The sequence below is a fragment of the Trichogramma pretiosum genome, unplaced genomic scaffold (assembly GCF_000599845.2).
Source record: "Trichogramma pretiosum strain Unisexual culture from Peru unplaced genomic scaffold, Tpre_2.0 scaffold6, whole genome shotgun sequence".
Taxonomy (NCBI): domain Eukaryota; kingdom Metazoa; phylum Arthropoda; class Insecta; order Hymenoptera; family Trichogrammatidae; genus Trichogramma; species Trichogramma pretiosum.
In genome coordinates, this window is record NW_019641678.1 from 595,730 (window position 1) to 717,496 (window position 121,767).

A 121,767-nucleotide genomic window follows, 5' to 3' on the forward strand; every position below is an offset into this window, starting at 1 on the left:
TCTCTCGAGCTCGTAACTAGTCTCTCTCTTTCCCTCGTATCCACTTCGGCCGCTCGATTTTACCTCGGTGCCATTTCTTAACTTTGCTTTACGATCTTTGACTTGGTTCGCAACTTGTACTCCGCATAAATATCAACACATATAGCCGATATAGGCTTGAGTAAGCAACTTGATTAAATTGAGATTTTCATTGTATTTATTTCTAATTAATGTAATTTAAATTTTTGAAAAATAAAAATTCAAAATAATCAATATCACGATAAGAACCTCATAAATAGTTGAAATTTCTATTTTTCAGGACCTTTTTAGATGAATGCAAGTAAGGGTACTCAATGGTTTCAAGCCTCGTAAGAGTTGAAACAACCCCTATTCATGAAATAGGGAACTTCGACCACTAAAAAATAAAATTTATAAAATTTAGTCATATTTATAATCCTTGTCTATGTTTATAACATTTATTGATGATCATAATTTTAACTTAACTTTTTTTATCATTCAATTTGCTTTTTTAAAGAACAAGTTTTTGTTGCAATCATAAAAACAATAAATTTTACAAATTGATGGGTAGTATGTTCATTCAGTAGTCAAGAATTTAAATCAAATCCGGTGGCTAACTATTAATAACAGAAGATTCGTGACTTTTTCCATGCATATTGTTCAAGCTGTGCAAATTTCGATTTTGATTGCATATCATTGCAACTGTTATCGTGAAAAATCGTTATTATTCATATTTAAATGGTGTTATAAGAGTATTTTCTAAAAAAATAAATAGCGTGGATTCGCTAAGCAAGTACCCGCGGACGGTGGCTACTACTTACATTACGGACGCTTGGTTGACGTAGACCTAGATTTCTGTATATATCACATCTGCCCTTGTTGATGAGGCCATACTCATTTTGCACCTAGCTACTATACTAGTGGCAACTCGAGTTTCAGAGTGCTGATCAATTCCAATAAACTGAACATTAGCGATGATACTAAATCATTCAATTTTTACAATAACTATACAAAAACCCTAATCTAATCATTTTCCGTCGGTTAAACGAAATTTTATATTTCTATTAATGCGATAATAAACAAAGGTGTAATAATAGTTGAACGCCCAAGGTTCAAGTAAGACACAATTATTTCAGCTTAATTTTTATTGAAAGTTCAAAAAAAACTTATGTTAAGTACCAATATAAATATATTTACTATTGTCAATCATCATTTCTCAAAATTGTGGCATGTATAGTCATTGCGACCGTCGTTTATTATTTTTTCGTAACTGAAAAAATCCGATTTTTTTCAAATTTCTTGTCGGAACTAACGCATTGGTAATCTTTGTGACCTTCCTGTACTATTTTAGGCGTCAAATCAATTTCCATTTTATTCCAAATTTCTGCTCATACTTGTCGTATTTATTATTTTTATGACCTTAGTATATCGTCTTTTCGTGCAAAAATATACTCGGTTTGTGTACAAATTTTTTAATCGCACTTTTGTCATGTACGTAATCTTTGCGACCTTTGTGTAGCATCTTTTAGTGTAAAAGTAAACTCGATATTTGTGCAAACTTTTTATCGCACTTGTCACATGCGAAATCTTCACGACCTTCGTGGACTGTATTTTGGTGTATGAGCAAATGCTGTTTATATCCAAATTTCTTCTCTCACTTCGCGCATGCAAAATCTTTACGACTTTTATGGCCTGTCCTTTGGTGTCTGAACAGATTGAATTTTAGTCCAAATTTCTTCTTGCACTTGTCGCATGGATAATCTTTGCGACCTTCGTGAACTGTTTTTTGGTGTAAAAGCCAATGAGATTTTTGTGAAAATTTTTTCTCACAACTGTCGCACACATAATCTTTTTGACCTTCGTGTATTGTCTTTTGATGCAAAAGTAAATTCGATTTACGTGCAAATTTTTGCTCGCAATTGTCACATGTGTAATCTCTGCATTTTTCATGGACTGTCCTTTGGTGGAAAAGCATATTCTGTTTTTGTCCGAATTGCTTCTCGCACTTGTCACATGGGTAATCTTTGCGTTTTTCATGGGCTGTTTTTCGGTGTCTTATTCAATTGCTTTGAGCCCCAAATTTCTTTTCGCATTTTTCACATGCATAATCTTTTCGTTTTTGGTGGACTGTTTTTTGATGCAAAAATAAATTCGATTTGAGTCCAAATTTTTTCTCGCAAGTATCACAGACGTAATTTTTTTGACCTTCGTGGACATTTTTTTGGTGTTTTATCAAATTGCTTTGAAACCCAAATTGCTTCTCACATTTGTCGCATGTGTAATCTTGTAAACCGTCGTGAACAGTCTTTTGATGGTCGAGGAAATTCTGTCTATGTCCAAATTTCTTCTCGCACCTATCGCATGTGTAATTTTTGCGACCTTCATGGACTGCTGTTTGGTGTCTGATTAATTTAGATTTTTGTCCAAATTTTTTTTCGCACCTGTCGCATGCGTAATTTTTGCGACCTTCATGGACTGCTGTTTGGTGTCTGATCAATAACGATTTTACTCCAAATTTCTTTTCGCACTTGTTGCATGAATAATCTTTCCGAACTTCGTGGACTATCTTTCCGTGTCTGATCAAATGTGATTTGAATCCAAACGTTGGCTCACACTTGTTGCTTACGTAATCTTCGTGATCCTTGTGGACTGTTGTTATGTGCAGGAGCAAACTCCGTTTATTTCCAAATCTCTTGGCGCACTTTTCACACAAGTAATCTTTGAAAACTTCGTGGAATATTTTTTTGTGCTTCAGTAAGGTTGATTTATTTTCAAATTTTCTCTCACACTTTTTGCACGTTGAATCTTCTTGAACTTTGTGTACTAATTTTCGGTGCGTAAACAAACTCGATTTTTTCACAAATTTTTTCTTGCACTGGTCGCATGCAAAATCTGTGTAGCCTTTGTGTACTGATATTTGGTGTCTACTTAAATGACTACGGAACTCAAATGTTTCTTCGCACTTGTTGCATGAGTAATCTTTTTGTTTATTGTGAATAGCGTCTCGATGAGTTGTCATGCTTGATTCCAATGTAAATCCCTCCTTGCGAACATCACAAACATATTTTTTGTCTTCTAAAGCGGCAATGTCGAGTTCATTTAAATTGTCTTTTGAGTCAACTTCCTCGGATTTCTTCTCATTTTTATCCATTTTGATGCCTAAATTAAATGACGGATCAATCTATTTAGCGCCACGGAAATCGAATGAGTAAAATTTATCTCTAGGTATGATGGCCTGTTTCATCGGAGAAGATAATATTCAAACTAATTTATTATTGCTATAACTATGATCAGTGAGTCGAGAGACTATGTCAAATTGTTTATGATTATATTGTTTACCATAGAAGTTACCAATCTATCTGTTTATACTTAAAATATTTGAAACAATTTAAAATTCTAACTTAGCAATGATTCCTTCTAATAATTTTTCGTGACATTTAAAAAGAAGTAATTCTAAAACAATTTCTGATAAACATCGAGTTTACATAAATCTTAAAGAAACGGTTTTTGAGATATTTGACTTTAAAGGTTTTCCGGTGATTTTCCCGAGGAAAATGGAAAATTTTGAAAAATCTGACCACACCATCGAAAAGCTGAGGTAATTTCCAATCGAAACGATAGGTTACTTTTTTCTTCTAGCTGCATTTCGATACTTTTTACGTGCGTTTAAAGCTGAATGATTTCACTTAATTGCGCCATGCGACGACGCGCTAGGACACTTGATATGAAATGCTGCAGATACTTGGGGTTTGCCGCCAGACCTGGCAATCCACGGGGTCCAAGTAAGCCAGTTGCTGGAGGAGAGAGACAAGATGGTAAAACAAAGGCCGAGACTTGGTCCACAAAGTTGTGTTTATTGGGGTTTCGCGAGTCACCTGGTAAGTGACTGTGCGTGGTGTCTTCTTGGTTTGATTCTTGTTATCCCCACTAACGCCGAGACCCCTGCGTGCGTCCCCACTCAAACGACGTGCACTGCTGCACTCGTCCCCACCTCGCGGCATCAGCCAATCAGCGCGTGGTATGCTGTGTATATAAGCGAGCCACTTTGGCCGACTGAGGGAGTCGTCTCTCGGCAGCCAGCCAGAACACATCGACTCTCGTCTTCGCGTTCGCGTCGACGAGCACTCGAGAGTTTTGACCTAGGACCACTTCTCAATAGTGAACTTGGTTAAATTACAAAATACTCGCCTCATTATTTCAGCACCTTTCCCCACCTTTTGACTTTTCAACTTCCGACTCGGCCGCCAGGTGGCGCGTCGCCATTGAAAAGTCGTGCCTGCAAGAGAAAGGGTCGAGTTTAGAGTACTAGTATAAGTGCCTCTCGACCGAAGCAGGTGGTGGGGCGAGGTACTCACGGCTCGAGCAATGTGCAAAATAAAGCATTATAAGCCGCGGTACGTACGTGGATGCGTGACCGCCAGGGAACCCATTCCGTCAAGCGCATAACGCCCTCACGCATCGCTCAGCTGTGTTTGCCAGCGTCATCACGTGCTAGCGGGAGGTGCCATAAAGGCACCGACCAACTCCGGTATGGGTTTTTCTCACTGAGTTGTTCCCCATATCACGGGCATAATCCCGGGCAAATGCGGAGATGGATGAAGGGAAGGAAAAAGGATAGGAAAAAGGTTAGGAAAAAAGGACAGGTGAAAATGATTAAATAAAGGTATAAGCCTCCAATCGGAGGGCACTTTCTAGGCCAAATAGGCTGAAAGTGTATAAACCCCCCCCCCCAATATATATAAGTGCCTCTCGACTCCATTCAATCAGCTTTTGACTGTTCGACTTGTTACAAGAGAGAATAGAAAAGCGATTGGACTTTGTCTATTGACTTTTGAATGTTCAACTTTATAAGTTGGACAAAAAAGTGATCGACATTTGTGTCACTCCACTCTCAGGAGTCATGTGACAGCCAAGCAGCCCGAACCGACAACGACTTCATCGTCCATCCGATCATCACCTCCATGACGGTCAACATCGGTCATAGCTGGTCACCGCTGGTCACAGCCAGTCCTTCTGCATCAAAACTAGTCCTTCTCAGGACTAAACGTAGAGTTTGCAAAACTTGTAAACTAAGAGGCAACAAATAACACCAACCCTCCTCAGGGTCACTTGTCATTTTAACAGTAACATTGTACAAAAATATGACTGCACTCTTATGTTTGTCAATAATTTGTAAATTATTAACCAAGCTACCAGTAGCATCAATTGACACAGCAAGATTGAGTTCCTTAGCTTCTTTGGCCACTTGGATTTGGTTATCAGTGCAGAACCAAACCTCAAGAGGTTCAGTAGAAAATTTCCTTATACAATGAAAAGTGTTCATTATATATAGGGTAGATTGAATTTCACCACCAGAAAATTTCTGAAGATTAATATCCTCAATCCTCATCTCTGGCTTCTTGACGTGCTTTTTCATATACTAAAGAAGTTGAAAGGAAGGGGGTTTCACTCCCACTATCATTCAACAATTCAGCTGCTTTTTTATGTTTAGATGCTATAGGCTTCTCGTGAAGCAATACTTTCTTAGCTTCTTTTTTTCTGTCACCAGCTAGCCTTCTATGATTGTTATGGGGGTTTCCAACAGTGTTTCCAGTTTTTATGGCAATTTTAATATCCTGCAAACAGTAGTAAAACATTTCGATCCTGTTTTCCGGAAAAACTACTTGATGAAATTGGCTGAAATTTGTCGTAGTTGTTCACAGCAACAATACAGAGAGCTTCACAGAGCCGTTTTTCAAAAATCGGTCTAGTGAAAAAGTCATTTAAATTTACACTTTTAATGCTCGGTCGGTCAAAATCAGGGCATCGGCATCACCTTAAGACCAGGTACAATAATACTTTCCAAAAGCTGCTCTTCAGTGAAGACTTCCTTTACGTGTTTTCCTGAAACCAGGAATGTAGGCTTCCATACCGTGCTGTCCAAGTGTTTCGTCTAAGCTGTTGGCCCATGCTCTAGACATCAGTACCACTTCAACCTTAGATCTACTTCTTTTGCATATGTCGGTTATGTTGGGGTACTTTTTGAAAATGAGACTGCCAACTTTAAATTGGCTTATTTCTCTGTTTGCTGTCTCACTTCTGATCCATACACTGTACGGTCCTGGAATACCAGGTCGGTATTGGGCTGTTTGGGATAACGGCATTACTTTGTTTTCATTAGAATTTCACTTCAGATTCACTGCTCATTTTTTGAGATTGTGCAATGTTCTTATAATTTTCATTTGTGTGGTTGGAATCATTTTTAGCAGCTTTCACTATAATCTTTTTATCTTTTGAGTCATCTTCACTTTTTCTTTTTATACGTTTATTTTTATTTTTATTATTGTTTTGAATTTTCACTTTTTCAGGCTCACTTTGCGTTTCTATTTTAATATCAGATATTCCGACATCATCACCACTCATTTGGTCACCGCCATTTTGTGTACAGAGTGCCTCAATGAGGCGGATTTTTACGTTTGAAGGTTAGAAAATTCCATCACTTTGTCTCGCTTTATCAATTAGTCGCTTTTATTTTTTCGTGAGATTCATGATCTCACTCACAATGAATGTATCAAGCTTAAACTTAGTCTTGCGGTGGAAATTACTCCACTCACTTTTATTTTATAGTTATTTAAAATATTTTAGACCGTTACTCCCGAGCCGCAGCCGCTCTCACGCCTCGAAGCCACGCGCCCCCTTGAATAATACATCTTAGTGGCGACTTCACGCGGACGTGTTGATGCAACAATAGTAAAATGAACCCGCAAAAATAAGCGCTTCGAATAATGATTGCGTATCGCGATGTATCGCGCCCACGGGTGCGATGTGTCGCGTTAGATATGTTACTAGCCGGCACATGTTATTGACTTATCCTTGACTTTCAGTACACACCATATAGCTGCATATTTTTTGATGTCTTAGAATTATTTTTACTCGAGTTTGTTAATTATTTTTGATTTATTTCGTATATTTTCATAACTATGCTGAAATGTAAACACAAGCAGAATAGTGGAGATTGAAATTAATCCGCCAACGCCAGCTCGCAGTATATGTCACGCTGCGCGATCGATAAAGAAGTGTATGTACGATCTGACGGTCCTCTATTCCATGTTTTATTATACACTGAAAAAACGACCAGTGTTCTGAGTACTGAAGCCGACTCAGTAAACAAGCCAACGCAGCGACTTGGTAGCCACTACCAAATCTTTTGGCGTACTTTTGCTCGATGGACCGGCCTCCGGTGATGTTGTGACAGATGTTGGTGGTATGAAAGATGGTTCGCAATCCATTATATCATCATCTGTAAAAGATAAATTTATCAATGGCTATTTTTGTTGGAGGCCATCGTTTGCTTCACACGATTGGGCGACGACGGTGAATGATCTATATTATTACCACGATTGCGCTGTACGTCATGGCCATCGTCGTCGTCTCCTAAGCGCACTGCTGGAGGCGATGGCATTGCCAACGCTGTTGAAGACTCTTCTGGCATGACGTTTGCTGAGTTCATCGAGGTAGTATCGTGTGATGCTGCGACTGCTTCTGGTGTCGATTCTTGTTTTCCATTATCGCCTATAAAAGATAAATGTATCAATGGCTATTTTTGTTGGAGGCAATCGTTTGCGATTTAATGAAAGAAAAACAGACACGTTGAAAAAGGACAAATTGTCCACGTATGAGAGGAAACGTGGGATAAAGAGAGACCGAACGAGGTACGGATATGCACGAGAGATAAATGACGTTACGTTGAACGTTTTATAGATGCGTTAATTGCCTCGATTATGCGACGAACGATCAATATTATTACCTTGATTGCGCTGTACGTCGTAGTCATCGTCGTCCTCTCCTAAGCGCACTGCTGGAGGCGATGACATTGCCAACGCTGTCGAAGACGACGCTTCTGGCTTGACGACGTTGGGTGCGTTCATCGTTGGCGTTCTGGATGGATCAGGCTGCGATGAAGCAGCTGCAACTGCATCTGTTCTGGATGCTTCTTTTTTATTATCGCCTGTGAAAGATAAATTCGCGCTGTGAACTGAAGCGCACTGAACAAGGTTTCAGTAAGCGTCTGCTAGTCAAAGATTCGGTAGACATTACTGAGCCGGACCAGTAAGCGCTACTGCATAGTCGAGTACTGATCTGCTTTGGTAGCCACTACTGAGCAGTTCAGTGCTCAGTACAGTGGTTGTTTTTTCAGTGTAGAGATACTTTTGAGATCTCTGATTGACTCATAAGCACAATTATAAGTAATCCTGTATTGACCTCTCTTTCTGCTCCATGAACTTGGTGATGGCCACTAATTGGAAAATCATTCACGACCCTTAGAGCTAGTGACCGGCCCGCACATTTACTCCTCCCATCTCCCTTGTTACGCTAGAATCAACGTTGGAGGTTGTTGCAGAATCAAACGACGTACCTAATGACTTCCTGGAGCTGACGTTGGAGCTTCACTCTTGCCTCCTCAAACCGAGGGCAATGAAAGAAAACGTGCTCCGCGTTTTCTATCATGTGAGGACAGGCTAAGCAAATTCGCCCTAGCTTTATGGTTGTAGCGTTGGCTGTGGTGTTTGAAAAATCCGTTCTCTGACAGGAGCTGTGTTAGGTGGTAATCCACCTTTCCGTGTTTCCTCTCTATCCACGACCAATGGTAAGGCCAGCGGTGGTATGTTGGCGAGGACGGATGTAGCCTCGTAGGAAAGGTGCCGGCGGCCGCTGATGACGCGCAGGCAGGCTCGCCAATGGATTGCTTCCTCCTGTTGCATGCTGGGTTCACAGCTACAGATGGGGGCGCCATAGAGGAGAATCGAGTTGATGACATTGTCGCCTCCGGCTGCTCCTGGGACCACCGATGGTCGGCATGATCTGCGACAGGACTCCCGCCTTCTCGCTGGCCACTGAGAGGTGCTCGTTTAATGTTGTAGGCTCACGTAGCGGATGCAAGGAGAGAAGGCGATGAAGCAGTGGCCTACTTCGATGATGATGGTCTCCAACTTCCTCTTTCTTGATATTAGAAGGGTCTCAGTCTTGCGATATCGACGTAACTTATCCTCGAAACCGTGTAATGTACCTACTACGCTACTACTACAGGAATTTAGAAATATTTATATCCAACTTCTTGTCAATTTCAATTTATTTATAAATATTTAGAAGTTCTCAATTTTTGCTAAACTATTTCAAAAGTAAATGACAATATAAGTTTTTTAAGTGGAATCGTTGCAGCAATGATGAGATGCAAAAGAATATGAGTATCGAGACACACACACTTGATCATACAATTCCCATGTGAGCTAAAACAATTTCAAAGCAGCGCGCAGCAACTTTTCGAGATATTCAGCCGGAAGAATTGACTGAGGTCCTTTAACGAATCGAGAGCTCCTTGGCGCCGCCTAGGTATATATGGCGGTGCGAAAGAGGGTAGAAAGCAGCGGTGGTGTAACAGCGCCGACTGAAATTATAATACAAAACGCCATAACTATCGTCCTAATCAGACTTTATTCTAACGCGAGAACTCGGCATATACATACACTCGCGTACAATAACGAGTCGCGGAGAATTTCTCCTTCGGAGAAACATCGTAAAACGTAACCACCCTATAGAGAGCGAGTCGAGGTTCTACACATGCACACACGGCGGCGGCCAATTTCGATAAGCCTCGTCTTGTATAAAGTAAGCGCGCGCGAATGATAATCCCGAAAGATGACGCTCGCAGACGAGAGGAGAGAAAGAGATCGTGCTGTTTACGTGTCAACGCGAAAAAGAGATTCGCTTCTCTTTTCGCATTATAATAACCCTCGAGAAAACTTTTCATTAGCATTTATACGCGCGCGGAGGAGAAGGAGGAGCTGCACACAATGTGTTATTAAGGCGCTCTGCGAGAGAGAATCAGCATTCGTATATAGCCACTCAATTAGCTGCGCCGAGTGCTACTCGTGTACCTACCGATGTAGTGACTTTTTTTATTGGAAAAGTTTGCGATTCAACTTTTTGAGAGTGAGCGAGAGAAAATATTCGGGATAAGAGAGAAACATAGCAAAGGACAAAATATGAGGAGAGAAAAGAACATCGCGCATAGAGATATTTTCCGAGCATGATTCAATAACCGTTTATATTCCCTTGGCTCTTGCACATATTCGATACGCATGCCATACGTACGTAGAATCAAGGCAGACAAACGAAAAGATCGCATGGCAAATTGAATAAAGTTGTGATATGTATATATTGAATTCCTCAGCTCTCTCACGCTAGACTTGTTGTGTATATATTCATGCAAGCACAAAGCAAACCGAAGCGTAAACCATTGGAATCCTTCACTTGACGTATCTTAGATATATGTGTTTATAAACATTATGAGATGCCAATGCGCCACTTGCAGACTCCGCTGCTGTTGGAAGAGAAATTTATTCAACACTTAAATTCCACCGAACGGTGAACTCCGTGCATACTTTGCTTTCTTAAAATGTTGTCTAGATTTTTATTTTAACTTATCGATGTACATGAAGAAGCGATACAGACGTACCGTAAAAATTAAAAGAGAATCTGCGTAAATGCATCGAATTCAATGGCTCGCGTATTTTCGCACTCGCGAGTAAAACAAGACAAGCGATCACACATAAAATAGGCGTCAGACGCGAACCCTTTTTGCATGCGTGTAGTCGGCAAGCGTTGACTCGTAAAAGTGCGTTCAACCCCGTACACGGATACGTATATTCGCTCGTTTCTTCGCGCACAATTCACATTGTATCGACGCCGCGCAGCGACGCTTCGCGTGTCAAATCGCGCAGTTCATAATATCAAACGATATCGCCTATGCCAGTCTCTCTTTCTGCGTTGGAGCTTTTGATGGCGGTAGGCGCGACGCGTTCGCGTCTATAATAATCGCGCGTCCTTTTACCCGAAGCGAGCGCGCACTCGGTTATTGGTGCTTTATGCCTCTCCATAGCCGAGCTTTATTGTTCGATCAAGAAGGGGTTGAAGCTCGCTGCTGTTGCTGGAACAACGACTATATGCCTGAGCGCGAGCTCGTTATTAGAAAGTTATTACAGTACACACACACTAGCCCTAGCACGCGCGAACACTAATACTTTCTTCGTTCGACTATAAGGAATATATTATAAGGTCTAGGCTTGAATTACGAATAATCGTCGCCTTTCGCGAGACTACAAAAGTCAATAAACTGTATCAATTTTCCGAGGGATATTAAGTTATTATGCCTCCTAAGAGCACGCAAAAGGCATTTTCGTACCCGTTCAATATGCGACCTTCATATATGAGACGTCGATACCTAGCTGTCGAGCGTATCAAGGTTTATTTTCCACTGCAAGCTCCATCAAAACGCCAATCAATGCATGTTATATGCCACATCGTTGTCGTTGTGGTTTCATAACTAAAATTTCGCATTCATTTAAAAATGGAAAAGTCGATGGCAATGAGTTTATATATATCACTACTACGTACTTCTTGAGATAAGAATTACCAGCAGTTCCGATGGATTGTTATGTGCCTCGAGTAACAGGCCTATGATTAATAATTACCCATATAGCAGTAGTGTATATGCTCACGCGGAAAGACTCTTTATCAGATAAACAAACGACGTTGCGGCGAGAGTCAGAGAGAAGCGAGAGCTGCCCCTCGCCTTGGCGAACGGCCCTGATAACGAGTAATCAAAGCCGGAGCCGTGCACTTGTCTCCCCTTCCCCGTTGATGAATTGTCCGCACCGCGCGTATATTATATACATAAGTCGAGCCCTCCGCTTCTTTAAAAAATAAAATCCCGGCAAATTAATTTCACTCTACGTGTGCTTGTAGCACTACTCCCGATCCCCCGTGTTTGCACGAATGACTCGTTGAATTATATCGTGTGCGTGCGTATGTATAGCTACCATAATAATATCGATCGCCGAGGCCGCAACAAACTTGTATTATGTGTACGGACTTTGTAACTTTTTTTTATGAAATGTATGAGCGCGACCGATCAGCCATGGCTCTTTCTTGCGCGCACGGCGAGTTCTCTCTCTCTCTCTTTCGTTCTTGGCACCCTCGTCGAATGCAAATTTCTCTTATGACCCGTCGTTGTGTTGCATATGTACTCTGAATTAATACCAGTCTTGTATTATACGCTCTAAATAGCCGTATTGGGTGCTTGTGTCTAGCTATTATTTTATCCACACTTTGACTTGGAGTGATACACGAACTCACCTGCTTACTCGAAAAAAAACGTCGATAAGAACATTGATACTTATTGCGACTCAAGAAAAGGAGAGGGCTAGCCTGGGTATACGCTACACGGGCGTGCGAGCGAGACGTAGGCCGTTGAATTATTGACGTACGCGTTAAATTTAAAAGCGCGACGAGGTGCTCGCAGCTTTGTCTCGCTTCCTCGGAGTCGCGCGCGCTGTCCTTCGATGCGTAATGGTACGCAAGAGACTCGCCGTGTATATATGAAGTTCGCCCTATCAATTTCCACCCCCCAGCCACCTCCTCCTTCTTCTCGCACTGCGCAAGGAGAAACAATATCCCACCGGTGTCTGTGCGTGCAGCGAGTACAGCAAGTATTACGTAGAAATCGCGAAGGGCGTCCAAGTCGCGCCGTAGCTAGAGACCCCCCTCGCTCACTCACGCTCTCTCACTCTCCTGATGCTCGTATTATATAAAATATTGACGCGCATCGTTTTCTCGGGCTCTCTATCTCTATATCTCGTCGCGTTAAAGTTGCCCAGGCTCCGGTATAAACGAAAACGAGAAAGTTCGCTTAAATGAGTAGTAGCATATTCTTCTTCTTTCGTGCGACGCGCGTCTCTCTCTCTCTATGTGCTGCATATATACGTATATAAACGTGCACAAGAGCTCGAGCGAGTGCGTGGATGAGGTGGCCTAACAAAGATAAGGTGCCCGGCCTCAATAATGCAAGCCTCGATTTTCGACTTTTACGCGCCTAAGTACGCGTCGCGCTGTATATATGCGCGGAATATTTCCACTGCGTATAATACACATTTATTTTGCGAGCTGCTGTCAGCTGTAAAAACGGCAGCCATTCGTACGATCTTCTACGTCCGCGCGTAACGAGGTTTTTTTCCGTTCCTTTTTTTTCGCCTCTTTCTCTAACTCGCATCGAGCGAACGACTGTGGAAGTACCAAGAAATTATCCGCTCGATTGATAATTCATCGGCCCCTCGTGCCCCGCACGTCCGTCGAGTTCTTTTCGCTACTCTGCGAAGCTTATTAAGCGTCGGGCGTCGGAGGCCGGGCTAAAACAAAAAAATGGAAAAATCAGGAGAAAGAGCGAGAGAGTCGGAGCATTGGACGCATCAGTATCTATTTAGCACTGTGTACTACGCTTATACACACATGGGTATATAGAAGAAACGGACTGGCTCTTGTCGGTCGGCCTGCTCGATATATTCTTGCTCTCTTTTGGACGGAAAGAGCGAGAATAAGGGCTGTTGCTGCTGCAGCTTTTTTTAAAAGCCTAACCCCGACTAAAAGCGCGAGCTTACACGCGCGAGCATAAAGCTCGTGAGAGAGAGAGCGAGATATGGAGGGAGAGAGTCAAGCGAGTGAGAAAAAGAAAAACTGGCCGAGGTGGAACGCGCAGCGGGTTGGGTGGGGTGACGTGGGGGGTGGTACTGGAGGTCCACGCGCACCCGCGTGCACGGCTGATTTCAATTGAATAATTTATGTTTCATTACTGGCCTCGGTTATACAGCGGAGGAACTGCTTGGCTAGCAGTATATAGTGGTCCGAGCTTATAGGGCTATATTCAGCGTGCGCGAGACTACATTATACACCGAAGCGAGAGAGGTGGTTATGTGTGTTCAGAGCCAATCCGGCCGCACATATACGTATATATAAGCAATAGGTGAGCGCCTTTCACATATTTCCTGCACGGCCTATGTGCAGGGCACACGTACACGTCAAAACACACACAAGTATAAACCGCGCATTGGTGTATATATATCAACTGAAAAGGCAAGTAGCACGGCGGCGGCCCCGTGTGCTGCGAGCGCGGAGCAGAGCTCCTGAAAAGAATTTTGTATCGAGGGTATTGAGGCCGGTCCGAGCGGGCCGATATATTCGAGAGCTCTACTACTAGCTGTTCTAAATGTGATTCTTTTGCTGTACCTGCTGCTGCAGCTGCTGCTTTCTTTTTATTTTTAGATAGCACAGCCTATGAAAGAAAATTTTGCTCAGCCGCAAAAGACCTTATACGTTCAGACACGAGAGAGAGAGAGAGAGAGAGAGAGAGAGAGAGAAAGGGAGGGCATATACAAGGCTAGCCCGTATAATTGCCTTGGCAGTCTCGATTGACTTTGCTTGCGAGCTTTGAACGGGCTCGCTCAGACACATTTTTTTCTGCATCAAGGCCTCGAGCTTCTTTCTTTCTTTCTCTCTGTATAGATCGAACAAAATACTCTGTGCTACATCGAGTTTCAGCTCAACTTGAATTGCAAGTGAACTGAAAGAGGAGGAGGAGGAGGAACTCGACGTTTACCCGATACCCGCAGCTTGCACGAAAAAGGTAACAAAGTGTACGAACCAGACGAAATGTACCTAAGTGCAGCTAACGTATGTTTGTGTTATCGGCCAAAGCCACATTTAGGCAAAATAGCCGCTATTGTTTAAGGAAGAATCAGAAATGCCTAAGATAACAAAAGTTTGAGCAATTTTTGAACTTCTTTGACATAATGACTGAAATATTTTAGGAAAAAACAGTGATGTCTAACCCGCTCAAAACATTTTTGTGAACTTATACATTGAAGATACTATTTTTCATTAAGACGTTGTTTGGTTTTGACATTACTGACATGAACACGAATAAGTATCTAACTTACCGCAAGGTAACGCATATTTGAATTTTTAAAAACCAAAAAAAATAGAACAGAATTCTTGGATCATATAGAAGTAAAAAATTATACATACATCAATTGTGATGATAAATGTGTCGTTAATCATTTATTTATATTATATCGATGTTTACAGCAGTACACAAGTTAAATTATAAATTTTACACTCTTTAAGACCCAGCTTATTTATAAAGAGACAATGTTATTACCAAGTCGTGATTCTTGTCAAACTATTTGTTTCCCTTTAAAAATTCACAATGATTTTAATTATTTACCGATATCAATAGTATATATTAATCATTTAAAATGAATTATTTAAATTGAATTAATTATGAATCAAAAAATGCACTACGAAAAAATCAATTTCGACTTGGAGTCGAACCCTGGAATCGTTATTGTGTTTGCAATAGTCTGACGGTAGAGGTACCTCTTGATTCTCACATTAAATACCGTAAAAACAGAAAAACTCACTTATTATCAATACAATGAAAAATTTAATATTCACACTAATGTATCAATATCAAAGAAATAATAAAATTAAAACATAAACATTTTAAAATGAAAAATATAATATAAAGTTTTCTAATTTTATGATAAACACACCGTAATGTAAGTGCCCATGGATGGTGGAAATGCACTGAAATATAAAAAATATATATTTTATACTTGATAATATATGATATATAGCATGGAGAGTCTCATTCTTTGATACGTATACATCAAATACAATGGATGCTACATACGCGCGCGAGACTCGTCGGCAGTATCTCTTTTCACTCCACCGGTCTATCAGACTTATCGTGCGCGACACCTGTCAGCACTTATATAACATTCTCAGGCCTCGACGCAGCAGCAGTAGCAACAAATACACCCACACGCATTTACGTACGTTTTCTATGTACCTCGTAGTATACAAGTATTACTCGCGGACAAATATATACTTCTCCCGTAGTGTACGTACGACTGAAAGAGAGACTTAATTCCAAGCGAATTTCAAGCCGTATTGAGATGAGCTATAAGCGAGAGTGAGACGCCCTCCTATAGTATATGATACGTATCGTTGCTACATCATACGACAAATGAGAAAAGTCACTTCGTATATTTCCTCCCGTAAGCGCGAGTATCGGAATAAAAACGGCTGCACGATTGCCAAAGTACACGTGTGCGCGCCTATGTATAAATCACTCGCTCGTAAATCGACAAATTGTTACGAGAATAGCCGAGTACTTTCAGAGCGAGCTAAAGGCGAAAAGAATCGAAGGCAGGCAGGCAGTTCATTCGCTATGCAAAAAGGAAAAAATCGGCCGCAGGTAAACAGATTCGATCTGGCGCGCGGTTTTATATAGATTACGCTAGTTGCGGAAGAGTCGAGGTAAATGAATAGTCGAAGCAGCAAACGCGTTCGAATGAAAAAGCTCCAAAGCCCATGTGAGTGCATACACGCCGGCTACCTATATACATGAAAGCTTCGTTGCAAGTCTAGCAGCGAGTGCGAGTATATATAAGCGATCGTATAGATTTTTATGCAAATTCTCGAGATATCCTCGAGCAGCGGCAGCAGCGGTTCTTGCGATAGCGCACGAAACATGCACATTGGGGCAATATGTGTGTGTGTGTGTGCGCGCGCGAGCGAGAAAACAGCAAGCCTTCGATGCAGCGGTGCCCTATGTGTGACTATACCCTCGCGTTAGACGGTTTTTCACCGCGACGCCAGCCCCGCTTGCATCGCAATATACGCGATCGAATTGCCGATATAGCTCGTTCGTCTGCAGTGGCTTCGTTCGTTCCTTCGTTCGTCCATTGGTCAAGCACAAATGCAAGCTCGAGGAGGGACTCCGCAAGCTTTCGAGCTTCTTTTTTTTTCTCCTTCGCGTGGCTTTGTGAGCTCGAGTCTTTACGTGCACCGAAGCATTCCTCGAGCTGCTAAAAGAAAGCATATGTATAAGAAAAGAGAGAAAGAGTCGGCTAAGACTAATGAGAAGGTGATTAATCGCGATTGCAGCAGTCGACGTATGTGTGCTGTGTATGGCCGAGCTCGAACGTTCCCCCCTACGAGGGCTGGTTTAATTAAATATATGTGCCTTTTTAAATCTCCTCGGGCAGCACCTTTTACAAGCGATCCGAACGCGCCCACGTATACGACGTAGCGTATATAATAGTTAACCGAGAGTTGCGAAAAATGGTAATCGCTATTGGCCCCATACCACGTTCGCGTACGCTTATCTGCACGCGCGATACGATGCTTTGAACGCAACTGACATATTTATGTTTTCAAACATCGACTCGAGTTGGAGTTTTTTTTATTTTTATGTGCCCCTATTTTTTCATTGTTGTTAACTGTGGATATAACCGATACGGCTAATCTTTACTGTTATTTCGCACTCGAGACAGATTTATACATCCTTACGCACTTTCATCTGTTCAGATTAGCTTTACACCGTCAAATGAGAAGGAAACGAAAATCAATCAGACAGTTGGTACACTCGAATCTTCGTACAGTATCATGCAGCTTTGAAAAACAGTACTCGAGCTGCAGAGCAGCATCAGCAGCGACGCACCCGAAGCTTACTACCCCTTCTCGAAGCTCGAGCTTTCCAGTCGATAATGAGGGCTGCCTGCCGCACTGCGTGATATGCAGCTCGAGACGCACACCGTATAACCCTTCGATGTGCTCTACCGGCCTTGCTGCAGTACCGACCGGAGAGCGAGCTATTCTGTGATTTTACGAGGGATCTTTCAACTTCGCGCTTGATTAACCCGCGACACACGAGTGCAGCTACTTTGTCTCGAAGTTTCTTTTCGAAGTGTGTTCTTTGCCACTAGTTCGATGCGTTTCAACGCCTCTCTATACCGATTGCGAATTAATTCATTGAAAGCTCGACTCTTTCCGAAATGCCAATCAATACGTGTACTGCCTCATACGAATGTACACATGGGGTGCACTCGACCGGGACGAATAGACGATGACGACGACGACGACTGAGCGAGACATTTGTCAGTGGGAAACCGATGAAATGAATCGATCGCAGCGGCGCGCACCATTTGTTTCCGTCCTCCTCGAGGCCTGCACACAGTGGCATAGGTGAACTGCCGCATACGTGTCTGCGTGGGTGCCTCTACGTGCACACACACAATCGAGCTATCTGTCTATTAATGTTTTGTATTCCCGCAAGGACGCGATTCATTTATATGTCGCGCACGACGTTCCCAGCACAATGCCAATATCCTCTCTCTCTCTCTCTCTCTCTCTCTATCTGACTATCTATATCTCATCGTATATACACGTTCATCGTCTCTCTATGTGTCTCTTTGCAGCCGCGATCGAATGTGCCGGCTCGTTTGTCATCGCTTCTCGACGTTTGCACGTTGTGTGTACCTCCTCGCGCGTATATGTACTTGCCGAATCAATGAATCGCAAGGAGCAGCGGTGGTGGCGACCATGCGCGCAACAAAACCATTAATAATTACATGGCTCGCACACAAACACATACGTGCCGTACGTGGGCGCAAGTACGTGCACGCGGTGCAGGATAAAACCCTTCCAACAGCCAATACTTCCGAGTTTCCTTTTTTTTTTCGACCCAGCCCGCGTATTATACACCATCCATCATTTCTTTTCCCCGAGACGCGCTGCTTATATAGCCTAATGTGTGCACAATCGATTGTATTTCACGTTCAAGGCATTTTAATCGAGATCTTGAGTGTTCGATAAGAATTCAAACTTCTATTTCGTTTTTACCAACGCTCTTGCAATTTAATTTTTCTCTCCTGTATATTTTCTTTTAAAATTTGTGGACGATCATCATTTATAAATTCGAGCCTTAATTAAAGCAGTAATTATAAATCAAGACTCGGCTTAAGTCTGGCGAGCGTAATTTAATTTTTACGATCTTGTAAAAGGGTAGTCTACCTTTCTCTCTCTTGAAGTGAGTATTTCGTTTGATGGTCAAAAGCTACATAACCTACGCACACGCACTAGATCGTATAATGCAATACACACAAAAGTGACATCCGAATTTATTTTATGTATTATTATATTTTCAGCTAGCTCTCGAGCAGAATTTAAAAAAAATGCGCGTGTGTCTTCGCGCGTTGGCACACAAAAAATGATAATTCAAGCCGCGCGAGCACGCGGCAGCGCACGCAGCTGCTTGACACAAAAAATTTTGCACGGAAAATTTTGTTTTTCCACCCAACCCTAATGGATTTTATAAATAAAAAGCGCAAAATTATATATATGAATATATCACCCTGAATAATCGTGTAGTGCCGCGCGGCAGCCCTGCTCGAGTGATTATTTGTATATATATTTCGCAAGGCAGAAGACATCTCCCATAATTCTGCTCTCTGGTACTTTTATGAGAAACATCAGTTACACGATATCGTCGTGCGCGCCGTGTAAAATAATAATTATTCGTTTAAAAGAGGCGCCTGCGTTAGGTTGTACCTTATAGTCGTCGTGACGCCACCGCCCGTAGAACCCCGTACGTACGCACGCACACGTTCGCTTGGCCAAGTTGTCGCGAACATACATAGGAGCAGCAGCAGCAGCAGCAGCTCGACACAGCAGCGCCCGAGCATACTTCGTGGGATAATATATGTATAATATTTTTAATTGTGACATTAAAATGTGTTTCCTGTGCCTGCCTGTTTTTGTCTTGTTTCGTATGTACGATGTGTTTGGGTTTAGAGCTAGGAATGCTCGAAACCGCTGTATGCACCCACCAACTCACCCCCTGAATATGAGTAGGATAAAAAAAAAAGAAAGGCAGCTACACACGGAGCAGCGTGACCAAGAAAGAGAGCGAAAAAATACCACATTAAAGCGGGCGCACAGGCACATACGCGAGTTTTGCACTCGCCTAGCCCTCGTTATTTATTCTCAGGTTAAAGAATTGCCTCCGATTTACAACTCAGCCTTCTTCTTCTACTCCTGCGCGTACCTGCGTTTTTTTCTATTCATTTTCTGTCATTCACACGTACAAGGCAAACATTACTGCGTATTACAAACCACGCCTCAACGAGATCATTTTCTTTTGGAATTCGACGATCTGAAAAACTTGCGAGCGAAAAAGGAAAAGCCTCGAGTTTCTTATCAGTTATTAAGCAAAACATCGAAAGCTTGATTTAGCTCGAGGTTAAAATCACCCATCAGGAAATATACTTTTCCAACTTGTATTTTCTTGGTTGAAAAAAAGTAGAAGGAAAAAAATAATAAAGTGTGGAGATAAGTTTGCGCGCAACCGTAAAACACGTAGATTTAAAGATAGTCTGATGAAGGTCTTGTACGCGGGTATTCGTACGTACGGCAGTTTCTCGTCCCCATCCTTATAATGCGTCGTATTTAAAAAGAAACGTAATTAGAAAAGTCCAACAACAGCGTTAATTATCTTTTGCATGTCCTACGCGAGATCTTTGCTGTTTTTTTCAAGAGAATCTACAAATTGAAAGAAAAATCCATAAAGTAAAAAAAGTTTTGTCGTTTTATCACTTCAAATAATATTTATTTTGTTGGGATTTTAATATCCAGGTACGAGTTAACGCTATTTCAATGTACTTTTGAAAAACGCCTGAAAAATGTCAACACTCTTAAGAAATCTATGGCTTAGATTCTTAATAGCTTTTACAGAGTCAGAATGTACAAGATATGATATTATTACCTTAGTTGGTAGTGAATGTATGAAGGTATTGAACTTATTAATCAAAGTATTTTTAATTTTGATAATAGCTCCAACGAAACTTTTCTGAGCAAATCTTTTCGATTAGCTCAAAAATCTTTTTGATATTATGTATATCGTTAAGCTCAATATAAAAATTAACGATGATATCAACGATGTATTTTTAGATTTATTGGATGATTTTTAAACCACTTAAATTGAAAAACTTTCGATTAAAAGAAATAAATAAATCTAAGACATTCTAGGTTAGGTATTCTGAATAGTCTATTGCAGATATAATGTACCCAGTATTGAGTTTATTTATAACAGTTAAAAGAGTTATTGCAAATCCTTCAATTCGTACGAAAAAGAATTGATAGCCGATGGCACACATGTTTAATATTCTATTACATTCAATTGATTTCTAAATTTAGCAGAACCCTCGCGGTAATGATAGAAAATGGGAAAAATTCCTTTCCCAAGAGCACGAGTATCGTGAAAGCTCGTGCAATAAGAGAACGAGGAAAAGGAATAAGGCAGCATGTCGAGGCGTAGTTCGATAAGCAAAGTTTACGGCTCGTGGGTCGACGAGGTATGCGAAACAAGAAAAGCCGTTCTCTTCCGTGCGTGGCGCACGTTTTGTTCGTATATAGATACCACAAGAAGGAGGTAACCATACAGATGTCCGTTTTAAAGTCGTAGGGCACTAATTAACAGCCTACGGAGCCGCGATTTGCACGCAGTGCCAAGAAAGGGCGACTCTCTCATACGGTATGTGTGCGTGAAAGGAGAACAAGACATGACTCTAAGGTTAAGCTTTGAGAGAATAAGGCGTGTAGTCTTAAGATTTCTCGCGGAAACTGTTGTATTGTCCCTCGAGAGTTTGTTCTCTGTTCAAGCAGTGGCACTGAAAATTAACAGCACTCGTACTTTGCGCTCTTGCGATCTTGCGAACCTTATACCGCGGCGCTATCTTCCCTAATAATAAACTCGTAATTCCCAATGCTCATATAAGTTACTTCAGCACCCTTTCAACGGCACAATAACCGATGACTGCAAAGAATCACATCGTGGATTCGCATCGATATCTCGTTTCTTGTCTAAGTAACAGATTTTTCGAACATCGCTCAGGGGATATATTGTAGTACACTGACAAAAAGTAACAGACAAATATTGAATACATGTTAACCAAGTAAGTTCGAAAATGGGAACATTTTTGAGACTTTTCCAACCCGTTATATTTTTGGTGAAAGTGTAATTTCAAAAGCTCGTCAATAAGCAATATCGACGTAAAATTAATAGAATTTTTCTCCGTCCTCCCGGCAAAAGAGTTCTCTTTCGCCGCCTGCTTAGGCTAGAAAAAGTAACACTTTCTACCACTTTTGCGTCCGCTGCAGATGCACGCGTTGCTAGGGCAAATACTGCCTGGCAACGCATTATTGATAATTTCAGTAGCTTGAATTATTAACATTGATTATTAACCTGCTTATGTAAAAAAGAATCGTAAAGTACTGTGAATTAGATAAAATGACCAATATAAATATTTCATCTGACGATGGTACGTCTACCGACGAAGACGAGCTTTTAAGAGATTTTGATAAAGAGCCCAAATTGATTATGGGTAGCGAAACTTTACCACTAAAGTCCGTCGATCGATACTCTCTAATTTATCCCCTTATAAAAATTTCCAATAGGATCCCGCGAAATTCCTATTGGAATCCTATAGGACTCCTGTAGGAATTTCGCGAGATCCTATAGGAAATTTTTATAAGGGTCAGCAATTAAAAACGTGACAGAATGATAACAAAAATCATTTTATAGAACTGTGTGGCATAAGTTGACATTTATGGCACGCTTTTCTGTGGCATAAGTCGCACATTCTGGCACCGCTGCGTTCGCATCACACTCGCATGCGCTCGTGCGCTAACCTCACTTCGCGCTACCAGAAGTGCGACTCATGGCTCGGAAAAGGGGGCATAAATGTGAACTTTGCACAGTACTATAAAATGTTGTTCGATACTCGGGCCATAGCCTCGCTGCGCTCGGGCCCTAAACTACGCCATGCCGAAAAGTGTTACTTATGGCCCTTGTATTGAAAACTACTATTTCGACCTCACACGAAAACAATCTAATTATTATTTTAAAGAACTAAAATATTAAGTAAAACCTTCAACAGTGTAGAGTAACTGGTCGATGTTAAAAAAAATGTTGAATATAAAAGAAAACATCGATATCAGTCGTCTTTTAAATTTGAAGACTATGATTAAGAATAAGTAAAAAGGATAAAGTCAGTGAAATCAGAAGTGTTTAAATGGACAGACATTGAAAAATTCATTAACAAAGCTGATGATCAGGTATATTAGGGTGTCTGTTAACATTAATCAATAAAATTTTTAGATAAGTTCAAAGCTTTTCACCTTGGCATCTATACGATCCAAACAAAAATCCAATGTTTCAAAAGTAAAATTTAATGCCCTTCCCAAAGAAAATGAACATAAAAAAACGTATACATTTTCCATGTTTTACACAGATTTTCTCGTTTTTTTATGTTTAAACGATCATAACTTTTGAACTACGCATTAAATCTCAAATCTGAGCCTGGCTTTGGAAAGGGCATTAAATTCTACATTAAATTATGTAATTGCAACGTTTTTCTAAAGCTCGAAACATAGAAAATATTTTACTTTAAATTCCTACATCCTGAGAATTAATGGGTTAAATGTAGATATCGATTTTAATTTTTAGGCACGGTTTTAATCTGTGCCTATGCATTAGATTCATCTACGGCAACATCCCACGAATGGCACATGTCACGCCCTATCGTTTAGCGCTTGGTTGGCTCTCTGTTGCACATAGGCGCGACCAACTCATGATTCTCCTGGCAAGGAAAATCATGATCAGTGGCACACCATCCTGCCTGGCAGCGCGTTTCACACTCCTCGAGAGCCGTGATCCCAACCGTAGAGTGACCCAACAACTTCCTCCACGTCTTGACTACTTATCTGCTCGTACATCAACACTCCATAATTCATTCACTCATACGACCACCAAATGGATCAACTCTCTACCTGCATCATTCTCCCTTCTGGCCACCTCTCCCAACCCTCGCACGTTCCTCCGCAACCACTTCCTCTCCCTTGAGAAGTCAGAGTGGCTGCAGCACTGTGCGACTGAGAATCTCTAACCCGTACCTCTTCCCCTCATTGGCCTACTTTCACTTCCCAACTACAACTAATAGTGCAATCAATTGATACTAAAATTCAGCCCACATGACTGCAGTCCCTGGGCAATTGTTGGTGGGCCCGGGGGCCTTGCTCCGTCTGCCCTGGCCCGGCGATGGAGCTGGCGGGCGGCTCCCGCATTCTGGCTTGTCCCGCTTCGGGTCGGCGCTCATTGGGTGTCATTGAGCTTTTGTATATGAGTGATTCTGACTAACTTTTAAAATAACGCCTAAAAAAATTTTTGATGAAAAATTTAGCGGCACAGTATCCGGAATGAATTTTTCTTGAATATTATCAACAAAGAATCCCAAAAATAACTTTGGGCTTTATTTTCCTCCATAGTCCATTTGGGAAACCCGATTTAAATGTGGGTCAAAATAAAACTTCTTCAAATTTTCGAATGACACCGATCTAGATGCGCTTTTGATATGTTATAGTACATGGTAAAAAAATCCTAAAGCCAAAATTTTACTCCCCATCCCCCCCTCCTACCCCCTCCACCCCTATAAACGTCCATTCTTTATTTATATTCATTCTGAAGCCCTGAAGTAATTAAAAAATCTGAAAAAATTCATAATAGTACATATCAACAAAACTAAGCACCTTGAATTTCTTCAGATTTTTCGAGGGCTTCAGGCCTTCAGATAAAATAATTAAAAATTTGGAAAATTTATATACGGCGATACGAGCCAATATCAAACTCGAAAATTTTTTTCTCTGTTTTATGCATTGAAAAACATGACCTTAAATTTCTTTGGATTTTTTCAAGTTTCCTTATGCACTTTTTGAAGCGAAAAAACCCCTTTTTCTTTCATGTGTTTTCATGTGACATTACTTATATCATCCCGCACATAATTATCTACGTAGGCGAATTGCGTAGTCATTATAAATGAATTAAATGTAAAATTTTTTTTTTACGGCCTTGCCCTTGATGATATAGCAAAATTTTTTAAATAAAAAAAGAAAGTGTGTGAAAAAAAATTATTTGTTGAATAATTTATTTATTCATGATAAGAAAAAAATTTTTCATGAAAAAAAATATATTTATAAAAATTTTTCATGAAAAAAAAAAATTGTTTATAAAAATTGTTTATAAATTTCCCATGAAAAAAAATTTTTTTATAAATTAATTAATTTATTCATAGTAGAAAAAAATTTCATGAAAAAAAAATTTTTTTCAAAAATTTTTAAGTGATCAACGCAGGATTATCGAATGTTCAATCCTGCGTACAATTCTTATTAAATAAGGGACAGAGTTCTGGTTGGGCTCATTTTGTTCGTCTTTTCCAGCCCTTTTTAAACATGTATACAGATATAAAAAAAAACAATAGTCCATTGTAAAAAATGAAAATGTATAAAAAAAGCTAAAAGTTCAAATAATCCAGTACGCGCGGAAAACGTTCTGGGAAATTTCCAATTTAGGAGGATCAAGTTCAGGTCACAAATTTTTCTAAAGTATGTGAATAAAGGAAGGTAACATGATAATTTCAGATCATTTGGTTAATAGTCCATTTTTTAAGAAGATATCGAAAATTTATTTTATTCGCAGTACGTTTTTTGACTCAAGAGTAAAATCGATTTTCAAACGTGCGATACAAAAAGGACGGGCCACCAAAACGCTCAAAAATAAAAGTGTAGATCTCTCAAGTCTTCTTAAAGACCCTGATAAAATTTCAGAACTGTGCATGGTAAATTACCTGACTTACACATCAGTACGTGCAATTTTAAAAGTTAGTCAGAAACACTCATATATGTAAATATGTAAATAACTGTGCTGTACTTTATTTTTTATTTCTTTCTTTTTGCAATTTTGAAGTGTCTATCTGTATGTAATCTATTACCCATATGCGCTAATTGCTCAATGTATCTATGTATTTTTATAATTCTTCATTTACTATCTGTAATCTACTTCGGGGCCACATAGGGTTCCACCCCCCGGTCCCATAAATAAATAAATCAATCAATCAATCAATCTCAATTGACTCGATATTTATTCTCAATTCTCGATATGACTTCAATGAAGTCAAAATTACTCTTTGCTGCATCCAATATTGCTTTACATATCTCTACAGTTAAAAGATTTACCTAAAAATATAAAAAATTAATCGTCATAGAAAAGTATGAATTAAAAAAAATCTACATAGAAATTTTAATTATGATATTAGCTTACATGTGGAACATATTGTCGAATGAACATACACAGTGCTCCTCCTCCAAGGCCTACTATTAAAGCGTTAGAATTAGATTTATTGTGGGTAGCAGCTTTTAAACTAACAGTCATGTGAAGGTGGTGTTCACAGGATAAATAGTCAAGATCTACCACCAACTCTTTCTTCTTTCGTTTCGTCGTAACTAAAACAATTGTTCGATTTTAAATCAGTGTTGAAATGTTTTTACTATATAATTTTATCATAAATATTGAAAAAATTACTTGTTTTTAATTTAGCTTCACTTTGAACAATCAATTTGCTGTTCAGAAAAGTTGATCTTCTGAAATGGCCAGATTTATTTTTCAAATCTTCAATTACAAATGGTCTCTCTCTCTCTCTCTTTCTCTCTTTCTCTCTCTTCGACTACGCCTGCGCTGTTTTTCCGGTCCTGACAGATGAACTGGAAACTAAAATGCGCCGCCTGCTGAACACTGCCATTCGATTTGTGTTCGGCCTTCGTCGCGACGCCCGAATGCTGCCATATCAACGGACCCTAGGATGGCTCACCCCGTCCTAAATTGATCAAACAAGAGCGAGACGCTGATGCAGCAGCAGCAACTCAACGAGAGCGAGACGCCGAAGCAGCAGGAGTAGCTCGCGGGGAACGAGAAGCTCAAGCAACAGCGGCGATAGAGACCGCAAGTGTCAGCAAGCTGCTGCACATTGTCTTGGACAAGCTGCAGCAACCCACATCTCAACCACCACCAGCTACCGCGTCTGCTGCTTGGGCAGCAGCAATCGCCCCAGCTCCTGCAGGTTGGGCCGTACCAGCACCAGCACCAGCTGTCGCCCCCGCTGCTCCTGTTGCATGGGATTCAGCGGTTTGGCCCGTTCCAGCAGCCGCTTCTGCCTCATGGGATGCTGCAGCTTGGCCCGCTCAATCACCTGCAGCCCCGGCTGTATGGGTTGACTATGCGGATTTGGATGCGCCCTACCAATACGGCGACTACCGTGGCCCTTACCGTGGAAACAACCGTGGCAATTACCGTGGCAATTATCACGAAAATTACGGCGAGTATTGTGCCAGGAGATAGTACACAATCGGCTCTCATCAGAATCACGGAGGACATGCGAAAGGCGATAGAAGAGGAGAAGATAACGGTGTTGGTCCTGTTCGACTTCAAATGTGCCTTCGATACGATCGATCATGCTACACTTCTCGCTCGGCTGCGGGACCTCAGCTTTGGTGCGGGCGCGCTGCGGCTGCTGCACTCGTACCTGTCTGGCAGGAGCCAGGCGGTGGTGGATACAGACGGTGTGGCCGCAGAATTTGTCGAGTGTACATCGGGGGTGCCTCAAGGATCCTCGCCGGCTCCAGTGTTGTTTGCGGCTTACATCGACACTGTCGTTGCTGCGCTGCGACACTGTGCTGATACCTGCATGCTCTTCGCTGACGACTTACAAATATATTTGTCTTGTGAGCCAGCCGACCTCAATGACACGATTGGGCGTCTATGCGAGGATGCTCAGGCCGTGCTCGATTGGTCTCGCCGCTGTGGATTGCGCCTCAACGCCCAGAAGACGCAGGCGATCGTAGTGGCATCTGACCAGCGACATATGAGGATGGACATGGGTGCCTGCCAGTCCCTGGTGGTGGATGGCGTGGTCGTGCCCTTTTCACCACGGGTTCGCGACCTGGGTCTGGTCATCTCCAACAACTTGGCCTGGACTGCTCAGGTGAACCAGATATCTTCGCGGGTCCACGGGGTGCTTCACCGACTGAGAGCGCGTGCAAGGATATTGCCGACCAGCGTGAGGTCTATGTTGGTGTCCTCTTTGGTCTTGCCTCACTTTGATTATGTCTGCGCCGTTTTGCGGTCCCTACCGGCCCAGTTGGACATTAGATTACGGAGGCTTTTCAACACGGCTGTGAGATTCATCTACGGACTCCCACGAGACGCAGCCATGCTACCCTACATCGAGAGGCTTGGTTGGCTGACACCTGCCCTGCGCCGTGATTATTTCCTCGGCATGCAGGTCCAACGGTCCATAATCTCGGGGAGGCCGCCCTATCTCATCGACCTTCTGCCGGTGCGTCGCGTGTCGACGCGTGCTCTTTGGCCCACCACGGTCGAAGTTTTCCAGCAAGACAGGATCTCGACTGAGACATATGGAAATGGGTTCAAGATGTCCGTAGTCAGAATGTGGAATGGGCTCCCGCGAGATATTATCGAGCTACCCTCGCTGCCAGTATTCAAGACTCAACTTAGGAGCCATCTCATGCAGCGGATCGGAGAGAGATGATCCCGCCTAAATGAACATGCGCCGTCAATCGGAAATCGATTGGATATCGTTACTTGTATATTGTATTGTACTTGAATATTGAATATCGGCCCGTGTATATACTTTGTATATATTCAATTTGTAAAATACCTCTATCTTAGATTTATCTTAACTTATACTTGCATCTACGTATTGTAACTTTTACACCTTTCACAATTTCTTCACCTTTTTATGTTTATGTTTAGTTTAGTATAATTTATAAGAACTCCGAAACCCATCAAAATTGTAAATATCTATGTATGCTTCTTTGAGCTCTTCGGCCCTTGCGGTGCCTGGGCGAAATAAATATGGTTAAATCAATCTCTCTCATAGTGTCGCTAATTTTCCCTATTTTTATATGTTGCAGCACCTTACGGAGCCAAGGTCACTTGGTCCAAACTTCGATCATCATATTCAACGTTGACGAGACGGATCATCGTGAAAGGGCCCAACTGCGTCGGCCGGATGCACGCGCGAAGCAGAGACATTCTTCGACGTCTCAGCTTTTTGGAAAACTTCATCCGTCGTCGAAATTGAGTTAAAAAAAAATATTGCTCTATGCCTTAAGGCAATAATGTATTCATCCTCCTCTGTAGGCAAATTTTTTATCTTAATTGTATTTTTTAAAATTAAAACAATGCTTTTTTATTTCACATTCTTTTCATTCTCCTTCGTTTCCTCTTGAATTACGCCATTTATATATAATTTTGACCTGGCGATGACAAGGTGCTCGCCACGATTATGGTGCTGTTTGGGCCAGCCTGCAATAAGCCCTGGAATTGGTTATGATTGACATCGATCAGGACAAAAGCGCGATCCATTCTCGATAATTCAGAAAAATCTGACGCGTTGGACTCGTACACGACACAATGACGAAGAACCACATAGACAAAGCGCGTAAACTGAATTGCCGTCGTAGCAAACGTCTTATCGGAAGCGCGTCGTATCTCTCTGATGGTTCTCGAAAAACGGAGTACAGAATTCATACAGCTTCAACGAACGTGCCGCGTCCCGGCCAATGCCGGCAGAGATGAAAGGGATACCGCATCACGTCGAGTCAAGCGCTATGCTCCATTTCTAGAGAATCGTCAGAGAAATGTGACGCGAAAATTGCTAAGACGGCAATTCCATGTTAACGCGTTTTGTTTATATGATTTGTAGCTATTATATCGTGTGCAAGTCAAGCATGCACATCAGCCTTTTTTGAATTGTCGTCGATAGTAGGTGTTCAGAATGAATCGCGCTGATTTCGTTCCAACTGATGCCAAACTTGGTTTATTGCAAGACCTAATGGAAGCTGGTCTTAGTGACACGGTCATCGGCGAGCGCCTCGGCATCAACAGATCGACAGTCTGGAGGTGGAGAGCGCGCTTGAACGCCGAAATTCCCCTGGAAGACTGACGACGCGGAAATTGCAAAACATTTGATAATAAAATACCTTGAAGTATGTATATCATTTTATAATTAATATTTCCATTTCTTAAGTAATTATATAAATTGTATTTTTATAAATTATATTTTTCAGAATTCAGAGGTCGTAATATTTCAATGCAAGAAGAAGGAAAGGTATTAACACATAATTCCTACAAAAAATACCTTGCTGAAGATGATGATAAGGATACGGTAATACAGTAAAAAAATAACTAATCTTCCACTATTTTTTCGATAATTTTCTTATTAAGACTTTCTTTCAGATTATTGTTACACTCTGGAACTCACAAATCTGTAAGTTCAATAACAATGATAAAATAAAAATTTTCAATGGCTCCGTAATTTATTATCACGGAAATGTCTCAATTTGCGTAAATGCAATACATCGCTCCTCAAGTGACCGCCAGCTAGGGGTTACCTCCTTCAACAGTCAAATCTCGAAGCCGTCAGCGAGCTAGAAGACGAATCTTCTTCTACCGACAACTTCTCGATCTTCGCAGCGGGCTAGAAGACAAGTCCTTCAACCGCGAAACTTGAGCGAGAAGTGCACCTGCTACCAGCTTTCGCTAGAATTTATTATGCCGTGAGATCGACTCTCCTATATGCTTAGAACTAGTCTTATTCTAATGCGCGAGCGACGATTCGCGTCGAAGCCACCTAGCGGTGACTAGTTCAAAAAAATATAAATACGCGTTAAATGTATGAATCTGAAACGTTCATACCTTTCCGTCCGTTCAGCTTGGACGATGATGATTTTGCTTCTGAGCTGATTCAAAACGATCTAGATCATCCCAACAAAAATACGGAAACATATAAAACAGTACTTACTACTGCTAAAAATAAGCCGGTTCGTAAATGTAAATCTATGAACAAATCCAATCCAAAAGTTTCAAAATTTATGGTAAAACCACCTGTCACAGTTCAGTCCAAGAAAATGGAAGTGTTGCGATTATGGAAGTGTTGACAACAATTATTTCTATTGTAATGAAAAATGTTACAGAAAATAAGAATTTAATAAATACTTCTTTTCCTTATTTTTAAAATTAATTCCGGCGTCATTATCAGGTGCTATTTTTAGTCATTTTTAGCGTTGTAATATAGTCACCTCTCCAGTGATTGAAAACGCACCAGTGAAAGAAACTTTATTTATAAATTAATATAATTTAATTATACAGAACTAATTCATCGGTAGTGAAATTTTATGATATAACTGAGCATTAATACTAAATATTTCAATAGTTTTTAACAACTTTCTGAATACATTATCATTAATTATAATGGTTTCATTTACTGTTGACAATGTTTTTTTCACTGGTGCATCGTTTCCCTTATATGTTAGTTTATTAATGAAAGTTGAAAGTAAAAATTCTGTTCAGTAGAGTAAGACATTTACTATTATAATCCATGTGAAAAATATCCTTTAATTCATTAAAAACGTTGATTTGAGCTAAATTTAAGCAAACTTTTTTGAAACCTTTCATTCACTGGGTAAGTGACTCTATATAGATTTAAAGAAAACAAAATTATCAAGAAATCAAAAAAAATTTCGTTACGATACCATGAATATAGATCAAGATAGAAGCATTTGAATATTGACAACATTTGGATGAAATTTTGTGGAGCGATAATTTTGTAATACTATTTTTAATAATTTTTTTTTGTTTTTTTAATTCAATTAGATGTTTTTAAAGATTAAATATGTACGGTTGATGAAGAATTATTAAACTTAGTTTTAATAAGTTTTTTTCTCTTTTTATATCATCCAATCGTTCATCATCACTTCCTTTTACAATACAAGGGCAATCGATTAAGTACATTCAATAAAATACTTATTTAATATGTAACAACTGATCAGTGGTGTGCAGCGTACGTCCTTCGAGCCTAAACTGGAAATAAATAACCAAAAAAAATTGTATTCATGGTAAAGACTAATAAAATGAAATTATTTCATTATGATCTCATTTATGATTGATTAAAAAATCAGTAACTACTGTGATACATACGTTTTTTTCAACTGTCTAGGGTTCCATGTAATTTCGTATTTTATTTTTTGTATGTAGTCTCCAATTTTGTTCCTTAAAAGCTATGATTTCTAAAAAGTGAACTATTTAATTTTCAGTATGAGTCTAAAATCAATTGAAAATACTGCCAAATTTTTGTCATGTCTCACATACGATTTTCAAGATCCGATTTTTGAAATAATCAATCAATTCCTACGTTTGTGGTCTTGCAACTAGCGACTCTTCTTTCATAATCACTAAGTATCTCAAAAAACTTCTTCAACGTGAAAAAACTGTATTTATATTTAATAAAACTACCAACAAAATTTTAATAATAAATCGGACACGCAAAATTAATATACATGTAACAACAATTTTTTCGTCATAAACGAATGCAAAAAAACGCCCCCGGGTGGGCTCGAACCACCAACCTTTCGGTTAACAGCCGAACGCGCTAGCCAATTGCGCCACGGAGGCTCTTATGTCAGCAGTCTCACAGTGTAGCCAGACAAGAAAATATATCTATATCGATTTCAAAGTAGAATTTTTATCTCATATTATCATTAGATACCCTAAATACGTTGAAGTTTCTAAAAGAAAAAATTACGCTTCGAAAATCGGTTTTTGATAATAAATTATAAATATTGCCGTTAAAATTAAATCTGTTTACTTTGAATAAACTAAAATTTAGATAAAAAAATTTTCCATAATTTTATTATTCATGCAAATAAAGAAGTTTCTACAGATTTACAAAATAAAATATATAAAAAAATTATGACAAAGGTTTTAAAGTAGGGTAATATAATTAGATTCTATAAATAGTAAAAATTTAAAAATCATCAATTATTTTACATTGTTTTTAATTTATAGAAAAAAACCAGCGGAAATTATTTGTTACGTCATACCTACTTTACAGTGAAGTAAAAATATGCGCACAAAAAATTGTTCAGTTAATCGCTATATGCTAAAGAATTTCTGAAAAAATTCATATTATTTCCAATCAGTTTTCTGCATAATATTTAAAGGCTTATATATTATTATTAACAATAGTCAATTTTTTCTTGTGAAAAAGAAAAATGGTGTTCACCAAGAAAACTTCAAAAAGTTGAACAATGTTACTAGATTCTATGATGTAGACACTTAGCAAGCATGTAATATGACTGCCGACGAGCAACACGCCTAAATAACTTGTATATTATATTGTGTTCGTGCAGCCAACTTCTCATTGCTCTCGCTCGGTATTGTCGATAAACTAGTATATCTATATATAACTACCGGCGTGTTCCGCGCGCCAAATCAATCGAGCAACTTCGTTGTTGTTACTGCCTTGCGAATTTGAACGATATCTCCTGCGTGTAATACATGCTGTTGCAAGTTGGTCGAGTTGTTGATTTACGATTGTCGAGTGATTGTTGAGTGATTATATAGTTTTATAAAAATGACTTCGTGCACCGACCCGTTAGGGTTGAACGATTTGAAACTGTTCAAGGACTTGAAGGCTGATTTGCCAAAATTCAGCAAGGAGACGAAAAATATCCTGGAAATTCGCGATGACGTGCTCTTTGTTTGGAATGCCGACAAGTGCTGCATACTCACTCTCAACGTGACAGCCGTTCGTAGCAAAAAAGAAGATGTACCTTATCAGGTTAGCTTTTTTTTTAATCATGACCTATACAGAGGATAACAGTCACATTGGCATGAGACGTGCATTTTTCGTCTGCTTCTTGTTGACTGTTATGAGCGATCTAACCTCCAATAGTACAATTACGTGAAAGTTTAAACTTGATCTCAATTGTTTATTTGTGTCTATTCATTTATTGCCATGTAGTTAAAGCCAAACTATAAAACTAATTCAAACAATACATTTTTATCTCAATAATTTCAATCAATTTCTAACAACTAACTCTTATTGAAGTTAATTCTGAAATTAAGATACTGTTGACATCAAATATTTTGATTTATATTTTTTGTAATTTTATAAAAGAGATCAATAATTATCTCAATGTAACTCTTAAACTAACTATTAAATTCACTATTAATATATGTTCAACCTTATACAATAAAGTGATCTATTTTATACTCAATGACGACAGCAAATATTATCAATTAACTTTCATGATAATCAAATATATTTTATTACACATTTTGTTACGTTCTATCGTTATGTATCCAAATATATATGAATATTTGCTTTAATTGAATTTGTTGTTAGCGTAGCATCTATAAATACTATTAATTGCTAGTTTGCTTATAAATATTATGGTATTCCATAATAAAGAAACATGAAGATAATTGGTTAATGAGAAAAGTTCTATAAATAAATGTTTTGAATTGATTGAGAAAATAAAATTTAGTTTTAATCTATTCCAGTTCATTGAACCATCAACTTTTTAAATCATGTAGAATGTGTATCGTTTCAAATCCAAATGATTCATGCTTGGTAACTTATATACTTATACAACATTTTCCAATCTGATGTATATTGTCTGTAACAATACTTATGAGTTTTTCTATTCAATTTGACTGCACTCATACAATCTTGTTGTTTCTTTGCATTCACATTAAAAATATTAAGATGATACTTCTGATTATTTGTATACATATTGACCGTTCATTGAAACGATTGGTTTTATTTCATTTGATGAATTTTATTGCAATATTTGGAACCCAATAAAAAATTGTATATCTAATTGCTTGTTTACATAAAGAAGGATACCATAACTGTGAATTAAGTAATTTTTTTATCGTAAAGCCAGTACTTTGCAGTTTATGATCATTTTGCCTATAATAATGCTCAAAGTGAATCATGATGAATCTCAGAAGTTGCGCTGGAAAGTATAAATTCATGAAACAGCATAAATAGCTCAGTATGCTGGAAAAGAGAAGTTATGAATGTATATATGGTATAGGTCGAAGGGAAGAGGAGAGAGAGAGGGCTTTTTGCGGGAGGGGCGGGGGGGGGGGGGGNGGGGGGGGGGGGGGGGGGGGGGGTGAAAGAGAGCAAGAGCGGGTGTACAAGAGTCGAAACGAAGTCGCGGAATAAACGGAAATTACTGGGGCCATCTTGTAATTATACGGCTAATAGGAACGTAATTTAGTGTCTCGAAGTTGAAGTGGGGGAGGTTTTGCGCGCAAATACGCGGCGCTTCTCGCGTCTTGGGCGGCGGCAAAATTAAAATAATAAACGGCATCGTTAGGATTCATCATCTGATTTTAATTTCCATTCCAAAATGATTGCACATTATCTCCAGTTATGGCCGTAAAAGCGTTTCTGGATTTCCTAGCCGAGAGTAGCAGCAGCAGCATCAGCGAGGGCGCGCGAGCAAACGACTGCCTCGTTTGGCCTTTCGCGTACACGCGTATATAAAGCTCGCGCATTCGAAAGAGAAAAAAAATCGTCGGTCTGTTCGGGGAGTTTTATTGGCTGCGGCACAGAAGCTCGCGCAAGTATATGTGCACTGCAACAGCAGCCAGTGTTTCTCTATACGTTTTTCCTCGTCCTTTATTTTTTGTTGTCGGGGCACACACAGCACTCATTGCGCCTCGTCGCGGTCACGTTGCGCTCGACGAGCAATGAACGCGCGATACATGTGGCACTATAGTCTCTGCCTGGTGTAGGTATTGAAAAAGTTCCGGGCCCGCACACGACATTGTAAATTTCTAATAAAACTCGCGCGCCGACTGCACTGCTTTTCGCGACTTGCTTTTTCTCAATAAAAGCTCGGCGTACGCGGCAACGACTGCTCCGCTGCTGTTTTACTACTTTTTCTCGGTGTCGCGTCCTGTGTTCTCGCATTTGCTACCGCGTAAGCTGCATCATCATCATCGTCGTCGTCGTCGTTGCCGTATAGTCGCGACCCTCCTGTTATTTATTCCCTTTCAGCTCGATTATATTCTCGCTGTCGGTGCGCGCGCCTGTCTTTTCACGCCGAGGTCTTGGTACGCCTCTCCACGACGGTGTCTCGAGATTTATCTTTCGGAAAGTAGAGGCGATCGTGCCACCTTAGGATGTCCGAGAGGACGATGCTCTCTCTCTCTTCTATCAGAAGTTGCGGCGCATTATGCTCTTTTCTCGTCGTCGAGAGCTTAAGACGATATAAATCCTCGAAGCATAAACAGCCTGGGCTTCAGACCGGCCGTGTGTATAGCGAGTAAGCGCGCGGCATCTCTTATTCGCAGCCGATAAATAATCTTCAAGACAATGGACACTGTCCAAAGCAGGCCAAGATCCCTTTTAGCGCGAGCGCCGGGGCAACAACTTCTTGCCTGCGCTGGTGTGTGCCTCTGCGTTCGTGTACATATCATGTATATTCGCGCGCTGCTAGCTAGCTAGCTAACGACGACGACGGCGGCTATGACATCGTCTTAGCTCCTCTGAAATTATAATGTTTGTTTCTAACAAATTACCATGATAATGCCCCGCACGCGCGCACCTCGCAGCTGTGTGCGCTAGCTGCGTATACTTCACACGCACACATACACACTTGGAGTAGGTAGCCTGGCTAGCACGTACGTATACGTATCGCTATAACTGCACTGCACGCACGAGCGTGATAAATAGCGGTGGCGGCGCAAGGCGCGAACGATGATGAATTTAAAGGATCGTGTACGTATATATAATATGCGCGAGCGAGCTTGCAGGGCACCCACACCTACAGGCAGCAAACACTCACAAACACACATGCAGAGACCGCTCGTTGTAATGTTAATTAGTCTGCGGTATAGAGCCCCGCGCGAGCAATCCCCCGATTCTCGCTTCCGCGCCTGCAGCCGTGTATACGGTGGCGCGAGAGATTCGCAAAGTTGACCGAAAATATAATTACGAATGTAATATTCGTGAAATCGCCCAACTTTGTTTGTTACTGGCCAGGCGGGACGCGTATTCGCGCGCGCGCGTTCAAAAAGACCAAAGCCTCGCTCGATTTTAATGCACATTAATACACAGGCAACGACGCGCGCGTTTATACCGCGCAGCCGGCAGCCGACAAGAGCCGAGATATATAATAACGAATTGCATAAGCAATTTAAGCCTCGCGAGCCGAAACCGCGAGCTTGAAGGTACTTCAGAGACACACACGAGTGCCACGGAATTAGGAACGGTCCAGGGCTCGTGCGGCCCGCGTTATTAAACTTGCTCGTATGCTGCATACATTGTGTACTCGTGCTCGCGACTGCCCATAAAACCAAGAGACAAACGCCTCGTAAGATTTTCGCCACCGAGAACGAGGAAAAATATCTATTGTGTGCGCGGCAGCAGTTCGGCCATAAAAATATTACACTTTATACTTGTGAAAAGCCGCAGGCTGGGCGTCATCGGAAGGAACGAAAAAATCACACGCTTCGTAGAGCCTCTTTCTCCCAACGCAGCGCACAGGAAGATGTCGACGCGATTTTTTTGTCACAACTCTCTCTCGAAACCAAGCGCTTTTAAAGCGATTTGGCGAAGCGCCGCTTGAAAAAGCTCGATGCCCGTCCCAGCAGCAGCAGCATTTGAACGCTGCTGTCCGGTATTTATCGCGTGGGAAGTGGTCGTCGCGTCGCGAGAGGTGGCGATGGCAGCAGTAGCAGCAGCAGCATTCAGCAGATTTTTTTCTCGTCTGTCTTTTATTTTTTGTTGTCGCGCGATTCCCTGAGCGCAAAACAAGCGAAAATTACGGGCTCTCGCACGATAGGTAGGGACAACGGCATCAGCAGCAACAGCCCAACGAACCTACCGATGTCTATACCACAAAAGCCATTGTTCACCACTTATACTCGGCATATCTGGTACTCGCTTGTGCCTCCGGGAGTCTACACGTGTGTATGTGTGACTTCTCTTTCCCATCGCACTTTTCGTACGTATAAAGTGTACAGGTGGAGTAACAGCAGCAGAAACGACAACGCGCGGCCGCCATGTAAAACACTTTCCACTGAGTTTTATTACCCCCGACCCTTTCGTTTTGTCTCTTTCTCTCTCTCTCTCTCTTACTCGTGTATTACACTTGTGCCAGCTCTTGTACGTTTGTGCGTGTGTTTAATGCGAGCGCGTTCGCTTTTCTATTTCTGTCGTGGCTGTATTACTTCATAATAATCCATTATCTGATTATAATAGCAACGAGAGAGAGAGAGAGAGAGAGAGAGAGCGGAGAGCCCATAAAACGCGACCTCGCCCGGCTACCCGAAATGAAGAATATCAAATTGTAGTCAACTATTGTCCTCCTCGCTACTTGCCTGCAAAAGTACGAGTAGTATGTGCATGCACGCGGCAATTATTACGCGGAAATAACCTCGTGAATTTCCAGTAATATTATTATATCGGCGTTGTTCTGCCTGCAGTGTATGTACGTCCGGAGCTTTCAATGATGGGTTGTGCTTCGAGGACTTTTTTGACAAACGCTGTCACTGGAAATTTTTTTTTCGCATTTCTTGTTTCGAAAGATTACTTCTGTTCGATCTTTGACGACTTTGACGACACACCGAATCGAAGGAAAAAAATTACGCTCGACTCGATGCCCATAACTCTAAAAGCACGTGACATAATTGCGTACTAAAGTTAAAAAGTATTTCGATACGACGATATAAAAGATGGCTTTTATCCATCGGATCACTTTGCGGCTCTTTGAATATATGTTGTGTGCCTCGTATGTGTAACCGTCACCGCGCGAGGGTACATAACGCGTGCAGCCCCGTGAAAAAGGGGGGACGAACAATTTCACAATGGTACAAGGGATTCAAACGCGCCTATATTCGTCCTCCGGGTTATTGAACATCGGCGCGACTCGACTTTTTTCTCTTTCTCTCTCTTTTTTTTATTGCTTTCCACTTGGCAGTGTTGCATTGCGGGGCGCAGCGAACGATGTATCGAAGTAACACTCGCAACTCGTCTTCCGTTCGTTTCTCTCGTCAAAGATTATCATCGGGCGTCGGGTTATTTTTCCCCATTGTCCGCCGTTAAGTGCAACTGTAAACGACCCACGTGTCGACAAAAAAAAACGACGAAGTGAGAGAGAGATAGACATTCGTGGGTCTGCGGGAGAAATTAATGGCAATTCTTTTCTCTTTCACACAGGTATACGCGCGATAATAATTCAATGAACTGACACAAGTCCCATCAAAAAGGGACTATCGTCGGATAAATCCGAGGCAATCTAAGTTGGCGGAAAGCGAGAGAAAAGTATTATGTCTCATCCGGCTGCGCTAGTTGAAGAAACGAGCTCTCTCTCTCTCCTTCTCTTCTCGCGAGCTCGGCGGTGAAATATTCTCGGTCGACAGCAATCTTGGCCGTTGATAAGGTGAGCGCGCGAACGCGAGGGAGACACTGTAAATTCGCGAATTAAAGAACTTATTCCATTTGGGCAGCCAAAGGGGTGTGAATGCATTATCTGGAGCCCTGCAGTGTGTATATATCAGCAGCCTGGACGAGAGAGAGAGGCCTGCTGTACCATATACTCTCGTGCCTCGGTAGGAAGCAGCTCCAAGGAAAGAGAAGAATGCTGCTGCGCTGGGGAAAGGGGGTGTGGGGGGCTAGGTCCGGGGTGTATAGGTAGGCTACTGCCACCGGCGCGCGTTTAGAGGCTGCGCGACTCTCTCGCGCTGCTAACAAAGATAACTCTATGCAATAAAAATGATTCAAAGTTTCCCGCTGCGGTTCCGATGGAAGTCGCTTGACAATGGCGCCTCGTCTTTGTCTACCGAAAGAGAAAGAGGGAGAGAGAGAGGAGAGAAAGTAGCGCGGGCTCCTCATCCCCCCGCCGCGCCCGTGTGCTACACCCTGAGGCCCGTCGCCGACACCTATCTTCCGCTCTACGATGTGCTACCACCGCCTCCGCGTCTATGTATACGTACTTGGATATGGCTATGCGCGAGCAGTAGCTGCTGCAGGAGCGCGCCAGAGAGGAACCCGCTAACTTTTATTATTTACGGCTGATACTGCCGCCGCCGCCGCCGTGTTATTCTGCACTGCTCTCGGCGGTGCATGTGTGTGCACGTCGTTGTACATGGATATTCGCGTGCTCACGCACACAACACTAGCCCGGACATCCTGTATCTTACTCTCTGCTTTTTACATCGCTCTATATACGCTCTTTATTAGCCAACTTCTGCCTGACCTTTTCTCTTTCTCGCTTTGCTCTTTCTCTCTCTCGAGCTCGAGCTCGTGTATACGTATATGTGTGTGTGTGTGTGTGTATGTGTATGGGCGTCTACGCGCGTGTTGGTAACAATCGTGTCGAAGAATAAAACGAGCCGCGAACGTCGAATAGAGGCGCTCGCTCGCGCGGCCATGGGTACGGAGCTTCATTCTTATTTAAATTAGTCCCGAGTAGCGGAAGGAGATAAAAGCTCACCCTGGAGCTGGTAGGATCTAGAAGGGTCAGGAGATGGAGGGAGGAAAGGAAAAATCGAAAACCACGAAAAGAGAGAAAGAGAACGCGTGTGCGATTATACGGGCTGTAAAAAGAGAGCCGAATAGACTCGGCCAGTTCGTGTTCTCTCCTCTCTCTCTCTCTCTCTCTCTCTCTCCCTTATCGAATCAACGGATGAATGGAGCGAGAAAGACTTTCTTGCCTCGCGAAAGAGTGAGAGAGAGTCTATATCGTTGGGCGTACGTATTCGGCTACTCTCCTCGCGAGCGAGCAAAAGAGAGAAAGAAAGAGCCGCTTGCTTTAGCCGCTGGACCCGGGCGCGCGCAAAAACCGACTGAATTTGCATTTTATTCGGCCATGCTCCAGGGGACATTTATTTTAATTAAATTACTCGCGAGAGTGAGAGAGAGAAGAGAGAAAAGTACCATAGAGTCGAACGACCCATTTCCTATAAATTATCCCCCACTTGCTATCTTTCCGTCCGGTATATATCCAACTCGCTCTCTCGCACGCATGTAGCAGCACGTAGCACCGCGGCCGGGCCACTAATACCGCTGCTGACCATTTCGGACACGCGTTAATGTGCTTGTACGACGATTTTCTTTCGTGCGATTCCGAATTAAATAATAGCTCGCGTTCCGTTGTTGTACGAGTCCAGTGACGCTAAATAATTTTTCGCTCGAATTTTTCATCGGCCCGATTATAATACGTAGGAGACTTTTTCGACATATACTGCATAGTGATATAAGGGATTTATAAGTCGCTTAGCGGTTCGACAAATCGGTATAATTTTACGGAGTTATATAAACCTCGCGTAAAAAGCTATATCGTGAAACTCTGTCTACTCTACACACACACACACACACACACAACGACACTTATACCTGTCTAATGGAGTGCCGTAAAAAAAAATCAAAGCGCCGAAGGCTGCGCGACGCATCGGGCATTATAACTTTTCCTCTGTTTACGGCACCACCGCGAACTGGATTTATTTTTGCAATAACTCGAGTTATAGGCGATGAGCTTCTGCGCTACGCGCTTATTATACAAGTTCGAACGCCTTTCGGAATATCAACCCCTCCCCTGTTTGCCTGGAAGCCTATATAATAATACCGAGTTGCGCGTGAGCTTTCGCTGGCAGTAAAATACGCGTGTATAACATTCGTATATGTACATGGTATATTTGTCGTGTCGTGAAAAGCCGCGCGCTCACTTTTCCGCAACGTTATGTAATTTAAGGCACAAGCCACGCAGGTTCTTTTTTTTATGTACTCATCTTTACAGGTCCACTATTAAGCTCCCCGCGAGTCGTCGTCGTCGTCTACAGTTATGCGCGCGGCATCGAGAAGCATTTCGGTTTTTATACATGTACACTGTCTTATATTATTATAAGCTTTAGCAGACGTATCTTGCGCACATTACAGCCACTTGGAGCGTCGGAGACTCTAAACTTTCTTCTTCTGCCGGAGCTATAAATAAAGTTTGCGAGTGAAAATCTCATTTCAGAAGGAAGGCGTGTACATAATAAATACTCGCGACATGTATGTGTACAGCCGACTCGTCGTCGTCGTCGGCGTCGTCATCATCGCACACGGCTAAGCCCGAGAAAAGGGTTACGAGGCGCGTATAACGCGTACATGCAAGGGGATGAGAAATATACTGAAAAGGGAACCTTTTAATTAAAGATCTTACGTGAATTTGTTTATTTGCGCTAAAAAAGAAGGCGAGCTCGCGTACATACAGACTCCGAGCTCGCACACAGAGATTTTCCTTTTCCAGGGGGACGCGCATTTTTTCGCGAATTATATTTCCATCGAATCTCGAGACACACGACGAGCTCACGTACATTATATATACATGTATAGCGGTATAAGCGAGCCGCGCGCGGTCTTACATCTGGTCCTCTGCCTCGCGCGCGCCTGGTAATTATTTTTTTTCCTACCCCTGTGTGACTCCTTGCTTCACGGCTCTGTACTCGTATCTCGTTTTCTCTCTCGCTCTCTCGCTTGGCATTAGCGTATAGTAGGTAATTAAAAAGCCTCGAGTAGGTAAATATCCGAGTGGCATACTACTGCCTCGACTCGTGGCAAAGAACGGAATAGGTCGTACTGGGCTAGAGCTCTGTACCGAGAGAAAGAGAGAAAGAAAATGGCAGTAGAAGCAGCACCTTATATATAAAAAAGCAGGATGGATGCTTGAAACCGGGCCTTGCTCAGCTCTATATTACTACTACTACTACTGCTGCTGCTGCACTACGCTATTTTTCGAGTTAATTTGAATTTCGTAATTACCCGAGGCAAGCGTACCCGCACACATGAACTCACACATACACACGTACGCAAAATATATATACGACTTCGTGCGTGTACCTCGGCAAAAAGAAATAACATAAGAGTCGAGTTTCTGTAGATGTTAGGAACACACATACACGCGCGCGCGAGCGAGCTAGTATCTGTACCTGCTGCGGTCCAGGAAAAAGCCGTTGTTCGTATACTCATAGCTGTGCCTATACTACTAGTTTTTAGCAGTACACGGACGCGACGAAAATATCTAGCTCTGAAACCTTAAATACTCTTGAGGACTTGACTTTACTCTCTTTTCCTAAAGGTAGGAGAGAGAGAAAGAGAGAGAGAGCCCGAGTACTTTTTATCACTGTCGCGACGCGAAATGATTTTACAAGCCTCTTCGTAAAACACATCTGTCATCTTGTCTTGACTAAAACACCGACATATTACAGACTTTTTGTACCCTCATAGAGCGTACCGCAAAGACCCGTAAAAGCTTCCTTTTCATTCATCTATGCTTAGTATTTTTTTTTTTCAGTTTTTCGTATTAATTTTGTATTTACAAAAGATCGTGTGGCATTCATTTCAAGTCCTCCTGTTTCAATGTTATGGTTAAAATACACGACAGAACATCGAATTTATCTTATGAGAGTTTCATTTTTATGTCGCTCCTATTAAGAAATTCTAAGTGTGTCTTACACTTTGATTACGTAATCAATCTCACGCTTTTAAAGAAGTCGAGGGCGTGAAAACTCTCTTCTACATAATTACACTGTATTTTTCACGACCCCCTTTAAGAACGATTGATATAAATGAGACTTGCTACTTGATTACAGTTTCGATGAGACAATTCAATTTCATAAAATGAAATAGAAAATTATTTTATGGTAAGATTACGGCCGTTATTTACCTCATACAAAATATTGCATGAATTTTTTATCTTCAGTGTCAGAAGTAGATATAATATTATTTATTCCGTTTTTTCTTTAATGAGGTGAAATAAAACGTCGCCTTGGTTTTTTTAACGCCTATCATTGCCAAGTTATTGCAATTATTATTAATATACAAAAGTATCAAATGAATAAAACCCATAATTCACCTGAGTAGAGAATTATTTTAACTATTTAAAAATAATTTAAAAATAAATATTAAATTGCTGATCTTCATTGATTTAATTCATATTAATTCATATGAAAATCAATCTAACTTTAAAGACAGTTAATGAGATCTATAAAAATGCACTCGTCATTAGTAGCGGCTCGAGATGAGTAACCTTATGCAGTGCGTACACGTATTTATTCTATGCGTGTATCAGAAAGTAATGCGTCATGGGCATGCGCAACATGGTCGCTATAACCAAGAAAAATAACGAGTGAAAGTATACCTATGATGCAAACGTAACTTCTATAGTCAAATCACATCAGTTTCCAATACACAGTGCACGTTACAACACTGCAGCGATACACCAGTTTCCAATAGACAGTGCACGTTACAACACTGCAGCGATACACCAGACTATAGCAAGTGATTTTTGTGTAACAAATTAATATTTTAAATTCCAAGCAATAATGTTTCTGTGTCAGTATTTTCTTAAAAATTTCCGAGGCGCGAGTGAAAGTAACAAAATTAACCATTATGTCGACCACGTGGCTCTGATTAATCAATCAAACTTGGTTGGATTGAAGGTTATGCGAGACACGATAAATTGGAAGAAAAAAAAAGAGCGAGTTAAACTTCTCTGGCGACTTCACGCCTTAATCGGAACGTGGGACAAACTTCCAGATCTCCGAGACATTTTTCGGAAGGAAGAAATGGATCATCTTCTCGCGGACTCCATTGATTACATTACAACAGGAGTTTGGAATAAGAGTGCCGGGGAAGCATTTTTGGAGTTCGTTATTAACACCGGCTACAAAGACGAGCCTGATATTGACGAAGACGGCAAGCCCATGCTGCGTCGCATCACAGCCGTGCATAGGGCTATCAAAGACGAGAACTACGACTACATCGACGTACTTTTTAAAATTTACAAACGATTCGACGTGAATTACACTGACGGTTCAGGATTCACACATTTTCATGCTGCTTGCATGTCTGGCTGCGAAGATGTCGTCATAAAATTCCTCGAGCTTGGCCAGGATCCCAATTGCCTTGAGGACAAAACTGGTAAATCTCCGCTACACTTGGCTCTGGAAAAGGGCGACAAATACATGGCCCAATTGCTGCTGAAACATGGTGCCGATCCGAATGTGGCTGACTCGCGTGGATCCACACCTCTACACATTATTTGCGACAGAGATGAAGATGCTGATTTCTTGACGAAACTATTCTTCAAGATCAACGATGAAAAACATCAGTGGGTACAAGTCGATGCCCGAGACATGTTTGGTATCACACCATTGCACTTGGCTCTGATATACAAAAGGAAAGGAATAGTCGAATTGCTGCTGAGGAGAGGCGCCAACCCAAATTTAGCCACCAAAACTAGATTGACACCTCTACATATTATTTGTAACAGAGACCTATATTTTGATGATGGCTTGTCCAAGCTATTCTTTTACATCAACGATAGCAGACGTCAGTCAGTGCAAGTCAATGCTCGGAACAACTTTGATCGGACACCACTTCAATTGGCCGTGGCGAATCTCTTGCCGTATGTGGTCGATGACCTCTTGAATCATGGGGCTGATTTGTCTAGCTTTGTTTTCCCCTCTGAAAGTTATTTTGCCGAAAATTTTGATCCAGAAATTAATCATTCCATCAACTTTAAATTGAGACTAGCGTCTGGTGCTCTGGCCACCGTCGAAAGTCTTGAGAATGGAGGATACAAGCTGGATCAAAGCGACGCCCTGACAATCATGAAATTTTTCGTTAAGTACGAATTGTTCGAGAAGTCAGACTATCATTACAAATTTTGGCGTAATGACGAATACTTCTTGAGCACAGCAAAAAAGTTAATGATACAAAAGGGCTTCTCGCTCTACGACCTGGTCCAGTTACGACCTGAAGAGGCAGCGAAAAAACTCACATATTCGGACTATTTAGAATTCGCGTACACGGCTGAATACTCGTATCTCTCCAAAGGGTCTCACCAGAAGTTTATTGAGCACTTGTGTGAAATGCTATCGAGAGGATTTTTCCGGCGGTGGGCATTTAAATGTTTCTTAGATATAACGAGCGAACGGCTGCCAAAAAAGTTCTGTGAAAAAGACATCGATCAGCTAATGAACAAAGATTTATATCATATTTGCTTAGCGGCTACAGGCAATAGTTGTTAATGACTTCTTAAATTTTGTAACTATTTCTTCAGATAGCGAAAAAAATTTAAGCAATACAAAATGGCTCAACATGAAAAAATTATGAATATAAACAAAATAAAATAAATATAAATTATAATTATAATTATAATAATTTCAGCTTTGTGTGGGTTAGAATAAGAACAGTAATAATTTTTGTTGTTGTGAACGTTTTAACAGCCCTCCAAAGTTCAAAGTCTTTTTCTTGAACAATAAGTGTTATTAGGCAATATGGCCAAAATTCGGCCGCGAGGTGACAGCAGCGTCGAAGGTCAAAATATGCGCACTGGCGTCCGCGCACCACCGACAAACACGCTTTCGATCTCGTCGCCATTGCCGATCGAAATTTGCACGGTATTTAAAATAATGGATCATATTTACGGAAATCTTAGTGTAATTGCTTTGAAACAATTATTGAGAGAGAGAGGACTCAGGACGACTGGGAGAAAATCAGAATTAATTGAAAGGTAAGTTATTTAATATGTTTAATATGCAATAACAATTAGGTTAGGGGGTTTTGTTATTGTTTTTGTTATTATCATTCAATGCAACATTTTCTATTATCTTCTGTACAAACTTTGTTTTCTTAGATTAATTCAATATGAGAACTTTCACCAACAAACAAGAGAAAGGATCCGATTTCGATCATAAATATGGAAGCCTTAAATTAAAACAATTACAACATTTATTGAGAGAAAGAGGGGCCCGGGTGACTGGACGAAAATCCGAGTTGGTTGAAAGGTAAACTTTATTTAGTATACAATAACAATTGGGTTGTTTTAATCATTAAATGAACTCTTCTTAGATTAATTTATTATGAAAAAAACAACAACTTCGACTATGAAAGGGCCGAAAAAGATGAAGTCATTGAAACTCCTCCCGCTCAAGAATATAGGGACATAAATTCTTCAACGTTACTGCCAGGATTTTCTAAACTTCATCTAGACATATTTTTAAAGAATTATAATGTACAAATGGAAAAAGCACAAAATTTGTACAATGAAGGGTTTCTGCAGTACATAAGGTGTTGTAAAAAAGGTAATACTATAGATTTCATATTAAACTTACAATTTTATACACACATATATGATTTGTATAATTATCACTTCCAGATGACCAGTATTTTATCAAATCTTCATGCAAAGCTGAGTTAAAAAAACATATGAAATATATATGTGACATAAAATTATTTGGCGATGGAGAGGTAGATTTAAGCATGTGTGACTGTCCTGTCGGTCAATCTACTAAGGCCCATTGTAAACATATTATTGTGACTTTGATTGCTCTTCTCAAATGGCGAGTTGACAAGTTTGCTATTTTAGAAGCCACTTGTACTGAAAAGTTGCAAACTTTTCATAAACCTACCAAAAAATATACTGGCTCCCCAGTTAAATCTAATGTTTTTCAAAAAAGGAAGCTGCCACCAAAAAAGAAGATTCTAAATTCAATTCTAAATCTGCAATTTACAGATGATTTTCAAGTTTCTTATTCAGATTATTTTAAAAATGTTATAACGTCATCAAGTTTCAATAATAACATGACTATCAAACAAATCCTGCAACCAGCCAATACATATGCTGTAGAGTGGGACCATGGGTTTTATTCTAAAGTGTCTAATGAATATAAAGTTTTAAAGTCATTAGGATTAGTTGATTTATCTGTAGAAGAAGCCACGAATATAGAGTTTAAAACAATTGACCAAAACAACAATGACACTTGGAAGCAAGAGAGGTGTATTAGACTGACTGCCAGTTTATTTCATTCCTGTTGTATGAAAGTAAACAATGAAGAGGGAGCAAGGTCACTTGTGAAAAAAATTATGAATGGCTATACGTTTACTAGCAAAGCCACAAATCATGGAATAATACATGAAGAATCAGCCATCCAAAAATTTCAAGAGCTCAATCATAATGCTCTTAACATCCAAAAATGTGGTTTGTTTGTCCCTGTAGAAAAACCATACATTGGAGCTACCCCAGATAGACTACTAGGTACAGAGACTATCGTTGAAGTCAAGTGTCCATATTCGATTAGATACACTGGGATACATGAAAAAGCAGTACCATACATTCAGAAAGATAAAAATGGATGTTTGCAACTAAAAGAAGATCATCCATACTATTATCAGGTACAGGGTCAACTTTATGCAACAAAAAGAAATTTTTGTGATTTTATAATTTATACATTTATAGATTTTAAGAGAATTACAGTATATAGAAATGAAAAATTCATTTCAGAAATGCTTGCAAAGCTAGATTTATTTTATGAAAATTATCTTAAGCCAGCTTTATTAGACAAATATCTTTATAAAAGTTATTATTCTATGTTTGAAAATTAATACTTATTCAGTATTATTAATTTTTAATTATCAAGTAAGATAAAGAAGTTTATACTGCACACTATAAATACTAAGAAAAAGTTTTTATATTTCATACCAAATGAATATGAAGAAAGTTTATATTTTTTTATACTATTAAGTGATAAGGATTAATAAAAAAAATTGCATGGCTTAAACTTGTATTGTTCTTAAATATGTTTAATGTTTTTTCAAAATTGTTTGTTAAAAATGTTTAATAAAAATCATTTTTACATGGAAATTGTATTTTTCTTATTATTTGTTAAACTCAACATTAATTATTTATTATGTGTAAGCTTACATAATATTATCTTTAAAATTAGCCAGCATGATACATACTCTGATTATTTCTGATGATAAAGGGAGAAGATCACGAGTGAGTTTCTTTGAAAGAATGGTATATGTTTTCATTAGTCCAATAATCCTCTCCACATGAACTCTATGCTTGGACAATTTTCTGTCTTTCACAATTACATTGTGCGACAAATTTCCACTGACCATTGGAGTAGGTGTGCACACAGTGACGTCGCATGGGGCAAACAAATCTTGTACCATGATTCCCTTATCCGCAAGTATCACATCACCTGCTTTACATTTCTGCCTCAAATCACTGCGTTCAATTATCTGACGATCACTAGTAGAACCACCATAAGGCTCAGAAATATAAGATATTAAGCCACCTGGGCTAGTCCCTACCATAACTTTCAACGTATTACTATTTTTATATGTACTAAAAGTAGCTTGTTTTAATTTAGGATTGTTGGGAGCATCTATCTTCAATTCTGTGGCATCTAGTGTCACTCTGGTTTTAGGATAATTATTTTTGAAAACATGAGGCATATAAAAATTCACTAATTCTCTACTTGGCCATATGTCTATAAGGGACCACAATTTAGCCATAGAAATTATCCACACATGAAATATTTCACTGACACAAGTTTCACTGATATTGAAGTGTTCAGCTAACTCTAAATTACAGGCATCTCTTCTCAATTTCCACAAAACTAAAAATAACTGATTGTTCACTGTAATATTTTTTGATTTTTCTAATTTCTCAAAGTGATTTCTAAGTGGTTTTAATGTTTGCAAAACAACCATATACTTTTCATATGTCAATCCTGTAAAGTGTTGCAATTGTCTAGGTTTGTCTTTGTAATCTTCAATGTTGTATTTTGCACATCCAATAGTTTGAACAGCGACTACTTTATTTTCTTTGTGAAAATTATTTTTGGTCACTTGTTCACTTATTAAATTATTTTTATGCACTGGTTCAGGTGAGACGTATAGTTCTTCATACACATCAAAGCCTTGTTGTTGAGCTGATGCAATACTGCACTCAAATTCATTTATATTGTGTGAGTGTACAGGTGAATCTGTGCAATCCATATTGAACTCGTTTGTACCAGATGATTCATTGACCTGCAGAAAGAAAAAATGTTTAATATGTGTAATACAGTACATAAAAACTTCAATAAACCATACCTTATCATTTATGTCACTGTTATTAATTGAGTGAGGATTGCTGATACTTTGTACTTCTGTCACCTGCAAAACAATAAACAAATTCAATATTTATACTGAATAAATATATGCAATTTTTATGCTAAAAAGTGATAAAAAATAACATACTGTCGATGAGGGTGCTTCTTCTTTTTTTCTTTCTATTTCAGAAAAGATGGTTGGAATGCAATTAGTTTTTAATTTGACACGACTCATTTCATATCCTCCTATAAAATAAAATAGGCAGTTAATTATCTTTCCAATGAAATAAGAAAAACTTCAAGAATATGAACAAATTAGTAAAAAGTTATCAATATTACTTACCTATGACACTTTCTGTGTAAATATCAGTTGGTTGAAAATGTTTGGTGCACAAACCATGACACGACTTTGGATTATAGTTCGGTCTTTCAATTGCTTCCAACCATCGTTTCCTTAATTCAGGGTCTTTTGGGAATTTAAATTTTTTTTTCCCCTTACAATTTTTGACACTACAATTCATTATTTTTATTTACTTTTGATTTATTTTTAGTATTCAGAACAAACTGTCAAAGGGTCGCGAAGAAAAATATCTACTGCTATCGAGATTATCCGGTCACAAAAATCATGCATCTGCGCATGACTTGACCTACGACGCTGCTGTCATCTCGCGGCCGAATTTTGGCCATATTGCCTAATAATCGAAATGAATAAAAAAATTGAATTTATTAATTTGCTGTAATATACATTTTTTGTCTTGATTTCAAAAATGAATTTTTTCCCTTCATTCTGTCGTTTAATTCTCTAAAAAAATAGAAACAAAAGAATCACTAAAATGATACTTAGTGAATTCGAGGTGTTAACGAGAGGAATTAAAAATGATGATCTGACAGCATGATTGGCAGGGTCAGCAAGAGACGGGTAAATGGTGTACGTCAGAAAATTGAGTGTCGAAAGATCCCGAAGCACCTTATAAAGTTGCGTCCCTTCCATACAAAAAAAGTTCATCTTTAATTTCTTGTCGTTTTTTCAGCTACTCTTCGACACTTCTTTAAATTCAAGTGCTCGAGCTCTTCTTCCCTCGCTTGTCGCCGTCGTCTTTCGTCCCCATGGCCAAGGATGTTTCTCTCATTTCTTTGCTTGTCTTGGGTCGATTAACCAGACTCTCGTAGACTTCGTTATTTTCGGCTCTTTTATTCTTACCCACCGTCGACTTGGTTTTTTTCTCTTTACACGTTTACATGGCCTACTCCTCTTCCTCCACCACTGCTGCTCTTGCTCCGCCTGTCTTGCTTTTCTGCATTCTTTTTCTCTTCGCAAAGTATAAGCTTCTTTTATCTTTCAGTTTTCCACGGCTTTCTTCGCCTTTAGCCCAGTCACATCCTTAATATCGTTTTTAAAGATTTTTTTAAGCGCCATTAAGGAAACTATATTGCTACTCTCTTGCGCAAGGTGCAAAGTAGAAAGAGACAAGAAACGCTGAGGAGTGTGAGATGGAGGGAGAGAGAGAGAGGAGGACTATGAGCTCTTAAGGGTTCATTCGTGATAGCGGGCTGAAATATCTTTAAGCGCGGGGGTGTGGACGGGTAAGGGAATATGAATCTGAAGCTTTGGACACACGCGCACTTTTGCATCTCGCTCAAATTGCTCGAATAAATTTTCTTGCTTGTAATCGTCATTCTTCGAGCTCCTACTGTAACGACTCCTTTTTAGGATCGAATTTTTAAATGACAGGCTCTTGAATTTTTTATCAAGCACAATTCACACTGAATAATAGTACATCGGATGCACATCAATATTTCATCGATTTATTCATGCTTTTTCGTTAGTCGCCTGGCGTTTAAGTTAACGAAAATCTCTAACTTTCAAAAACCATTAAATTTTTGAATCTGGAAAAACTTTGTTACGAGATGGGGTAAGAATGTAAAAGTCGCGAAAGTGTTATTTCAGAAAATGAAAGTTAAACCGTCAGTTTCATATCAATCTCACTTTCCAGTTTTTAAAGTAACTTTGTTGGAATATCTTTACAGAAAACAAAATAAAGTTTTAATTGCATCACTCAACTTTCGAGTATGGTTATCTTGAGTTTGTCAGAGTCTACTTGTCCGTATGAATTGTAACAGATTCTCCCGCAGAACAAGCAAGCCCTTGAGTTTTTTATTATTTCACGGATGACTAGAAAATTCTAGCGACTTATCCAGTTTTGTCGAATTTAAAATTCTCGCGATATCTACCGAGTCGGTGGCTCGTTCTTTATTTTCGGAAAAAAGTACCTCAGAAGATTACAGAAAATTGATAGAATTTTGAGATAACGCATAATGTAATGTATCGTGTTGGGATAATGGAAGCTGAGCGTGGTGTGCCTTCGCAATTAGACTTTTTAATTTTTATTAGTGCGAGCTAGAGCAAGGCGACCACCGCCTCTACCTCTGTCTAAACGTATGCATAATGCCATGAATATTTTCGTCGTAACTCTGCCAACTTGTCTCCTAAGGAATTAACCCTTAAATTAGCAGCTAGCTCAGAAACGTGCAAAGTCGCCTAAGTTTGAGCCTTGGCTTTTTCTACCCACCTCCCTCCCCTCTGCCATCTCCACCTCGACCCCCCCGCAACAACAGCAGCGTCGTCGTTCTTTCTCACCCTCTTTTGCTTTCTGTTGTTTCCAACACTTTGATGGTCTCGCCTAGAAACTCGGTTTCTCTCTTGTTTATTTTTCTACGCAAAACAAAAACTTTCATTAAGATGAACGACCAACATATTATTTTCATCGAGATATACTGCGACGCTAGCCAAACTTCTTGTTTGGAGCTCTGAACGATAGAGATTTCAATGCCATAGCAGATCAATTTTACCGATGAGCTACAGATCTTAACACTACCCTCTGACTGGTTCCAATCGTTGTAATTTAGACTGAAATTCGAAGTCAATGTCATAATTTTCGTATTAAAAGAATTTTTGAATATATGTTATTAAAAAGACATTCAAGCCTGTTTTTCCAATATAATTAAATCTACTTGAATAAAGTACTGAAAACTGTTTGCTTCTACTTCTAATAAGATAATTCTTCTAATCATCTATTTTAACATATCGAGTACCATTTAAATGTTGCCATGGTATCCCATTATTTTTTCAACAGCAAAAAACTAAAGAGCATAAGAAATGGAGTGTTCATGGCTTGAAGTCAAAGTGAAAATACTACTAGGCGCTATAAAGAGTTCTCGAGTAAGAAGAAATATGACGCGAGTCGGCCATTTCCGGAGACGCGTCGTCGACCAGTGGAACTTATTAGTCGTGCTCTCCTTCTCTTTCTCTCTGCAGCTCGCTCCGAGGAAGCTCGCAGCGAAGCTTGCCCGGGTTTATTTAAGCTCGGCCTTTTCTAAGTGCGCATACTAAATATGATAATATTGCAACGACAAAAAACGTCAGAAAATGGTATTTAGCCTGAGCTAATTAAGAAATCGTGACTCGTTTGCGAACGGTTACCATTTCACGGCTCTTTACTGCCGGCTATGGCCATTTCTACGTTTGTCTAGCTTTGCATTTTGCTCTCGCGCGCGCACTTATATTAGTATTTTCTTCAACTACTTATGCATTTCCTCAATTTTAATCGCCGCGCATTTTCTCATTTGCGCCGTTTCAGGCTAATTGCCTCAGTTTGCTCGAGTGTCTCGTTAAGCTAATTTTTTCATCCTCGAAAAACTTTGCTCTTTCCTTCAACAATAACCCAAAATCCTGAATAATTTCAAAAAATAACGTAACCAGCCCATTGCCGAACAATATTGATATTGAACTTGATTTTCAAATCATCAAACAACATCGATATGCATTCATAGAGACAAGACCAAGAGAAAAATCGTAGGAAATCTCGAAGTGAGGCCGAAAATCTTCGGAACGACGAACTCGAACGTCCGGGGCGTTCGCGTGGCTTTGGACTCAGTAGTGGGTGGTTCCCGTTCGAAGCGTACGGAATGCCCGGTTATAACGAAGCTCGAAGTGCCCAACCCACCGACCTCTGAGGTAGTACGCGAACGATTTTCCCTCTCCGTAGTCCTCTCGTTCCTTCTATCCCGGCCTGCATCTCTCCTATACAGTCGAAGCGGCGGACCTCCTCTTGCCTCTTATATGTCCACTCGACTCTCGAGTCTGGAAAATAGTCAAAGCGCCTCCTCTTAACCTCTGACCATTTCATACATGCATATTTAGACCACAAATAACGTTAGCTTCTATTTTATTTATTAATTTCAATAGATAATTAACTGGTACCTCTAATAATAAATACCATGGTATCAATAAAGAATAGAAAAATTTGGTCGATAAAATTGTAGAAGTTTTTTAGAATTTGCAGCAGATCAATCTGTACAGTGCACTGCCTACTGCAGCAAATGTCAGTGTAATTATGCATTTTTAAAAATTTCGAAACATGTTGACACACAATTCAAAGTTTATTTACGTAACGTAGCATAAATTAACAAAAAAATCTGAAAAATGCTTTAGTTGTTAATAACTTGAATCATTTTAACAAAAGCAAGGCTCCTCGAATTCCGTTCGCCAATGTTAGGGCGGAGTCTGATATGAATCGTGTACCACAATAAATTTCGAAGCCAATCTCTAGTACCCCAATGTTTTGGGTGGAAATACAGTCGGAGAAAAGGTGCACTTCTCCCTCTTTCCCTGTTTCTCTGTGCCTCTCTACGGGTATTGTCCAGGATGAGTAAAGAGAGCTCGAAGCCCTGGCAGCAGCTCTCTACGAAGCGGTGGAGAGATGCAAAGAGAGAGGAGCTTAAAACCGGCGAACGGAAGATGTGCGTGGTACCACCTCCAAAGATATGCATTCCGAGCAGCCGCGATGCACCTTTTACCCCCAGAATTCGCTCGAACTCCAGGGCAATGATTTTGTTTTAAGGGCGTGTTTAATTATGGATGCGCAAGAGATCGTCGAAGAGGCTCCACCCTTTCCGCGCGCTCGAGAGGACTAGCTCTCTGTGCCGAAGTGCAATTTTCTCGACGAGCGCAAGCGCCAGCGCGCATCGGCTGCAAAACGCGCCGCGCCACTGGCAGGCTAGTGTGGTAGGGAGGAAGGAGGGAGGAATGCCGTGGCTCTCCTCCGTTGCCTCTGCTGCTGCTTAATTGCAAGCTGCATTATCTATGCCGCGTGACCTCTCTCTCTCTCTCGGGCGCGCGCGGTATACGTAAGCGTGCACACACTGCGGGATTTTGTCTGTATAATTACTTATTTTTGTGCAACGCCTTCGCAGCAGCTCTGTGCGCGCTCGGATGAGCCAAATATCTTTGGCAGCTTGGCCATATGACATTTAATTGCTCCTCGCTCGGTTTTTCAAGCTGCGCCCTAGAGTGGATTTCATTACTCTCTCGCTCGCTCGCATGCCGCTGCTGCACCGCACTGGCTCCGGAGCTCTTTGTTCGTCTCTTTAGCCGAGAGCAAAGAGTCTCGACTGTGTTTCATCAGATCTCTCCCTCTCGCTGGGGATGGGCTATTTTGTTCCAGTGCACCGATGTACTCGCGCGCGAGACAGCCGAGTGGAATGATTTTTCACAGCGGAATACTTTTTTATTGTTGCGCGCGCGGCTTTACACGCGCTGAATGCAGCAAGGTGAGAAGCGTAGCCGAGCTTCAAGCTGAAGCTAAAGAGACACGCGACATTCGGAGCTTTAAAGTCTGAATAACGAACTTGTGTATTTTTAGCCCGTACAAAGTAAAAAACAAACGGCCAAAGAGAGCGGTGAACGCGAAAAATGTTGCTTTTAAAAGGCGCGAATTCAGATTCCGTCGAGCCGAAAATCGCTCGCGAGCGCTCTTTTCAAAAGATTACGCGTACGTAGAGGATGAGGAGGACGAGTTTGGGCGGGGGACCGAGGACAGGCAACAGCGGCTCGAGCTTTCAGTCAGTCAGAGCGACGAGTCAAGCACGGCCGACGACGACCAAGATAAAAGCCCCGTTGTGCGATGCATAAACGTTCGGTGGGGTGAAAGGTGTACCTTAACGTTAGAGAGAAACACACACATACAAACTTATCCACACAGTAGCCCGAGCTCGTATATATGGCGTTTGAGGTTAACCCTTGACTCACCGCGCGTTGCTGGATTAATTTAACCACCCACTTGCAACGCTCGGCCGCAGCGCGCTGCTCGCTGTAAATAATCAACCACCTAAACGATTATTATATACCACACAGTAGAGAGAGAAAGAGAGAGAGAGAGAGATCTGTCTGTTATTATTCATATTCGTTTTGTTATTACGCGCGCTCGCGAGAGCACCTCCCCTGTAAGTATACACACAAGCCCAGCCACACACATGCTAGCTTTTAGCCTTTTGACCCGGGCAGAGAAATGAACTCGCAAAAAGCGCGCCACGTACTTTCCGGATGGCTGATTCACCTGCAAAAAAGCAAAATAAAGAGGGCCACGCGTGCGCGCACTTGTGCACTCATTACACCGCGCTCCATTTCTTATCAATTAAATTTTCGAGAAAACTTTTCTATTAAGGCTTCATCGAAAGAATTTCCGTTGCCAGGCATTCGTGCACGGCTCCAAGTTCCTCCACCGCGCCTAGAAGGCATTAAAAAGTCGTCCGAGCGTACTGTAAAATTCCAGGACGAATATCGTCGAGGCGGTCTAACGAGAAATTCTTCGGCAGGCAGGCTGGAGAGCAGCGGCTAAGGCGCGCGGCGTACATGTACACAACGCACTTTTCCTTTGGTCAGCCAAAATATTCATACGTGGAAATAAGAAGAGAGCCAGCGCAGAGGGAAAATTGCGGCAATTATCTAAGGCGGCAAATTGCGAATACTCCATGGCCGCTTATACGAAGCGCAATCAGCTTGACCCCCTTGCCGCCCCCGCCTCCTTCATCCTGGTATACTTAATACGTGGTGCGATTTCTCGCATCAGAGACTCTCTGTTCTCGAGCGAGAGACCGGCCAGTGGCCAGTGGCCGAGCCTGGAAAGGACAATTAAAATAGCTGCGCTTAGCCAGAGAGCGAGAAGCCCGAAAGAATGCGCCGCTCACGTACGCGAGTATATACGCTAGAGCGAGAGGAGGAGAGGAAGCAAGCGCGCTTAGCCGCACGGGCTCTCAAGTTCTTTCCGCTCGGCTGCAGTCCGAAAGGGAATTATTTTAATTGCGGCCAGGCTAGGCTACTACCCCAAGCGCGCCACGTACCCATCGACTTCCTCTTGCCGGAGCTCCTTTTATCGGACACCTACAACTCGAGGACGAGGACATGTACACACACACACCCACTTGTATGTTAGATAGGTCCGGGTCTCCGTCTAGATAAACACGCATCCCGCAGAGCAGCCCCGCGTGCGTGCGCCAGTCCAGATCGTTACGGAGAAGAGAGCCTGCACCCCCTTACCCCCCCCCCTTCTTAATGAAATCCTCTTGTCGTTATTCTGTTATTTTAATAAAACCCTTTACTTTTGACCCTTTCTTTAAGCTAGGGCTACTACTGCTACTGCTCCTCTCGCTTCTTTTTATTGTCCTAGGCGGGTAGCACAACGTTTATTCATCGGACCCCAATAAAGACTGTCCTTTTAATTAACAAACAACAGCACCAGCAGCTGAAAGTCCAAGTTTCCTTTCTGAGCCAGAGAGAGAAGGTGAAAGAAAAAAATAAAGAGGGCAAAAAAGAAGAATAACATTTGTCAAACTCATTTTTCTTTTGTTAATTGCAATAATAAGCCAAAACATAAGAATATTAAAAGCAATAATAGGCGCGATATTAAGCGCTGTTCGTCTCGCGGTACGCCCCGAGACAAAGCGAACAAATTGCTGCAACGACTCGGCCTCCGAGTTTTGTACAAGTAGCGTAGTTTTTCCCAAGAGAAAGAAAGAGAGAGAGAAAAAAAAGAGCGAGTTCAAGCCCAATATTTCGAGAAAACGAGGCTCTATTCAGTCGCAAACAAGTTGGACCCCCGTCCCCCCTTGCGCGAGCGCGTAAAATAATCGCGTCTGCTCCCCCAGGAGTAGCAACAGCAACAGCAGCAGCTTATATATACGTAGCCTCACACCATCTCCGTACATGCGCTTGTATACCTCTCTACTCGCGTCGTGCCTTTGAAGAAATTACATGTACAACGAGCAATAATCGTACGCCGACCAATTTCCATATATCACTTGCACAACTTTCACACTTGTACGAGTGGCAAAACGATACATGTGCGACGTAAAAAAAAAGAAAAGAAGTTGAGTGTCGAAAACTATTGTAAAAGCTTCAATGAGACGGAAAGCGACGATCGAATCGAGACGTCTGCAAGAGGCACACCCACCACCGCGGCGCGAGTTTCTCACTTCGAGTGTACGCTGTACGTCGCCGTGAGACGTCGAAAATTACCCCGTCCGGTTCGCACGTAATTAATGACGATTAATCTCTCGTAGGTTTTTTTCATGTACAGCTTATACAACGGCAGTAGTAGCAGCGGCAAAGAGTAATTATTCGCGCTCGGATTATAAAGGTTGAGAGGCCCTCTACATATGGGGCTCGCTCGCTCGCGCGCAGGGCGTTCAAGTACTGCTGTAGCTGCTTCAAGCGAGTCCCTCAAAATGTTCGACCATCTTGTATCAAACAATACGCGCCCATTATTTTCTAACACTTGCGGGTTCGCGTAGCTCTATTTCGAGACTCTTTTCGTTTTTGGGGGCTACAGGCTCCCAAAACTCCTAAATTCCGTTTCGAGTACGCGCCGGACGCGCTCGTCGAAATTCCCCGAGCTTTAATGCCATCCCCACACGCGAGCGTGTTACGAACACACCGTAGGATCCCTCGCGCACGCGGTAATGTCATCATTGAATGCTGCAAAAGGAAATTGAAGCTGGGTAAAACTGTTATCGTCGCAGCAGCAGCATCAGCAACAACAACAGTTCGTCAATGTGATTTAGACGGATCGTATAGACGCGCGTAATAACGTTCCGCGGTCTCGTTAATCGCTCGAGGGCCAAATGAGCTGCGCGACTACCTAGTCTGTACAATACAGGCATACTATGGATGGATATAGGCATGTTAGAGCATGTAACTGCGCCTAGACGCATGCATTGCGGTAACGATTATTGCCAAGGTCTATGCGTTGTAACAGCCTAAACGTTTAGGACTCGAGTCATCTGGCCCTTTATGTATGTGTACACGATGTATCCGATGTAATTGATCCAAGGGTATTTCCTATGTACTCGAGCTCGTTTACCGCACCAAACGTCCTCTCCCTGACAGTTCGATTACTGTCTTAAGTCAGCTCTATACTATCTGCCTTTGATGACAGTTGTCGATCGATACGCGATAATTGATACGCTACCATTACGGTACGACTGTAATATACTCGAGAAATTCAAATCTGACCATTAAGTTGAAAAATATAAGCTTGCAGCGCGTGACGCAAAGCTATGAGGCTGATCGATACGGCACGCAGAGAGCTCCAAGCCTCTTGACTTATTTATCCGTATAAATAATAGCAATAAAAAAAAAGTGACTGCGCGCTCGGAAACAGTCGACGAAGACGACGAGGGGGGTCCACAACGCGCCACTTCGTACTTTGGGGATAATGCTTCTATCGCGAGGCCAAGACCATAGGATAGACTCTGTAACAAATGCTTCGCACTCGATCTAAATCGAGTTAGAGACTCGCGCGTGTCTGCTGCTGCTGCTACTGCATCGTGTCTTCTTATTTTCGCACGCACATCTCGTCTCGGCAGCTGAAAAAGCTCGGGCGAGAATCGAATACGTCTCTCTCTCTCTCTGTCTCGTAAGTCCGCAGCATAGTCGTGTTTTTGTCCGGAAACTTTTATATAAATCCAGTTCTCCAGGCGTTAGAATAGATTTTTCTTCGAGGACTTAATCTAAGCCAGGCCGATTTTAGCAGCTGCTCGCCAAATGAAGTGCAGAGCCTAGGAAAACCTTGGATAGGTGTGCTTGTATGGGGCTGCGAGGCACTCGAGGTAATTGCTTTGTTATTAATTCGTTCGACGAAGATTTGACGTTGTGTGCGTGCACTTTGAAAAAGTCGCATCGATGTATGGGATGTACGTCACAAGTTCAGCTTGATAAAACACGTACGTCTTGCGTCAAAAAAAAGGAAGGAAAAATGTGTCTCACCCCTCGTCATTACTTTGACGACCCAGCATGGCTATTCTCACCCTATATTATTCATTGCCCGAGTCTTTACTCGGTGATTAATGATTTTGAAATGGTGTTGCGTCTTTTTTTCTCTACGTCATATTTTTTTTCAATTCTGCCTTTCAATATTTCCGAAACTATGCGGCTAAACTATCAATTATTCGACACTCAATCGACGCCTCTTACGAAAAGTAGGAAGTTTGTGTATTAAGTTAAATGTAAACTTCCTACTTTTTGTAAGAGGCGTCGCAATAATTATTGTTGCTTAACATTGAGCCAGAGCAAATTTTTTTGCTCGTATTCAACTTCATTCAACGCATTCAGAGCGCATTCGTAAAAATGTCCTCGTGAAATTTGCCTTGGCTTGACTTTTCTTACGTTACGGAACGGAGATGGAGATACATAGCACACGAAAATTGCATTGTGATTCTGCTCGGCGAGCTCGGAGCACGGCAACTTACTAACGATGCTCGAACGATGTTACTACTACTACCCCTTACGCTTCAGGACTTCTTCCCAAGTACCAATACTCCACAATTAGCTTATCCTGTTAAAAGGCTCCTTTTCCGGGAATTTCGTTAAAATTAACCTCCTGACTGCTGATGTCGCTTGAATTTTCTTGCCTCCTTCGCTCGAGTCCTTCGTTCGCTCTTCTTCTTGAATTTTCTCTCTTTGACTTCGTGGTCGGCTTCTCGAATCTCGATAAACACGTCGCAGCCGCGCGCGGGAACCGACTGTTGATTTTGTCCACGTTTCTTTTAATGATATCATCGTTAGCGAGCTACTTTACGCTGCACGCGATTATGTAGTGTTTAACGCGCTTAACGAATGGGGCGCGGTTCCTCTGCCACTTCGTCCTTCGAGACGTCACGTGAAAAATTGCCGCTGGTTATATTCAAGAAATTTACGCCAGGAATTTACCCCAAATCGAATCGCGTTATTACACGTTCGCTTGGGCACGTACGTGATAACAAATAAGCTTCGAGGAAAGGGAGAGGAATCCTGATTTCGACAGCCGATAACTCAGAGACATATACCTACACCCGAGCGCCAGATGAGGTGCGAGATTTAAGAAGACTGTATGTATGGGCGCGCTGCTCGAGTAAATTCGTGCACGTACACGCACGTACATATAGAACATATACCGTATACATTCGTTTGCAGAAAAAAGAAAGAGAAAGAAAGAGCTTAAACGAGAATAATCCAGCGAACGACAATGGCCTGTCAAATCCCCGCAGAGCTTTATTCTCTGCCATCTACCTTTTTTCTTCTGTCTTCGCCTTTTTGTATTGTCGCTCTACGTCTCTATATATAAAGAGCCGTCGATTCATCATCTATTTTTCCTTCGATATATTACTTTCGGAAATTGTTATTTTTTCTTAACGAACGCTGCTACGTGCGTGCGTCTATATCGATGATAGAAATCATCTCTGAAGTGTCATTCGCGAGACGCAATATATATTAGAGAAAAAAGAACAATAATTCAATTTTGGGACGATGGATCATCGACGTCGGGCACAAAACATAAGACACAGGTCAGCTCGCGCATCTGGCTTATTGAGTATTCTCCGGGCTTACGCCGGGCCAAAGTCCCTCAGGAATTTGACACACCGTATCGCCTGGTAGTGTCCCTTCTTCGTACACATAATACACGTCCACGTACAGTGAACCTTGCCTCGAGGTGATAATGGCTTTTAAGCTGCTTATGGCTACTTACGTCCTCCCGGAATTAGTATCGGTTAAGGTTATATAGAGCCTATGAATGTATTCAGCGTACAAGTCCGTAGGAGTAATTTCATTTTCGATCTTGTTCTTTGCGGGCTTTTCCTTTTTCACCCCCTGCCCTCGGAGACCTCGAATTCAATAAAAGAAAGAAGGAAAAAAAGATACACAAGCCGAGCAAATATTTGAAAGTGTATACAGTCGCTTTTATTGGATTCAAATAGATAATGCCGTATATAGTGGAGAAAAAGCAGTGCCTCAAGTGTTAAACGCGAGTCGTTCGGCGCGCGTGGCTACTCGAGGATTTGTTCCTAGTCTCGAGAAACTCTCGAGGGCACGATTCGAAAGTTGAATGGAATCTTGGCAATTTTATTAGAGGTCAGTTTCGAGGGACTCGAGGGTGTTGTGCGCGGTGTACAGTGGCACCCCAATTCTTTAAATCTCTCCGGCTAGCATCATCGGACGTCGAGATAAAAGAATAAAAAAAGTATGTATAAGCTCCTTCTAGTCCCTCTCACAAGTGGTTTGTACAAGCTTAAAAAAGGAAGGAAAAAAAGGGAAGAAGTTAAGGGTCGTGTCCATCGACCCCCATCGATGCTTCCACTCACTGAATAGGCTCTCGAACGCGCGTACCATCGAGGCTTGGACGCGCTATCCTCTCTCGCTATATATGTATTTTTGCGTAGTAGCAGCAGAGGTGGCCCTCGGGTGTAACCCCATCGTTTCGTATCAGAGACAAGTAGCAGCAGCAACAGGTGATTCTTTCGAGCCGATATCGGCCGCTCGTTGTGTATACCTATACTACTGCTACGTGTACATTGTACCGTGCATAAGCCAGAGAGTGTATTATTATAGTCGCACGTGCTCTCCGTGGCCAGACCTTCGCTAGCCATTTTACATCGGAAAACGGAAAATAGCCGCGTTAATTGATTCGCACGAACCACCCGCTAACTGTCCGTGGGGAATTATAACAAAGTCCAGGATCGAGATAGTTGGATAATATTTCCAAGCCTCTGCTTCTCTCTCTCTCTGTCTTTCTGCGTCTCTCATTCGCATTTCGCCAAGTAGATCATTTTCGTGTTATTCAATTAGAATAAGTGAGCCGGGCGCGATTGTGTCGAGCTCGTTCGCGATGAAGACGCGCGCTCGCTTTTAAAAGTATAAAGTCTTTCTCTCACTCGCTGTGTTTCGCGCTCGCCGCTCGTTCAAGTTGTCAAGAGGCCTAAGTAAGCCATCCAGTCGAGTGGAGATTCATCAAGCTCGCCAACGAAAAGAAGCGCAAAAGAGCAGCAGCCTGCGAGTGAGGTGCGGGGAGGGGAACAAGGTAAACATTAATTTGGCGTGGAAGCTAGCGAGAGGAGTGTGACGGGCAGGGGCAGGGGATAAACCGGAGTCACAACTCGTCGCCACTACTGCCATGCCTGTGCCGCGCGCGTATACTGGCGCATCTTGACACACGGAGAGAGAGAGAGAGGAGTAAGAATTGCGGAAGCAAAGCGCAACGCTAACGCAATCAAGTTTTAATCATGCGGCTCTCTCTCCGCATAGTGAAAAGACACGGGCGTGGGTGGGCACACAGGGCTATAGCAAAGAGAGACAGAGAAAGAGCAAAAGAGGGGGAGTGAGAAAGGATCTACGATACACAATTACCAGGACGCCGTGCAAAAGCTCAGTGCCATACTCTCTACCTATGTGTGTGTGTGTATGGTCTAACTCTTGCCTGGACTGCGGAAATTATATGCCAGGCAGTAAGGCTACTGCTGCTGTGCCAGGAGAGAGAGAGAGAGAGCCCAAGAGAAACGACATTGCGGCATATCGTGCGCGACAAATTCACGCGCGAGCGCTAGATGGAAATTCTCGAGGACGTACTCGACACTTTGTGCTCGCTGTAAGGCTCTACGTGCGCATGCAGATACACACACGACAGTCATACACGCGACGCACATACAGCCCCCGGACGCGATTAATGCTCGGGGACTCGAGGCAGTACAACGCCACTTATTAACTCTTCGCGTCTTTGCAACTATAACACAATGTTATGGTATACATGCTCGGCGGATACTTTATTATGTATACCCGGGATTATTCGCTGGCGTGTATTACAATACTCATACGCACATCCACGCACGCAGTACGGCAATGTCAAATTTGCTCGAACGAAAGGCTCGAGAGCTCGAGCGATCGCTAATTCGCCGTAATGCAGAGCAGTAACAGCAGAAACGTAGCAACGGCCGTGGCAGTCGAGCTCGCAGCGAGTGAAAAGTTGCGGTTGGAAAATTGTTCTGGCGTCGATCGGTCGACGTCAAAAGCAGAAAAGAGAGAGAGAGAGAGAGAGAGAGAGACGGAGTTCGGGAATCAAAGATGAAAATCATAATGAGGGAGAGAAAGGGAACAGGGCCGCGTCGACAAGGGAGTTTGAGCTTCGAAATGCGAAAGGGGTTCGCGCGCAACTGCCTGTAGTGGCTGTGCGATATATCTTTGATTTATGGTGAAAAAGCTACTGCCGATGACACCCGGCAAAGTTAAGAGAGAATCTAGACTGCGCCCAGATGAATATGAATGCGATAAATTGCTAAAGCAGCTCGTTGATAAGACGTCCGCGCGCTCGAGCTCCGAAAAACAGACAAAGAACAGCAGGTCGACAAACAAAGATGCACGCGAGTTTGTTCTACCGTAGGCCGTGCACGTATCTTAACGAGTTGATGGCTGCTCGTGATTGTCTTCGATGAATTTCATTAATTGTGTACCGCGAGCCTTCATTCGCATTTCGTTTACGCTTTTGATTTTACTCGCAGTCACATAGCAGGAACTCTACTCGGCACAAATGAAAAAAAAAATACATTTACCGATCCACGAAATTAAACAACTTGATTTAAAAGCTTGTCTTCGATGCGAAATCGAAATCTCTCAATAAAACGTCAACTGCAGAAGGGACCTGTTCTTGATTCATAGCTCGACGTTAAACTCGATCGATTTACATGCTCTCCTCGCAGATCATAGCCGACTGCTTCGAGTTACGTTTTTTCCTTGCTTAATCGAAATTCAATTAAGCCATTAGGGGAGAAGCATCCGAGTCGCAGCAGTAGCAGCAGCAGTTGCGAGAGCGACCAAGTCGAGCATAAAATCGGAGGGATGTATATTATACACGCTCAATCCGGAGACTTGGTTTTGGACGTCGCTTTAAATTTTCCCTCGAAACGTGACTTTTTGATCGCCACGATTTCCCGTAAAACGATATCGACAATTATTTGCGGCGCAGCTCAAGGAAATAATATCGTACGTCAGAAAAGCTACGCACATATTTATACGTTACGTAGTATAACTGCTGCGAGACGCGCGTCGAGGATAATGGACGCGTCGCAGAGCACACGCGCCGGTGAGCTTGTGCTCCCTGCAAGCTGCCTCTCCGCGGCAAGGGGGACGCGAACCGAGTGGCATCGATATACGAGACACGAATATAAGAGCGACGTTTCGGCTTGGTATAGGGCGATACACGCCGCAACGCGACTGCTCATACATCATGCCACTAATGCCAGATCTACGACTTTCTTCTCTCTGCCGCTGCCACTAGCTCGCTCGCTCGCGCCGAGGTAGCCATTGTTGTTATTGTAATACTCCTCCCGAGTATCGTCTGTCTCTCGCTCTTTCTCCTTTCAGGGGTCGAGGGTGAGACAGAAAGAGAGACACACACATACACTTACATTAATGCGACATATATGATGTACCTGCTTGCGCCTGGCTTGCATCGATAGTCCGATCCAGTCTCGCGTATCACAGCATAATCCTGTGCCGCGTACGCTCGGGGCTTTCTGAAAGCAGTTGATACGCGGTCACGTAAAATTCAACGATATCTGCCGAGGTGTTTCTTCAAAGTCAACCCGTGTGTCTCACGCTGCGTCCTGCCACTTCTCGAAACGATTCGACTTTTGAAAAATACCAAAGCTTCGTAGGTGTGTAATAAATACATCCGCTTAGAGACATTCAAATCGAAAAATGTCGGAAAAATCATCGTGTATATGCAGAGAGTAGTTGTAACAGCTCAACTATATACGCGACAACAGACACGGCGCTCGGCTATACATCATACGAGCTTTTTTCTTTTTCAAAGTCTCTGCGTGCGTGTCTGTGGCTGTATGCGCGTATGATGGGGGATCTGAAAACACAGACTGTGAGCGCATAGTATTCCGTTTGGTCGCGATCCGTGACTAATGTCCCGATGCTTTTTGAAACTATGTACTCGAAGAAACTTATATAATATGAATTAAAATCACAACAATAATAAATTACGATTCTCAATATGTGAAAGATATATCTTTTTATCGTTAAAAAACTATGTTGAAATCGTAAGAAATATTTTTATGTTCATTACAGTTTTTAAACGAAAATGTTTAATAACATTTAATTTGAAGAGAAAATATAGACACCCCCTTTACTAGGAAGCAAAATTTTTCTTTCATAAAATAAAATAATAATTATTTCATAGCATTTGATTATTCAATACAATGTACAATAACGGGTAGGCATGAAATGATGGATGTGATACATTTCATTACTATAAGAATTGAAATTTTCAATTTACGATCGTAAAAATTTGCATCTTCTATAAATGAATAGGATTCTGGTTTTCCGGATCAAAAATGAATGAAATTGTCTGAAATGCGGTGCAATTCTTCACAGCAATAATATGCTACTACTAGATGTCCAGTATAGAACTCACTAGTGGTCACCTTAAAATGTTTGTATAAAACTCACACCTGAAATTTTAGGAGAACGTTAATAAGTTTTGACAAAATTTCTGACCTTGATATTATGAAAGCAAATAATAAAAATCAATGGTAATGTATGATTATTGCAGAGCCATTTTTTAAATAGAACTGAAAATCTTTTTTTTTTTTTTGACGTACGAGTTCATTCGAATTTTACGAGGCGTAAGTCGAAGAATAGAAGGGGGAGAAGAAAATTATATCTAAGTTAGGTTATTTACGCTTCTGTTTTCCCGGCAAGCTGAGCAGCCGTTTAAATTATTCTCAATTACTTCGGCTCGATATCGGCTGCTTTTATGGTGCGGAAAATAATGACGTCTCGCGCAAATGACGCTGCTTTTCAGAACGACGTCTCGATGGACTCGTGAGAAAGAGAGAGATAGGAGAGATCGTTAAAAAGTCCACCGATAGCATCAGCCGATCTCTGGCCTCGCTTTAATTACATGCCGCGCCGGAACATATGTCTCGGCTCTACCTTTTATATATATGTAGCTCGGGCATATCGTCCTCCCAGCTCGCAATAATATAACGGCCGAAATTTTCGAGCACATTGAGAATTTGCGCTCGTCCGAAGAAAAATGCGCCGAGGCACGATGTATCATCCATGCGCGCGCCCCCGAGCCCGAGCAAAGATATTACCTTTCTTTATTTCCTGCTTCTCGAGAAGCTCCGGAGGACGAATGACGGGCACGTGTGCGTGTGTGCAGCACCGGGGAAAATCGTCCTTTTCGCGCTCATTTGCATACGCTCGCTCTCTCTCTCCTTTTCTCTCTTTCGCGTATACGTATGCAAAATTTATATATATTGCGATACCGAGCCGGAGCAAAAGAAGAAAATCGTCCCATCGCAAATTCATCGTGAACCGCGGAAGCTGCGCGCGTGTAACCGCCTGACAAATAGTTGGCGCAAATCAAGCTCTCTCTCCTGCTTCCATCTCGCGCGGGCATAAAAATCTACGGATATATTTCTTGCGCACGGGCACACGTCTTTCTCTCTTTCTCCGCTTCCTTCAAAACAAAGATCCGTGATATGTATAAACTTTTACACATATATATGATATTTTAGCGCTGTACTTGCGCGTATTCCTGGTGTATGCTTAACGGCTCGTCGTCATCGCACAGTGCCTTATATTCTCAATCATCGCCGCCATAATAACATAACGAATGGCCACTTTATGGCCGCCGCTCCGGCAATACCGGATTATAAGAGCTAAGCATTCCTGTCCTGGCATATTATACGGCTGCGCTAATGTCTGACGCTCTCTTCCGCGCCAACGAGAGAAAGATCCGTACAAGACGTGCCTCGAGTCTCGTATATGTGTGCTATGTGACTCTTTTGTGTCGCCCTGGTGTACACCTTGCGAGCTCTTATTCACCCTTCAACGCCTCGACTTCGCAGCTTTCCTGCCTTATCTCCCGAGAAGCAAGTGCACACGTTCGTCGGTGCGCGGGATTATTATTTCGTTATCTTTTTATCTTTGCCGAATGATCGAGCGAGCATGTAGTACCGATTAAGTTCTCGATTATCCCCCCGCAGAGATTTCAATTTTACGCGATTTTCGAGTGCGCCTCCAGGCCCCTCGCGCGGCGGAGCACAAATCTTTGACCTCGTTGTGTTCCACAACACGTTTTATAAGAGAGCCTCCGTAGCCAGAAGTCGCGCGCAACTTGTTGTCGTAACTTTGCCGTACCTACTACTGCGCGCAGCGCACCTATACACACTCGCCTAGGCCTTAAATACGTTACTCTCTCGCGTCGCGCCAGGAGCTTTAAGGTGCTTTCTTATACTTAGTGAAACTTACGAGATACTTTTGCTAAAGCCTCTCTCTCTCTCGCTCTGGAAAACCGCGTGGACCCCCCGCAGTGGTTTCAGCGCTGCAGCGAAACTCAGCGAGAGACACTTTGCCCGAACGTATCTCCCTAAGGTTTTCTCGCTTTTCGATTCGATTTACGTTCCGGCAAATTTTTTCCCTTTGTGCCTGGACTCGACATTAGGATTTGATGAAAAAAAGGAAGAGAGAGAGAAAAAAAATTTGATCATCTAGCAAAGCTCGAGAGCATATAATTATAAAGCTCGGCGAAAGAAGAAAAGCTCCGCGTGTAGCTCTCTGTCTCTATCTCTCTCTCTCTTTTGCTCTCGAGTCGCTTATATATTTCGGTGGTGGGCAGGTACGTTGTTTCGCGGATGAGATTTAGTTTGATAATAAGATCCGCCCTTGTGCTGCGCGCGCAAAAGACTAGCTTATATACGATAGTGGCTGCACTGCACACACGCACACGTACACGTACACATATCTAGAGAGAGGTAGTAGGAGAGGCAGAAGGAGAATCTCGGCAACCGACGAGAGACAAGATATTGTTGAGGTAGGAGAGAGGACAATTCATAGCTATACAGACCGCGCGCACCTTTTAACTCTTCCAGCTTATATCTCGTTCTCTCACTCTCCTGTGTAAGCGCGCTCCGCTCACTATGTATGTGTGTACGTAGTTATGAAAACTAGGTACCGCCTTCCCCATATCTCTACCTTACCCCACCCACACCCCCGCTAGCCCTCCAAAGCTCCTGACCGAATCTTAAGCTCGGTTCTTCCAGTTTTCTCTCTCTATATATACTCGTATACACTAACACAGGCACATATATTTTTGTATGCGCGTTGTTCATTTGCCGTGCGTGCAACTTTTTAAAAGACGACTCGCGAAGCTCGCGTACTTTTACTAATTTTAATTATTTGCTGCAGATTCCTTCGTTTCATTTGGAAAATTAAATTATTTAGCCCTTTGTGCGCGGGTGTATTTATACCTTATATATTCTTCCCGTCTGTGTATATCACGCACAAAACATGTATCCCGCTGACTTGTTGTTGTTTTTTCGAAGCCCGCGCTAATTAAATTATTTGAACGAAAAAATATATGAATACGCGCGTATTGTTTTCCTTTACTTCTCTTTTGCAGCTCGCGCGCGCGCGAGTTCGCGAGAGTAGCAGCAGGATTTAGATTTTTGCTCTATGGCCGCGAGTACGTAACCAGCAGTAGCTCCTCTATCCTTTTAATTGGAGACCCGACCGCATCTAAGCTCGTAAATAGCCGCTCACTCATGCGCGCGCGTGCTTCTTTCGTGCAGCTCTTTTCATGGGATTTCTCAAGGAAAAAGAGAGAAGGCCTTTTAATGATCCAGAAAAACTGAACCGCTCGAGTAAATAACTGAACAAAAGCTACTTCGCGCTGGGGCTAATTTACACATACGCATGCCCCCCCGAGAAAGCCGGAGAGAGGTACCAGTACCAGCAGCAGCAGCCTTAAGAGAGGTCCAAACAAAAATTCGCATAATGAAGCTCTTAATTATGGCAATTTTTCGTTATTCAGCTTCCTTCCTATACAGTAGCTAGGCCGCGAGTACGGGTGTGCGCGTATGTGCGGGGGTTTTGCCTGGAGATGGAAAAATCCTCGAGTATTTTCGGTCACTTGGAAGTAGAAAGGTGGGTACAAAGCCCCCTGTGCTTTGCTCTTTCTCTCTCTCTCTCTCTCTCTTTGGCTTTTTCTCGCTCTCGCACTAGAAGAGCACAGCATCGACGCAAAGGGGGTACCAGGCAGGGTGTACACTCCCCCGCGCAATAGTAGTAAGCAGTGTGGCGGAGAGAAAGAGTTCAAGGGAGTATAGCGAGTCGTCGTCGACGGCGGCGGCGGCGGCGAGCGCGAGTGGGAATAAAAGGGAAATGTATGGAAGGAAAGATCTAATTTGTTCTTGTCCGGGGCTTCTAGCTGCTGCTGCTACTGTGCAGAAATTAATATTCATAAGCGGGCCAGGCGTGTGCGCGCCGCAAAAGAGAGTTACACACGTAGGTAGGATAGGTAGGTAGGTAGCGCCGCGACGAGCTATACGCATACATACATACGTGGGTGGTCCGAACTTACATGTATCTTTTGCGGACGGCGCGCAGATAACGCCGCTTATTCGGCTGGGAATGAAAATACTAGCCGCTGACCAGAGAGAGCTACTACTGCTGCTAGAGCTGCTACCTCTCTTATGTGCGCGCGCTATATATAAGCGACACGACGCCTCTTCTCTCGGAGCCGCGCGCGCGCGCGTTTTAAAAACGTATATAAATTCAAACGCTGTCCTCTCGATTCCCAGTACGAAGGAAAGAGAGAGAGAGAGAAAGAGCCTGAGCGTTATATATACTCAGGCGACTGCTTATCGGGTTATATCTCTGTCCGTGGCCGCTTCTCTGCTGCGCGAGATTTTTTTTTCCTCCGGCCGAGGGATGTTCCATTAAGGGGGTAGAGAGCAGCAGCCAGAGAGAAGCTGTGGCCACAGTCGTAAACTCATTTCGCCTTTAAATATTATATATTATTGTACATACATCATAGGGCTCTCTCAGAGCTCGTAGCTCGCAGCTCTCCTCCTAATTACAAGCAGAGTAGCAGCAGCAGCAGTAGTGGTAGCAAAAGAGGGCCGTTATTTAGAAGGCGTGTAGCTTTGGGTGTACGATGATCGATAAAAATGAGCGCTTACGCAGCGATATTCGGGCTAAGCCAAAGACGTCATGTGCCGTAGAAACGGCAGCAGCAACAAAATGATATAGCGCGAGACCAAATATTCATGTAAATTATCGTTGCCAAAGATACACATAATAATTTGCATAGAAGCCAAGCGAAGCAGCATCAACAGTCCAGGGAGAGTAGTAGTCGCGTTCGTTCTTTGCCTTATAGGCCTATATCGCGCGTTTAATTTAAATAATGCTCGCCCACGCCGCCGTTTCCGAGCGCTCGAGCGCGAGCAGATATACATAAAATCGCTATAACGTACTTAAACTGATCTGTAGTAGCACGCCTCGGTCTTATATATTTTCGCGCTTCTGTAGGGGTATTATAAAGCTCCTCTCCCTACGATAGCTCGACGAGCGCCAAAATTAACACTTGCTGCCCATATCCTTTGCTCCGATATAGGCCAACAACGTACGTTCTCCTTCTCATACGTGCGTGCTCGGTATTATATTCACTTTTCTTTTCTCTTTTTTAACAGGCATTATACGACGCATAGGCAAACCCGAAGCAGATATCGTGGCGCGCCCGTGCTCGCGTTATATCTAAGTGGTTTTTCCAGCGGCAAAAGTAATAGCCCCTGCGCCTCACCCTGCCCGCCTCGTCGCTGCATATTGTGACAAAGTTTCCAGCGCAAGAGCTAGAGCTCGTAGCTCGCAAATGGCGGCTCGCTGTGTTGCTGTTGCTGCTGCTGCCTCGTATTAGGTGGAGATTAGTGATACAGCGCAGCCTTTTAGCGGCGTAATGTACGAGACGTGTGCGTAAGGCAAACGACTTGGCGAAGCACAGGCCCCCGTAGCCGTGTGCACCTCTAGGCGCCCGCCTAGGCTAAATAATAACAAGCTCGCGACGCTGCATATATACGGCGAGCATTAGTCGTCCAATCATTCGTCACGTCGTGCCGTTTCATATATCTATATGCGTATTACGTACGTACATGACGCGCTATACGGCAGACAAACAACGCGAGACTAAAAGGCAAAAATTGAGACAAATCTCGAGGCAGCGCGGAACGGGCTTCTGGGAAGCAAATGTTTATACAGCTCGAGCTTACGCGACACACGGCAGCTCGCCGACTGCGACTCTGCGCGTATGTATTTGAAATGCGCGTGCTTATATTACACGACGCCACACGAGTTCGCTTCATGTTTTGCTCGGGAGAAAGAAGAAAAAGCTCGAGCGTATAATACACTCGGGGTCGTCCGGGCGTCATCAGGCGCTATCAATAAATCGCAAGCTCGCAGCGAAGTTACGCGCGTTTAAGGTTACGCGCCGCGAAAGTTTAAACGCGCGTAAGTTGCCAACTAATAAGCAGCAGCAGAGTAGCTGTTACACACACATACACACGGCAGAGACAGCCGTGCATGTATGTGTACGCGAGTAAGAAGGCAGGAAAAGGGATGGGAAGGGGTCGATGAAAGGCAGCTCTCTCTCTCTCTCTCTCACGACACTATCATAAGCTGTAACGGGACACCGATTACGCGACACCTTGATCGCAAGCTCGGAACGCCTAAATTGGCTAACTTCGAGCGCGCCGCTATACTACAGCTATACTGGCGCTCCTCGTTTCCCAAAGCCTCGTTATAACACACGTCTTATGTCGCCCTCGTTACTTTGATTTTACCTGCCGCGCGATCACGTTCCCGCCTCATCGTCTTCGTCGTCCTCGTCTTCCTCGTCGCAACTTCCAAGCTCGATTGAATTTCAAAATTAAAGCTCGAGCCGACGAAAAGGAATGTTTAATTTAGCCGTATCGACGCTATGTAACGCCCTGTAGATAGCGCACGGGCAACATATCGTATACGGGCGCAATTGAATAGCGAAAGAATTTGGCATTCCGCTGCATTCTCTCTCTCTCTCTCTTTCTCTTACGCGGTGTAAATTTGTGCATTGTCTGCACAAAAGCGCAAGTTCATCGAAGCTATCGTGTCGCTGTTCATTGACGATGCAGCCTACCACAAGGCATAATATTAACTGCGCACGATATCGAAATGGCACACGTTCGGAGGGCAAAACCAGCAGCAGCTATAGCGCGTTTATAGTTCAAGCCTCGAGCGAGAGGTCGTAAAAGCTCGAACGGCGCCGCGCATAGTCAAAGGAGTAGGCGTAAAGCTCGGGAACGATACGGGAAAGCGACCGAGGGTATAGGGACACATAATTTAGTGGACAGTTTGATATACAAACAATCTTTAATGAAATTCTTGGTGTTCATTAATAACGCATCCGGCACTCTCGAGCCTTTTATCCGTGTAATTCGAGGCTCACTCCCTCTCTCTTTTTTTCTCACTCTCTCTCTATATACCTGCATTCGCTGGCACATACGGGGGGAACAACATCGTCGTCGTGTATATATAACGCGTGTGTACATACACGAAACTGCATCAGCTCTCGACCATCCACACACTCACACACACACACACACACACACACACACACGGGAGCTTTCGGAGCTTGATTTATCGGCCTCTGCGCGCCAAATTCTTGCTCTTCCGGAATTTTCGAAGGATCTTCTCTCACTCACGCTTTCGAATAAAATCAACCAGGCTCTAGTTTAATATCCCTTGATTTACGTGTGGCCAAAGACGCAAGTACATTATCACACAGACTGGAGACCATCTTTAACCGATCGTAAAACACGAAGAAATTCAATTGCTGGCACGGCTGGCTGAAAATTGGAACGCGCGACAATATCCTCCTCGCGCATAGTCTAACATATTTTTCAAACCGGTAATGGCTCGCTATATAATAAATATGTATTTTCAACGGGTATCTCGAGTTAAATTCGAAATTCTCAGTCCGAGCAATAAAAGCATATTAATATACCGACTGCTCTGTCGGTTACGTAGCCGTTTGAAAGAAGAAGCACACGCCTTATTAGAGAATTCCAGGCGTCTGGTCATAGACGACGACGACAGCGAAAGAGAGAGTCTGTGGCGGCAACGTAGATCGAAGCAAACTCGAATTCTATGATAATCAAATGGACCTGGGAGCCGCAGATATTGTTTCTCTAAATTGCATCAAATGTCGATGTGCCGTCGCTTCTGCCGCTGCTGCTGTTGCCACTGCAGGCCGTACTCGGAACGTCATCTCTCTCGCTCGCTCGCCAGTGTCGCTAAAAACGTCCAAGAATCCGAATGGCCGCGCGTAAAACGGTCGGACAATAAACTCCGGCATGTTATTAAAATTTCCCGCACTCGACTCTCTCTTCGCTCTTGTCTCTCTCTCTCTCTCTCTTTGCGAGCGATTCGCTCTTGAGCACACTTTCGTCCGAATTTTCAACGCGTGGATGATTTTAGCTCCGTCTATTTGTTCAACCAAGATTGAACGACAATTTGGCTAATTACGCGAGCGCACGGTACGCGCGAGTGAGAAAAAGACGAGCGTCGGACACTGGACGGCGCGTAATTGTCGGTACACGTTGGAAAATATACTTGACCCAAGTGTGTGCGTGTGCAAAGCAGCGCGACCGCCGAGAGAGAAAGAGCAGAAAGAGAGGATTGTATATTTAGGTGGGTGTGAGCTTGTGCGTATAGGGCTGCTGACCGAAAATGTCCCAATTGGCCTGTGCCGCTACTGCTCGAGTACGTTATTAAAGTACATTAGCCGCTGCTCAAATCGGACTAAACGATGTAACTTACTTTGGCCGCGATATTTCACACTCATACTCGAATAAAAGGTGGTTTTATTTTCACTCGAAAGAGGAAAGAAACCAAGTCTCGTCGTGCTCGTATCTGCGCACCCTCTGACCAACAGCGGCTTTTCTTTTTCTTTCTTTTCCTTTTTTCAGCACTCATCACACTCATTTTACTGTGCGTAAGTATCGCTGATTTTAGAATCGCTTCTCGACGTGATAATGCCCGCACGCTGTATATAATATTTCTAAAAAACTTTTAACCCGAAACTTTGCAATCCGAGTCACGACGAGTAAAGTTTGTGCGCGTTGGTGAGTAGCGGAGAAGAAAATTTCGACGCGTTCGAGCATCTAAAAGAGATATCGCGAAAAATCGCTAACTACAAGACTTGTTCTCTCTCCTACTGCCTGTTGGAAAAATTTATCCATCGTCGAGGAGTTGTGCCCTCTGGCTAAATGTCTGTGCCTCGGCCTAACGAACGGAGAGCTCGTTTCGTTGCCGCCGCCGTCGCGTCGCGAGTTTATGTGTATTACGTAGCTAGAAGCGCGAGCGGTGTATTACGCGCGCGGCTTATTCTTGTCTCGGGGCCGTGTCTGTGCCTGCCCTTCTTTCCACCAAATGTGTATTAATATCAAGGCATTTTCTAATTTTTTCTCTCTCCCTTCTCGTATCTTTGGCCCTTACCCAGCATCATGATTTCTCATCGAAATCGAACCGAGCGAATTCACCGCGAGGTAAATAATTATCTCATCACCGACTCCGCTGCTATCACCCTTGTTTTTTCATCCCCCCATCTTTCTTGAAAAATGCAAGTAACGAGCGCCCCAAAAATGTGCCGCTTATCTCTCTTGCGAATTTTTCAGCCAAACATACGATTATTACTCATAACTAGCTCCGTAGCTTATTATCTACCCTCATTTCAGCAACTTTTTACTCGAAAATGTAGACGAGTATGTATTAAGGAGGAACTGAATAAATTGTACTTCGTGTATTTATACAAAAAATTCGTGTTTATTGACTTGATTCGAGTATTTCATTTCTTTCCTTTTCATTTAATTGGACGTTGTCAATTCTCGCGCAGCGATACTATCACATCTTCCGTGGAATGCTTTTTGCGCCTCTTCTTTCATCCCAAAAGGTACATCTCGTAGAGCTTCCTGTCGTCCTCGGACTTGAAGTGAGGCACGAAGTTGATGTGCACGATCTCGCTGAAACCCTCGGCCTCGCTCGGAGCTACGAAGTTCTTCCTGTAAGAGGTCGGCAAAAATCCGGCAAAACGTATGTAGACGCGCAGACACAACAATAGAAACAGCTTGATAAATCTCACGCAGCTACGGGCCAGCTGCGGTCGCACAAAGCTGACAAGACAAAAAACAACAATACTCGTACGACGTACACATGGAAAAAGAAGAATCTAGGCCTTGAATAAGGGAGGAGGTAATTAAGCCATGCAAACTACCCAGTACCGATTGTTGTCCTTAACGTGCAGCATTAGTGGAGAGATATGTGCGATATTACGAAGATATAAACGAAAAGATACTTACAGGAAACTATTGATTATCATGTCGCTGATGGCTTCGTGCGTCGGGTCCGTCAAAATTCGATACTAAACAATTTATCGATTAATAAACCTCACATTTCTCTGATTATTTTTATTTTTCATTGTAATTACCATGTTGTTGTGCTTGACATGCTCTTTATCAAGGGTCATCACGAAGCAGCGAACAGGCACATTGTGTTTCTTTGCTAACTCGACGTATCTCAGTCTCGTGGCCTTGTCGGGGTTCGTATTGTCAACCACTACGCTTTTGCCCTGCTCCAGAGCAGCGTCCGTCTTAGCCACACATTTTTGCCAATTACCCAAAGTGTCTCTATTTACATATTCGTAATTTCTCAAGTGTGTTTTTGCAAAATGTGATTTTCCAGAGCCTGGACATCCTGCCATCAGAACCAGCTGACAAAAAATTGTTAATTTATTCTCATATAAAACTAATTTTCATAGTTTTTCTAAAAATTTACCTCTTGCTGGTCAGAGGTAAGCTTGGCCTGAGATGGCTCAAAGAGAACAGTATTTTTACTCGCTTCTTTTGGATTAAAAGCTGGAGCATTATAAGGTGCTTTTTTCTGACCAAGAAAATGTTCTTCTGGAGTGTAAAAAGTCAAATTTAAGTTTTCTGCCATTAACCTATCAGCTAAGGAATGATCTTTTTTCTTTCTGTTTCCTCCTGCTGGTCGACCAGCAGCATCACCAACATAAAATGAATTTTCTTTATCTACTGGTACTCCATCATTATTCTGAAAAATATAATTGTTTTAGTTCTCCATTGTGGAAAAAAAGATTAAACCTTACCTTATTTACTAAAAATTCCCACATTCCAGTGCAAGGTTTTCTATATTTATTTTGTCCAACAGCCAAGTGAACCTTTAAATAAATTTTTTATTAATAACAATAAAAATCTATATCTGTCTAACAAATATGAACAAACCTGCATTGGCACACCAATTTTTTTTACAACTTTTTCTATTTTGATTTTGAAATCTGCAACCTTGACCTTGCCAGTGCTTAAACCACCTTGATTTGAAAAAATGACAATTTTATATCCATCTTCATAGAATTTTTTAATTTTTCCTGGTACTTCAGGATACAGCAATTGCCAATCATTGCAATCTTTAGGAAATGATGCGCCAGATATAGTCTTTATGAGTGTTTTGTCCATATCATAAGCTGCAATCTATCAATGAAAGACATACATTTGAATAAAGATTAAATTTGCTGCATAAAACTATCAATTTAATGAAACTCTACCTTTGGGCGGCCTTCACATCCAACACTTGTATAAACCAGAAGATGCTTATGGTCCAATTCTTGCCATGAGCCACCCTGTGACACGCTACTTAAGCTAGCACTGTCATCGTCATCACTTTTACTTGTACCAGCCAAGTTGTAATTTTCCATAGTATTTTGTTTCACTTTTCTTGGACTGACTCGAGTAGCACCGATTACTTTTGCTTTCTTTGAGCTCTGGGTATCGTTGTCACTGTCCTCATCTTGTGTATCTTGTATCAGCAGTCTTTTCTTATTATCTTTAATAGGATTGATCGACGGCGGTGGATTAAACTCTATTTTGTAAGGATATTTGCCGTATAATACTTCAATATAGTCTCCATGCTGCACAGCAAGTCTTACTCCTTGCTCAGTCTTGAAGCCATTAACACTGCTTGGACGCGTACCAACTTGTTCAACGAATACCTTGTCATCATCATAGCTGGCATATAGTCGAACTGGCGGAAGAATCGATGATAAATCAATAATTGACAATGTATTTATAAAGAGAAAAAAAAGTAAACGCTGTCAGAGAGAAAAAATTCATATACATCATATTGTCACAATAGAAATAGAATAGCAGCAGTATTGAGGTTATGTCACGAGCTAACGTAGAATTATCATCGCTCGCAAAAAAAAACTACGCGCATCGTCCTCTCTTCTTATGCAAAGAGAGCTATTGGCACTGACAGCGAAATTGAAAAAAAAGTTGATTACGATTCGTGTACCGACCTTGCTTGCGCGAGCACTGAGGATCGGTGATCTTCGTGTCGACGCATCTGCCGATAAAGACCTCCTGCTTATCGGGCAAATAAACGGTCGACAAAGCTTTGTCGTCGCTGTAAATGTAGCAGGTTTTCGTTACCGTGGATGACATGTTGTCTTTTGTTGCACCAATGGCATGCTAAACCATCGTGGCTCGGCGAGATAATAGAAAAAGAGAGAGAAAGAGAGAGAGGCTGGCTGCTACTTTGACGTTTCAACGGCTTGTAAACAACGGCCTCATTTTTGCACGCGCGCGCGCGATCTCGTGTCGATCAGGCTGCCTGTTCGTGTGTGTACGTGAGTAGTGTTGTGTATACTGGTGTGTGTACAGTTTGGCCTCTGTCGTGCACCAATCTCTTACATATACGCGCGAAACTTCTCTGGCAAGGCGCCTTGTAGCTGCTCGAGTGAGTCACTCATGTATAATGTACACTACCAACGCGTTTAGGAGCACTCATGCTGCAGCTCTACTATCCTACCTTATACCTGCGTAATAGGCGGGTTTTTGCACCGCTAATCACGTGATCGGCTCGCGAAAGGCATATCGGGTCCCGATGACGTCGGTGAAATCGATCACAAAACCGCACACCGATCGCACGCACGTCTTATACCTTCTACTATACACGATGTGCGTCGTCGTACGTGTGCAATCTCCCCGTTACGCATGTATCGCATGCATCGCGTAAAGTGTGTTGCGCCAAACGTCGGTTGCGCGCCTATTTCTTTTTCCTATTTTCCGACGAACTTTCCATTACGACAGTATTACGTTATTTAGCACGGCCCGATGCGCACCTGCTGCTGCGATCGACGGGTAATCGCGAGAAATCACCGAACGATCTTAGCGAACGATCGGAGGAAAATGAAAAAGTACGGAGTAGACGTTGAAGAGGCTCATTCGTCGATGCTGGAGAGACGAGGCTTTGCCGAGTGAACCCGATGTCTATCTGGCATGTATTAAGTTTAGCTCTTCTCTATCTCTCTCTCGTGAAAAAATGTGTAAATGCACGTAGCAGCAGCAGCAGTAGCAGATCAGGGGCCGGGAAATACGGATGTATTTGCATTAGTCGGCCTTTTAATTTCTCCAAAGGCGTCGACGACTACGTAACTACGACTGACTGCTCTCTTTTGCTCTGCTGCCACTGCCACTGCGCCTCTCCACGTCGGATGGCTCTGATGGCCAAGTCCCAGAGGAGCTTCTCGCCTCCGTCTCCTACGCTACAAAAGCACGAGACGGCTAACAAATGCGCCTCTTTTTCTCTCTTCCCCTAGAGCTCTTGATTTAGATCTTTTTTGTTTCCGCTTTTTTTTCGTCGTCCTTTTTCGTGCCGCTGCGAGTGCAGGGGAAAGAGAGAATCGAGGAGGACGATTCTTAATGCCGTGTTTTACAAGCTGTCTCTCGCCATTACATCATCTCGTCGCAGTGTACATTTATATATTTTAGTCCCGACGCGTACGAGTATACGTATAGGCTAAAAAAATTGTTAAGGTGTACAGCATGACACGAGTAATTTGACTAACGCAATTTTTCCGCACCGATTTTGTCCACAGAAACTGCAGCCAACGGACCCGCCGATCTTCGAGGTGTCGCAGCTGCTGATCAACGAGACCGCCACGCAGTTGGTGCTCTGGGGCGAGCTCGGCATCGTCGTCGTCGAACTGCCCAAGCGCTGGGGCAAGGACGCCTCCTTCCAAGGCGGCAAATCGGTCGTCTCTTGCCTGTGAGTATATGATAATACACATCTGCGTAACACGAGATTATCGATGCCTTTTATCTTTGTAATGTACATGCGACTTTGTATGTGCACATAATGCGTAACACGGAGTCGAGGAAGAAAGAAAGGATCTCCGCAAGCGTATCACGTGCGCGACGCCGTGACAAACGAGCTGTAACAGCGGCAGTGGTGTCGCCCCTGCCATAACAAAAGGCACACACATTTATGAGCTAAAGAGGTATAAAGGAGGCGCGCCTCATCCTCCTCCCCCGCCTGGCCGCCCGCGATTAATAAGCATATTTAACAAAGTTTGCGCGAGGCCCCAGCGACTTTTTGCCCAGCTCTCTTCTTCGAGTTTTGCTCTAGCTCGGATTTATATAGCAGCAGCAGCCGCGAAGTAAAGTCGGAGATATAAGTATACCTCCTCCTCCCCCATATACACAGTTTCTCTTTTGGTAGGTGCAAGCTCGGCGCACAACTTGGCCATTACGACGAATCTCCGGGATTTAGGATCCAACTCGAACGTGTATATTTTGCAACTCCTTGATTATATCGCGCGCACCATGGCTCGAGAGCAATGTAGCTATAACAGTTATAATATACCTAGTCGCGGCGCTAAGACTGTGTGTGTGCCACTTTCGCGCGGCTGCTACTGCTACTGCTTCTGCTGTTCAGTCGCGCGCCTAGCCTCACAAAGCGCAGCAAACTTTGCTCCAAATTTCATCGCTCGGCTCTCGTATGCGGAATCGCTCGATGGGATGTGCGCTCGCCGCGCTAATATATGTGAACAAGGCGGCGAAATTTTTGCGCGAGCGAGAGAATTTGAGATAAAAAGAGCAAATTATGAAGAGGGCTCGGAGCTCCGAGCTAGCTCCCCCACTCCATATACGCGTTATAATACAGTCGACGTTATGCGGATTAAGCAAATGGCGGCAATAGTGGTGATTATTCGGATTATGATATCAGTGCGCTAACTGCCGCCCCCATCCCCATCCCCGACCAAACGTTGGAGCAAGAGAGGACTATACTTTCGCGCGAGAACGTGGATTAAAACTATTAGGCACTTTTGGGCGTACAGTAGCAGCGAGCTGAGAGAAGCAACTCTTATTTCTCCATCTTTCGCGCGCTGATCTTCGTCGCCACACCGCCGAGCAAGAGCTTTTTCTCTTCATTTTCGTCTTGAAAACATGTGGGGGGGATCTTTTAGGGCAGTTTTTCTCTCGTTCTCTCTCGACCGAATCGAAAGTGCAGCGCCGCTCGTGAAATGATAACCACCACCCCCAGCACGAAGGAAAAAGCTCGCAGCGGAATACGACTGCTCGAGCTCTTCGGTATTTTCAGGCGCGAGTAGCATAAAGCTCTCGAAGATAGAGCAGGGAAAAGGCCGCGTGCAGCGTATACGATGGCAAATGCGCTCGAGACGCGAAGAGAGGATTTAGTCTTTCTCTGTCTCTCTGTTGTCACTGCTACTATACTACTGCTGCTAATTATTGTTTTAAGGATTACCTTTATGTGTTTATTATGCCGCAGGATTTTCGCTCACTTCGGCGCGCTCTTAATGTTCGGCACGGACGGAATTTCTTGCGCCTATGCAGCCACTATATTATTATTCATCGTAGACATAGCCACTTAACAACTTATGTACTATATATCTATGAATAATACCCATTTGCGCATAGCGACGCGGGTACATAAATACTTTCTCGACTTACCCCCATGTTTGCGCGTTGTTGTTTGAATTTTTCGATTGCATAAATCCAGGGAGGTGCGCGCAAAAAAAAAATCGAGTCTCCGCGTGGGTAATTTTTTACATCGTGCCCTCGCACGCATGAAATACAGAAGAAAACAAAAATTACTCATCGCAAAAATGCAGTACAGTAGGTTCGTGGCGTGCGTTAGTCTTTCGAGTCGCGGCTCGTTCGAGATAAAAACGAAACGCAAAAAATGATCTACGTACAAATTAATGCCCATATAAACGCCGCACTCGCCGCGCACAAAGTTCCAAGCAATTAATTGTATGTATGCATATGTATTTTTTCCGCGCATCTCTCTCTTGCTCTCTTTTTTCGGAGGCTATCGGCGCTGCGCCTAGGCGTTCACGAGTGCGCGAATGCGTGGACGGACGCCGCATCGACGAGCACGAGCAGTATATTACCGCGGGGCGTGTAGGGGCCACTAGATCGCGGCCTGCGTGTACTCGAACAAAAAAATGAACGACGAAAAAGTGATTTAACCGTAATGGTTTTACGTATGTAATCCTTTATATATATATATACGGTGGCGACGGACTGGTCGGAGGGGCCAACTCGATAAAAGGGTACAAGCGCGGCTAATCTCGTAGCCAGGGAACACGCGGACCTCGTTTATAATGTACGTTTAATTCCGATGCAGCTAAAACAGTCGGGCAGGGCCTACACATAATGTGTATGAACGACCTTTTTTTAAACGTACTCACCCGATTTATGAAAGCAGTGGCATCGAGTTGGTTCGACTCGATTTTTCAAGCCATGCTTCAACTTTGCTGTTTCAAGCGCAAGACGCGATACTATATACGAAAGTTTCGTCTTTGGTAATGCTCGCAAGTAAATACAGGCGGCGTGGGCATTGTAATAATGGATACACGTGTATCGCCGGAACACTATGACGACGGCGACGACAACGGCTTCTGAGCAAAGGCGCGTCAGCAAGAATTAACGGGCTTAAGTTGGAAATATATACTTGTAGCGTCTCGAGCGTGGCTGCGAGAAAGAGACGCGCAAGAGCTTGCGAGCTTGCAAGTAGCAGCACGCGCGGGTACGACTCTCTTTCTCTCCTCCGGGCCAAGATGAATTATAACGCAGCGAAGAGAGAGAGAGAGAAAACTCGAATGGGAAGAGGTGCCGGTGCGTAACATCCCGATTTTATGGGACTACGCCTAGGCGTGCGCCTACTCAGCTTTTGATCCCCGTGTGCGTAGCTGAGCTCTGTACTGCACGTGTATTATATTATATACGTCTTTCTCTTTCTCTCGCGCGCACGAAGATGACTTGAATTAGTCGAGTCGCGGGGCCACGAGAGCGTCAGGTGCGCCGTGAGAACTCGTGCTCGAGAAGAAGGCGAAAAAAGCTCTGTACGACTGCTGCGGATCTTATGCTTTATATACACGGTCCATTTAGTCCAGCCGCCACTATATATTTCTAATTACTTTTGCGAGCTTGCGGCGCGCGCCGTTAATGTAGCTGCGAGCCTCGAGCCTCGAGCGTCTCGGCCCGCGCGTTATCGGCTCGGTCGCATCGCTTATAAGAATCTTGCAAAGATCTTTCCGCGTGCTGAGAGTAAGACCGAAAAAGTTCGCGAGCGTCACAAATTAAAAGAAAACCGGGGTGTAGGGTGAGCGAGCGAGAGAGGAAAAAACTCTCTCGTAGTCGTAGTCGTCGTCATCGAATGGCAAAGTAAAGCTCGAGAGTTTCGAGCAAGCCTCGAGCGTGTCCACGCGTACATAAAAAGAACTTCCGAGTGGGGTCAAGCTCTCTTTCTCTCTCTCACATACTCACACATACACATATACACAGACTCGAACACGGAGGCAGTAGCAACCTCGTAATTTACTTTTATCGAATCACTGTCCTCCTATTTCATTTCTTTGCCTGCGCTTTGCTTCCTCCTGACCTCGGCTCGGCCTGCTGTTTTTTTTTCTTTACTTTTCTGTGAGCTTTTTCACTCGTCCCGAAACTCCACGATTATACTTTGACCCGGCCCGATGAATTATCATTAGTTTGAACCGATAAGAAACGATGATTTATTTGCCTCTCGCTCTCTGCTGCTCCGCGTGCTCGCTTCAATGATTCTGCGCGTTTTAAAATTTTTGAATGATTACGCTCTAGCTGCGTCGTGCTCGTCGCAAATTATAACAAAAAAATAAACACCAAGAATCTATTAACTTCAAAGTTCAAACGTAAGGGGGAGAGAGAAAGAAAAGGGTCGCTTTGGAGATGGGTAAGGACACGGTCGGCTCGTCGCTCGCGCACACGCATACGTACCGCCAGGAGAGCAAGAGGCGGGGAAAAAAGTCATGCAAGAAATAAAAGAGTTTGGCTCGAAAATGACCGGTAGGAAAGGAAGACAAGACAAAAGAGGCGAGTACATATCTACACACAGGCGAATTCTTTTGACCTTTTTGCGAGTACTCTTGCACGAGGTTTTATACGCAGGGCGTTGTTATACACACACATACACATAGACATTTTCACGCAGAGACACAGAACCCAGGGAGAAAGAGCTCTTGCAAGCTCTAGGTTAATATATATTTGCTTGGGCTTGGAAAATTATTTTTAATTTTCGCAGTTAGCGTTATAGAGAGAGTCGCGCGTTTAAGAATTTCTTAATTAGATCGGAGCTTATTCCCTTTTCTCTGCTCGCTCGCTCGCTCTCTTGGCTTTTGTCTAATATGCGGGCCTTTGACGGTTTTTAAGGCTAGCGGCGGACGTTCGTTCGCTCGCTCGCTAGTTCGTTCGTTCGTTCGTTCGTTCGCGCAAGAGCTCGAGCGAGCCTCTGGGCTAGAAAACGACGGAAATCGCATTCTTCGCTTCGCGAGTATGTACACCTCTCCTCTGCGTTGTACCTCGCTGCGTACCCAAAATACACGTGTGTGCGGCGGCGGCGGTGGCAGCTCTACGTGGTAGTATTAAATAATTCCGCGAGGATGCCCGTAGCTTTTTAAGGCAGCTACTGCAGCGAGGCGCGTTGATGATGAAAGGCAAAAAGTTGCCTTTGTCCAATTTATTCCATTGCACACACGTACACACACTCACGAGTCAGTGAAGGTCTGGATGGGAAATTACGTCTCGGACAGTAGCAGCAGCAGCAGCAGCAGCAGATACGAGAAGAGGAACCCGGCCAAATGTTATTGTACATATTTTCCACAAGGCACGCTGTAAGTGCGTGTATGTGTGCGCACGTGCATGCGGCTATGCATAAGTTCGTCATCGCGAGGCGTCCCGCATTATTATTTCAAAGTTAGCCCCCAGCTTGAAAACTCGTTGGTGGTATTTTCAAATTCAACTTTGCAACAACGTGTTGTGTGTTACGCCAGAGCTCAGAGAGAGAGAGAGAGAGAGAGGCACGACGCCGTCATCATCATCAGTGGTGGATGGCGGCGGTAGCGATAATCGCGTCCGATTCGTTTGGCAACGCAAGGCCAGGGCTGCTGCTCGTTTGGTCGCTTTGATGAAACTCTCTCTCTCTCTTTCTCCCTTGCCGTATGGAGAAAGGTAGAAAATTTTCCACCGGAGCCCACACGCGCGCTCACACACGTGAGTAACGCGTATGCCGAGGGTGATAATAAATTTTGATCAAATGCTCTATCTTTCTCTATCTTTCTCTCTCTTTCTCTCTCTCTCTCTCTCTCTCTCTCCTCGACCCGAAGTGAAGAAAAATTTGCAAAGGGAGAGAGGCGAGTTGGTTGCAGTAGGAGAAAAGTCAGCAAATAAATCCTCCTCGCATGTATAGCGTATACATAGCATAGAGAACACGAGGGTATACGCGTAGTACTGGGGGAAGGGGTGGCCACACTAGTAGCCGTTAGCAGCAGCAGCAGCAGCAGCGGAGTTTCGTCGGCTAGAGGCCGTGCGCTCGAGCGTGCGCGTGCATACATTTTTATCAATTATTAAGAATATACTCGCGGTTATGTATACTGGCCTTTTCAGCCTTCGTGTATGTATGCGTCTGGACACACACCGAGTTTTCCTTCTTTTTTTCCTTTTTTTTTTCGTTCCTTTTGCTCAGATACGGTCTGCTCTTTTGTTCATTTGTCAGCGCGCGGTGGTCGCGCCTGGTATATGTGTGTGTAGGTATAGGTGTATGCCCTGCGTGTAACGCAACTATAAAACGACACGTATTGCTGCATCCCTTTTTGCACACCCGACCCTCAACGCGACGAAGCACATTAATAATGGCTCGTGTACACGTCGTATACACGGGATCGCCAGCTAATGGTGAATTATTGATCGAATCGACGAATTTTTAACGATAAATCTTGCAATTTTTGTCTTGTTAATGACTGCACATTATTCAATGACCAATGCAATTCAATGACCGATAACTTGATTTCTAAGATAAATTTTTGTTCTGTTACGCCCAACAGGAGTTACAATCTCGACGGATGCACGTCACAGCTGTCAACGTCGGAGGTGCGCAAAGTACGATGGCATCCAGGCTCGACCAGCGACTCTCATCTCGTCGTATTGACGTCGGACAACATATTCCTGTAAGCGACATATTCCCGTTTTGTTTTCCCCGAGTTTATTCAACTCTCAAATCAATTACACTTATTTCCCACTGTGTAACAGGCTATACGAATGCGAACTCGGCGGCACGGGTCCGAAGCTGGTGCGCACCTGGAAGGTCGGCCCGAGTATGCACTCGCCCGCCTCGAAAGTGCCGAGCTTCGCCGCTCTCGGCGACACAGCCGTGGACTTTGACTTTGCCACGCCGTCGCTGCGCCAGGACGGGGGCAGCAACGCGTCGGTCGTCAACATCGACAAGGCCAACTGGAAGCAGATCGAGTGGCCGATCCTCGTGCTGCGCGGCAGCGGCGACGTGCTGATCGTGCGTGGAAACGTCCTGCTCAAGTGAGTCTCCCAACTATACTAATACTCGAGAATATTTATTGTATTACATCGATGTTGCTAAATTACAACTTCACTTTATTCGTTACATTACGCGACAGTCAAAACAAGCCAGTGGTCTTCGGCAGCCTGTCGATGTATCCACCGGCGGTCGACAATTACGGCATCGACTCGTGCTCGATCATGTGTCTGCAAACCACCCCGCCGATCGTCGCCATAGCCTCGTGCAGCGGCAAAATCTACCACGCCATCATGCTGGACGAGCGCATCAACGAGGAGGACGACGCCGCGATCGTGGTGACGGGTCGCGACGGCGGCGGCGACGACGGCGTCGACCACGAGACGACGGGCAACAAATTGCGCACCTGGTCGCAGTACGGCTCGACCTACAGCCTGCACACGCCCGACGAGGCCCTCTACGTGTACGAGTGCATCGAGATGGAGCTCGGGCTCTGCTACTCGGCCGACGACGCCAGCCTCTACAGCTGCCAGATCAATCTGCACGCCGACCGGGAGCGTCGCAATCGCTACTTCTGCTCGCACAACGCGGGCATGCACCTCGTCGAGGTGCCCATGGTCGACCAGCTGGACGAGTACGTGGCGGCGGCCAACGACCTCAACGCCGAGCTCCACCTGCCGAATCTGCAGCGCGCCTCGAGCTCCCAGTACCTGCTCAGCACCCGCACCAAGTACACGAGCAGCGACGAGGCCACGCCCGTCCTCGGCTTCGGCCTGCTGCAGGAGCCCTGCATGCTGCTCGCCCTGCTGCACACGGGCGTGGTCGTCGACATCTCCGTCGTCGACTCGTTCTACATACCCAGGGTGGAGAGCAGCGCGCCCACCGTCAGCCCGAGCAAGCGAGTCACCAAGGAGCCCTTCGACGTCTACGTCAAGAGGATCCTCAAGCACGAGACTTCGCAGCCCATCACCATGATCGGTATCAGGCAGAATCTCACCATTCCCGAGTGCTTTGACGTGAGTGCTTTTCATCTGCTTTTCGTTCTTTCTATTAATCGATAATTGTATTCATTTTTTTTCTCTCCGTCTACAGTTGCTTTATCGAGCGACGACGGTATTCCGTAAGCAGCACTTCGCACATCACGACAGAGTTCGCGAGGAGTTTAACAAAAAATTGAGGACATTGAAGGCCTTGAAAAATCATCAGATCGTCGAGCTCGAGAGCTTGGCCGAGATGAAGAAGTATTTGCAAGAGAAAGCCGAGAACCTAGCCGAGCGTTACGAGGACGTCAAGGATAAGCAGGAGGAGCTGGCTCGCAGGTACAGTATATAACAGTCAACTTCATCAATTTGTTAACGCCTATTATTAATACGCAACGTACGTTGTTTTATTGAATCAGAGCCGAACAAGTCCTGAGACTCGTCCATCTGAAGGAGCCGACGATGAGCCCGGTCGAGCGAGCCGAGTGCGAGGAAATCAAAAAGATGTCCAAAGACGTCAAGGACTTGGGAGTGCGCCTCGAGCAGTTGAAAAAGAAGAAGGCCGTGAACCAGAATCTCATCAGTGATACGGGAAAACGCATGTGCAAGACGGAAATCGTTTTGAAACCGACCCAAGTCGAGACTGTCAAATCCAATCTCACTCAAATGTAAGCAGTCTCACTCAAAAGCAATTCTTGAAGTGCTTCTATGATTTTCGTTTCGTTTTTGTTTTTCATCATCAATTTTTTAATTAATTATTTTTCGTTTCAGGGGAAAGGATATAGCTGAATTGATAGCCCGAGCTAAAACGCTGCAGGAACAATTGAATGTATAAAATAGTTTACTAAAGTAACGATTTAAAAAAAAAAACTTTAAATTTATCTGTGTTTATAAATATTACTACTACTATTATTATTATGTATTTTTATGTATTTTAAGAATAAATCTGACAATTTTCATATTTTGAATGTCGATGTATTATCATTTTAAATTATTTACCAATTCTTACGTTCCAGATCTATGATCGGAAAAACTGAATCTTTTAACAATAGGTAGCAGCACTTCCCAGCAAGTAGTCGGCATCTCGCGGATACTTTCGTAAAATTCAACGCAATCGATTTTATATACAGCACTAGGTTCGTTGACCTGACGAGTAACTCCGAAAATCCACCTTACCGTCCTTACCCATGTTCCCATGTAGAAAGATCTGATTCAAGTCATTTCCAGAAGATGGCTCTGTTCTTCACAACTTGAATTTGCCTCCTGTGTTTACAGTATTTCAACTGTCTAAATGCCTAGACAAGTTTTCTTCGTAAGCAATTAGAAGATTCAGTTTGACATCGATGAAATGGAAGTGTTAGAACTGAAAAATATCAAAATTGTTCCGGATATCATTCACCCGTACACTGAAAAAATAAAATCCGAATCAACGCCACTCGTTATTGATAATGGTGAACTATAACCTTAACTTTATAATTATAAAAAGTCAGAATTTTAATCGTCATTTTTATACGATTTAGGGGCATACAAGTGTCGAGTCGGCTGGGCAACAGAAAAAGAGCCGCAGTTGGTATTTAGAAATTTGATAGCCAAACCCCGTAAAGAAAGGGGTAAAAAGGATGGAGAAATCCTTGTTGGCAATGACATTACCAATATTGAAGCAATGCGATTTCAATTGAGAACTCAATTTGACAAAAATGTTGTCACTCACTATGAAGCACAGGAGCTCATCTTTGACTACACATTTACTCATATGGGTATTGACACGGAGGGCTGCGTCAATCATCCAATAATTCTAACTGAATGTCTTCTTAATTTAAACTACTGCAGAAATTGTTAGTAAAAAAATTAACACATTATTGTGTTTAATGATTGAATCATTGGAATAAGTTTTCTTTTGATTTCAGTAATGGCAGAACTATTGTTCGAATGCTATAACGTTCCATCGGTTGCATATGGGGTTGACTTTTTGTTTGCTTATCAACACAATAACTGCCCTCCAGATGGTCTAATTGTAAGCATAGGACATCAATGCACTCATATTGTGCCAATTTTAGATGGAAAGGCAGATATAGCTAATTCCAAGCGAATAAACCTCGGAGGCTTTCAAGTTACTTCATACATGCATAGATTATTACAATTAAAATATCCTGTTCATACAAACGCAATAACTTTGAGTCGCGCTGAGGTAAACCTAGTTTTCCATTCAACTTTTTTATTTAAGTTATAATATTTTACAACTTATCTAAACATAATCAGGAATTAATCCACGGTCATTCCATGTTTGCTGTAAACTATCAAGAAGATCTTCTCAAATGGGCTGATCCAATGTATTATGATAAAAATGTGTTGCGAGTGCAACTACCTTATGTAGCACCAGCAGCTACTACAGGGTTAACTGCTGAACAGCAAAAAGAAAGAAAGAAAGAACTGGCCAGAAGACTGATGGAAATAAATGCTAGAAAACGTGAAGAAAGGGTATGATTACATTACTTTTTTTGCATCATAAACAGTTTTACTAACATTAAACTCAAACTTTAGCTAGCAGAGGATGAAGATCAGCTAAATCAACTCTTAGCTATTCAAGATCTTCTAGAAGAAGGTGAACTAGAAGAATTTGAAGAAGCCTTAAAAGCACACTCATTGGCTACTGAAGCAGATCTGGTGAAAGGCATCAATCATCTTCAAGCTAAAATAGAAAGAACAAAGCAGAAGATAGTGGCAGCCAATACACAAGAAGATAATCTTAATTCGGAAGAGCAAAAGCCAAAAATAAAAGCAAACCTTCAACCTACAGATCAACAAGATTTTGAAGAATGGATATCTGGTATTAGGAAGAGAAGGTATACAAATTGATTCTAAGCTTTTCAAATTAGTTCAAACATTAATTTTATTATTATTATTTCCACAGACAAGATATAATCGATAAACGTGCAGCCAAAAAGCAACGACGCCAAGATATGGCAAAACGTAGAACTGCTGCTGCTCAAGAAAGAATGAGGATCATTAGTCACTTGGCCAAAAAGGATAAAAGAGAGGACGATTTTGGAATGCGAGACGAGGATTGGGATGTTTACAAAGCTATCAACAAAGAAGGTGGCGATTCCGATTCCGAATTAGAACAAGAGAGGCTAATGGAATTGGAAGAGGTTTTGCGACATCATGATCCAGAATTTGAGCACAACAGTACGACAAACGTGCCGGTGTTACCTGGCGAAACGCATCAGTTGCATGTTGGAGTCGAAAAAATCAGAGCTCCAGAGGTTCTGTTTCAGCCATCTACGATTGGTATTTTAGAAGCCGGAATAGCCGAGACAATTGATCGCATCTTAAAGAACTACACATTAGATCAGCAAAATCGACTAGTCAATAACGTATTTTTAACCGGTGGACCGACAAAACTACGAGGTTTTATTGATAGACTAAAGCGTGAACTTACAGAGATAAGACCGTTTCAATCGCAATTCCAAATCAACATTGCCAGAGATCCCGACTTGGATGCCTGGTACGGAGCTAGAGATCTAGGCCTGAACGGCAATTTACAGACTTATCTGGTCACTCGAAAGGATTATGAAGAAAAAGGAGGCGAGTACTTGAAGTACCATCCAGCAAGCAATACATATTACAAATCGCCGGATCCCGTGCCAACCCCGCAAGTAGCCACAGCCGTCGAGCAGCAGAACAACGAGGATAACCACGTTGACGTTGAAATGGTCTGAGGCGGTTCTGAGGAATCTGTAAATAATGTAAATTGCTCGTGGCTCGCTGTGTACATAAACGTGAAGGGTTTTGTAAATAAAAACAACAATTGGAATATTAGTCTATGGATATCTACTTTATTACACAAGTGTTGCGTCCGTTCGTGCACGACGGAACTTCCAACAAACTACATTGTAGTTTGTCTGCCGGCCTACAATATACATTTCCTTCGTTTGTTCGGCTTCACTTTTTTTTGTTTTATTTTGCTTTATTATATGATTACGCGCATTCATCTCGCTCTCTCTTTTTCGCAAGTAATCCAGAGACTATATTCGTATTTTAAGGATAACCATAATAATCATAATTAATTATAATTAATAATATAGTAATGCGCCCGTAGGGTTGCACTCGTGTATACCAAGGCTTTATTAGAAATTATGTCAGCGCCTCGACAGACAGATAGCTTTAGATTAATATTCTCGATGATAATTATGTAACAAGTGGCCTAAAACCTTTTGGTTCGCGTTATTGTTTTCTCTTACTTCTTTTTTTTTCTTTTCGTGTAAATATGAAAATGACTCCTCGCGACTACAATAGTGATATACAATGGAAATAGTCATTCCAAGTGTCTGACAAACAGCGACCTCAGCAATTATACAAGATCATTTTACCGACAATACAAAGAATTGTCACGCAGCTTATTAATCTAACATCACAATATAATTATACTGAAAAATATTATCATCGTTATTTATTAATTCCAGCGCTCACGAAATAACTAGCATCACGCAACGACATTATTTTGCTTTCTTTTATTTCTTTTTCATTTTTTTTTTTTTTTTCGACAGTCTTCTATACGTATTTTGAGGAACACAAATTCGATTGCACAGAGAACCTTTCCAGACGCCATTATGTCAAGATTTTATCATCAAGCTGGTCAATTCAATCGAGTATTTCCGCGACGCTTAACAATTAGAAAGTTAAACAAAATTATCCTCTTAGATTTGATGTACGGAGTACAATAAAATGCTCGTGCGTGGGTAAAAAAAATAACATAAATTGATTAGCAATTGAGTAGGAAAATGTATGAGTGTTAATTTTGAATTATATTATTATACACATTAACTTGCCATATATTATTTTGACTTTATATAAAAAGCACGCTAAGTACAAAAAATATAAAGTAAAAAACGATTTTTCACTGGACAAGAAGTCGGTGACAAGTGTGTAAGTGGATGTGTGAGTGTGTGTGTGTGTTTCTTATGAACTCGACGTGTTTTCACTGGTTTTACAGAAATTTGTTAAATAATAATATCGTTATCACAGTGTGAGGTCGCTGCTTCGCCAATCATCAATTGTTACGACATTCTCCTTCTTTTTTTTTCGTAAAAATTTGTTTCTTCTTCGTCAGACAAAAAAGTATTTTTCTTTTCGTTTTCTCTCCGCATTATCAATGAAATAAACAACAAACTTTCATATAGTCTCGTTCTCGTTTGAAGGTACGAAAACACGCTTCGATACAAGTTTTGATGCTAACTCTCTCGCATATTTTTATTTTTGTTTAATTCTCTTAAAAACACATTATACAGTACAGTACAGTATTATTACAATAGTTTGTGTTTTCGTGGGCAACACACACACACTTTTGAGTTTCAACCATCCTATTTCCTTTTTTTTTCCTCGCTTACTTGTTTGATAAAATTGCATTTTTTTTTATTTATAATATATAATAGCGTCGTCGAATATGCCTCACAGTCGAGACTCAATTATGCACAAGTCTCGGCTTGATTTTACAGTACATACTAATAATTGATTTATTTTGTTCTTCTCATTACTTTATTTATATTTCAATATTTATATAAATCTTTGCCACGCTAGCTTCTTCCATTCTTTTAGTGATAAAATGTGTGTGTGTGTGTATGTGTGTCCGTGCGGGGGTGGTGATTTTGACAACTAAAACATGATGAGGACCTACGTACGCTTTTCAATTAGTGTACTGTTTAAACTATGTGTTTTTTGCGTATTCGTACTTTTATTGATCATATCTTTTGTTTAATTTTGTTGTTTGTTGTTGCTACATCATCGATCAGCGTTTCGGGAACATTAAAACCCATAATACACATAACCATTTTCTATCGGCAATAAACTTCGAATCGTTGCATATCCCGTAATGAAAATCAAATGATCAGCAGCAGTTATGATTCTTACAAATCGGTATTATTATTTTTTTCAACTCAATAATTAGTAAAACATCGGTAAATATTTTATTCTCGTTTTTTTCATTTTGCCATTTAAAGACATAATCATAATGTTATAATAATGATAATAAAAGGTGCGGGGAGCTATTTTTGAAATATCTGCGTGTATATATATATATACTCTGTCCAGATGCGGGTAGGGGGTCAGTGACAGCTATATACAGTACATACTTGCCTTACGTAGTTGTACCATCGTCGTAAATTATAAATTTATATATACATACACACACGCGTGAATATATATATGTATACGTTTATATATCCTATGGTCTCATACACTTGCAATAATTTACCTTACTTTTTCCATGTTTCAATGTAACACATACGAATTATCGTTTACACATAAAATAGTAGCCTATGTAACATTCATTTATATTTATATAGCTTAATATATAAATATATATAAATATAAAAATGTATATATTCATATATATTCACATATATAAGTAGAAACTAGTAGTTAGGTAGTATTATTTTTCTGTTATATCTTCATAATTGCGTCTCTGTCTTTATTCGTTATACTTTTATTTGTCACTTCATTAACGTTTTAAAAGGATGTGTTTTGTCAGGATATGTCGGCGCGAAGACTATTTACGTGCAAATTGTCCTGGTTAAGCAGTTTTTCTCTTCATTCTTCAAAAGCTTTGAATTTCTTTCTTCTTTCGTTCTAAACTTTACATGAATAGCTATTTTTATAATTTTCCACAAGTATAATTTTTTTTGTTTTTTTTTTTTTGCTTTTTAGTTATAGAGACAAAACCCGCATTATCATCGTCATTATAATATCGTCCCGGTCGTAGCAATAGTAGTCGTCGTCATCGTCGTCGTATTAGTCGTTATTTTATTTTCGCATCGCTCATAGGATTTGTTACACAAAATTATATACGCTATTAAAAACTCATTTTTATTACAAAAGGTTTAAATTAATAATATAATTATAATGTTGCACATTTGTCGTTTTATTTTTTATTTTTGAGTAAACTTTATATTTCATACACAGTGTCGTCAAGATAGTGAGATATTTAATATCGATCATCTTTTGTGATTTCGGCACTCGCATCATCCACATACTATAAATATTTATACGTAACTACCACACCAACTTTCGATTTCTTCTTTATTCCTCGTCTCTATAGATAATATTTTTATATATATTCATTTATTTATATTCGTATCGTTACGATAGTTACAGTTAATATTAAACCTATTATTTTTTGTTCAGTATGAATATAATAATCGTTTTTCTCCTAGTTTTTTTTATTTATTACATATATTTTTATTAACCTTCTATGAAAAACTCGATCTACAAAAATGTCTATGATCTATACATATATTTATATATTATAATCATTTTTGTTATTTATAATGTATTTATAGTTTATAATCGCAGGCCTCTAAGACTCGCGGATATATAGCACGTTAAAACCTCTATATAAAAATAAGAGCTATCTACTGCTAGTTTATGTACGTATGTTTATATGTATATGTAAGATGTTCTGTACCATATATATTTATATATACGTATTTAACGTATCTCGCAAAGGGGGTAGGCAAAAGTGGAGAAGTCAAGAAGTTGCGATCTCGCACGAGCACGAGTGTGAGTGTGCCGGGAGCTACTCTGCGTTTCGTCTATATATATAATTTTGCGCGCGTGCAGACTGCTGGGTGTTGGATCTTTTTTTTCTGCTTATCCTTCTCTTTTTTCCTTTCTTTTTTTAACTCGCGCGATGACGATTTCCTCTCGTGGTGGTGTGCTTTCGAGCGGTTGCAGTTTTGCGAAGCTATACTCGTCGCCGTCGTCGACGCAGCATTAGTTAGTAGTTGTAGACTACCAAACGTGCGACTCTCGGCTCTTGCTCTCTCTCTCTCTTTCTCTTTCTCTGTGCGTTTCCCGCCCCGTATTTTTAGACCGTAGGCAGCTGCATTCGATCACGGATGTTTATGGGCGCTATTCACTCTCTCGTGCTCGTAGCCAACAGCAGTCCGCGAAACTGCTGCCGGGGAACCCGAGAGCGAGAAGGAGCGAGGCGAAACGCGTGCGGCAAAGCTCGACAAAATTCGAAAAATATACCCTACGCTGACTTTAGTTTTTTTTTTATCTTTCTTTTTTCTCTACATTGTACAAGAATACGCGAGACGAGGACGAAAAGGCCCGAGGTTTGTAATCGAAATAGAAGAAGAGAAAGAGAAGTTTAGTGCTGCTAAAAAGTTCATGTTAAGGCACTAAGTACCAAGGCTTTGGTTCAATTATGAAAAATCCTTTTCTTTTGTCTTCGGAGACGAGTGTCTCGCAAGCGCACGCGTACGATGTATTTATACTACATTATGGGGACAAAAATGCATCGAGTGGAAAAAGAGCCCGACTGAGAGAAAGAAAGAGCGAGAGAGAGATGAACAATCGAACGTACCGATTATCGCACCAAGTTCTTTGCGATTCCATCGGGCCCGAAGATTTTTTGTTTCGTTCTCGAAAAAGCCTCGCATAGCCGCTGCTGCATCTGTGCAAACTTGCATGCTGTGTTTTTTTTTCTTTATGACTCTCAAAGCAGATGCACTGCGCTCGTACTGGAAGTTTATGCCTCGAAGAGCTGCTCCATATATACTCGGGGACTATATTTATAAACGCGACAAAGACACGAGCGTGAGATTCGTAAGGAAGCGACTTTTTTTCTTTCAATTTTTTTATTAGCTTAGTGATAAAACCAGTCAGTCTATCGTCTTCGTCGACCCATTACGTGATTCGCGACTGCAGAGACTTCATCCACCAACGCCTACTTTGCACACGACAAATAATAAAGAATTTTGTGTTAATTTTGCGTTGATATATAAAAATATATTTATGCCAGAGTTTCTTTTTTTTTCAACTATCGACTCTGTTCGTGAAAAAACATATGTTTATGATTGATGGGAGAATGATTGGGTGTATGTGTGTTATAGGTGTGCGAATGTGTAAGTGATTGTATTGCAACAGTTGGTACAGTATACGCATAGCGAAGTAACTAAATATTTAGAGCAATAAAGAGCGAGAGAGAGAGAGAGAAAGATAGAAAAAAGTAAAATAAAACGAACGTAACGCGCAGTGTATATAACCGCGCCCTGCGACAACTCTCTATTGTTTCCTCTCAGTCTCTCTTCTCGTTATTATATATAGCTCGTTTATTATACATAATTATGATTAAAAATTACAGTCCTTTGCGGTGTGTGTACGCACTTTCTCTTACGTTATTAATAATCTTTTTTTTTCAGTTATTAGTTATTACCAAGCATCGTCTATACGTTATACGAAATGAAAACAAGTATTATATATAAGTACGCCTACGCACGCGCGAGCTCGAGTTTGTGAGTGCGTGTGTGTATGTGTGTGAGCTTGTGTGTGTCGATGAAGTGAGCGTGTGTGTCTGTGTTAACGTGTAGCACTCCTTATTGGAAACAAAAAAAATTCAACTTTCTTATGAATAACAGCGACTATACGACTTTTTCTATATACGATTGCATCTCGTCCGAAAAGTCAAAGTGATAATGAATAACTGCACATTCGTAGGATCCCCGAACCAGCATCGTGCTAAAAAAAGTCCCTTATTTTTTATACGAAACGTCGCGGATGAGCGAAAATAATTTCGAGCGAGCGAATAATCGACGAGACGAAAAATTCTGGAGTAAGAATTTGAAGTAAAAAGGTGGCGGTGGTGGTGGTGTGGCGTCGGGCTGCGAAATCCGGTTAATAAATCGCGACGATGATTACGCCGCGCGGCTTATGGCCAAAGTTGCACGCGCGTTCGCATATATATACACACAACACATGTATTGCAACATATATATTGGGTGTACGAGATATATATATACGAGTGTGCGGCATGTATGCCGGCGAGTCGAAGGCGTGCGCGAGTTTCACTGCACACACGATGTACACGTATATATGCGTACAAGCTCGATTCTCTCCTCTCTCCATATATATATGGCATGTAAACGTGAATGTACGTAATATATATATGCCAATTCTCTCTGTGTATGATACACGCGCCGATGATGTTTACGACGACAAAAACAATCGAATTTTGCTACGCGCCGCTTATTATTTAATAGCCACAAGCAGAGATCTATATAAGCGCAACGATCATTGTCCAACGAAATGGCGAAAATAATGCGGCGCGCAGAATGTGTATAGCGGAGGAACGAAAAAAAGTGCAAGTCTCGGCCTCGATCGCCTCCGGAAACGCGATAAATATGTGCATATCGAATAGGATCCAACACTCGAACGATATAGCCTCTCTTCTTCTTTTTCCCCCGCACTCGCGCGCAAGAACGCGTAATTTCACCGCAGCTCGTTCTACTGGTTAACATCTGCAAGCTTAACTCTCCTCTTTTTTTTTTTCGAGTCTTTTTATTTTCTCTGCCGCTTTTTTTTTGTTCATGTTGCACGATTACCCACCGCGTCGTTGTTGACCTTACTCACTATTACCGAGTTCCCACTATTAAAGCTTGAGCGCGCATTTTCTTTTTCCTATACAATCGAAATTAAAAACCAATGCAATTGAAAAAAATTATTACAGACGATTAATTACTATCTATATCACAGATCCAAGTGACTAAAACTCCTTTAAAAATATAAATACAAGTGTTTTTTTTTGTTTTTTTTTTCTTTTAATGTGATTGTTGCCTCGTGTCCATGTGTGTGTATATGAATGAGAGATTATGAGTGAGTGTGTGATGAGTGTGACTTGAGCGAGGGTGGGCAGAATTTTTACATTTTGATAACGCGAAGTTTTCGAGTTGCATTTGACAAAACGAACATTTTTATTGAGTATGAGTGATGATGATGATGATCTGTCTTTTTTTGTTTGTATGTATCATTAAAAAGGCTAGTATACCATTTTGAAATGAAAGCTTGTTTTATTTTTTTATTATTTTTGACGACACTGGACTCTGCAGGGAGCTAATACACTAGTACAAAATTTACTGTTCCATGTTTACAACAGTCTGAAGGTGTTATCGTTATATCTTTCTTTTTTAAGCTAGCATATGTCTTTGTTTCTTACCAGCTAAAATGATCAAGAGTCTTTGATTCTCGACACAAAAAAAAAACTGATCGTAATTAGAAGTACTTTAAAGCAAAAAAAACCATAAGTCATTATATGTCAACGTTACAATATATAAACAATTAATAATGTATCATACAATATTATATCCTAAAGCTACCTTTAATCCGAGGTTCTGAATTAAAAATCGAATCAACAAAATTACACGTTAATGAACAGAATAATGTATTCATTTTAACATATATAGTTTTAGATTTACACATACATACGCGACAAACACAAGTTGTCTGTCAACGACTGTCGATATTGATCGTTCGTGTCAGTGATAGCTGGTCGAAAATAATGAAAATCGACTAAACGCATTTTAAGAAGCGAAAAGCAGCGAAACAAACTACTGATCGTACTCGATGGGCGCAAAAAATTGCGTCCTGCGTGCAGACTATAATGAACGAGAAATCGGTCAAAATAAACAGGATTATTCAGATATAATATATAGGATGAATGACGATCGTATATAAACGATATATATATTAATCAACGAAAGCTGCGACGCTTAAGTTGAGCTAGTTGACGAGCTCTCCACGCGAAGTAAGACCCGCTAGCTCGAGGCTTGGTCTTGCTTGCGAATTCGAGACTTTGCGAGCTGCGAGTAAGCGTGTGTCGGTCCATCGGTTATCGCGCCTCTAATCGGGCGATCGGAACTAAGTGACTCACGTGTTGCTGCGTTGCACGTACTCGCTGTAGGTGAGCGCCGCAGCCGCGGGCCCGGCAGCGCCCGAGTACTGCGCGTATAGATAGAGCGCAGGGTGCAAGTGGTGCGCCGGTGGCGGTGCCAAGTGGTGCTGCTGATCGTGCGTCGTCGGCGGCGGCGGTGGCGGTGGTGGCTGCTGATGGTGATGATGATAGGCCTGCGGCGGACTCGGCGGCCTAAACTGCTGCTGCTGCTGCTGCTGCTGTTGCTGGGCCGTCGGCGAAGAGCTGGCTGGGGCGGGTGGCTGCGGCTGATGGCACTAGTTGGTGCTCTGCGGGTGCAGCAGCGGTAGCGGCAGCTGCAAGCTGTTCTGCTTCGCGGCGATACTCGCGGCTATCTCGGCGGCGATGGCCGGGTTGCCTTTGCCCGCCGCGGCCTGGGCCAGGCCGTCGAGCGACGAGGGCCCGTCGCTGTAGCGCAGGTCGCAGACCGGACTCTCGAAGCCCGTGGCCCCGGGCGTACCCGCACCCGAGCTCTGCGGCGTGCCCGGCTCGTGGCTGGTGTTGGCGCTGCCCGCCCCGGAGTTGGCGCCGCCCCGATGCACGCGGTTTTGGTGCCGAATGAGATAGGAGTCGCGCACGAAGGTGCGGCCGCAGATGTTGCACTCGTAGGTCGTGCTGGCCGTGTGAGTGCGAATGTGGACGGCGAACTGGCTCTTGGATGTGAAGGTGAGGCTGCAGCGCTCGCAGACGAGCGGCTTCTCGGCCACGTGGGACCAGCGATGGGCCGTGACGTAGCTCTTGACGGCGAAGCGCTTGTTGCAGATGTCGCAGGAGTAGGGCCGCTCGCCCGTGTGGACGCGCTTGTGCGTGTTGAGGCTGCTCTTCTGGGTGAATCGCTTGAGGCAGAGCTCGCACTGGAAGGGCCGCTCGCCCGTGTGCGTGCGCATGTGCACCTCGAGGTAGGGCTTCCGGCAGAAGCTCGCCTCGCACACGGTGCAGTGGTAGGGCTTGTGTCCCGAGTGTAGCTTCATGTGGACGTAGTAGCTGCTCGCGGAGCTGAGTACCTTGCCGCAGACCTTGCAGGGCTGCGGTTTCGAGCGACTGCCCTCTTTGATGGGCTGGCCGTCGACCGTGGAGTGACGACCCGGCGAGTCCTCGTGGTGTATGATGGGGCTGTGACTCGCCTGCTGCAGGACGGCCAGCTGCTCCGGCTCTTGGTCCGGATGGTGGGGCAGCTGCTGATGGTGCACCTGACGCGCGTGCGGGGCTTGCAGCTGCTGCACGTGGCTGTCTTGCTGGGACAGTTCCTCGCGGTCGTCTGAAAGATTTACAATAGAGCTTGATCCGTCGCTGCGACTCGATGCCACTGAATAAAAGCCCATAGGCTCACTCTTGATTTGCTGTTCGAACATCGAGGCCATCACATTGGCCGCCGAAGTGTGGTGGTGCTGCTGCTGCTGGCTGTGGTGATGATGCTGCTGCGCGTTCTGCGGAGGGGGCGCCGCAGGAGGGGCTAGCGTAGCCGCTGCGGCTGCCGAGGACGAGGCTGCTGGAGGCGGTGGCGGCGCTGGAGGATGCTGATGCAGCGTCTGCTGCTGGTGTGGGAGCAGAGTCAGGTTGCGCTTGACAAACTGCTCATATCCTGCGTACCAATCCACCTGCAAAACGCAACAGAGAGACCCAGTGTGAATGTGAGCGCTCGGATGCGGGCTCCTGTGCAATTAGCTTCTATTGCGTGCGTTTCTATGCGTATGTTCGATCGTGCGCTCGAGCCCGATGAATTACTGTGTTGTATTTCTACCATTGAACTCCGAAGCTTTATCTACAGCCATCCGTGGAGGAGTGCAGTCATCGGCCAGCGAGCAAACATCATCGGAGTCATCGTTATCGTCGTGGTAGTTTAGCATCAACGTCAACAACATCAACATCAACATCAACAACAACAACAACAACAACAACAACAACAACAACAACAACAGCAACAGCAACAACAGCAATAGCAACAGCAGCGACGGACAACAGCATATTGTCATTAGCTAGTGCAAGAAAAGCTCAGCGCCGAATGCACATGGCAATATCGTGAGCAAGCGTGGTCTGTGCATGCTGTATGTATAAGGTACAACATACCGCCGCGCGCGCCGCGCCGCTCTATTATATATATACAAACGCTGCTCCTATATATGCTACACATATATACAATATATAAGTATACATATATAGGCGTCGCGTGTATATATATAAATGCACATATATATAATACATATGTATATATTGTATGTACACAATATATAGAAAGGCGAGAAAGCGAGTGGAGGAGGGAAAAGCGCGCCAAGCCAACGTGAGCGTGCGCCTAAGGTTAGAGATGCAACCGTGCGCTGTACCGAGCGCATTTATTTTTGACGATTGACAGCGGACAGAGCTGCTGCTACTCGTCTCTCTCTCTCTCTCTCTCTCTCTCGGGCTGAGAACTCGGCACGCGCGCGCCGGAGACGACCGCAGCTCGGAGGCCCGTGTGTGCTCGTGCTTCGCCCCGCTTTGCACACTCTCTCTCGCACACGATCAGCTGATTGCATAATAACTGCGGATCGGCGTCAGGGCGCAGTGCAGCAGCGGCAGAGGGGCCTCGTGCGCGCGCGACCGCATCGTCTCCGAGGAGCCATGCCGTTTAGCCGGAGAGACAAATAGAAACGGATCGATTCGACAGTAAAGCACACTCCGCGACTCGCTTTCTCGACGACGACAAATACGACGGTGACGGCGCTGATGATTGATTACGAAGATGTCATCGACCAAGACGTCAAAGTGCAGTCTCGGCCGCAAGCACAGCGCGGATCGCCGTCATCGCCGTAATCGTCGTGGTGTTTTCGTGCACTATTCTGAACTAGTTTACACATAGAGAAGAAGTAAAGACGTTTGGCAAGCTTCGTCCAGAAACTTACCTTTGCTAATGTGATGGTCCGGGCTCGAGTTGAAGACGGAGGCGCCTCATAGGAAAGGCGAGGGCTGGGCTCGGCTGTCAACGATTCAAGGTGCAGCTCCTCTGTCTCCGTTTGACACACACGCACTGTCTCTCGGTCACTCTCGGTCTATCTTGGGGGGCGCGAAAAAGGTTAACTTGTTTCTTCTTGTCACAAGTCTTCTCTCTTGGAATCGTCTCCTCGCTCTTTCTTGTCGCTTTCTTGTCGCTTTCTTCTTCTCACTGGTTCGCGGAAGATGAACGATGTATCCGATGTATCGAAATGCTAGTAGTTATAGTCGACGACGCGTGTCTCGGTCACTGAAGCACATATAGAGATATATCGTCGAGTCGAAGTTGAGTCGAGTCGAGTCGAGTCGAGTTGTTCAGGGCAGGCGCTCAGGTAGAGCGGGCGGCGGCGGTTGACGACCGCGGCGGCGTCTGCGGCGGGAGGACGAGCGGTATAGGCAGCAGCGACGTGGAGCAGGGGGGCATGTCGTCGGAGGAACGGCGGCAGCCACAAGCGCACATATACACACACGCAGTCAGGCAGGCAGGCGAGCAGGCAGCAGTATTGGTACGGTCCCCTTCGTTCCGTTTCGGACAACTCACGCACACTCGCGACGGCCGATCTGTATATATATATACAACGGGCACGGACACACAGACACAGAAAACACGTCGTTTCACGTCGTACTCTCCGTTGTCGTCGTCGTCGTCGTCGTTATATTCTCTCTCGATGCGTATATTTGTTATAAAACGTCGCTGACTCCGACTCTTTTGGCTGTGCTGCTGTACGCTGCTGTATACTGCTGCTGCTGCTTCTGTTGCTGCACACTCACGCACATACACGCATATATATCTGTATATATTATTATGTGTATATATATTATAAGCGCGAGCGCGCGCGCGCGTTTAGCTTTATGATATATAAAAATCGTGTGTGCACACACTGGGGTCGAGGCGAGTCGAAATATATATATATGGACGATATATATGTGTGTATTCTGCCTCTCGGTCACTGCTGCGAGCGGAGCAGCGCGCGATCCTCTCCCGTCGTGTGTATAAGAGAGATATATACTTTGCACTGTACTACTGCGGCTCTCTCGCTCTATCTCGCTCTGCGATTCGCTCGCTTCTCTCTTTCTCTCTCTCTCTCTCTCTCGTCGCTTGGAGCGCGCGGGGGGCTTGCTTATATATGTATATGCACGTATATGTAATATATATATAACACGTACATATATATGTAACGTAATATATGTATATATGTGCAGGCGAGTCGCGAATCACGCTTAGTTGGAGTTTATAGCGCGGCAGCACACACAGGCACTGGCACTACTATATTGGCCTGCTCTCGCGCTCGGCTCGAGCCTCTGTTTTTCTCCAAGGCAAAATATAAGATGGCTGCTGGGGCTGTATATAGGCGCTTGCGGCTGGCAGTATGTACGCGCTTGGTATTATGCGCGAACTTGGCTCTATGCTGCTGCTGCTGCCACACTCGATGCTGCTGCTGCTGCTGTTGGCGATGCTCCGCGCGCGCGGGACTGTCCGTCCTTTTCGCGCTCGCACAGAGAGAATCACTGCCTGACGCGCTATATATGTATTCGAGCCGAGCGAGTTGCGCCTACACCTCGTTCTATCTCTCTCTCTCGCTCCGTCGATGCGTAGCTGTGTGAGTGCTTACGTTGGCTCACTCACACATATAGAGGCCGAGTGAGCCGAGTAGGGGCGATTCGCACAGGCATACATATAGAAGCAGAGAACCCGACGACGAACGACCGAGAGCGGCGCAGCGCACGAATACGTACGAACGAGCGAGAGAGCGAGAAAGAGAGAGAAACTCCGAACTCGTTCGACGCGACGGTAGTCTATATTTATGACGACCTATACATGGTACGGACTACGGATATATCGCGAAGCCAAGTCTTCTTCGTCGTCGTCGTCGTCGTCGGGAATATATATAGTCTTGAGATTCTCGGATGCTCCTCGCGCGAATCGCTATAACAGCAGTGCGCGAAAAGCCGCGTCGGACGAGCTGAGCTCCATCTGGCGTTGATTCGGCATACGCAGGCCCGCGATGTACAAAACTCGATCGCATCATGCCGCTCTCGCTCGGAGCTTATAACGCGCAGAGTACGAGAGAGAGAGAGAGAGAAAGACGACGAGGACGCGATCGCCACCCTCGCTAAGGCCGGTTTTAATTGGCGTTCGAGGCGGCGCAGCCGAAGACGACGGACAGCCGATTGGTCCGAGTAGGATATAGTTGACGACGACGCCGACTCGAGACTCGGAGAGAGCTCCCTCGCCCGCTACTGCACACGAATATAACACACAACTCTCGATTTCCTTCTCCATCCTCGGCTTCGTCTTCTTCTTCTTTTCTTTTTCTTCGTCGTCGTCGTCGTCGTCGTCGTCGTTGTCGTCATCCACTTCTTGGCTGAGGCTCTCTCGCTCGGCTTTTGCAAGTCGCTTCGCTTGCTTCTCTCTCTCTTCTCTCTGTACGCCCTTGCCTTATACCGAACGCAGCTTATCGCTGTATATAGCAACTTGGCAGTGGCGGCATAACTGCTACTGCAAATTTCCTTCCTTCTTCCTTTTTTTTCGTCAGAGTCCTTTTTTGTCCTACGAAAGGAAGTGACAACTTTGCATTATGTCTCTTATAGTTGCCCATTCATCATTATTCATTCTCCTGTTTAGCGAATGAGTTGAATTTTTAGCGCCGAGAAGTCGGCTGGTGCGTTCGTCAATCCCAAAGGCATCCCGTATTATAGTCGCATATCGAAGGGAGCAATCGATTGGTTCTCTTTCTCTCTCTCTCTCTCTCTTACTCACTCAGCGAGTCAGGCGCATTAGCGAGCTTGAATTCGCAAGCATGTCTGTGGCTATAATACGCGTGCACCGTGTGCAATGGTGTATGGCTGATACACATAATGCGCTGCACGACAGAACCAAGTGTCGATAAGCGTATAAATGTTTTCGCGCGCGCACAAGCGAGAGAGAGCTTCTCACCGATACATATATAGTTATAATATGTATAATCTCACGTATGTGCGCAAGCGGCCGACTCTATATATATACAATAGTAACGCAGCTTTTATTGCCAAGCACAGTGGAGCTCGGTATATACGTTCGTTCGTTCGTTCGCTCGCTCGCTCGCTTGCTCGCATTGATCAGGACACGTCATTGAGCACGGCAGCGGCATCGGGTATATTCGCGTTGCATAACGCTTAGCTAACTACTGTATTTGCAGAGAGTCGTACCGTAAGCGCAAATTGCAGCAAAGACGACGTCGACGACAACTCGGAGCCTAATTGTTTAAACCAATTATAAAACGCGTACCAACTGCTCCCGAGCGCGCCTATATACGTATTTATACGACAAATACGACGATGTCTTGTACAAAGCCGCGAGCTTCTCGATGCTTATATAGCAGGGCAATATAACACGCGCATCTTCGGGTCAGCGACGGTGAATTTCTCTCTCTCGACGAGATCCGTCATTTTGCGGCCATGGCTGCATCAGCAGCAGCAGCAGCAGCAACGGCAACCTCTCCTCGTGCCTTTTATACTCCGGCTTTTATGTATTATACGCATGCAGACGCACACACACAGCGAGGCACACATACAGAGGATTTCTGCAGCCTCGACTCGAGCCGCAAATCGATTCCTCCTTTTTCCCTTCCCCCCCGCTACCTATATAGTAGCCGCCTGTGCGCGGCTCCGAGCCTCTCGCGATCATCATCGCACATCGCGAAAAATCTTTCCCGCAATCAGCCCCTTACTTGGGTATATTATTCACGTTTTCAAATGTAGGATATATATGCGTCCGTAACGTGCTCCGACTCTCGCTCTCCGCGAGCTCGCCTCGTGTTTATATATATAACACACGTGTGCTTTATATATATGCGTACTATTATTGTATATATAAAAAGCGATACACAAGACTTGCAGCCCGTACATATATGTATATCGGCACGACGAGAATACTATACATAGATATACCGTACATGGAAGAGACGATTACATATACGGTCGCTCAGGCTGCTACAGATATAGCGTCAGCCATCCGTATAGCGTCTTTGCAGGCGGGCATAGCTATTTCTAGCGCTTGCGCATGTCGCGCGAGTGCCTTGCACGTTATACCGTGGTTATACCGGTTGAGGGTTCTCGTCTCGCTTCGCGATGCTGATCGCCGCCGCCGCGTTCGCGTGCTCCGTCATTCGTGTTTCCATGACGGTTACCTCTTGCGCTCTCGCAGCCGCGTTCGCCCCGACGATAGCTCGGCTGACCGACGGCGCAGCTTGACGCCAGCTGCCAAGCGGCTTCAAGCACCAGGCGACATCTAGCTGCAAACTTTGGCCTCACTCTGTTTGGCGACTCTATCTCCGTCTCGCTCTGACAGTCAGTCCGTAAAATCGCGAAAGCTCGCGGCAGTATCAACGGCAGCCCGTCCAGTCAGTCAGTCAGTCGATATACACACACAGTCGCACGCACACGTCAGTAGTAACATACACGCACGAGACAGGCTCGCAGGCAAGACTTCGGAGCACACAGTTGATTGTTCGCTCGACTCGATAAGAGAGACTGCATGTCAAACATTTTTATCGCTCGTTTCTACGCTTGACTTTTCTATCGCGAAGGAGGGAATCTCATCCAGGCAGACGCCGCACCCCGAGGACATTATTCATCGTCGTCGTCGTTCCTTGGCCGGAACTTTCACCGACTAGCCGACTTTTTTGCCGACTTGGCTGCTCGCGCTCGCTCACGTCCGTCCGTGCGTTTCTCTGGTCTTCGAGGAGGAAAATTCATTCTAGTCACGTGCGAGGATTATCTTTTGCAAAAGTAAAACTTGCGACCTTTTTGGCTTTAACGCGGTATCGAACGTATTCAACGCTAGTTATCAAGAACGCCGAGAAAACCCACTTTTTCTCGATTCTTCCTATCGCTGAATTGTCGCTATTGCTCAAAGTTCCAGGTGAGTTTTATACAATGTATTATAAAATTATTTAATTCTTCATCTCCGCGCCTATTCGCATAAACAAAGTTCATTCGTGGTATGTTGCCCTCTTATCATCTCTCGTCCAGTATATTTACGCGTACAATTCTGCGCGCTAATCCTCCTCGTTTCCACATGATAACAACAACTACGATAGATATTTTGTCAACAAATATATAATTCAACGAAACAATTTCCGCAGAATGAATCGATCAATGTGTGAACCAGTCACCGAGGCGTGTATTGATAACATCATCGGCCAGATGCCGGTTACAAAACCGCATATTTATTGCAAAGATTGTAATTTACAATTCACCAGCTATGCAGTCCTCGACGCCCATATACAAGGCGCAAGGCACGCCAAACAGGTACTTTTGCTCTATTCACGATTTTTCCATTTTCTTTTTTTTATCGAAACTAATTGTGCAATGTGCAATTCTTTTGTTCACAGGTTAAATCTAAAACTTTGCTTGAAACTATGCAACAAGCCAAAGTCAATTTTAGCAAAGATGTTGAAACAAACTATTTTGCTTGCAATGTGTGCAAGGTAAATCTGAATTCCATCCAACAACTGCACACACATCTGAATGGTAGGTTCCAAGCCTCTTTACACCAATTTAATCAATAGAGGCGACAATTGCAATAATCATTTGTTTAATTTTAGGAAGCCGTCATAAGAAGACATTGAACAAAGGTAACAAACCAAAAGTAACTAAAAAGCTTTCGCTTTCCTTTAATTCAAAGCATCCTAGTCTTGCAGATTTTAACAAACTTATTCAGAAAAATGCTTTTGTTCTAGTATCTCTTTTACTTTTCATGGCTTTTTCATGTTTTGTATTACTTTTAACTTGTATTATGTCATATGTGCGCTAACTATACATGTTTTGATGACTCTTTTGATTTATTCAAAAGTTTTAAATTCAATTTATTTTTAGTCTCTATTATTCATACTGTTTGGTAGATCCTTTATCTTGATTGCAATTGCTTATGAATACTTTGAAAAGCCATTTTTGCTACAATTATGGCTTTAGTAAACCGAAAAAAATCGAAAATGAAGAAAAAATTGTATGTACTCTAAAAATACTACAACATTTAAACCCTTGTGCTTTATTCAGTTGATTCGAATGGCAGCTACTAGATGAACTTCAATTTGTACCAACATGGTCTCGCGAATTTATTCTTAAATTGGCATTCATCTAGTGGTTGAAATTGTGAAACATTTGAGTAGAGTTACAAGCTAAATTTAAAAATGGTTCTTCAACTTTTCCCTTCATTTCGATTGATTGAATTTACTGAAATTTGAGCCAATCAATAAATTAATAGAACTTTCTAATTATACTGATTAAAGTATCCATAAGCTTGATGTGAAAAAGAAAAAAAGTACCTTACAGTATTTATAATAGACGTTAGGAAAATTTACGTTTTTTTGATAATGCTATGTTCAAACCAAAGTTAGATGTTTGTGAGTTTTTGCGTTTATTTTATATTGTTAAATCGTTATAAATTTAAGAGTGTTACAAAGAATTGTTATGTTGGATAAAAACGACAAGTATTACATTATATAATGTTAAATCTATTTTTTATATATTTTTTTTGTAGAAGGTACACCTACTTATAAAAGTGAAATAAACAAAGTGCATTTTCACTCTTTAATATAATTCTCTATCTTTAGTTTTTTTGTTTATTTTTTTTCCTAAATCTGTGCTGTATGCTTTTTTCTCTTTTGCTTTTAATACTTTCTACAACTTTCATGTAATTTTATAAATACTTATAACTCAGCCCCAAAAGGTGTGAAAACAATTTTTATATTTTTGTCACAAGTGATTTTTAGCTTGCATGTTTCAAAAATTATGGCAAATATTTTTTTTAAAAAGACAAAACAATACAATTTTTGTGGCATAAATGTAGAGTTCAAACTGATTTATTATCACATGATGTTATTAAAATTTGTGATAAATAGATAGTGTTGACCATACATTGATGCTTAGGTAAATCATCCGACGTGAAGGAAGTAGATGTGGCATCACTAAAGTCCGAGCCTGTCTCACCTCAACCTGCCGTACAGCCTGATAGTACCAAGCCAGTCAGTACTCCAAAGCAGGCAGCTAACAGTATAGTACTATCTTGTACTCCATGCAACAAATTGTTTAATTCACAATCACAATTGGAAGTGGTATGTACAGTTGAAAAATTAATTAGAAAGAAATAAATGTTATAATTTAACTTTTTACTGTGTTCCAGCATTTAGCTTCTCAGAAGCATTTGAACAAGATCACGAATAAAAATAAGCCAAATAGATTCTCTCCATACCAAAAGAAAACTACTCCAGTCGACTCAACAAAACAACTGGACGATAATTTTATTTCAGGTGGTTACATTTATCCTGAAGCCAAAGTTGACTATTCACAATTTCCGATGTACGCTCATTGTAAGCATCCTGACTATTAGATTTTGTTATTGCACGCAGCAATGATTTACGTGAAAATTATATAACCCAATTGTGCTAGAAAATAATTAAGTCATATAAATTATTACTTTGCGATTAATTACTAGCGAAAATGAGCATTAATAGATAATTTAAAAGTTATGTATAATTTATGTATGTTATTTAAAAAAACGAATTAAATCTTAAAGCAATTGTCAAAGAGGGAAGAAAACGATACTACTCTCTGTCGAATGAACTTTATTACTAAAAATGAGAGGAATATTTCGCTGGCTTAACCGTCAAAGCGGACTTTTCTTCATCTGGCTGTAAATAAAAAGTGAATTGAAATTTAACAATAAAGCATGTTGATCATGATGAATGAAAACGAAGCGTAAGATTCATTGTTCAAACTCACACAATCGTTGTAGGACTTCAACAAACGTTGAAGCTCCTCGTTCTGGGTCTTCAGAGCTTCGACCTCGCCGCTGAGCTTGTGTCGCTCCTTCAGCACCTCGTGATACTTGGTCAAGCCCATCAGTATGGCGTCCCAGAGCTTCTCCTTCTGCGTGCCAAACAGATCTCGATAACTTGCCCAGAAAGCCTTGACGTCCTTCTCGGATATGTTTCTCGAGATCGTGTACTTTTTCTCGCGCAGCCTCTCCTCGAACGTGAGCAACTTTTTCTGCTCGGCATTGCTCAGTTTCGATATGATCTCCTTCATGGCCTTGGTGACGTGGGCCGACTGTATCTGCAACACGTGGCCGAACTCGCAGGTGAATTTGCTCTTGGCGTGGCGCTTGCAATTTTCCTCGTCCTCGGGTTTGTCGGCGCCATCTTTGTCCGACTCGGTGGACGAGTCGCTGCAGTCGCAGGTACAGGCACTGGTGGAGCTCTGCTTCTCGGCGTCCTCGGCCGCCTTCTTGATCTCCTCCTTGACCGTTTCGACGAGGGTCTTGACGTGCTCGTCGGCCTCGCAGACGGACGGGACTCCTCCGGTGAGTTCCGGCGTGCAGCTGCACACCGACTTGCCCGAGCTCGAGCTCGACGATTTGGCCCTGATGGCGTTCTCGCACTTGGCCACGCAGATCGGACAGTAGGTGTACGGCAGGAAGAACTCGAGGATCAGATTTATCTCTTCCGGCGAAGAGATGGACAGAGCCTGAGAAAAAGATCGGTAACTTAACTCACAAAGAACACGCGTAAGATAAGGAAGGGGAAAAAAAGCCTAGGTCAGGTTTTACGTACTTGGAAGACATTCTCGAGCTGTATGATGGTTCTCTCCTGCTCCGATCGGTCGGCAATGAGCTCCTGCAGCTTGTCCTCGATGAGGTAGCCCGAGCAGTTGGCTATCTGCTTGAGGATGTTGTTAAGCACCTCCCGCTCGAGCTTCATGTCCGACAGCGACTTCTTGGCTTTGTCAAAGTCGAAGATGTTGACCCTGTCGCGCTCCTCTTGTTTTTCTGTAAACACACACATCGTAAGATATGCAACGAGAGCGGCATAAATTCGACTCCTTACGTTTCTCGATGAAGTTGACGGCCGCTCGATAAGACGGCAGCTCCTCCTTGGTCAATACCGAGTTGTCCGGTGGCTCCCAAAGTATGCCCAGCGTGCGCTCGTAAATGTCTCGATCGGCCGCGAGAATCTAATGACGAAAAAGAGAGAAAAAGTGCGGAGTTTATACGCAAGAGTATACATGGGCTTCGTGTGGACGTAAAGTACCTTTTTGAGCAGTTCATTGGCCGTGTGGGTGTTCATGTCCCAGATGTCGAGGTACTGCTTCTCGTTGACCCGGGTAAAGTGCACGGACTTGTCCTCGAGCTCGGCTATGCTCTTGTGCGCCCTGAGTATCTGCGAGCTGAGGCGCTCGATCTCGAGCTTGGTGCTCTCCTCGAAGTCGGCGTAGTTCTTCTTGAGATTGGTCAGCAGGGCCTGGAGCTTGTTGATCTTGCGCTTCTGGAGACTGGCCACGACGCTGTTCTCCTCCTCGCGGCTCTTGAGCACCGTGTAGTTGTAGGAGAGCTTCTCGGCGTTGAGCAGGCAGAGGGCCTTGGTGCGCTCGAGCTGCTGCTGCAGATCCTGGCACTCCTTCTCGAGCTCGATCTTCTGGGCGCGATACTCCTCGTCGTGCTCCTGCATCAGGCGCTCCATCTCGCGCTCGTAGTCGTCGAGTATGGCCCGGCGCTTGCGATCGCCCTCGGCGTCCTCCTCCTCCTCCTGCCTGTAGAGCTCGTCCCACTTGCGCTCGAAGCTCGCCACGAGGGCGTCGCGCTCGCTCTTGATCGTCTTGGTCACGAGGTCCAGCTCGCGATCGTACGAGTTCTCCATGGTCGTGATCTGGTTCTCGATGCGCTCGATCAGCAGCCTGATGTCGTCCTTCTGCCTGCGCTGGTCCTCGAAGTACTTGTCGTCGGCCTTTCGCAGGGCCTCCTTCAGCTCGAGTATGATGGCGTCCTTCTTAGCCAGCACCTCCTCGCACTTGTCGCGCTGCCAGTCCATCTCGCCGTTGATGTCGAGCGGATCGTTCGAGGCCAGTATCGCCGGCCATCGCTCGCTTATCACGTCGTAGAGGACGCGGCACTCGCTCGCGCTGGCCTCGAGGCGCTGTAAGAGCTGCTCCTGGATCTCGGCTGCCTCGCGGCGACGCTCGAGCTCGCGCGCGTCGTTCGCCACTCGCACATTAGTGATCTGTTGTACGAATCAAAACGAAAGACTCGGGACGATTCGTGGGTGAAAAGTAAGCCAAGATACGCATTCGCATGTACTCACGACTTCATTTCCCTCGGCGAGGAGATTTTCCAGAAGCTCGGCGCTCTCCTGGATCTGCTTCTCGGTGAGCGTCTCGTCCGTCACCTCGTGCTCTTCGATCACGTCGTCGACATAGCCGTCCAATCTAACCGCGTGGGCAGATAAACAATTAAATCGAGACTATCTAGAGTAAAAAAAGCCGCAAGAAGAAGGTGGTTCGTTACTTTTGCAAAGCCTCGACGCGCCTCTGTATTCGTAATCTGCGGGCGAGCTTGCGCTCGTTGGGATCGGTGGACAGCGTCGACGGCTCCTCGCAGCTACCAAAGTCCTTGTCGATTAAGCTCGACTTGATCGACATGACGTAGCTTTGTTTTTCCTAAATCTGTGGACGTCTCCGTGCTCACCAGCAGCGGACGATCTCGCGACGTCGGCCGTGTGCTCCTGCCGATCGCCGACGGACACGGCCTGAAGAAGAAGCTCTCATCGTCATGGCATTTATCATTGTTATACGTTACCTGCGTTATATCGCAGTCGGGCTCTGCTGCCGTTGTTGGTGTATGCATGTATGCGGGCGTGTTTACATGTACGTATACACGTGGGCGCCTGCACGATGGTGTGCTGACGCGCAACGAGGCCAGAGAGCAGCAGAACGATCGAGCAGGCCTACGACGTAACCAGTGGTAACGAGGAAAGTATTTGGTTGATAAAACCGGTCGATAAGGGCGTATCTCTTGCTGCTTTGCGCTGCTATTTGCGCGGCGCGATCGTCGCTGCTGCTGCTGCTGCTCTCGACTCGACGCTCGGTGTCTACAGATGTCGCCACTTGACTAGCCTAGAGCGCGCGAGAGAGCAGCAGAGACGAGCATCCCGTGCGCCCATTATTCCGATTTATTCCATCGACGCTAGTATACATCGTTTGAAAACCTATGGTTTGTGCATATGAGTAAGTATATAATGGCAGTTCTCGATCGCTTCTCAAAATTTGCACTTGTATTATACGGGAAAAACAGAGTGGCCCAAGCAAGCTAGAAAGTACGATGTATGTTCCTGTACACGAGGACTCGTCTCGTAGCGATCGTTCGCACCAAGTCACATACGAAGGAGCAGCAGTTTTACGTCTTGAGAATCGTCGAGAAAATTTTTCCTATACATTCGACCGTCGAGCTAACAACAATTAGGACGGCTCCATAGCGTGAGCCGAGTGCAGCTCGGCAGTACACTTGTTTGTATAACACACTCACAAGTTATAGCGGCCGTGCAACTCGTAACCGAACGAATCCATTGATTTTTTAAAAGGCATTTGCAGGGCGATTCCATCGCGCAGCTATAATTATCGTTACGTATAACGAATATCGATCATCGATAGGATAAAGAGCGAGAAAAGGACGAGGCCGGACCGTCGATGAGACCATGGCCAACGATCGGTACCGTATTATTTTCCAGCTGGATCTATCGTCGCAATCATCGTCGTGTCATATAAGGAACGGTGGCCCCGCGGAGTGGCAAGCAAGGCTCGCAGCTGTCGGCCCGAATCGAATTCGATCGTCGCGATCGTTATCGTGGCGCGTATCATTATGTATCGTAATACGTCGCGTGAGCTCGACTCTTGTGTCTCGATCGCGAGTACGAATCGTTGCTCGCGCATACATACATCTTTACTTTACGAAGACAACGAGCGGGCGGAGATTGGAAAATTTTCGGCCGATGCTTCTGTTTGCCGCGAATGTTATAATGCAAATACATAATGATGTACGATGTATATCGAGAGGTCCGCTTGCGACTGCTCGCGAACTCGATCGAAGCAGATCGGAAAGAAAATACAACGAATTTGCTCGACTCTCATCCGCTATTGCAGCTACGGGAGATGCACGAAACTGCGCGACAACGTGTGTGTGCCTTGTACAGCTCGCTGGAGATCCGTACGAGACTCCGAAAGCCACCGTGTCTGCAGTCGATTCTACGAGGAAAATATACTCGTGCGTAAATATACCGCAGCTACGTAGCAGCGAAATTCGATCTTCTTGAGCGCTTAATGCGTATAGTTATATATCCAGCACGTGCCGCATGCAAATATATCTATAAAAGTATGCTGTATACGAGCACACACATACTGCGTGTATGTATCTATGAAGCATAGAGGCTCGAGACACGGGACTTTTCGCGTTAGTTACATACGTGTGTGTGTACAGTCCTCCTTATCTCTCGGAGCACCTCGTATGTGCATTTGAGCTCTCTCGCGGCGTTTATATACTGCATAGGTAAAAAAAAAAGCACAGCAGTACTCTCTGTACACATACACGAGCTCGTTGCATGCATGTATATCGTTTAAACCGTTAGAGTAACGCGTGCGACTCCTATATAGATATAGCACATAGTAGGCGGCTGTACTGCAGCAACGAGCTCGACGACCATCCCATGTTCAGATGTATAATAATAGTAGTAGTAGTAGCAAAGTACGCAGATGTATAATATATATTTCTCTCCTGCAGCTCTGAATATTATGCTCGTGCACGTTGGTATACGAGATATATATCCATGCGTGTGTGTAGTGTGTAGTGCTGCTGCTGCTGCTGCTGCTGTACTGGTTGTGACGAAACGAGGATACGCGCTACTTTCGAGAGCTGCGTGTTACATTGGAGTCGAGCTCTGCGGGCTGCGTCGGAGTGCGTATATAGTACATGTATGTGTATTATACGGCTGAACTGCATGTGTGCGTGCTGCGAGTTGTTGTACCTGTGCGTCTGCACGACTCGGTAAATGTATATAATAATAAAGTTCAGCAGCAGCAGCGGCGGCAGCGGTGGCGGCGTTGGCAGTAACTGCTGCAAGCCTATATATGCTGTTATGTACATGTGGAAGGTGCACTGCACCTCGAGGTGTACTTATAATACACAGCCGCTCGCTCGTTCGCTCGCTCGAGCCGAGTCTCGCTTCGTAAGACATCGTTACATATATATCGAAGTCGGGGGCTTTGCTGCTGCTGCTGCTGCAGAGCCGCGCGCACGAGCGCAGAGAGCCGATCTCCATATATACTCTACAATATACCTATATAGAGTGCATACGTTTTTTTTCTCTCTCTCTCTTCTTTTTTTTTCCTTTTTCTGTTTCTCCCTTCTCTCTCTCTCTCTCTCTCTCTCTCTCGTTCTTTCTCTTTCTGGTTCTGGCGATCGCGCGATATTCTCCGTATAAATATAGGTATACATAAACATACACACGCGGCACATGAGCACTGCCTCGCTGCGGCTCTCCAATGTAGTAAATATATATAGGTGGTATACGGCTGTTGCGGCAATAACAGGTATTCCCCGAGGTCGAAATCGCTTCTTTTTATTTTTCTTCGCTCGTTCGTTCGTTCGTTCGCTCGTTTTTTTCTCTCTCTCTTTCTTTCGTTACGCAAAAAGACACGTGCGAGCAGGCGGCGGCGGCGGCGGCAACGCATATACCTATATAAATACTGGTATATACGCACTTCTCGGACGCGGAGCGCACGTAATTCCTCGAGCTCGCTCGTGTATTATATACGAGTGCTGCTGCTGTGGCTGCGTTCGTGCAACGCGCGATACCACCAGGCTGCATGACGAATTTTCTCGTATTTAATAATATCGAGCTGCCGTTGCGGATTTATGCGTCGATGCGTACAATTTTGGAATTTCCAAGCCCAGTCCTCCCAGACTCGGATAATTTCCATCGCGAGAGTCGTAACGTATTTATTCGAATCGACAACGACTCCGACGACGACGATGACACAAATAGCAACGACACGCCGCCTTTATATTCATATAATAGAGGCACGAGAGAAAAAAATTTCGGAGCAATATACACTACGTTTTATGGCGTATAGGATGTGGCGAGACACCGCCAACGCCACGACGCCGACGCCGTAGCCACCTCGTCGGGGTGTGTACAATGTGTGAGTGTGTTGTGGGCCGACCAAGGGGCGAGGCACATCCTATATAGCATGATACACACACACACACACTGCAGTTCATGACGTCTGCACTCGGCTATCTATTCGCAACTATACAACCATCCATCCGTCCATCCACGTGCAGAAAAGCGGCCCATAGGGTACGCTGCTACGATATACACTACGACGAGATATATAATGCGCGAGGTTCATCGTATGCAGGCCGTGTATTCGCGGATCGAGCATTAGGATGCTTCTCGCATGCACCGCCGAGTATGATGCACGATATGTATATGAAGTCTCGCGGCGTACGAAGCAAAAGAGGGAAAGTGCCTGCCAATCGTCCGACTCTGCGTGCTCAGCCCCGCCAACGTGTGAGTATGTATATGAGTATATGTGTGTGTATGTGTGTGTGGCGTGCGGGGGTGGGAGAGAGTATGGCACGAACGACGAACGACGAAGAAATGACTCGCGGACTATGTGCCATGTTATTACACATATATCGGTACGTAGGAAGATGTCTCGCCTCGCAACTCTACGTCGTACGTGTACATGTTTTATACATGTCTTTTGCAGTGCAGCGGAATAACCGCGGGACTAAATGTATCGCACACAGCTAGCTCCAAGTACAATTCATGTAACGCGTCGAATTTCTTCGTTTTTTTTTTTTTTTACCACCACAATCGGAGAAAATATAATAATAAAATACGTAGACGTCGTCTCTCGAATTTACGCTGTTGATAAAACTCCAGAATACTATAGGCATAATTATGTCGCCAAAACACTGCGATATTTCGTCGTTACAATAGTTGCTGACGTCGAGGAGGCCGCCACAGCACTGCGGGCTCGCTCGGCCGCAGCTCGTTCGACCCGAGAGGTTTGCAGGCGCGCACGACTCGGAGCATCGCCGTCGCCGCCGCCACCGTTGCCACCTCCCCTCGTTGAGCCCCTTCGAGCGAGCGATGCCTACGAGTCGTGCTGCTATATGCATGCGCCGCTGCCAGCAACGAATACGTGCGCGCGTCCCTCCTCGACTAGTCTCTCGGCCTTCTCCTCGGCTCCTTTTCGCGGCTCTCGGCTTATATCGTTTTCTGCGCTGCCACTCGCATGCTCCGATCGTGCTGTGCTGCTGCTGCTGTCTCGGATATTCTCCCTCTTCTTCTTCCCCTACTCGGTGCCGATTACTGCTCCTCGCGCAGAGCTCTCGTGTATGTGTGCGTGCGCATACACTCGTGCATCAGAGAGAGAAAGAGAGAGAGACACACACACGCACACATTTACACACACAGTCGAGCTTATATTTGCAGCGCACGCGATAAACTCGTTGCTGCCGCTGCTGCTCCGCGCTTGTGTGCCTCAACAACCAACTTTTATCTCTCTCTTTTTCTCCTCTTTCTCTCTCGCTCTGCCTTGTATGCGTGAACACGTCTTTCTCTCTTTCTCTCTCTCTCGCTCCCGCTCTGTGCGCGCCGAAGCGAGCCAAGCGGAGCCCTCGTTTTTTTTCTTTTTTTTTTTTTTCGTATACTTCTTTTGGACAGAGTTTTTCTCTCTTTCTCTCTCCCGGCCGTGCTACGTGCGCTTGCCAGTATTTACCACTGTATATAGCTATACGTGCATGCACGACGCACACTACTCTCTCGCGCGCTCACACACACGCGTACACACAAGTACGCGCATAAAACTCGGCGCGCTTGGCTCGCAGGCAGCGACTGGTATATATTATATATATCGCGCTCGAGCTCTGCCATCCACGCGCGCGTATATAGGCACACACCGTTGCCGCGCTGCAGTTTCGATTTTCCATTCGCGCTCGAGCCTTTCTTTCTTGCAGCAGCTTATATAGATATATATATAAAGGCGAACAAAAATATATATACGTATATGTGCATGCTGTGCCGCTGCTGCTGCTGCTGTTACTTCGCTCTTGGCTGCGATGCCGCTTCTGCTATACTCGTTCCGCGTTCGATTTGTTTATTTTGCCTATTTACTAGATCCTCCAGCTATATAAGCTCCACTGCTGCGCTGCTGCTCTTGCTATATAGCCTGGTTGCATCAAACTGCTATACGTCTCTCGCGCTCGCTTCACAATTCGCTTCATGTTACTTTTATTTTTTTCCACTTTATTTTTTTTCGAATGCCAGGGCCTTCTCTCTACCTGCGCACACATAACTTTTTTTTTCATCTTTTTCTCTTTTCGTCTCTTTTCTTTTATTCGTAACTTTGCCACCTCATCCTGCGCAGCTCGCACTCTTTCTCTCTTTCTCTCTCGGCCCTCCGTAATATACAGATATACATCTAGAACTTTTGCTGCCTTTTATTTCATTTCCTTCTTATTTTCTCCACTTCGACTGCAGCAGAGCAGCGGCGGCTCTTTTTCTGCCGCCCTGCAGCGTGCTACACGGAGCAGCAGCAGCAGCAGCAGCGGCAGTCTCCGGCAATAGAACGGGGAATAGTGTTTCTCGCTGTATATATTTTCAACTCTTTGTATCTATGTGTATGCTGTGTATGCTTGGCAGCTCGACGTATGCATGCATGTATACACATTGACTCTCATATTTACGCGCGGGCACAGTCCAGTCATCATTACTTATGCGCTCGCGTACACTGCAGCGAGTTTCCATTCGAGAGAGGCAGAGAAAAAGAGAGATAGAGAGAGAAAAGTCACGCCTAGGAAAGAAAAAACGAGAGGGAAAAAAAAATCAATTCCATTAAAACACCGGATGGTACGTTATATGGCAGAGCAGCGAAGCCAAGCGTATTTCAATGCTGCTCCAGCTCAGCAAAAAAAAAATGTATATGCACGACGTGCGAGAGACGACTGATGTGAAATTCATATTATAATATACGCGAGCGACGTCGCGTATTATAGCTACGGTTCCGATGATGCTGATGCTGTTGCTGCAATAAGCAAGGATCAAATGTCCAAAATCGAGTGTCATCTCGTTTCGCCTCGAGGCATCGTATATAGTAGTCGTCATATCATTTTGGCTTCGTGCTGTATAGCGAGTCTTGTTTCCCCCCGCGACATTGGGCGCGTCGCACACGGGGCCAATAATTAATCGCGATGGGAACGTAATAAAAGAATAATAATACGGCGAATCAATGCGATCGAACACATGCACGGCGTACAGTACGTACAGTACGTATACGCGTATCGCATGTGTGTTTTTTCGCTCTCTCTCTGTCTCTCTTTCTCTCTCCACATCTCGTTTCGTCTCGCAAGGCTCGAATATATGTTGTATTATATCCATTATATGTATACTGTAGCCGACTGCCGAAGCGTACATGTACGCGTACTATATATTCTGTATGAGGCAGCATGTATATAATGTACACACACATACGAATGTACTTTTCTCTCTCTCTCTCTCTCACTCGTGGTGCACACAGGCTTGGCTTCGCACGGCACCCAACTCTATATACACGTAGTTGTGGCAACGTCGGGAGCAGTTTTCATCTCTATATCTTTCTCTCTTTCTCTTTCTCTCTCTCTCTCTCTCTCTCTCGCTGTCGTGCGCTCGTGCTTGCTATATATGCTGTTCACGGGCCTCGCGCGCTCTCGGCTGTGTCCTACACTCGAGGAGAGACTCGAGAGTCGAGCTGTGCTATACCCACACACACACACATATACACACAAATATATTATATACCTTACACATACATAGAGACAGGCGCACAGACAGAGACGCGCGGAACGAGCGAGCGGCGCGCGCGACCGACCGAACTGCTATTATGAAGCAACAGAGAAAGACGGAGAGTGAGCGAGAGAGAGAGAGAGAGAGAGAGAGAAAGAAAAAAAAAGTTGCTTTACAATGACCGTAGCTAGAAATTTCGGTGCCACGTTCCACAGGCCTTGGACACATTTACTCGCACGTTTCGTAGCATTTTTTCACGGCCTTATGGCCATGCGATGCCGTGTGATGTTACGATTGATTCGACACCCTGCGATACATATAAATTCCTCGAATATTAGTGATATAGTCGTCTTTGTACAAAAGCCCCTATACAAAGAAACAGATAAATTTTTACGAATAGAAACTCGCTCAATTTTACCGGCAACGGACATGTTCTGTCAGTACATGGTGGAAAATGTGGTGCACGAGGCTCGATACACAAAATTTCGTTTGTTTCCTCGCGATGGATCACAGTTTCTGCATTTACGACTGTTTCGTTGTTGTGTGCATCATAAGCACGAAAATACCTCTATTGCGAGGCGTAATTTATTCATACTCGAGCGCTGATATTCGGTAGCACGGAATGTCTTTTTCGACCGCTACAATATGCACGATTTAGTGAGCAGCAGCAGCAACAGTGATCGTCGTATTCGTGCCATAGGCACGTTTCGACGCTTTTCACGCGCATCGCACGATAAGGAATTAAACCACGTATATGTATTTATGTCGACGCGCGTGTTTCTGCAATATACCTGTATAACTCCATTTTTGCTATATATAATATACACCTATACAACATAATCGATGCAAAAATGTGCGCCGCTCGAGTGGCTTGGCAGTAGTTGTTTTGCCTACGCACTTCCGACAGAGAGACAGAGAGAGAGAGAGAGAGGCTGTCGATTAGCTTTCCCGACTGGCGTTGAATAATTCATTTTTACCCGGATTATTTCGTCGCCCTGGGTAACAACGTGTATAGGATATTATATACGATATCGAAGTCGAGTCGCGGAGCTCTGTACAGCACACATGCGAGTTCTCGACGTCGTCGTCGAAACGTGCATATTTGCTTGCGAGAGCAAAAACAGATCGATATATATTATACACGGCATGATAAATGCTACAGGGGGAGAAAAGACAGAGTCTCCGTATAATGCGGCTGAATTTTTGGGGAAAAATACAATCCGCGCGTGTATAACGTCGTTATGGGTAATGACTGAGGAGAGCTCGGGCTTATATATTATATCCCTTCGTAGTACGTACAGCAGAGCAATTTCGTGTATATTCGTACTCGTGTAAGCGCAGTACGCTCGTGCGGCCATGCATCAGGAGAAAGAAATTCAAGACACGGCACTGGGGCCAACGAGCGACGGCACGCTGTGTACGTGTGTTGGACGCTCAGACGGCCTCTGCTGTAACGAGCGCGACGAAGACGGAAAATTTGAAACACAGAGAGAGAGAGAACGTTCGAACGAGCGAGTCAGGAGTATTGTCGGAGGGGTCGCTTCGCTGATGTATAGAAAACACGACTCACGCACACATGCACAGAGAAGCAGCAGCAGCAGCAGCTCGGTGCATGCTACGAGCAGAGCTCTCTGCATGTATAAAATGCTCGTTCGGTCTTTGTTGCGCTTGCGCGAGTTGGCAAAAAGGGGCGAGGGCGCGCAGGCAGGCAGACAGCCACGACGGCAGTGTAGCGTGCTGCACACATGCAACCACGAGCATACGTATAAACACACACTCTCACACAGAGAAGCAGCAAAAAGCAGGGGGGAGCGTGCTCGGTTGTCCCCCTTCCCTTCCCTCTCTCTCTCTCTCTCTCATAGTCGTTTTATGCCAAGAGACCCCACCACTCTCTAAAGCCGCCGTCGTTCTCGTCCGATCGAGGGGAAGCGTAATTCGTTCGCTATCTCTCTCGCGCACACACACTCGAAGGCGCGCACACGTACACGGAGAGCATATACGGCGCGTGAAAGCCGATCCCGGGGTGGTGGTGAGGAGGGGAGAGACAGAGCTCGGCAGCGCTCGAGCGAGCGAGACAGAGAGCTCTGCTTCTCTAGTGCCGCTTGCGAGCTCCCGCCACCGGAGTGACGTCACTCGGTGTAGTGTAGTGCAGTAAGCAAGACCCATCATCGCCCGTGTGCTGTGTGCCGCGCGCGCGCCGTTCCTCGCTTATACACCAGCGCAAGGCATTATAAGCGAGCAAAAACAACTTTTTGTGCGTGCGTGTGATAAATATATATAACTATATATATTATAATATATCATATATATTAGATATATATTATAGTTTAAATAAGGTGTGCTGTGCAAAAGCCGTGTGTGGTACAAAACGCAACGACGGCTTCGACGAAAACCACGACGACTGCGTTAATAATCATAACAACAGCAACAAG

At 43.4% G+C, this 121,767-nt stretch overlaps 8 protein-coding genes and 1 non-coding gene across 10 annotated transcripts; 5 read left to right on the forward strand and 4 right to left on the reverse strand.

Annotated features, from left to right (window-relative positions):
• The first annotated feature begins 26,816 nt into the window (after positions 1-26,816).
• Positions 26,817-28,148, forward strand: LOC106658042. The gene has a single exon (XM_014379845.1). The coding sequence runs from the start codon at positions 26,817-26,819 to the stop codon at positions 28,146-28,148; it is 1,332 nt and encodes a 443-aa protein (XP_014235331.1).
• A 3,852-nt stretch (positions 28,149-32,000) lies between these two features.
• On the reverse strand, positions 32,001-32,074 carry Trnan-guu. Its single transcript has one exon. It is a non-coding gene; the product is annotated as a tRNA-Asn (tRNA).
• Positions 32,075-32,906: 832 nt separating this feature from the next.
• On the forward strand, positions 32,907-87,878 carry LOC106658060 (nuclear pore complex protein Nup88). Its single transcript, XM_014379867.2, has 8 exons — positions 32,907-33,242; positions 79,276-79,445; positions 85,561-85,683; positions 85,766-86,047; positions 86,146-87,019; positions 87,096-87,322; positions 87,403-87,651; positions 87,755-87,878. Exons 1-8 carry the CDS (start codon positions 33,036-33,038, stop codon positions 87,816-87,818), a joined length of 2,196 nt encoding a protein of 731 aa, XP_014235353.1. The 5' UTR covers positions 32,907-33,035; the 3' UTR covers positions 87,819-87,878.
• On the forward strand, positions 46,472-47,961 carry LOC106658550. The gene is made up of 2 exons (XM_023460846.1): positions 46,472-46,558; positions 46,633-47,961. Exons 1-2 carry the CDS (start codon positions 46,495-46,497, stop codon positions 47,856-47,858), a joined length of 1,290 nt encoding a protein of 429 aa, XP_023316614.1. The 5' UTR covers positions 46,472-46,494; the 3' UTR covers positions 47,859-47,961.
• On the reverse strand, positions 75,130-78,146 carry LOC106658062 (uncharacterized protein F21D5.5). 2 transcript variants are annotated; one of them, XM_014379870.2, is made up of 8 exons: positions 77,695-78,146; positions 76,945-77,420; positions 76,625-76,870; positions 76,489-76,560; positions 76,158-76,433; positions 75,811-76,092; positions 75,683-75,744; positions 75,130-75,496 (listed from the first exon to the last, which is right to left on the reverse strand). In XM_014379870.2, exons 1-8 carry the CDS (start codon positions 77,837-77,839, stop codon positions 75,265-75,267), a joined length of 1,791 nt encoding a protein of 596 aa, XP_014235356.1. In that variant the 5' UTR covers positions 77,840-78,146; the 3' UTR covers positions 75,130-75,264. The 2 variants fall into 2 exon arrangements, with proteins under 2 accessions (XP_014235356.1, XP_014235357.1); XM_014379871.2 differs by having other exon boundaries at positions 75,130-75,385; positions 77,695-78,143.
• A 338-nt stretch (positions 87,879-88,216) lies between the features above and the next one.
• Positions 88,217-90,802, forward strand: LOC106658061 (actin-related protein 5). Its single transcript, XM_014379868.2, has 6 exons — positions 88,217-88,434; positions 88,504-88,818; positions 88,891-89,171; positions 89,243-89,461; positions 89,525-89,826; positions 89,895-90,802. Exons 1-6 carry the CDS (start codon positions 88,332-88,334, stop codon positions 90,700-90,702), a joined length of 2,028 nt encoding a protein of 675 aa, XP_014235354.1. The 5' UTR covers positions 88,217-88,331; the 3' UTR covers positions 90,703-90,802.
• Positions 90,803-97,802: 7,000 nt separating this feature from the next.
• LOC106658063 (zinc finger and SCAN domain-containing protein 2-like) lies at positions 97,803-101,754 on the reverse strand. The gene is made up of 2 exons (XM_014379872.2): positions 101,609-101,754; positions 97,803-100,327 (listed from the first exon to the last, which is right to left on the reverse strand). The coding sequence occupies exon 2, from the start codon at positions 100,088-100,090 to the stop codon at positions 98,987-98,989; it is 1,104 nt and encodes a 367-aa protein (XP_014235358.1). The 5' UTR covers positions 100,091-100,327; positions 101,609-101,754; the 3' UTR covers positions 97,803-98,986.
• Positions 101,755-105,988: 4,234 nt separating this feature from the next.
• Positions 105,989-109,169, forward strand: LOC106658050 (zinc finger matrin-type protein 1). Its single transcript, XM_014379854.2, has 6 exons — positions 105,989-106,599; positions 106,823-106,988; positions 107,072-107,210; positions 107,285-107,314; positions 108,609-108,793; positions 108,862-109,169. The coding sequence occupies exons 2-6, from the start codon at positions 106,824-106,826 to the stop codon at positions 109,066-109,068; spliced, it is 726 nt and encodes a 241-aa protein (XP_014235340.1). The 5' UTR covers positions 105,989-106,599; position 106,823; the 3' UTR covers positions 109,069-109,169.
• Positions 109,170-109,297: 128 nt separating this feature from the next.
• On the reverse strand, positions 109,298-112,761 carry LOC106658049 (dynein regulatory complex protein 1). The gene is made up of 8 exons (XM_014379853.2): positions 112,309-112,761; positions 112,018-112,258; positions 111,815-111,938; positions 110,768-111,733; positions 110,564-110,690; positions 110,291-110,505; positions 109,461-110,204; positions 109,298-109,369 (listed from the first exon to the last, which is right to left on the reverse strand). The coding sequence occupies exons 2-8, from the start codon at positions 112,149-112,151 to the stop codon at positions 109,310-109,312; spliced, it is 2,370 nt and encodes a 789-aa protein (XP_014235339.1). The 5' UTR covers positions 112,152-112,258; positions 112,309-112,761; the 3' UTR covers positions 109,298-109,309.
• Between the last annotated feature and the right edge of the window lie 9,006 nt (positions 112,762-121,767).

Excerpts from the sequence above, each read along its gene's own strand:
- LOC106658550 (XM_023460846.1), top strand. The coding sequence starts at position 46,495 with ATGGAAAAAGCACAAAATTTGTACAATGAAGGGTTTCTGCAGTACATA. Across the intron at positions 46,559-46,632 it reads CATAAGGTGTTGTAAAAAAG|ATGACCAGTATTTTATCAAA; the intron begins GTAATACTATAG and ends TATCACTTCCAG.
- LOC106658061 (XM_014379868.2), top strand. The coding sequence starts at position 88,332 with ATGGAAGTGTTAGAACTGAAAAATATCAAAATTGTTCCGGATATCATT. Across the intron at positions 88,819-88,890 it reads TTTAAACTACTGCAGAAATT|TAATGGCAGAACTATTGTTC; the intron begins GTTAGTAAAAAA and ends TTTTGATTTCAG. Across the intron at positions 89,462-89,524 it reads CTAGAAAACGTGAAGAAAGG|CTAGCAGAGGATGAAGATCA; the intron begins GTATGATTACAT and ends CTCAAACTTTAG.
- LOC106658060 (XM_014379867.2), top strand. The coding sequence starts at position 33,036 with ATGACTTCGTGCACCGACCCGTTAGGGTTGAACGATTTGAAACTGTTC. Across the intron at positions 87,323-87,402 it reads CAGGAGGAGCTGGCTCGCAG|AGCCGAACAAGTCCTGAGAC; the intron begins GTACAGTATATA and ends TTATTGAATCAG. Across the intron at positions 87,652-87,754 it reads AAATCCAATCTCACTCAAAT|GGGAAAGGATATAGCTGAAT; the intron begins GTAAGCAGTCTC and ends TTTTCGTTTCAG.
- LOC106658049 (XM_014379853.2), bottom strand. The coding sequence starts at position 112,151 with ATGTCGATCAAGTCGAGCTTAATCGACAAGGACTTTGGTAGCTGCGAG. Across the intron at positions 110,506-110,563 it reads CGTCAACTTCATCGAGAAAC|AAAAACAAGAGGAGCGCGAC; the intron begins GTAAGGAGTCGA and ends GTGTGTTTACAG. Across the intron at positions 109,370-109,460 it reads TGAAGTCCTACAACGATTGT|CCAGATGAAGAAAAGTCCGC; the intron begins GTGAGTTTGAAC and ends TTTTATTTACAG.
- LOC106658042 (XM_014379845.1), top strand. The coding sequence starts at position 26,817 with ATGCGGATTTGGATGCGCCCTACCAATACGGCGACTACCGTGGCCCTT.
- LOC106658063 (XM_014379872.2), bottom strand. The coding sequence starts at position 100,090 with ATGGCCTCGATGTTCGAACAGCAAATCAAGAGTGAGCCTATGGGCTTT.
- LOC106658062 (XM_014379870.2), bottom strand. The coding sequence starts at position 77,839 with ATGTCATCCACGGTAACGAAAACCTGCTACATTTACAGCGACGACAAA. Across the intron at positions 77,421-77,694 it reads TCAGTGCTCGCGCAAGCAAG|TTCGACTATATGCCAGCTAT; the intron begins GTCGGTACACGA and ends TTCTTCCGCCAG. Across the intron at positions 76,434-76,488 it reads GGGAATTTTTAGTAAATAAG|AATAATGATGGAGTACCAGT; the intron begins GTAAGGTTTAAT and ends TATATTTTTCAG.
- LOC106658050 (XM_014379854.2), top strand. The coding sequence starts at position 106,824 with ATGAATCGATCAATGTGTGAACCAGTCACCGAGGCGTGTATTGATAAC. Across the intron at positions 106,989-107,071 it reads GCGCAAGGCACGCCAAACAG|GTTAAATCTAAAACTTTGCT; the intron begins GTACTTTTGCTC and ends TTTTGTTCACAG. Across the intron at positions 108,794-108,861 it reads CACAATCACAATTGGAAGTG|CATTTAGCTTCTCAGAAGCA; the intron begins GTATGTACAGTT and ends ACTGTGTTCCAG.